This window comes from Corvus moneduloides, chromosome 7 (assembly GCF_009650955.1).
Source record: "Corvus moneduloides isolate bCorMon1 chromosome 7, bCorMon1.pri, whole genome shotgun sequence".
Classification (NCBI taxonomy): Eukaryota; Metazoa; Chordata; class Aves; order Passeriformes; family Corvidae; genus Corvus; species Corvus moneduloides.
The window spans coordinates 32,142,228-32,264,123 of NC_045482.1; the positions used below are offsets into that span (position 1 = coordinate 32,142,228).

A 121,896-nucleotide genomic window follows, 5' to 3' on the forward strand; every position below is an offset into this window, starting at 1 on the left:
TGTTCGTAGCTAATTGGGCCAAAACTCAGGGAGCTCCCTGGGATGGGGGAATATGGCTGTACTGAGGGGAAAACAGGTGCACCCACATTGCAGAGACATCAGTTTGCTGTGATTTCCCTTTGGATGCAATGATCAGACCCATACTTTGATGTGTTTGGGCAGGCAGTTCCACTTCAGAGTTTTTTTAAGTTTGGTGTGGTTTTTTTTTAATCCAGTTCAGTTCCCATGAAAATCTGATTTCCATTTGGGATGAAAATTCACATTTCCCATCAGCTCTGCTGAACTGAACTTAGAGTTTCTCCTTTATTTTATTTTTCAGTGTGGCCAGAGCTTGCCTCTCCAAATACTGTGTGCTTTGTCCTGTCTAGCTTCTATTTATTTTTCTACCTTTGTGCATGCTGTTCACCTCCCACATTTTGGAAATTGCTTTAGATGCAAATATATCAATTTGTGACTTCACACTCAAGATTTTAGAATTTACTAGAAAATTCGAAGTAACATACAACAGATCTGAGCCTTCGCTGCTGATTCCCATAGTTGGTTTTAGGGATTTTGGTTTTCTCATTTTCTTCTTTTATTAACAGATGTTCTCTTCCATTTTAAAGGGCTTCAAAATGTTAATTGTTTAAAGTACCAAGTCTGATCATTCTTTATCCTCTCTATGTTTTTCAGCTTTTTCTTTCTGCAGTATCACCAAGCAGTACTCAGCACATTTAATTCACTCTGCAGACCTCAGTTACAGATTACTAAACTCATTCCCTTCACACAGCATGCTGGGGTTTAGAGAAACAGAAGTAAGCAGAAAACAATGGGCTTTAAATAGGGGCTCAGACACAGAAACAAGTTACCTGGCTTGGAAAGTTTAAAAGGAGCAGCTGGGCTGCAGGAACTGGCTATGTCCATGCATTTAGCAGGACTCAAACAGGATGATATTGATTTTGTTTTGTCTGGAACATGGAAGGATGAGCAAAGTCCGCCTATTTGGTATTTCCAGTGGTTCAGACCACGCACACAAAGAGGCACAGCTCAGCTTGGCCATGGCAAATTTCTTCATTTGTGGTCCCATTTTGCTGCCCTTGAGCCCCACATTGTCACTGACTCAGAATATTTTGGATGAGCTGTAGGGCACATCGAGTTGTGTTTCATCATTAAATATGCATTTGTGCTTGAGCTTCCTGTAGATTTCTAGGCAGGTGGGCGCTTCCAAGCTGAAATGAAATGAGGCACTCTGAGTAACCACCTGGAGGGTCCTGGCTCCAAAACCACAACCACAAAACCCAACGTCCCAGGGCACTTTTCCTAACTTGGAGTGATGGGCAGGTACCTGCTGTTGAAAAGGGAAAACATCTTCCCCTTCTCTCCTCAGCTACCCTTCCCAGATCCATTCACAAGGGCCAGAGCACAGCAAAGGAGAGGCCCCAGGGTAGCAGCTACAAAGATATCAGCTTCTTCTCTAAATAGTCAGAAATCAGACAAAGAAGTGCTTTTGGCCATCAAAAACTGCTGAATGTGGCCCAGTGATCAGGCAGCAGCAATGATGCTTTATCCTTGTTTTCCCCTGCTGCATTCTCTGCTCCTTGGACACGTCTGTCACACGCTGTTGGAAATTGAAGGGGCTTTCTTACCCCTGTGGGCCTGTTTTTGAGTCTCAGATAAAGGTTTTACAAGACTTTCATGGAAAGCCCTAGAGAAATTCAACATCCTGTCAGAGCTGGGACACAGGCTGACTGAGGAGATGATGCACAGCCCCAGGGCTGCCTCAGGGAAGGGTTTCTTGTGCCCTCATTCCCTTTTCTATCTGTCTTGCAGCTCCAGCAAAGAGCTCTGGATAAACACAACTTGGGCCTTTAATAATGTACAGCTTACAGTGAGCAAGACAGCAGCCTTGTGTGTCTTCTCCTTTTCAAAGGTTGCTTCTCCTCTGTTTCCTCCATCAAGGCGAGGGCCAGAGGCAAGTTTAATGCTTCCCTGGCTGATAGCAGGAGGGCTCAGTGATGGAGATGGGAGCACAAAGATTCTGGGGACAGCCAGCGGGATGTCAGAGAGGGAGAGTCCTGAGGAGATGGCACAGAGAGGCTTGAACCTGCCCCCTTCTGTTCTGTCAGTAATTCACCACTGCTGTTTCAGTGCAAACAGATTCACCATGTGATGCACGGACAACTCATCATCTTAGGAGGCTACTCCTCCCAGCAAGGATGCCAAGGGCTCCCTCCAGTTGCCAGAAGGACTACTGCTACCTGAGGGGTGATTTAAGGACATCTGAGACCTCCTTGAGGCAGATGTGAAGCATAGCAAGGTGCCCCATGGGGATCTCAAATGGCACCAGATCCCCGTGTTAAAGCAGCTGCCTTGCAGGCGTCTGCCCCACTGGACTGCAACACGGGAACACAGCTGCCAAAAATGCACATTTTGTACCTTAACATCATTCCAAAGTCATGTTGGGTTACAAATTACAGATCCAAGTGCTGACTTTGCCTGTCACAATTCCCAGCAAGATGTTTCAGCTGAGCCAATTAAGACTCAGTCTGGTAACTTTCTGTAAGTTATTTCTTTTAGGATTTCAGCAATAGGCCTGGCTGCAATGTGACATTTCTGAGCACTTTGTTCTAAGCTGAGGCAGTCTCTGTTGATGTAAGCCACCCTGTGAAGACATGAGCAGTAATCCCTTCAAAGACACAGCCCTCCTTTTCCTGTGAAATGCTGTTGGCAGTTTGTTCCTTTCTGAAGGAAAACAGCAATGCTACAGCATGATACATAGTTTATTGTTATTAATTTTTGGATATGTTATTCCTGAGCATATTCTATCTCTTGAAGTTTTTTGTTAACTGGAATCATTTTCACTATTTAAGGGAATCTGCCTATTGAAATGTGGACTTTCTCTACGTATTTAAACTCCAAATGAGTCTAAATAAGGCAGATAATAAAGAGAAGGAAACTTAACCAAGACACACGGTCCCAGTTCAGATCTTCCTTGAGCAAAGATTTCTCTTCATGCATAGTTTTCCATATCACCTCTTCAAATAATTGGGAAAGACCAATGAAACTGCTCAGAGGAAAGCCCTGGGGGCAAACCAGGAATTATTAAAATGCCATACCCTGCCCATAGCTTGTACCTGCACCTACATCAGCCCAAGCCACAGGCACTGGAATCAAATGCTACAGTCCCTGCTAGGGATTTTCTGGATGGTATTTCCTGTGTCTGTAGAGAAGAGAATTTAGAGACATTTCCAAATTCTAGAGGTGATCATCTGTGAAGTTTAAATCTGTTTCATAGTTGGGATAGGGCGTAATAATGTACTGCCTTACAGATAATTCTGCATAACACAGTTTTTCTATCTCATTCTGTCAGCTGCAGCATCTCTCTCCATTCTTACTGCAGCCCAAGAAACTCTCACATTAAATCTTCCCCCACCAGTCTTGTCTGTCACGTTTACACCAGCCTACATGTTATTGTCTCTTTAATTTTGCTAGGCAGGATTTCATTGTGCCTTACACCATCCTACACATGGTTCTCATGCTATCCTCTAACTTTTTTTGCATCCTTTATTTTGTAGTTCTAGGCAGTTACCATTTCTCTTAGTCCTGTTGTTTTACATTATTCTCCTGACCTGGCTATATGACTATCCTATTTTTCATATGATCACATTTCACCTTCTGCTTTCCCCAGTTCTGGTGGGTTCTCATTTGTTTTGCTGGCAAGGTTTTGGTGTCAATTCACCAATTAATTCTTTTTGTCACCACCTGCTACTAACACAGATTAGGTGACTATGGACTTTTGAGAGCTTGAGCCCTAATTTCCAGCAGTTTTAAGGGGAGACAAGCAACTCACAGCTGACCTGCCAGTTTGGGAGCCCAGATGTCTTCAAAGGATGCCTGTACTGGACCAGACAGTAGAAATCTGCAGTAACTGACATGAGGAAAAGACCAAAAAGAGGAAACTTCTCGTGTTTATTACAGCAGTGATGATTTCACAGTGGGAGTGTGTTGCCTTATTCCAGATTTATAGCTGGGATCTGTGAATGTCCCAGGGTTCAGCATGCAATCCCAAAGACACTCTATTTGCATGTACTCCACATTCAATAAATAAAAAATGGAAGTGTCAGAGAAGCATTTTAAAACACTCTGTTATTAAGCAGTTTCCAGCAGATCTTGTGCTTTTTGGTCATTACTCTCCCACGAGCTCTCCCTGTATGTTGTGACGAGCTGGAGATATTCGAGCTTTACTGCCAGACTGAGAACCAAAGCAAAGGGGGGGAAAAAAAGGAGGAAAACTCATCTTTAAATCTGTGTGCCTTAAGATAAAATCCTGCCTGCAGACAGCCCCAGCCTGGCAGAAGGAATGATGACTAAGCCCCATTTCCTTCTGTGAGCAACCACTTCACTGACAACCTCAGACATGCAGCCCTACACACCAAGGGACACTGATGGGCCATGAAATTTGAGTCTGTATCAATGATACGTTTAACTTCCCATCCTTCACTCCAGTTCCAGATAGATATAATTCATAAAGGACAGGCTTTGCAGTTAGCAAACAGAAACAAAGCCAGTGTTAACGCAAATGTCAGTTTTTTACCAATCCACCCCTTTTCTGCAGATTCAGGATCTGAAAGGTGATTAAAGCAACACAAGATTATTACTTGAAATGAAAGCATGAGGATATATTTTTCCTCTGAGGTGCAAAGCATGTAGAGGGAAGAGTGAGACCTGCAAGATCTCTGAGCAGGGCCTTCTTTCACACCTCTACCTCCTTTTCAAGCTGTCTGTACCCTCCCCAGCCCACTTAACTCACACTTCTAGCAAGGGAGACACAGGATTTTCATTCCTGCAGCACATCCCTTCTTCCCCAGAACTCCATGTGAGTGGGCAGACCACCAGATCTCACTCTTGCATGACCCCAGCAAAGCTGAAGCATAACTTTGATCTGAGCTGCCAGCTTGGAAGAAAAACAGGTGGTCCTGAGAGAGGTCCCTGCATCCTCACCGATGTCCTCCCCATGGTTACCTGTCCCCTTAAGCTGCCCACTCCCAGGACCTGTCCTCTATGTTGCTGTCCCTTTTTCTGCTCATTTCTCCCTTACCAGAACCTTCTTATTTCAATTCTGGGAATCACACACTTTCATGTCAGCTATATAACCCAGGGATGTATGATGTATTTAACCACTACAGTCAGCTCCCTTACTTTTTACCCTCCAGAACATAATCTTTTCTTTCCAGTGGAGGGCAATGTATTGCCATGCAATGACCTCTTAAAGATGAGTAAATTTATAGCTCTTCCACCCCTGCGAAGACAAATGAAAAAATTTAATTTGATTTCCTAAAGCAGGACTTTTCCTACTCCCTTATGTTGGCACTTACCCAGTGCCAGGGCCTTACACACTTCATGAAGTGACAGGAAATAAAGTAATTTGTGCAGTAAGGCACCTCAGCCATTAGGTAATTAATCCGAGATATTTTTGTGTTTGGCTGGAATGGAAGGATGAGTTCCACCTCAGTGAGAGCTGAATGTTTCTGTGCCCCAGACTTTTTGTTCATGCCTGCAGATATTTCCCCACTAAGTGCCACACCTGACACCTACAGAGGTGAAAATGAACACAAGCTCATATCTCTCACTTCTCCCACCAGCTCTGCCAGGTTTGGTGACTTGGTTGAGATTTTGCTCTTTACCCAGCACCTTAAAGTCACAGCCCCCAAAGTGAAGGTTCCTGGTGGATCCTACCACATGTGAAATTACCTGTGCTCCCATGATCATTTTCCTCAGTTCCTGTTGGGTCATCCCAGAAGAAGCAGCATCACAGATGAAGCAGAAAGTTTGAAATTCGCTGCCTTGGACTTTTTGATTATTATTCTGCTTCCTCTGTGAGAGATGAACTGCACTTCCAGCCTCGTGTTCTTTATTTGCAGGTGATTTTGGTTTAACTGCACTATTGATCCCAAGATGGATAGGAAGTCCAGCAGCTTAAGCTCTGTCCCTGAAGGTGTGAAAGCTTCATTAGATTTATGAAATTGTCCAGGATAGACTGGGGCTCTGCAGTCTATCTAGCAAAAAAGCTTTACATTTTACTCACATTCACATGATTTGTATTCCTTGTTGAATTATTATTTTTATTATTATTATTTAGACTCAATGTTTCTCCTCTAGCTCAGCTGCACAAGAAATGCAGTCAATTAGTAGGCAGGGAGATGGGCAGTCCATCCCCCATGAGTCTCACATATCCCATCTCTCAGCCTCATCCTAACACCATCATCTCCCTTTCACATCCTTTCTTTCGGGTAGGACAGATTTGGCATTTTCTCTGGGGGAGTTAATGAGGCTTCATGATTTCCTGGTGTTTTCACCTGGTATAAACAAAAGCATCTTTAGAAGGGGTCAGATAAAAGCAAGGAACAATGGCCTTAAAGGTGTGTCCCAGTTTTATCTGGGATAGAGTCAATTTTTTTCACAGTAAGGGTTGTGTTTTGTATTTTTTATGGAACCAGTGCTGATAACTCTGGGATGGTTTCCTTATCCCTGGACGGTGCATACACAGGGCCAAGGTCTTTTCTGCTCCACCAGTGAGGAGGCTGAGGGTACACAAGGAGTTGGGAGGGGACACAGCTGGGACAGTTGAGCCCAGCTGAGCCAAGGGATATCCCAGACCACAGGGCATCATGCTCAGCACACAGAGCTGGGGGAAAGATGAGCAAGGGGAGGACATTTGAAGCAATACTTTGTCTCCTCAAGTCACCTCTGCGTGTGATGAAGCCCGGCTTTCCTGGAGATAGCTGAACATCCTCCTGCCCATGGGAAGGGGGGGATGAATCCCTCAGTTTGATTTTCTTGAGAGAACAACTTTTGTTCTACATTTTGAGCTGTCTTTACCTCAGCCCAAGACTTTTCTCACTTCCACTCTTCCGATTCCCTCCCTCGTCCCATCATGCAGGAGCCAGCGAGCAGCTGAGAGGGGCCGAGTTGTCACCTGGGGTTAAACTATAACAAGATGCAAATAAAACCTGGCATCACCTTCTGACTAAGCAGGAACATCACCCAGCTGTGGGGACAGAGCCCCAGGCAGCACACTGCACACCAGCTCCATGGCTAGTGGCACTGGGGCACCAAGGGGACCACTTAGGACCAGCAGTTTTTAATAACTTCCCTCACAGCGTGTCTTGGGGAGTTACTGGCAGATCCCTGACTAATTCAGAGGCTGAGAAGTCCAGAGAGGATAATGAAGTTAGACAGGTATTAGCTAAATGAGACAAGAAACAGGCCACCTTGAATATACAATCCAAAATGTGGAATTTTTATTCAGAAAGGAAAGCAAGCTTTGAAAGCTCAAGAACAAGAAGTAGCCCAAGAACAGACAATAAATAAGGTGAGTGTAAGATAAGCAGAAACTGGTAAATGTCATCAAAATGTGACCATGGCTCTGGGCTGTTCTCTGGAATAGCCACAGGCTCTGCTGCTCCAAAGGGAATAAAGGCAGGGAGTACCAGCACTGGATGGATACACTGGTAGGATCGGTGAGGAGGATGGCAAGGAGTCTTGAAGATCAGGAAGAAGGAGACATGACAGCCACACACTTGGGGATTTTGCAAAATGGGAACATCCAAAGAAATGCAAGCAGGTTTCAATATAGCTGTGTGTGGAGGGAATGTAAATCAGCCTGCTGGAAGAGCAGCAAAACCTCCCTGACATCCATATCAAAGTCTGTGAAGTCACACAGCTTCCAAGAGGTAGGATGGGAGCATCCTGCACCCAGTCTGGATCAGCATGAGACAACTTCCCCTGGACACTGGTAAGCAGGCATGGCCACAGCCCTGGCCCAGCCACCCCCTCTGGGCTCCCATGCCATCAAGGCAATACTGCTCTGACAGTTTCCCACTTAAGATAGAGGAGAAACATTCCTGCTTGCACTTTTCTGTGGTTTTGGTGAAGCTTCAGCATGAAAAACCCTTACAGAAATGGCATCTTTTTAGGCATTTCTAATTTTTGTGCATAGCAAGAAAACACGCTTTTCTTCCCATGAAACAGTGACTGCTCTCACCATTAAATGGCTGTTTGGATTTTCATTACATTTTCTACTTCCAGAAACCCTTTGGACATTGGCATTATTTTAAACTAGCTCTAGCAGTGATACTTGCAGTCAGAACAAAAATGGAGCTTTAAAAGGTCCTTTACAGCTCTGATTTTCCTCGCTTCTGCCCATAGAGCATCAAGATTTTTGCTTGCATGTTCAAGGATTATTGAGGATGTAATATACTTGTGGTATATTTTTAACACATTTCACAAGCAACATCCCCAGATTACAAGCAGTATATCCCTTTTCTACAGGTATATTTTTGGCTGTACCTAGTGGTACCCTGGAGCAGCCTGGAACCACAGGGATCACTGCCTGGCCAGAGCAGTTGGATGTGACATGCAGAACTCTTGTGCCATCACCAGCCCTCATGAACCAAATCCTTTTCTCTCCCTTAAAGTCTCTTTGCTAAATGGTGGGAATGCACCAATCTGGAGCAGGCAGACAGCAGGTTTGGTTTGTTTTGTTTTGTAGGGTGGGGAGTTCCTCCACTTCCTCTGACAGAAGAACCATGGGATGCACAAAGTGTTACTGTAATTAAAACCCCTCTGCTGAAAAACAATTTCACAAAACAGGCAGCCCCGTGCTAAACAAGTGCTTTGAGCTCCCAGGCTGGCTCACAGTCCTGGCTGACCTTTAAAGAGCGTTTCTGCTGTGGCATTAATTTTCACAGGTCCCTTAGGTGGGCACTTCACAGAGTCTTCCCCTCACTTTGCATGCTGCAATTCCAGGCTTATGGCATTTTCAGACACGCCAGCCAAAGACCTGTGCAGGCTTATTTTATTTAATGGGTACTTATATATCTTTTTAATCAAATATTTGGCTGCTGCAATCATCTTGACTAATGAATGTGAGCAAGACCCCTCTGTGTTCAATGCCTGGGTCCTTCTCTTCATTTCACACCCACATCACACCATTCCTCCCCTAATATAGGGACACAGGTACAGGGAATCTTGTCAGAATCTAATTGATTATTTCTAAGCATTACTGGAATCTATTTCTTCCTCTTGAACTAGAATCTGAAATAGTGAATTATTGTCCTATAAGGTAGACCGCCTAAATAATTAAACCTTTGACCATGTTGCTACTTTAAATACAGTATTTTTAAAAGCTATTGAAAAAGGCCCACTTCCCAAAATCATTTTTCAAATCTTACTTTGTTTTAAAGCACAGCCCTCATAAAAAAACACCTCTGAAGGCAAGCACTAAACATATTTCTAAGCTGTCCTAGAGTTACTTGGGCTGATTTACCAATGTCTGTGCACTACAGATAATGAAGGCAAACACTGCAGTGACAAAGGGAGGCCAGACAGTGTAAGGTCCTGCTTTGGAAAATCACATCCCAAGTAGCAGCCGCTGCCCCAGAAGAGCTCCCAGTAATTACAGCCCCACAAGGAGCATAATGGGATGTAATACAGAGCAGTTTGTGAAGTTCAAAGTACACCTGTGGTGCATCCCAATTCTACAAACAACTATGGCAAACATTATATAGCTTTCCTTTGGGGACTAGTGAAAATTATACACACAGCAACTAGAAATCTATTAAGCCATTCAGCAGGTAATAATTCCTGCCAAATCAGGCAGTAATGTTAGCTGCTTGTTAGCTGTATTAGATACCCGCAGACAGAAGGCATCCTGCACCGTTCTGTGCCACAGCATTAGCCCTTGATTTGTTTCAGGCCACTGGTATTTGTCACCCACCCCCTCAGGAAGCCAAAGCCACCACCTGGCATCAGTTAGCTGGAGGCTTCCCTCTGTAAATTGATCTTTGTGAATCAAGGCAGCAGAAGCTGTGGGCTGAATTACACCCAGCTGTGTGCGGGGCTGTCTTAAGAGGAGATTGTATTTTTAACTCAGGTGAGCCCAGAAAGGGATGAGCAAGTTTTGCTGCTGCAGTAAATCATACTCCAAAGGCTTAGTGATCTCCTCCAAAACACAGCTGCATGCAGACCAAGAGCTCTACCAGCAGTATTAGCACTTGTATCCAACATCAGACTTAACAATAAAATGATCAATGCTCCTGCAAGAAAAGAGGTGAGAGAAAATGCATCAACAGATATTTTATAGGCATAAAGTGTAAGAATTAGATTTCAGTAAGTTATGTGACTCCTTGACCAATTATTGGGTAGTAATCTTGGAGAGCAATCTAATTTAAATTTCTATTTGCTGTTATTATATTACAGCCACTAAGAACAGGAGCCTGTCGGTCCTTCCCCTCCTTTTTCCCTGATTGCCTTCACCCTTTTACCGTGGAGCTGCTTATCCAAAACTCCATCTGGAGCATGCAGGCAGTAACCCCCCGGGCAAAGGGCCCCTTACTGCAGGGGTACCATCCCCACTCATGTATAAAGAGCTCAGGCACCTCAGTGCCATAAGTGATACACTCCTCCGTTGTGTAATTTATTTAAATTCACATCAGATTTTAATTATCACATTATTTCCATGTAATACCTAAAAATCATGGCAGAGGGGCACTATAGAAAAAATGTTATGCAGCAAGTCTCTCAAGATGTAAAGACCTGGGTGTTAAATGATCTTTCCCATCACATCTTAATTTTTTTTTTTTAAATGAAAAGGGCAGATTTGGAGTTATCTGAGCCACTTCTACCTAAAACCTAATATACATGACAGCTTCACAGTGTGTGGTCCAGCTGTGAATGAGTGAAATGCCTTTTCAATACCACCTGTGCACATCAATATAAAGACAATATTGAAAAGTCTCTTGTGTTTACCAAGTTAATGTGCACCTTTTACGTGCTCACTTAAGCCAGTGTGCTGGGTCAGTGGCAAGCCAAAGCTGTTAAAGTAAATACAAATAGTATAAAAACTGAATTAAGTTTTTCTGTATCTTTGCAGTTGCCTCTCATTTTATATTCTTTGCCTCCTTTTTTACGCCCTGTGTGAATTTGAGCACCATCCCCCGGCTGAAAGGCTGACACTTCCAGTTATAACTTCACTGCAGTGAGAAAGCCCCAGGAAGATAACTCTGGATGCTGCTGCCAAAGCCTGGGTGAGGGGTGCAAGGTGATGGAAGTCACCAGGCTGGGCTGGTGGTGCCACAGTGCTGTCCAAAAGTTCCAGGCATGTGGTTTGAAGCAAGGAGACTCCCAGCCCTGCAGTTCCTTCCTTCTGCTTTCTCAGCAGGTATTGATTGTTTATAATGTATTGGAAAAGTGCCTTTCCTGATCTACCACCCCAGAGGAGCCCCTGTACCTTCATTACCTTCCTCTTTAGGTCTGGACATTTGTCCTGCCTCAGGGAATTCCCAGTCCCCCTCCCTTCTCCTCTGCTGCTCAAACACACCAGAAACAACACATGTGAAGTTATCCCTATGCTGAACAATGGAAAAAAAATCCCCAAATGGTATTTAATGTGAATCAGGGCTTAAAGTCAGAGAGGCAAGATAAATCCTGCATTGTCATTAATACTCATGAAGAGGGAAATATTTTTTCCTTTGGGAAAGACAGCAAACAAAACAACAGAGTGATTTTCATCACTTTCTGGCTTTGGCCACAGCAGCAGGTGAGCAGGGGCCACACATCTGAGGAGACTTAGGGGACTCACTGCAGCCCTACATCACACGGTCCTGCAGCAGCAGCATCTCCTCCCCCAGGATCAGGGCTGAGGCAGCTGCCAGCACTGCCCACCAGAGAGAGAAAAACCCTGCAGATAGGACCAGGCAGGTGCAAATGTTTTCTGCCAACAAAATTTCACATTTTTAGTATGTTTTGAATGAAACCTTTAACAGCAATTTTTTTATGCCAGTGAATTTCTCCTCAGATTTTTTGTTTAAGCTACTCCAGCTTGCTTGAGTTTCTGAAGAGCAAGAACTCTATGAAAATTAATAAATTGCTACCCAGCTGTGTATTTAACAAAAATTCTGTTTCTAAGGACCAACAGCCTGTGTACCCAGCAGAAGGCATGTATGTGGTCACAAAAGCTGTCAGGGGAGATGCTTGGGTGGGCTAAGGAGCAGGCAAGGAAAGCTGCCCCTTCTTCCCAGTCCAGCTCTGGATGCTCACCTGCAGTGACCCTCAGGATTCAGCCCTGGGCAGTCCCTCTGTCCGACTTCTTGGCCTTGCTCTGACTGCTGGAGCCAAACAGAGCTCTCATTTAAAGGATAATTAACCTTCCAAGTGAAAGTCAGGGTTCCAGGCTGCACAGAGGTGCTGCAAAAAGGAAACCATGGAGACCCCAGCTGCAGGTCTGTCAGTTCAAATCCCACCCCACTGCATACCAAGCCCTCTGTCTACACAAGCTCCAGGTATATTTTATCTGTCCCTCTAACACACCCATTTATAACATGTTTAAACTGTTACAGTGCTGGAAAATAGTCTGCCATTTGGTTTCCCTGTCTTCTGGAGACTGGAAAAGCAGCTGCTGCAATTCTCATTAGGGTTGGAGTGGGTCGCAGCACCTGGGCTCAGGCAGCCATTGCCTGGAGAAAGCATTTAACTACTGCTATCCTGTAGGTTCTTCAGCTGGGAGAGGAGGTGGGAGCAGGCATGAAGGGGAAGGCTGCATTCAGGCAGCACAGCTGAACCATGACTGTGGTCTGGACACCACCACAAATGGTACAGAGTCCCCTAGTCCCCATGCCATCTGGTTTCTCAGCCTGGTGCTCAGCTCTGGTGCCATTACCACAGCAAACACACTCCATTCATTAGGGAAATGATGGACACACTGGAATTAAAAAAAAACAAACAAACAAACCATGCAGAGGAGGGCAGTTGCAGAGTGCTACAAAATGATACATTGATCCCACATAGGTCATAGAGCATTGTTTCTGTCATCCCTTTGATCATTAGTTTTGATCTATTCAGCTCTGTAGGGCACAGACAATAAATGAGAAACCCTTTTCCTGAGTACAACAGGAGGAGGAGGGGGAGCAAGGGACAGTAGGTATTTGGTGGGCAGTATTTGTGCCATCAAAAAGCTGCCATCACATCACCAGTTTCCCAGACCAGAGACTCAGAGGCTTTTGCCTCCGTGCAGTGAGGAGCTGAAGGATCAAGTGACCGAGTCCACCACCAGAACAACGCCAGGAGCCCCAGCATCACCTGGGCAAACACACGGGCTGTGCTGTGGGATGCACCTCCCGTTCACCCGCTCCACATTCTGTGCTCAGCCCCTCTGGCTCAGCTCCTGATGTGTCGACACTCTCTCACCTTTACCTTGCAGATGGGCCCGTGCTCATCTGGCTTGGACAGATTTTAGCAGCTGCCAGGGTGCTGCAGGGCACGCAGGGATACAAGAGTGAAAGGACCACGAGTTAGATGAGATTGCACAAACATTACAAAATCATCCTCCCTCTCAAGGTGTTTCACAGCTGAGGAAAGATGTATCTGCCCTTTTGGACCTTGCTGTCAGCTTCCACATTTGGCAAATAAACCACATTAGACTTTTTGTAGGTCAGATGGGTTAATGGAGGTGAGAGAGGAACAGAAGGTTGCCAGGTCACAACTTCAATGAGATCAAAGTGCATTAGCAATAATCAGGGGAGTTTTTCTATAAATACTCAGGGGTCTGTAAATACAAGAGGCACACACAGCTGCTGCCCAGTCCCAGCCCAGGACAACTTCCAGGGTGTCTGCTGAGGCTGAACACTGTGATTAGACCAGAGCAGCCTGGTTACGGCTCAGCTCCCCAAAACAATGCAAAAATACTCCTCTTCCCCAAAACAACCCTCAGGCAACAGCACATTTTGCTCAGAAATGCCTGGCAAGCCATACTGAGAGCCGTGCTGAGACACCCGTGCAGTATCATTGTAGCAGGGTAGGATTATCATTCCCTACACTTTGTGGGGGACAAGCAGAACCTTGCTACAACCAATCTCTCTCAGGACCATGATAAGCAAAGCTCTCCCTGGCTTTATCTCTGCTTGTGTGATGGGTGCATGCCTGTGCCATCTCTTGTGCGCTCCCTACAACCAGCTGCAAGGAAAGGTTGAGGTAATTCAGAACTGAAGTGCAGTGAGAGTACAAAAACCTGCTCGCAGTTATCCCCTGAAGTGGTGTCACATATTGCATGTGACATCTTCCCACTCACTGATTCCCTTTCAGTGCACCTCTGGTATTCCCTGTGCTGAGAAATTCAGTCCTGCTCAGCATCCGTAGGACATCTCCCACCACTTCTGGCGGGAGCATCTGCAGGGAGACACTGATTGCTTGGCTCCACATAGAAAGCCGAGGCTCTAATCTTCCTCAGCCTGACGTGACTACAAGGCACCAGCCTTTCCAGGAAGGTTTGCCATCAGATGCTTTCAGTGAGCTGCTTTTTTCCAGGCAGGTTGCGCTAAAGGGTTTTCCAGGCTGCAGCCATGCAGGATTTCTTGTGGGAAAGTGCCATCCTGTGGCGAAGTGTGAAAGAAACCCTGGCTGCATTCCTGCCAGGCACAGCCTCAGACAACTGAAACGTGGAACGTGCTGCAGTAAGGCCACTTGCCCCCTCCCACCCCCACGGTGCTTCAGCTGCAAATCTGCATTACAACAGATCCGTGCATGTTCCTGATTTTCTGGCTTCTTTGGGAAGTTGCTTCATATTTGCTATTTATTATTGTTTGAGGCACAACTTTTGGTATTTTTCACCACTAACATGGTCTGGCTAAAACAGAGTTCAGAAGTTGGAGAAAATAAAACCAACCCACAACTAAACAGCACCTTGCCAAATGGAGGCTTTGGGGGTTTCATCTCAGAGCAGTCACTGCAGACAGACCCTTGCCATGCTTTTGGCATCAGGCCCAGCCTTGGGCTCTGCAACAAGGGAGGGATAGGGAGACCCAAGCAGGACCAGGAAGAAAATTTTCCATACAGCTGAGTAGCCAGGGCATGTAGCTGGGAAGGAGAGATGTATTTAAACCCCTTCTCCAGCTAATGTGCATTTATAAAAAAAAAAAAATTGGAACTACTCTAAGATGCTAAAAGAGATTTGTCCTGGGTGCTCATAGAGCAGTTCAGCTTCTGGGCTTCTATGAAGCAGAAATAGTTTCTTCTGTGCTGGTCTGTCTTTCAAACAAAACATCTTTCTTGACCTTTTAATTCATGAGAATAAGAAAAGAACCCAAGCACTTTTCTCAGCTGTAGCAGTGTTACAATCAAGCACTACACCTCCAGCTCCTATAAACTAAAATTGCTGCTGTACTCTCTGGGCCTCCCTCCAGCAGTAAGTGCATTTACACTAAAAACAACTTTGGGGGGAGAAAAAAACTACAGCCACTCTGTATGCTACAGCCCAAACACTTGGGGGGCATCACTTCTCATGGAGGTGAGGGACACCTGCAGCCAACACAGGTCAGGCTGGGCCTTCGCTTTGGCAACCCAGATTTTGATAAAATTGTTGAAATAGACATCTGCAGCATCCATATGGGAGCTGGGATCTCTGTGCCATTTAAAATAGGAAACTAAAAGGCTTGTATCAGAACAGGGGCCTGGCACTTGGAGCTGGTTATTCCACCACTTTGCTCCTGTGGGGGAAATAAAAAAATAAACAAAACAACAAGCCTGCAACTAAGTGATGCTAACAACGTATTTCTCCTAACTTTACTGCCACAGGGGTTTTTGTCCTACACAGGAACACCAGAGTTACCAGGCAGGGAGGTTGCACAGCACTACCCCACAGCTGGCAGTAGCAGCCCAGCCCAGCAGTCGCCTCCAGGCAGCTTTTCAAGTAGTAACTCATTCATCCCAACAATATCTAGCCTTTGGTACAAACATTTGCACAAAATGAAGAGATGAGCCTAAACTGACTTGGCAGAGACCTTTGATTTATTCCAAGTTCAGCTGCATGAAAATATCAGCTTTTAAGCCAATTAAACCTGGAGTCCTACCTCATCTACTGAAATAAAACCAAACTCCTGGAGAAGAGGAAAGTGACCCAAGTTCAGGCAGACTGGAACTATTTAGGGCTCTTTGCAATTTTCTGTGCAAAACCAGCAGTGCTCCAGCTCATCCTGCAGGCAGCAGGACAGTAGAAGTGTAAGTCTCCTTTATAGAATCCTAAAATCAGTAAGTTGGAAAAGGCTGCCTCATCTTTCAGCAGATGGGGAGAGCTGCTCCCGTGTCTTTGAGATTTCATTCTTGAAGAATGCCCAGCCTTCCTGGACTCCTCTGCCCTTCAGCATTGCCCTGCTAAGGGATTCTGTCAGCCAGTCACAGGACAGACACAAAGCTACTCCTAGATATCAGTCCCATTAAATCCTCCTACATAGGTGTAAAATTGCTTTTTTCCTGTAACCTCCCCAGTAACAAGCCTTTGGAGAAGAAAAATATAATCTCCTTATATGTGTTGTTTTTTTTTTTTAAACACTTGCCTCTGCAATTAACCTTTTGGATGCTTTAAGCCCAACCCAACACAGAACAAGGGGAGATCCAAGGGTCAAGATTGCAGAGGGATTTTCTGGAAATGCCTCTGTTTCACATTGTGTAGAGCACACATTGCACAATCTCTGGGATGACCTACCCAGAGGCTGCTCAGCCCCTCCACCACTCACCAGCAGCAGATCAGATTTGGATCTGGTGTTACAGGTGTAGAACACTGATGTGAGCCATTTCCAGCCAGTCATTCCCACTGTACAAGGCTGATTTTAGTATTATATCTGGTGCGTTTAAATATTGATGACTCTCCATGCACTCCAAGTCATTAATAGGAGCTATTCATACTTTTTTTTAGCTCTTTTAACATACCCCAAATCAGCTGTGGCTGTGTAACTTCTCTAAAATTACATCTAGAGTATTAAAAAAAAAAAAAAAAAAGAAAAGAAAACATACTACAAAAAACTCCCACTTACTTCATTAGATCACAGCTACAAAAAAAAAAAACAAACAAACAAACAAACAAACACCAATGGTTGTGTAAGGTTGCTATCCCTCCCCTTCTACACAAATGACAAATAGAAGCTTAAAGCAGCTTCCCTGGAGCCTCAGGAAGATGAACACAGAATTTGCGCAACACTTGAGATCTCCCCACAGCTGTGTGTGACAGGAAGAGGAATTCACTCCTTTTCTTTGCACTTGCTCACTGTTAGTTATCTATGTGTCAGAAATTTGAGTTTTTCAAGTGAATTTTAAAGACTCTTCTTTTCTAGAGAGGAAAAAAACTCTTGCCTTAGCTTCAGGCCATTGCAGTGTTTTAAAAAATCCTGTCACTAGAGTATGATACTGTTGCAGAACCAGGACTGCTGGAAAAGCACAATTCAAATTAACTTTTTTTATTTAATGTGTATTTGCCTATTGGTCTTACCACAGGAATCAGTGTACAGTTATGACTCAAACAGTGATTTACAAAAAAACTACAAAACTGTATCAGTGATAGGGAAGATGTTACTAATAGAGTTTTGTAATGAAATTGTTCAACAATTTCCTGTTTGCACCATTTTCTGTTTGATTCCAGCATGTAAACGTTTTACAATGCTTGCTTTAAAAACACTTTCCCACATTTATCCTTGTTTTGGAGTTACATTTACCAAGTTTTGAAGCTCTGGCAATTGATAAGCTTCTCTGATAAAAATCTGAGGCATCTTTGCAACTCAGAAGAAACCAGATCTCCCTCTTGTGGTCTTCTGTGCAAACAGCCTCAACTCCACCACGGGCTCAGAAGCACCTAAGGAAGAGTTTTCTCCCATCAACTATCAACAGAAATTGTAAGCAATTCCAATCACTACATAAAGTGCTCTTCCTAGAAAGAATGAGAAAGAGATTGTTTTCACTTTATTTTTATCTATATGGTATTTTCTTGCAGAAAAACCACAGAGATTGAAAATGCAGTGCTGACTCCTGAATAGCACCACCTGCAAGAAAGTGGGGGGAAAGAAGTTACAGAACAAAGTAGATGAACAAACCCAACAGTGGAGAAGCTGTCAGGCTTCTCTAGGTAAGTGCTATCTAGCTGAACACACAAACTGCACCTCTAAAATGCTCACACTTGAGTTACACAAAGCAAATTACATCTCTACCTCACAGACCAACCTCACTCCTCAAAAGCCACAGCAGATATGTAGGGACCCATGCTCAAAACTTCCCATGTCATGAGATTAACAAGTCTGACACCAACATAAAAAGAAATTTTGTGCCTTTATTGGAATGGTGTTAGGCTTTAAATACACCAAATTTTAATAACCTGATTATTTGGTTTAATTAGAAATGACACTACAGAACTGCAATACTGGTCCAACAGTCTTGTCTTTACTTTTTTTTTTTTTTAAAGCAAGAGATAGTATGAAAATGCACCAAGTAATCAGAAAGCACTAGCAGGCATTGGTTAATCCAAGATAGTAGCTTCTTAGTTCCAAAAGCACTCGCATTGTATGGAACCCAGGATTTAGACTGGTCATGATTTGCAAGAGCTAGTTGCATGACTCATGACTTTTTTTTCTTTTAATTTACTTTCAAGTTGGTCACTGGTAAATTTTTTTCCTCAAATATTACAGTTTCTTTTATTCATATTTTTCCTCAAAGTATAAAAAAGTATGAAATATAAACAAGCTCCTGTATTGCACCCATGAAGGGGTACAATGGAAGCATTAGAGAGCTGACTATCTACACACCATCAAATCCCATCAAATCTTGGATAATTCATTAATATACAAAATATCAGGGCACAGAAAGAACTAAAATCCACTTTTTTGTTTTGTTACGCACAGGTTCAAATAATCAATCTAAAGAAAAAATGTGATCATTTTGGCTTTCCACTACATCCGTATGTTGAGACACTTATTAAAATGATCCTGCTTAATTGTGTTTGGTCTTTTCCTTATTGTCAAGTCATGTTTGTTATCTTAATACCAGCCATCAGACAAACAAGTAATCAGAAAGACTCTTCCTCCTCCCCACTTCCCCATCCCCGACCCCTGCAGGGTCAGCTTTAAGACATGACTCCAAACACAGGGTTGTGACGACAGATGCTAGGGCCAATCTCTTCATAATCTTTTTTGGTATGGCATACTTGGTAGAATTCAGGCTGTAAAGGGAAGGAAAAGAACATTAGTGTATGGTATAGACACCTTATTTTAACAATAGCAACTTTTATGTAGCCAGTGGGAAAAAACAAAGATAGCACAGAAATCCTAAAATTAACTTACATCACACATGGCTAAACACCAATGCAAAGAATATATTCTGCCACAAAACTAAAATGCACTATTTAACAACTCACACAAAGCTTTAATTCAGCTTTCATTTGCTCTTCCAAGTCTTCACAGTCTAATGCAAAAAACTTCAGGGCAGGCAGGAAGGGTCTATTTACTACCTGAGGTCTATCAGAAATTCCCCAACCACATTCAATATACAACGAAGGGGTGATGAGAGCTCCAAAAGCACAGTCAGAATGGCTCAAACATGCTCAGCTTTACAGCTAAACTTACTGTGGAAGCCAGCATTGATCCTCCAAACCAGACTGCATATCTCTGCATATGGTGTGTAATGACTTGGACATCAATGGGCTTCGGCTGCAGAAAGGAGGAGAGAAAAGGAACACATTAAAAGTGACTTCTGCTGGTAAAAACTAGATCTAGTTTTAAAGGAGTGTATATACCAAGCTTACTTTTCATAAATTAGTATTTTCTTAGATGCTGTGTATGTAAATTTACAATTACAGCATCAGACTTTCCCTTGTACAGTGAAGAGTAAGAAACGGCTCCTGCTTATAGAGCAACAGTTACCTGCTTTATCAGGCATAAAGAGGTACTTGCATTCACACCCATTTTTTTCACACTATGTTCTGATTAATTTATTGATGGACTATTTATTTATGCAGTTATAAGCATTGATCCATACTACCCAGACCTTTCAGAAAAAACACACTTTAGGAGGTTAATTTTTAAGTTTCACATAATTGCTCTAAAAAAGCATCAGTTGCAGATTAAAAGTTTATCCAGGATCAATAGAGTCAGTCATGCTTTTCTAAACTACAGCACTCATTCCAGTCAGCCACAACCTTCATTCCTTGTGTTAATCAAAACTAGCAGTGTATGTAACAGTTTCAGAATTTAATTTGTTTCAGCCCAACTCGCTGAAATTTGAAACAGCATCTAAAAATGTTCTGTAACACATTTGCAAAATTCCAGCCAGTGATTCTTTACCATGCCCAGCACTTTGAAGAAAAGAAGAATCACATCCAATTTCCTTACTCAGACTCTGCTTCCTTGCTAAGTGGTAAAAGTCTACTAAAGAAAACAGAGACTAAATGATGTTTCTTGAGCCAGAGAACTGTGTATGACTGAAATTTCAGAGTTGCCTACCATGGCATATTATAAAGCACTGCTGGGGCTTTAAAGGATTGTTTGAGCTCACCTAGCTAGATTGCTACTAAAAAATAAATGAGGAAAATCACTTCAATTTTGCTTTAAAAGGAAAAAAACACTTTATTTTTCCTCTGCTGCTCTTTTATTTATGTAGAGACAACAGAAGAATGCAACAGTTAGGTCAGAAGTCTGAAGTGGAAAAAACACAAATTAAGGATCATGCAGTTTAGTAAAAAAACAAAGTCCCTTGTAGGATAAGATAATATGATATAAGATAATTGAGGAGGGAAGGGACCACATCACGTCTCTGGTTTGGCCTCCTGCTCACAGCAGGGTCAGCTATGAAGTCAGAGGAAGGTATTCAGGGTTTTATCCAGCTGAACCTTAAAATCAATAATCTCCCCACATATGTAATGAGGTGCTATCAGGAGTCCCAAAGCCTTCCCTTCTCTTATCAAGGCTCACTCATTCCTCACAGGACACATGCTCCTGACCCTCCTGGTGGCTCAACAATGAGCTTGATTCATCTCTTATCTTTAAGCTCAAAAGACCAAGCACAATGAATTGTAACCAATCAATAAACACCAAGCACAAAGACAGCTGGAGTGGCCAACTGCTGGTATGTGATCAGTGTAAAGGATGAATCTCTGAAAAGCCTCTATAGGAACTTCAAATAAGATAAAGACATTTCAACAAAGACCACGATCATTGCAAGATGTTATTTGTACATTTTCCAGGTAACAGAGGCTTGTTAACTGCATGAGCTGCACAAACCAACCTTCAGTCTGCCACCACTAAGTTCTTCACTAAGTTTCAGTCTGGCATCAACAGTCCTTTTCAAGTCTCGCTGTAAACGGCGACCGAAGTCCCTGAACATGGTTGAGCCTCCAGAGAGGACAATATTCTGTTTTGAACAACAAAATTGGTCAACCACATCTGAAAATGAAGGTCTCCAGTTTTCTGCAGTTCCTAAATTTTAAATATCTAAACACAGTTTTTAAAGCTGCAGTTAGCAGGTATGCTTTTACTGTAAGATTTAAAATATCTAACACAAATATGACACAACATGAATTCACAAAGAGTTTGTCATTAAAATTGGCTGTGCTTTAAAATCTATTTATGTCTTATTACATCTCACCACTTTCACTCAGTTTTTCATTTCCCTAATGAAAAAACACATTCTGAAAACATCTATGTGAACAACAAAGCCTTCTGCATATTGGATTCATTTCTAGAAAAATGGTTAATTTTGCTCATTTGGTTTTGGTTTTTAAGAGTTTCAAATATGTAATTTGATAAAAATCACAATTCTTCTAAAACCAGTATATATAAAAAAGACATTCTAGCTACTGACCTTATATAGAGGACGTCTAACATCAATGGGACAATTCTGAATAACTTCATCTACTACTTCTGAGATTGGTTGTGTAAAGTCAGGATTAGCAAACTGCAATCAAGGATAAAATCAAGACAAGTCAATGTGGAGGACCATGTATTGCAAAGGAAAAGAGATAAAGAGGAAACAAGGTAAGAACCATTCTATAATTCTAGAGATGGCATGAAAACTAACAATGCAAACAGCTGGCAAATATTTTTGCTGCCATTTATAAGTACTTTATGTATCAACCAGAATTTTTATAAAAATTAGTAGCAATCAAGAATCAAATCATGCTGGCTTGCAACAATAGCTGGTATCTATTTATAAATAAGGAGAAATGTAAGTCAGGATAACCACTTCCTTACAATTTTGCAAATAGGATTTCTCTGCTATCATCTAAAATGCATCTAAAACAGGAAGTACAGACAATTCAAATCAACTTACCTCAGGATGGAAGAAAATCTCTGGCCCCAGGAATCTCTCATAACCAACATCAATGGTAAATTCTTTCTTTGAGATAGCATTAATTCCAGTATATTGTTTAATCCACTTTGTACCATCTGTGTCATACTTGTTAAATTCTTTTACTAAGTCAGGGCAAACATAACTAAAGCGCTCCTGAAAATTGAATGGATACAGTTAGAACCATCCAAAGTATAGAAATTTCAAAAAGTGTAGTAATTTAAACTTTTAAGAGTAAGTATTAAACTGGCAGATAAAGAATAGGCCTCAAAACAGCTGAACTGACATTTACTGTACACAGGTAGATAATGGCTCTGCTACTACAGATCATTTCTGTGCAGCACTGAAAGCTCTTGCTGAGCTAAATTACTTTTCTTCTGCTTTTCCTCTAAACTTTGATGATTGTGAGAAATTAATTCTGAAGTACATTGAAGAACTGCCAGAGAAACAAAATTTAAGTGTACTTTAGACTGAATGTCTTTCAGAATAGCTTTGTTCTCTAATGTGTACTACAAAAAAGAACACATTAATATTCAGAAAGAATATAGAGCAATTACAGCTCTTTATATGACACATTCAACCAATAGTTCTTCCTACAGAACATTACAATAATAACAGGACAATAACAACAACAATAATGATAATGGAGGGGAAGAGAAAGGGGAGACAACAGGTGAAGAGTGAAGTTCCAGGCCAGACTGAGTATAACCCAACTGTAAACCTTGGGTTTAAGCTACTTCATATTATTATATTATTTAGACATTTTTATATTACTTAGAGCACCATTAGTCAGAGTACAATTATTTTCAGATATTGTTGCACTTTAAAACCATATATCAAGTTGTGATACAAAATCTTCACATCTGCAACATTCACATTACCTTCACTGCTTTAGCTGTTTCCAAGGATTGTTCAGGAGGAATTCCTACTTCTCTCTCCCTCAGCAACTGCTGAATGAAGTACGTGATATCTCTCCCAGCAATTGGAATGTGTTTGATACAGCTGCCAATCACATATCCTTCAGCCTGTAAACAAAATTAATGGGCACAAAGATACTGATAAGAACCACGTTCAACAAAGCTCAGGGGGGAGAGAGAAAGACATGGAGTCTAAACTCCTATCCACTACCTCTGATTCTGAGGCTGAAGCCCTTTAAGACTGGCTCATTTAATTACCACAAATCCAATTCTTCACAGTATAGCCTTACTTTACTTTGCATTGGTTCATAATTCTTACAAGGTTAGAAGGAACAGAAAGGTCACTAGTACATAAGGCAGACAAATCACTATACTCACTATTCCTTGGCCTTTATTTTCTCTTCAAAATGAGGTTACTCTTACCAAAAAGGTCAAGGAACCTTGTTTCATGAAATATTATTTTAGAATAACTGATGTGGCCCTGCAGTCACAGCCACTGACGTAAGACGTTACAATTCCACATGAACCAAAATTAATTTTCTGAAAGCAGGGAGAAAATGCATCATTTCAGCACATGAATTGAGACTGCTTAGAACATCAGACTTGCCCATCCTCACCCATCAACCTACCCTTGCAAGTCACACTCATCCTGGGGACCAGTATCAATGCATTAAAAATATCTGGTCTAAACAAAGAAACCAAGTGTGCAAGGTTGGCCTTCCACCCTACCAGACCTGCTAAATCCAAACAGAATCCAGATATCACACTCATAAAATGCTTAAATTTTCCTATATTCACACATCTTACATTCATACAAAAATGTCTTACTAACATGAAAATAATGTCATAAAAAAAATCTACCGCTATTGTTAACTTCACTACTGAAATAAGCATTTGTTAATTCCTTTTTATCTGTTCTATTATAGAAGTGGTGGAACATTGTTGACAATTTGTTCAACATGTTTAAAAATTTCAGAAATCAAATAAATGGCATTCTGCAAAGGAGGTGAATGCGTCAAATGATATAGAATACCTACTCTTATTTCAATTTAAAAAAAACCAAACCCACAAATCAGGAAAAGTTCCACTTTTTTAAACAGCAATTTGCACTACTAAGTACAATTTAAAAGTTTACCTATAGAAGGTCTGAGGTGTCAGTTGCTCCCTAAGTCTTATTAAAAGTATGTTATCTCAGATGAACAGTCTGAACAAAGATTTAGCCACTATATTCCACCAAAATTAGTAAGAAATTGCTACATGGCAGTGTACATTTGACCACCACCAATGTTACTGTTTTTAAAAAAATGTTACTGTGGCATGATAAAGCTTTGTATAGATTTTTGTCTTAAAAACTGTAATCTAACTTCATTTTGAAAATACAAATGTATCTGGTACACAGACATGAATTTAACTCCCCCAGGAAATATAGGCAGAGAAAACTGTTCTCAGCCACTTGAAATGAAGAACACTATTAAATATTCCAATTACAAAATTTTGAATATGTAGCTTTCTGAAAGGAAATCCATACCTGCAGTAAAACCAATAATTTGACATTAAAGAAACTGCAGCCCTAAGTGCTCATTATTTAATAAAACATCACACAATCATCCAAGTTTTTGCTTTAGCAACCTGATGTATTGGAACAGATATTCAACACTAACCAACCTCGGGGCTGTTTTTTTCCAGTCAAGCAGTTTGGGGTTTTTTTCTGCTATATAAACCTCCCTGCTTGTATGGCTGAAGCACTACTAAACACTGGGAACAGATGGAGAAAAACTCAAAAACACTACATCTGCTCTCAAATACTTCGTATTATTTCTACTTTTTATATAAATGGACTGAGCTAAATGAAAATGAAAAGTCGAACTTTTTCTACTGACTACTGTAAAGAGCCTATTCACTCTTACCAACAAACCAAATTGGAAATGTGCTAAAGGAATTTTGCCCATCACTTAGCATGGCCTTGGCAACTCACCTTTTAAGGTAACTGACTAAAAGACAATTAGCCCTGCAAAGCTCAGGGTTACAGAAGTTCTTCAAGACTTCTGCACTACAAAATGAACCAAACTCACACCCACAGCCCCGGGAATTATCTGAAGTTTTTGAAAACTCCTATCTCTGCTTCAGTCTGTGTAGGTGTACACTTCAGAGAACTCAGAGGACAAATTGTTCTCCACTGAAGGTGTTTGTGCAGCTTTGAGGCACACTTACCACAGGAATAACGTGAGTGACACCATCTCCACTGTCTATAACTGTACCAGTCAGCGTTCGCTCTCCTACTTGTCTCGACGTCCAAGATGCAGCTAAGGCAAGGACAGCCTTGGGAAAAGTCACACACCAAAATCAAATACTAGTAAAACAGCTGCATTGCAGACCCCACTTTCCACCAGCCCTCCCAAGGACACTCAGACTGACACCCCCATAGTAATTTACAGCATGGAAACTGATTTAATACTATTACATATGTCTACACAACAGCTTAAAAAAAAGAGGCTGCACAAATGTAACTTTTGACTCTTGCCTGACATTTTTTTCAGCCACGCTCAAACATCATTTTTTGTTACTTCATACTGAAAGGGATGCAGTTCTTGGATTAATACAATTACTATGATGTGGTGTGGTTTTTTTATTTACTTCTGATGCAACAGATATTATACTTTACTGCTCAGAAGCCTTCTATGGAGGTAACAGAGGAACAGTATCCAGTGACTACCCACTGAAACAGGCGGTGCTGGAACTGCCAACCAGAAGGACCTAAAATATTCCAAACATCACTTACACAACTTTTCACAGTGAAACTAGTTTTAGCCCAAGGAGAAATACTGCAGCTGTGACTTTCAACAGCTGTGCCCTTACCTGAACAGCAATATATAGCCCTGGAACGTTGAAAGACTCAAACATGATTTCAGCAGTATATTCTCTATTTTCTGGAGTATTTAATGGAGGCTCAGTCTGTGAGACAAAAAAAACCAAATCCCATGAGTTTTACTTACATTGAAACTGAACATTTGACTTTAAAAAAAAAGAATGAACAACTACCAAATCCTAAGTTTTGGAAGATGAGTCATTCAACAACAATAGCATGTAAAAATAGTAATGTACAAAGGGTGCTTTTAAGAATTTATGCAAATTGCATTAAAAGAAAAAAACAGAAGTGCAATAAAAACTACAGTAGTTACTGCTTAAGCATTTACACGGAAGGCCCCCTTTGTGGGTTGGTTAGCTCATTACAACTTTTGATTTCACTTGAAAGAATCAAGGACTATCAAAATATGTCAAAGGATGCAGTTTAGCACATTTAAAGAATGACATTTTTCAGATTTCTCAGTGAAAAGAGCCGCTTTCCTTCAGAAGGCAGCCACTCTAACACAAGATATGCTCAGCTGTAGGAATGTACTCAAGTGAGAGAAGCTGAACAACATAAAACATACCATAATAGTGTGCTATAGCTTTCATTGAACAATCAAACATACTCAAGGCTCTACTCTGAAGGAGCATTTTGGATAGTACTACAGAATATCTGAGAGGAAAAAAAATATCACTTTTCCATTGCAGCAACTGGGTAACAGGAGGGGATAAAGAGGAGGGAGTCAGACTCTTCACAAAGGTGTTGGAACAAGGGGCCATGGACACAAACTGCAATGTGGGAAATCCTAAGCAGGTATTAGGGGGGGGAAAAGGTAACGTAAAGGGGGTCAAATATTGGAAAATGGGACCAGGGTTGTTATGGCATCTTGATCCTTGGAGATATTCACAGATTGTATGGACACAGCCTTGAGCAACTGGACCTAATTACTGCTTCAAAGATGAAGGCATTTGAACAGGTATGGCCAACACCTCTCATTCCAAACTTGGATCTATAAATATCACACTAAACCAAATTGCCTATTTCAATGGCCTTAAATAAAATACTGAGGAATAGCAAATGCTTCAGAATAACATTGAGCTTAATTTAGATCTAATCAGCCCAAGTATGACAATCAACCCTTCCAGTTTCACAGAAAATAAAAGACAGACATTTACTCTCTAGATACTTCATCCAGATGGCAGTACTGTAAAAACAAAATAATTGCAATTATGTAAAGTCAAAACACAAGTATTTTTTTTGTCTTAAACATATAAACTTGAGATTATTGAATTCAGTGGAGAAGTAAAAGAAAAAGGTCATGAATCAGACAATTTGAAGGGAAATGAGAAGAGAACAGAAAAATGTTTGCTGTTCAGACACAATAACAGTTTTAGAAAATTAAAGAACCTGGATGGCTTAAGGCAAGTCAAGAAAGCTGCAGGCAATTTATTTACTTTAGTTTTCAAAAGATGCATATTTATATTTAAGAATTTACATAAATCAGCACATTGTTATTCATCATACAGAATTTCTTAAGCAGGGCATAAATTTACCTACCAAAAGAAAATAATGGTCCTCAGGTTCTGCCCTTAGATACTTAAAGATTACTTGCTCCATAAATCTCTCCATCAAGTCCCAGTCTTCAACTATACCATGGCGGATAGGCCACTGTTGGAGAAAAACATCAAATTATAGTTGGAAAGGAAAAAAAAAGAAACAAAAAACCCCAAAACCAAACAAAAAATCTGCTTTCAGCTGCAGTAAAAGTTTATGATCTACACAGGCAAGAAACCCTGCTTTAAGCCTCCCCTATTCCCATGTGACACCTATTCAAAATTCTGATTCCAACCATGAGTAGCAGAGACAACACATTGCATTTTTCTCAGTACAGCAGATTGGTGGCACTGGGATAAACCAGAAGTTCCCCCAGCCCAGTGCCCCACTCTGATGCTGCTGACAGAAGTTGCCAAGGAACAAGAGAATGTGGCATTTCTGCTTCACACCCTCCCAGCCTCACTTATGAGGAAATATATATTCACAGTGCTTTGCAAATTCCCACAGGCTCCCCAAGGTCAACAAAACTAATACCAAAGCTCATTTTAGAATGAATAAATAAGACTTAAGTTACCCAAAAAGCATTCTTAATATTATATTTACTGTACACGTGATGCTTGCTAAACAGTACTGAACAATTATTTTTTAAATTTCTCTTAATACCTTGGTTGCATAAGTTGGTTTTTCTATTGCTTCGTCCCCAATAAAGAAGTCTAAATCATCCACACCTTTCAAAACCCTCCTTTGTGCTTGATCGACCACTTTTGCTGACTCTTTGATAGCAATACCTTCAACAGAGAACACAAACATTATTGTAGGTCACATATCCTGCAATGAAAAAAGCAAACCTACACTGATAAAAGATAATACTGTAATCACAGTCATCCTTTGTTTCAAGCATAACTCAGAAAAGCTACACAGAACAACAGATAATTTGACTTCCAGTCACGGGTAAGCATGGTAAGCACTTAAAAAGTTAACACAGTAACAGGCTTAAATACAAATTTAGTTGTTAGACACTCAACATGCAATCAGGAAAATAAAATATAAAAAGAATCACTAAAATAAGATATCCCTACAGAGCTCAGATTTTATTCAACAAATGAGCTAATTTTCCATACACTCCAATAGTAACAATAACAATTTTTATTATTAGTGCTCTTCTTTTAAAAAGAATCACTCCCCAGGTACCAGCACTACAGCACCAGCAATATCTGCTGTATTTTTTCAAATCTTAAACACAATCCTTCACCCAGATGAGGAAATTCATATATACAAGCAGCATTAATATCAGCCTCGACTGTTCTAAGGTTGTCCTCCAAAAGCTTTTTCAATGGCAGAAATATTTTTACAGTTCTCACCTTCAGCAAGAAGTTATGTTTGCTCACAACTAAGATTAAAAAAAACTTAAGAAAACAGCTGCAGTCTCAAGCCCAGCAGCCAGGGCAGCACAGCTACAGGACCTGGAAATCAGCAGCTTGCTAATGGGTAAAGCACCCCGAGCTCATTGATCCTCCCCATCCTCCTCCCTCCCCTTCCCACACAGAGCAACACAAGCAGAGCCAGAGAAACCAAGAAGTTGAATATTGTGAAAGACTGAACAGGATGAAACAGAAGTCATTATTCTGAGCTCTTCAGGAAGAAAACTGAATCATACTGCAACTTCTGTAGCTGCTTACAGGAGAGCAGAGAGGAAGCAGAAGGCCGGAGGAAGCCAAATAGGGAGTAGATGGGAAGCAGAAGCTAAAATCACAGGGAAGGAAATGTCGCAAGGCAGGTGCTTGCTGCAAGTCAAGAGAAGAGTCTTGACAAATATTTTCAGGTCATTGTTACAGAGCTTCCACACCTGGGGAAATTTTTTGTGTGTTCTCTTCAAGAACTTTCAGGTAAAATCCATCACTTGCCTCAGGATCACATCAACTTTCAAGCCCAACTAGTTTCACCCTGTTACGAGCCTAAAACAAGATGAGAGCTCTCAAATATTTTTCTGCCCTCGAGGCCAGCTTGTTCAGCCCTGCGTTTGAAAGGCAGAAATTAGGAGCAGACAACCTGAATCAAGAATCATATCCTGAAAATACAAACAAGAAAATAAATCTTGCTGAAACCTCAGCTGCAGTGCCTGAGGATGGGCAGCACTCCAGCAGTACCCAGAGCAGTTGCCTTTGGTTTGCTTGGCACAAGAATTAAGAGCTTTTAGGGGAAGGAAAAAAAAAAAAAAAAAGAAGAACATCCTTGCATTGAAGCAATTTTTGTGCTGAAACACTATTCAAGCCAGTTTTTTCTTTTAGAAGTAAAGCAAAGGCCAACAGCTATCACAGATTAACTGAAATAATGAAAAATCAAGGGAACTACTGGGTAATGGAAAGAAGGTGACTCCCATTTTAACATACAGCAGGAAAAACCTGATTAAGTGAATAAAAATCAAGCAAAATTAATGATCTAAAATCTAAAAGGCAGCCAGGGAAGAAAGCAGTGAACCCAAGCCTCATCAAAAAATTGGCCCAATATATTCTCATTTACTTCACTTTTCATGCAAGCATTTATCATCTCTACAGAAGCATATTCAGAATTAAATCAAGAACACATCATAAGGAGATAAAAATTTGTTAAGAGCAGTAGTGAATAAGATAAGCTGCAAGTGAACAAGGCACAAGGAATGCTGCTCAGACCTGTTTAACAGCAAACATTAATTTTAGAGAATCAACCTGATAAAATGCAGCTGCCACTACTGGAAGTCAAAGGAGAAACCAAACCATTTTTCCACTGGGAATAATATTAAGGAACTTATAGACACCAAAGAGCTTTTTGTAACATTTTACTTTGAAACTAGGTACTGCTGTACTCTATTTTTGTTTCTCTAATGTGGATTAACCCAGTGCTACTTTATTTCATTCGAGGCAGAGGATTAACACAAACTCAGGCAGTTACTGGAATTATCTAGCTTGGATTGCAGTACAAATGAGAAAAATGTCTTTTTTATTGAGAAAATTGCAGTCAAGGGCCATTTCAGCTGTAGGAGCATCTACACTGAGCATCCTTTTTTTCAACACCCCACACTATATCAAAAGGCTGTCAAAAAATCTCATTTCCCCTCCTTCTCTTCTACTTTAATAGCATCCCTGTTGGATAAATTTCTCTGCTTAATGATCTGACAAGTCATTCCATTCCCAGTGTTTAAAGTGTCATGATATTTCTTCTTTTTTGGAACAAGAAAGTGATCTTCAAATTAAATAAACCAAATCTAAAGATGCAGAAAAAGTATGTATGTAAAGTCTGTTTATCTGAAATTAAATAACCACTTGCCCACTTATAATTTAACAACTGCTATGAAGTTTAAATAGCAATGTAAGGGCTTTTCCAATATTTAGAAACTTTTTATATCTAATGTTAGACTAGCTTTTGTGTGAAAAGCAAAACTGTACTGTTTTACATGACACTGAAGTAAACTTAATGAAGTTAATTTGAAAAACCAAGTAATTAAGAAATATCTATCTGAAGCCAAAACAGAAGATACAGAAAGGATTCTCTTAATGCATTCCTTGTTCTCATACAAGTGACTTAGCCTCACCTTTCCACAAAAATTACTTTCTGAAGTATGTTTCTTAGAAATATTAACACTATTAACAGAGCCTGAACTACCAAGTTCTATTTTACAGTCACTGTGCTGAAGCAGTATTAGCTCCAGCTCTCTTCCTGTTGTATTTGCAAGGAAAACTGGGTGTGCTAATTATTCCTTTTCACCAGGATGTAATCCGTGATTACTTTGGCACAGATGAACAATGACGAACTGCCAAGTGGTGAACGAGGTCAAAAGGTGAAGCATTTCTAAAGGAAACTGAGTGAGTTCCACTCTCTGGATTAGGAATGTATCTCTTCAAGTGGGAGAAAGAGTTCAGAAGACAGGGAGCAAATAAATAAGCTATTCTACATGGGGGAAAAAACTGACATTTTTTCTTGTTGTATTTGCAAAGCACAGTAAGTTAACATAGCTGTAATACTGACAACTACCAGGCAAATAGAACATTTTAAACCCTAGAGATATTAAACCATACAGTTTTATTTCTCTTTTCCTATTATAGTCAACTCAGAGTTTTACCAGAAAAATCACTAAACGGCAAAGAACCTCCAAAAAAGTAAATGTAGCCATGCTACTGGATTTTTACATTATTTCAATGTCCAACAAATTAGCCTAACTATTACCGTCCTTTTGTAATGAATGTATCTTTCTAAACTGAGTATCCGTAGCAAAACAGAAAAGCCACATTATTACTGTGTCACCTCTCAGAGGTCAAGTCACTCTTTTTAATGTGTTTTTTTTTACATGCCATGTTACAGAAACTCCAAGAGTAACTTCAGCATTGATACACACTAACAAATACTTACATGAAGGGATAATGAACTGTGGTTCAGTATTACCCGCATATCCAAGTTTTGTATACCTGTTGAGGCAAAAAAAAAAAAAAAAAAAAAAAAAATCAGTTTTAATATTTAATACCACAAATAACAAAGACACCTCCCCTTTTTAATGAACAGACCACTCGTCACATATAACAAGGACACCACGCTGACTTTTCTTTAAAGATGAACAAACTAAAAAGGACTAAGGCAAACTAAGAATTGCTCTCTTTTAAAGTGTAAGACAATGCTTCCTGCCACAGATCAAGAATCACTGCTAACTTCTACTCTAACAGCATTTTACTACGGAACACGAAGTATGTCATTCAATCTATCAATATTTAGGAGTATAACTTTGTCAGAGCAGTTCTTCCCTGCTCAGCAGGTAGCATTTCTATAGAAATATTTTCATGTAATTAGTGTTAGTGGTAGAAGTGTTTTTGCAATTCCTAACTGTAAGGGGGAAAAGCTGCCCTGCCCATGGACTGCCAGCTGGGCTGGCCATCCTCATGTCACAAGCAGCTGATAATGACAAGCTGTAGCAAAAGACATCTCATTTCACAAATGGAAAACAGTGTCAAAATGTGTCTAATAAGAGTAAAGAAAACAAGAGGAAATTAACTATGTGCCTCCACTCAGACTCCAGACTGTGCTATATATATTATCTTTGTTATCATTATGCATGAAAACGGAAGAAATTAACCAAGCATTCACGAAAAGTAACTACAAAACTCAAGGTACCAAAACCAGCTGCTAGAAATGTTGTCACCAAAGCAGCACAGGAAAATTCTAAACCATGCAGACCAAAAAGCCCTGCTCTAACTCAAGAGTTAGAGCCTACCCATATGTTTTTAACAAACACAGACGTGACAAAGTTCTCATTTTCTTTGTAGAGTCAGGCAGCTGCACTAAATTATCATCAGCAAAAGCATGAATGCTGTAGTAGCACCTCTACAGCTTTCAGCACTCTTGATGTAAACCTGGAAGATCTTAGGAGGTGTAAGGCAGCAGTAACTTTACCAAACCATAAATTCACAGCAGTAACTCAGCAAGAGGCTGGGTTCCCCAGGCTGGGAGAGGAGAGCTGCTGCAGTAGGTCTGCAGGGAGCAGCTTGTGCACGTGCCCAGAAACACCTACACAGCTTCAATCACCCATCAGCGCTGGGCCAAGACACAGATCCTTGGAGGGAAGGTGGGTTTCTCTCTCAATAACAACGTGGTTGGCACAGGACCTCTTCTAGCACCAAAAATACTTTGCAAGAAATGTGTTTTCAAAGCTGTAAACTCCATCTTGTGTGTAACACGCTGTAACTGTTGTGAGTAGCCACACACAGAAACTTGACTTCATACCGATCAACAGGAATGTTTACTGGAAAAGAAAACGTCACAGCCAAAAGACGATAAATAATGAAAAAAAGAAGCTAAATATCAGAAAGAATTTCACACTTCATGAAGATATCTGCATTAGGCACTGTACATGCCTCAGCTAGGGACACACAACTTGGATTTTGCTCATTCAAGTTTGTTTTTAACTTTCTTCTTAAAGATCTACTTCCCAAAAGAAAGAGCAAGAATTCCACAAACTGGTGCTTCGGTAATCTATCACGCAGAGTAAAACTAATCACTGTATTTATAGTGTTTTAAGAGGCTTTTAGTGCCACAATTACTAAGTAAACCAGCAAATACTGACTCACTCCCTCTACCTTCCCCTGCAAACCACAACTGTGGCACGTAGATTTTAAAGCTAAATCTACACAAGAACTTTGGAGTCTGAATGCTACATAAACCTACATCTAGATTAGAAGTGTTTTTTAACAGTTAAAACTGTTTGATTATTAAACTCAGTATTTCAAAGAAAGCAAAAGCTGAACTGTTGCAGGTAACTGGCAGCTTAGTTGCTTGTGGGTGGGAGTTTGCCCAGCACACACACAGCCAGCAGACTGAAAGAAAAACAGTCTCATGAAAGATGCATTTTACATAAAAGGAGTGTATTCAGACATAAAATCAGCATATATAAAAATACTATGGCCTACTCAGCAAGAAGTGTACTGACTCAGGGAAAAAAAAAGTAATGCATTTTTAGGCTTCCAAGAAAAGAAACAGGAAAAAAAACCTGCATGACTTTTGGTCTTGGAATATTAGAGCATTGTATCAGCAAGTCTCCAGTGCAGTGTTCTACACAACACTTCACATCTCTCATGTACAAGACTTCATTGCATACCTGGAACTCCAGCATTGCTGGCACATGGGTCAGGGAGGGACCCTCTGCTCCCCTGGGAGCCTCAGGCTCACAGCACAGCCAGGGACCATGGTACAACACATTATAAACACTAAACCTGATTTTCATAGCTAAATGCATATAGAGATACTCTTTGAGTTAAAATGAAGTCTAAAAATGTGATAGGTGAGGCAAAAAGCTACGGCAAAACTGAATGAAAGTTGATAAAAATCTTCAATTCACCAAATGCACAATCTAGTAACAGTAGGATTCTTTACAAATTAACTTTTGCAGATAGGAGGCTTTATTCGGACTGATCAGATATATTCTACCACTGTCACTTGAAGTAAACATTTAAATTGCATGAAAAGAAGGATACTATAGGCAATCCAGATTCCACAAGGAGTTCATACATGGCAACGTGTCTGACTAATGAATGATTCACAGGGGAACAAGGCACACCCCATCTTCTTCAGGGCAGGAGTTATTGCTGCTACAGGAAAAGAATCCTGATAGTAGAGCTATCATAAGGCAGTACCAATACTGGATCACAGTTTTCCACAGAACACCCTTTGTCTTGCTGCACAGCACTGAAGAGTGGCAGGAGGGACTTGCATGGAGACAGGCAGGCACATGCCGTTAATGACACATGGACTCAGCTTTCCCATATGGAATTTGGGGCATTCAGCAGTAAGAGCACAAGGCACTGCACACAGGAGTGTAATGGTATAAGCTGATTTCTATTAATATCTGTAACACAAAACCGATTTACAAAATCCCAAAGGTGAAGGCCTTGATTGTTCAAGTGTTTTCCTTTATTTCTCCATGTTCAGCTTCCTGAAATGTTTCTGTAGACCTAAAAGCTCATTAAAAAAAAAAAAAAAAAAAAAAAAGGAGAAAACCCCTAAGAAACAGTCAGGCAAAAAATTTGTTGGGTAATCATGACCTTCAGCTTTATTTCAGAAAATCAGCTACAGAGTATCCAAGAGCAGCACACAAAGTCTCTACACATGTGCCTGTCTGTACATGGAGAACCACACACACACCCACCCCCTCCCACACTATCTCTCGGTATATACATATAGGTGTGTACATGCATCTATCTGATATTCCCCACTGACTTCCCTGTAACACCTTCTCCAAAAGGCAACACCACTCTCTAGTCCACACAGACATGTGACAAACAAATCACGGTATTTTTGTTATGGACATTCATAGCACAAACAGGTTTGGGAGAGCAACTAATGAAGGTTCCTTCTGAGTTAACACTACTAACCCATATCTCACCTATCAGTGGAGAAATATTTCCAGCATGTGATCATCACCCTCAAAAACTCACATCCTGAAGCTGCACAGCAGCTCTGCACTCTCTGCCTGAGAGCTCTCTGGAAGGACAGCCAAAGGGCTTCCCACAATGTTCTCAATGGCACTAATGGGATTTCTTACATGTGCTCTCTCACCTAGAATAGACGTTTCTGAGGCTCTGACACGAAAGCAATGTCACTGGAAGGTTACTTATGCATTAGTCACACAGACAATTTTAAAGCCAAAAGGAAACAGCGCTGAGGGTAAGAACTTGCAACGAGGATGTCATTACCAGAACCTCCATCTGCAAACCACAAACTCTGACCACATACCTTTGCTCCATTGTTTCCCTGCCCAGAACAAATGTCATTCTCCCAAGTTATTCAAGCACAACTGTAATTTTAACAGAAGTGAGGAACAGAGGGACAACTGCTTTGTAAGCAATGAAGTTGTCCAGCTGCTCCTGGAAGTAACACAGAGCTGGGGCGGGGTCCAACATGAGCTGTGAGTGTCATTTCTCTGACAGGTCCACACCAAGACAGGAGTTAACCAAGCACAAGCAGAAAAGAGCACTCGAGGACAAGCATCACCTGATCTCCAACTCCTAGAGCAGATCTGGGTTGCAGCTTATTCCTCAGCTACTCCTAATGACCTGGGCTAACAGAAATGTCACACATTTAAAATGCACATACAAACAGAAGTAAGATGTACCTGCAATGCTGGTCCCACTGGAAAGATGCAAAGTAACTCGGAAAACAAACAAAAGAAGAAAGAAACACCTTTCTGTGGGAAGAGTAAAGCAAGGGGGAGTAAAAAACCCACAACAGAATGCAATCAAAATGGTCTCTTTCTGGTTTACCTTCAAGGTACAGCATTAGAAAAACTAGGGCATTTTGTTCAGAGGGCTGTTTTCTCTTGCTCATGAAATTGCTCCCTTCATGATGGCTCTGAATTACTGTTCACCATCTGAGCTTGCAAATGCAATGGGCTTCCCAGGCACCACAGGCTGTACAGCATACATGTGTAAGTTCTAAAATTCTGCTTTGGTGTGCACCACAGCCTGTACATCAAGCCCAGCAAGGTTTCTCTAACTAAACACACCTCAAATCCTATGCAAAACCTGTCCAAGTGGCCATGCTGCAAACAAGTCTAGCATCCAGTGATAAGATTAGGCTTTACACAGAATTAAATGCATTTATTCTTAAATGTAAGCTGATACTGGCTTTTTGCAAGGTGTCACACTTGCTCAGGCAGCAGGAGATCCCTACTCCATATCCTCTTCCATGCAAATGGGTCCAGAGCCAATCTCCCATTTCCCGTGAGAGCCTCTTCCAATGTTGTTATGAACTCTCCTGAGGCAGAAGTGCTTTGCATTTCTCTACTAAAACCATGTGGAAAAAAGGATCCAGGAAACAAGGGCCAAAGACAGAAAGCAAGATGATTGCAACACACATCATTCAACACACATTCATTGCTGGCTAAATTACCTTAACCCAAAAAATTGTAATTAAGCAGGGTATAGAAGGCACTACAGAAAAGCTCAGAGTGTGGAGATTCTAAGGAGAACATGCATATGGCAATATATTCAAAAGAGCATGAAATAAATCATATGGCAAAAACTCCAAGTTTTTAAACAGAATGGGAAGCGATTCTGCTCTCCAATACCAGCTCCTGACATATGGTCTGTCCATCAAAGATTTTATCAAAAAGGGCTTAATAGCCTTTCCCATTTGAACTGGATAAATTCTATACAGATGGAAATTATAAGATAGATACCATGTTTTTACTGTCTGATGTCTTCTGATAACAGCTGCTTTAAAAAGAAGTGGAACATTTCTCAAACATGGATGAATTCCTAGTCTTCATACACAGAGCCTCATGTGACTGAAAAGCCTGAACAAGCCCTTATGTTTTTATTCGTTGCTTTTCTTCCATCATCCTTCTTGTACACCAGATGGGACTGAAAAGCCTAGGAAGTATTTACTTTTCAAATCCCTGTAAAGAGAAATTGATCAGAAAATTACAGTGAAAGAAGAAAGCCAACTTACTCCTTTAAAAATGTCCCAGCTCTAGCATCAGGTGCAAATTGTTTAAGCAGCAGCAGAAGTCCCTGAAGAACTGATTATATTAGGAAAATGGGACTTGTATTAATAAATTAGTTTACTATCTCTTTTCAAATGTCCTTGGTAAAACATAAGACAGCAAGATTTTGGAATTACTCATGCTTTTCATATTTAGATCTTTAGCTAATATATTTTACCTTTTACACATTACTAGTTTGCATTTTTAAATAGCAGCTGCTTCTCTCAAAATTTAAAACATTTTTGATCAACAAGTGTTTTAAGTAATCAATAATAGTAGCCAAAAAATTAGCTCTATAAATGGAAAAAACCCCACAAGATTAGAAGCACTCAGATAAAGAACCTTCTTAAACCATAGATAAGACACATGAAGGGATGGTAAAAGGGTAGCATAGTATTTCAATGAAAATGACTACCTCTAGGTAGCAGAGGTGTTAAAAATCTCAGAGTCTACAAGCTTGACCTTGGAATTAACTGTATTACTGTGTATTTGAAACTATTTTAGAGCACTTCCACCCAAAAATATCAGCCCAGTCAAGCAAGAACCTTCACCTTGACAACAAGTACTTCTGTGCCACACACTGAAACTCTCACAGTAAAACAAACCATAAGCAGATTGGTGTGCAATTTAACAAATGAGCTCAAAAGCAGCCTGAAATAGAAGTGCTTCTAGCAATCATTTATTTCCTAAATAGATAAAAACCACCTTTAAAAAAAGCTGATTTATCTTTAAAGGCATCTATATTTTTGTGTAGAAATTTATCCAGTGCTGCTTTTTATCAGCAGCTACCTCTACAACTCAGAGCACAGACACGACTGTCATACTTGCTAGTAAAATCCAGCTAAAATGGGTAGTGAAAACCACAAAGACATGGCTGCACAGAGCCAGACCAGAATGACCAAGAGGAACATAGGGACAAAAGCAGCCTATGCTACAAAGCTCTCAGAATAAATTCACACGCACTGCAATAAGAGTCTTCAGGTAACATTTTTAACATCAGTCTGGAGAAGAGGAAGCTACTGCATTGTGCTGCTTCTAACTTCACTAACATTTGGACGGAGTGGAAGGGCAACAACTTTCAATTTTGCTCTATGTTTACTACCACCAAATCTTTAAAAACCAATCAACCAAACAAAAAACAACAACTTTGATAACCTGACTCTAGAAAAGTTCTCTTCTCCTAAAAGTAAAGGGGAAGATAACATGCATTTATGTCCAAAAGACTGGCTTATGATTGAGCCACAAAAAGTGGACTTGAAACCAGACCATTCTTAAGTGCTTTCAACTAACAAAATCCAAATTCTGGTACCCTGATGATACTACCATCTAAATTTGTGGTCTTTCACAATTTTATTTGTATTTTTAAACCCATTTCTACTATCTAATGCTGGCACATATTTTAATACAAAAGTTAATACAAAGCTTTCCTTTGACTATATTTTCCTCAAAGTAAGAAGAGCAAATGGTTTTGGATATTATCTTTGTATAATGAGAGTAGAGTAGTTTGTGTTGGCAAAGGTAAAACGCTCCCCTTCTACTTACTGCTCCCTTTGAGACTTCTACACACTAATTCATTTTAGCAAGTGTCTTAACAGTGCCTCTGTGTTACACCACACCCACACAGCACTCACCTATACTGATAGGCTTTCTAATAATTTTTTTAAATTACTTTTTATTTTTCCAGGTTTTCTGAGCATTTTTCCCAGCCTGCCTACTCCATGCAGTATTTCCAAATAATGAGGGAAGAATGCCCAAAAGTTTGGAAGTCTTACATGAATAATTACTTAATAGTATAAGTTATTTAATATGAGGGGGAGATTTATTTGGCAACTTTCTACATCATTTAACCAAAATAAGCTGAACATCAGGAGTTGGATTCAATTATCCTTGTGAGTCCCTTCCAACTAAGGATATTCAATGACTGCACAGACATTTCTCAGAAGCAAAAAACCCAAGAGAATAAATTAATACACATATTTTTCAACAGATAAAGCAAGCAAGGATCAATTGAATGAATACTTAACCTGCAAGCAAACAAAATCCCACACCTGAAGAAATTAAGCAGGTAAAACCTAAGTCTTATGATGCAGAAAAAGTCTGACTTGGAAGTTTTTTCAAGCAGATGCAATACAGGGGCTAAAACTGTAAAGTTATTCCACATTAAAAAACTGGTCTTTTGTGCTTGCTATTTGCACAGATTCAGCACTCGAGAGTTCCAGCTTTGACCCAAGAGCTGCTATGCCATGGCCCCAGTCACACCAACCTGGGCAGAGGGCAGGATGAAATCAAATGGACTGGGAGAGCATGGATGGAGAGCAGGAGCACCCAGCAAGCACCATGGGATTGGCCCAGCACTTCCAATCTGCCCTGCACACCCATCACCACTTCAGCCTTTCAGTAGGTAACCAAATGTTTTCCATCAAGAGCAGGCTTGCACTAGAGCACCAGATTACACATTTATCACGTTACAGCACGCTTCTAATAAAAGACGGGTCCGATTAGAAACAGTTGGCCCATAGAAAAAAATGCCCCACTCAGCTGTGGACAAAAACATACCAGTAAATCATGTTTAATATAAAAAGCAGGTCTCATTTAACAGGATCACAGAGATTCTGGAGTCTGACTGCAAATATGCAAGGAGTCATATTGTGAAAGCTCATGAAGACAACAAACAGTGCTCTGTATGTAAGGCAAACTATCACAAAAAAATACTAATACTGAAAAGCTAGGTAAGAGATATGGTGTTAAGTAAAGTATTACAATTTGGATTCATCCACTGAGAGCATTTATTTATCAAAATAAAGTAACAACAGATAACCTCCTGTCTGCATCTTGCTCTCTACAGCCTGAGCATGCCAAAACACATCCTGTGCACAGCTGCAAGCATTTGCACTGACCACAAGAGAATAATAAAGAGAGAAAGGAAAACCCAGAAAAAATTAAAACCGTACATTTATCTAGAGTTTTTCCATCTAGTCTTAAAAATGCAAACCCCATGACCAGAACAAAAAGAAAAAAAAATTCAATCATATTATACCCTACATTAAGTCAGTGGATAAAATGATTACTTTTTCAATTTTGGATATAACTGAATAAGCAAAGCCCCAGCAATACATCACTACTAGCACTTGGAAAGGACTGATGCTTCATTTTGATGGTTAAAGTAATCCTGCTATGGGCACTAACAAGCTTTCAATCCAACTGGTATTTTTAAGCATCTACCCAAGGATGATTTCTGTTAGATTGGTACACCTAAATATATTTTAGTTCAGTGACCAAGACCAAAAATTAAAGCAACAGATTCCTTTTCTCACATAGAGCAGAAAAGAACTTTGAATTTCCTTTGAGACAAACCGAAGCATGTTTTTAGTCATTTTACCTTTGAAATTAACCTTGTCTCCCTAAAGTCTTCTAATTTTGGACAAACATTCATTTAAGTTTTTTTTTTAAAAAGTTTGTTTGAAATTGTCAAAACCTTTCAGCATGTCCCAAAGAAAGCCTGCAATGATGAAACTAAATGTTGAAACATTATGTTGAAACTTTTCAATTGCATGAACTAACAGACCAACTGTGACGTTTCTTATACGTGCCTATAAAACAATACAGAGGATGGATTACTACTCAGAACTGGTATAGTATTTCTGTACTCCTAAAAACTATTTTCAACTAATTTAGACAAGTAAATGTCCATAGGAGTCATGTAATTAACACACTTGCTGAGCAGAAAGTCCAAGCCAGGTACTAAAAACACCAAGGAACAAGAATGGAATCTGCCCTGACCCAGGCACACCTCAAACCCTGCCCTCCCTCAAACCTTGCCCCATGCAGGAGCTCTGCAGTTCATAGAAGGAGGTTCATTTATCATTAACTTTACAGATCCAGCCCAGGGATGCACGTGGGTTTGTCCTCTACTCTGAAATGCCACTGCCCCTTTCCTCTGTATCAAGCGTAAGTGAGACCTGGGAAAAGAGGAGCAGGAACAGAAGGACTGGAGGGTGCCATGCATCTTGAATGGATTCTGAAAGGCACTCAAATAAGATATAAACTGATTCCTGTGATGAAATTACAAAAAACCAAAAGCGTGTATATATATGTATATGTATGTTCTCCTAACTGAACTCCTATTATTCCCAATTATACTGCATACTCTGACCATTTAGTGCTGCAACATGGACTGTGATGTATTAAGAATCATTTAAAAGATACCACAGGTCATCATCAGCCTTCAAAGTCTCCTTGCAAATGTTCTTTAAATGTATTAAATAAATTCTTAATCTAGTACAATTCCTTTTTCCACATTAAGGATGACACATTTTCCCCTCCCTCCCTAACCACACTTCAGCCGCTGGCAAGCAAAAGATGCTCTTAAAACCCTGGAAGAGTATTTTTTCCATATGCCATTAAGGAAATATGTTGTCCATGCTTTCCATATTGAAAACTTACTTCTGGGATGACACAACACAGAAAACTTTCACGAAGACTGGAGCTCACAGAAGGTCATGACAAGATATCCAGTTGAAGTATAAAATACAAAAATATCATGGAGCTGAAGTCTTCATACTAAACATAAGTTATGCTTTGAAAAACCTTCAGAAATAACCCGTGTCTGGAACATTAGGAAAGAAAAATAATTTCGAGGTGCAGTATAAGATACTAAAAAGTCACAGAGCTCACAAAACAGACTGCTACTTCCCCCTACCTTGCTTTTATAGTACTGGATTTCCCACCTCACAGATTTTGCTGTTTATTGAAGATTACTGCTTTTTATGGATCTTGTACTCATTTACACTCTCAGGTCAAAACCCAGAAGAGAAAGAGAACAACCTAATCCTTTCATAACTTATCACATAGAAGACACTCAACCCATAAATACTTTGCTCTCCTTAAGAGCATGAATTTATAGAGGTGTTGCATGAAGATTAACTAGAGCAGTAGGGTTTGTAGAGAAGTCCCCACAGCAAACTCACTCCAGCCAGCTCCTGCTCCTCTGAGGTTCTGTGTGCCCAGATTTACTCTTCCTTCATTCACAGCACTGGTTATAGAGACTGAACAGCCAAGAAACTCTCAGATGTATGTGACTCATTCCAAAGAACAGCTTGCAACTCCACATCAAGAAACCCTGGAAATCCTGAGCAGCCTCAATCCTCCTGGCTCTCAGCTCAGCAGGAACCCGGACTGCCAGGAGGTGTCGAAGAAATCCTGAGTTCCCATCAAGACCAGGAAATCTTTCTCCAGGCAACCCCCAAACCTTTAGTTCACCCCTAGTATCCAAGAAAGAAGTTAAAAAAATACATCAATTTTTGCAACCTGTGTATGGGAAATGAAAAAGGGGCCTAGATTGGCATAGGAGAGGAGGCAGAAGAAACAAGATCCATGACAACAGGTTGGGCTTTTTTCCACACAATCACATAACCAATTTACTCAAGAAAAGGGTTACGAACACACATGACCCTCCCAACAAGACTCTAGGGTACACTACAGAAGCTGGCCACCAGTGACACTCAAGTATCAAATGGATCCACCTGGCAGCCACTGAAAAATGGCACACAAACCTACCAAAACCAAAGTTCAGGTATAGAAAACACAAATAATATTCTTTAAATCCCTTTCATTGCTATAATTAGGTTCTCATTTTGGAAGTACAGTAGTTACATAGCCACTTACTTCAGCTCAGCTAAAGAGCCATTAATTTGAACACTTGCAATTATCTGCCATCCCGAACGAGCTATTTCAGTGTTGTACAAGTTATACTGAAGGAAAGAAGTGCATTCACACATAAAGACACAGTTAAAAATCTACTTGTCAACCTAATCAGGCTAAATTCTAAAGTGGCGTAGGAAGAGCTTTTAATCATGACTTGCAGGCAGCGCTGTGCTCGCCTGTAGAAGAGGCGGCAAGAACAATTCAAATACCCAAAAGGCACAAAGCAAAAGACTGCAGCCTACTGCGATTAAAAAATGACTAAGAGCCCTTTCCTTTCTTTGGCATGCTGCTCATATACTTTAAGGGAAGAACTCCATCTTGTATTTCTATTCTGAACTTTTGTTTTAAAATGCATGTAATCCTTAGATACAGCAAAGCATGAAGTAAGTCTCATTCACAACATACCTACTGACTTCGGGAAAATCAAAAATCTGACAGTGTTTGAAGGATATAAACAGAACAGCACATAGGTGCTACTTTATAGCTCATTGCTCATGGACCTTTCTTTTGTGAAAAGAAGGGAAAGAGAGGGGCTCTCAGCTGCCAAGTGAAGTCAAATTCATTACTAACATGGACCAAGACTTCCTGACAATAAGGTCCACAGTGTTGTTCTACAGATTACCCAACAAAACTGCAATATACTTAAAACTTAAATAGACAAGGCTATCAGTTATAGAAATACATAATACTGGGTTTAACAGTTATGTTAAGCTAACTGGGCTCTTCCAATTTTTCATATCATGCCTGTAACTCAACTGTACAATTAAAAGGACAGTACTTCAGACAAGTAGCTTTTTTAAACCACAATTAAGTATTTACCTGCTCTTATGCAGGTATCAATTACCTTATTTTCTAGGTATCAAGTTTGCTTAAGCAAAGAATGCAAATTTCAAGGCAACGAATGTAACACCAGAAGCATTTTGGCTGCATCCATAATCTGACTGTCATGTCACTGATTAAAACCATTTCCCAGCTCCAGTTGGATGGCATGTACTTAGATGACCCCTAAAAAGTTTGACTGAGCTGTTAAAACCTCAAATGGCAGTGATTACATGATCTCCCCAACCTCTTCTGGGTTTTGGTCTCTTTATGCTTTGAAAGAAGTTCTTATCATTTGTATAATCTGTGCAGGCTGATGCTGAAAAGCACAACTGCTGCCTTTCTCATCCCTGTTTTAGCTGGCAAAAATGCACACACACACACACTAAAAACCTCAAAATTTAACACTCAGATAAACAAACTGACCTGTGGCTACAAGCACAAGACACATAGGAAGACACTCTTTAATACCTCTTCTACACCTGCCCTTTTGCTGATTGAGGTAAATTCTCCCGAGATTGCAAAGTAACAATCGCGATCAACCACTCCCTCTAAAAAAAGCCTACCTTTTGGAAAAGCAGTGCACATTTAAAGCCTGTTCTAAACAACACAGTTCCTTTCACCCTTCCTGCTTTGGTTGTATTTTTCAAAACCTCTTTTCCTCTTTTTTGGGGGCTATACTTAATTTCTCTGCTTTCTGTCATTTTGGCAGACAGAACACTGAGACCTTGGGTGATCTGCACTGAGCACAGGGCTGACATAATTTGTCTTCTCACACACTAAGTGAGATGGGCTGGGAGGGTTGCACCAATTAAAAAAATAAAAGCTAAAACCATGATTATGCTATCATAACCCACTGCACTATTACCCACCTGTTTCTTATTCATCTCAACTATGGTATTTTTCCTTTGTAAATCCACCACTTTATATTTTTGTCGACTGAAAATATTGAATTCAAACCACCTCAACACTCTGCAATCTTTACAGTGCTGCAAATCTTTGCCCCCACTTTCTTGAAGCAGAATTTTACAGAAGAACAACCCTGGACTAGGAAACGCACCTGAAATGAAAAGCTTGGAGAGCAAAATAGGCTGGGCCGCATGAAAAAAAAATACTGGTGCACAAGAAAACAGCATCTTAGAGCTGTAAGGAAATAAATAAATGAAACAGGAGCAACATTTGGCTAACGCCATATTCAAAAACATTACAGAGTATACCCTCTGAAGTTGATTAATGGTGTACTTGCACACACATCTTCCCCAGGAACATTTGTTTTAACACTCACGTCCCTTGGTACACCTCTCACATCAACAAGACAAAGTTGTTTCTTACACAGTTCTGTGCTTGCATGCTGCTCCTGCGGGGGCACTGTTGAAAGCTTTAAGTGAATTTCTAATCCAGTGGTCACAACCTGTACTTTGCAAACCTATAAAGACATAATTATTGCCTTTAATGGGACTACCTGTGATACACAAACATGTGGGATAGGAAAAAGCCTCTGGTGGCATGTGGCAGAGTAGTTACAGATCTTTTGCCTTGAAAAATAAACAGCACATACACACATGTTAAACTCACAAATACTTCTATACACTCAGCTACACACCCTCAATCCCACTGTGCTAATTTTCCTCCATCCCACAGAATTCAAGGTTTTAGTTCTGCTTTCACTACAGGAATGACTTCTTCATACAATTGTTAGACATTAGACACACACACACATATACCTGCTCTTCCTAAAGACCGATTTATTACTGTCCTACACCAAATTCTCTTGGGGGGATAATGAGCATGTGCTTTCAGAAACAAGTGCCTGGATTGCAGAACACACCCTTTCAAAAAAGCATGATATATATCTGCATCTACAGAGCATTCACTGAAAATTTTCTTTATTTTTAGCAAGAGGGATGAAAGGTGAAACAAAAGTTAAAAAATAGTTAAAGAAGCAGCATGCCATCGGTGGTAGCTAAAGAGCTTTGAAAATACACCCGCGCTGTCCCTTCCAATGAAAAGCTGATGCCTGATGGAGACATTTCCTCTTTGCCATCGCCCTGCAGCCGGCGGGTCACAGCGCGGTTTGCACTTCCCGAGCGCATTCCTGCGAGCGGCACCGCGCAGCCCGCCCGGCTCGGCTTCCCACGGACACCTCCGGGGCTGCTGCCCTGCCCCAACCTCGGGAGCCCCGCAAAAGGGAGCCCGGATCCCCAGGGCCTCCTGCCGCCTCGCTGCTTGTGCTATAGATCACTGCCACCGCATTCTCTCCACCGCCCGGCAGCTGCTGAACGAAAAGAAGCGTTTCCAAAGCGGATTTGGTTCAGGTTTGACACTGAAAACTGCCTTATAAGGTATAAAAGCCCGAAAGCAGGAAGAGGCTTTGACAAAACTAAGGAAGTTCCTCTGCGCCTGCTCACTGGAGGGGGAGGGGTTTTTTTCTTCCACAGACAGAAGTAACATAGAATAAATGACATTATCCTCACATTAAAAAAAAAAAATAAATACACACGATCCCCCCAGACGGCGCCGGGCAGAGCGGCGACTCCCCCGAGCCAGGGCATCCCAGGGGCTCCGGGCACCGGCGGGAGCCGCGTCCCCGCTCGCCTCCCCTGGCCCCGGCAGCCGCACAAGGTCCCGCACCCCGGCCCGGGACCGAAGGGGGCGGCCCCGGCCGGCCAGAAAGCAACGAGCTGGGCCACACCAGGACACCTCTCCCGCCGAGCGGAGAAGGGAAGGCGGCTGGATGCAGCCCCGGCCCGGCCCGGCCCGGCCCGGCCCAGCCCATCCCATCCCTCCCGGCACCGGCCCCGCGGCAGCTCGGGCGCGGCTCCCCGGCCCGGCAGCGCGACCCCCGCCGCCATCTGCAGCAGCATCGGCGGCGGAACCCGCCCGGCCCCGCCCCGGGCGGCCCCAAGCTGTCAGCGGCCGTGTCTCACCCCGTGCCGCAGTCCACCACGCAGGCCGGGAGCCGCCCTGCCATGCTGGTCGGTAGCGGCGGTGCTGGGGACGGCGGGCAGCCCTAGGCTCCGGCGGGGCTCGGCGGGCTGCGCTCGGCGGCACCGAAGGACTTCCGCAGGGCGGGCGCTGCCTCCGCCCCCGCCCGCTCGCTCGCTGCCCGGCGAGCCCAAGATGGCTGACCCGCCCCGCCCCGTGACGTGCGGTGGCGCGGCCTCGCCCCGCCGGGCGGAGCGGCGGCAGCGCCCTCAGGGCGGCGGGAGCGGCTGGGCGGCTGAATCACTGAATATCGCGGGCTGTCACAGGCTAGCACAAGCTAGCGCAGGGTCAGGCGGGCTGGGAGAGACCCCCGAGATCGCCGAGTCCGACCGGTGACCGAACAGCACCATGTCAAACAGACCATGGCACTGCGTGCCACGTCCAGGCTTTCCTCAAACACCTCCAGGGACCGTGACTCCACCACCTCCACGGACAGTCCGTTCCAATCACAGAATTGTTAGAGTTGGAAGGGACCTGTGGAGATCACCCGGTCCATCCCCCCTGCCCAGGCAGGGTCACCTGGAGCAGTGACACACGAACGCATCCGGGTGGGTTCGGAATGTCTCCAGTGCGGGAGACTCCACACCCTCCCCGGGCAGCTGTGCCAGTGCGCTGCTGCCCTCGATGGAAAGAGGTTCTTCCTCGTGTTGAGGTGAAACTTCTTGTTCTTTAGTCTATGGCCAGTGATCCTCGTCCTGTTGCTGGGCTGAAAACAGTCTGGCACCATCCTCTCGGAACCTATCTTTGAGATATTTATATGCATTCATGAGATCCCCTCTCAGTCTTCTCTTCTCCAGACTAAATAGGCCCAGCTCCCACAGTCCGTCCTTATAACAGAGATGCTCCAGACCCCTCATCATCTTTGTCCCAAAGAGGGCAAGGGACAATGTCCTACTGGGGTCTGGTTTTCAGGTGAACAAAATACAGTCTGTTCTCTTTCTCTCTCTCTCCACCTTCCAAAACTCAGGCTCTGAAGGACAGAGTGCTGTGCACACCACGTCTGGCCCAGTCCTTGCCCTGTGGTGTACTGCAGCCACACACTACTTTTTGTTTGTTTTCAAAGTATTTTAGTGTTTTAACACTTCTCATAATGGGGCTTTTAGGTATTTTCAATCCTTTGCCTGCTGCTCCTGCCTTGGCAATGAGAAGGCGTGAGCTTCATGGCATAATCAGATGTCAAACTGTGAACAAATTTGGTAGTCCATAGAAAGGAGTAATTTTCATTGTCAGAACTCAGCAGGTACTAATGGATCTTAATGGCTCTAATAAGTATCACCAGGGGCCTCCACCTCACCGTCCCTGTCCCAGAGAACTGGAGACCCACTTAATCTCAGCTCTGGCCCCTCACTCAGTTCTTGTGTGAGCTATGCTGTAGGTCTGTGCTGTCCTAGCCTCACTTGCTGGCTTGATATTAGGCTTGCCTTGCCCCTTCGGTAGCCTCCAGCACTGGTCCTAGTCCTGGTCTGACATCCTGACTTCACTTCGGAGCCATGAAGCTGCAGGTGGCCCCATGTCCCTTAGGGAACCCTCCAAGTATTCTCACAGTGGTCCTGCTTTCTTCTTCAAGCATGTTCTCTTCACCTGGTTTAACCTATCTCTAGTTAATAGACTCTTTGCCTTTTTTACTGGAGGGATAGGCTAGAGGCAGCGCCAATGCAAAGGAAGGACTAGGTACATGCCCTTCAGGATGAGATAGGAGGGAGCAAAACCATCCCTTTTTGTAGCAGCAGCCAGGCAGTTCATTTGGGAAGTTCAAGTCACCATCTGGCTTTTGTGGGCTGCCAGATCTTCCTGAGAAACATAAGCAAGGAAAGGAGATACTGAGAATATTAACATTTTTATTTTAATGTCAAAGCAAATTACGAATAGAACATTATGAGACATTTTGGAGATAATGAAAGGGATTTCTGCAGGATATTGTGTAGCTCGTGAGCTGTGCTGGGCTAGAATATTAAAGATGAATATCTCTGAAAGCTTTTAAGAGAAAGTGCAAATAGCACTTTCCTATGTATGTGCCGCTGTGTGTGTGTAGGTAAATATTTATCTAAAATAAATACAGTTAGGATATAAACTACCATGTGGACTTTTCACTCTCCTCTCAGTTTTATTACCTGGTAGTCAGGGTTATACATGCAGCAGGTTCAACTGCTGCATCTGGCAGATGGAATCATGGAATGACAGAGCAGCTTTGGGCTCCAGCTGCTAGAGTTCAAGTATCCTCCCAGAGGAGCACAAGACAAGGTCCAAAAACCTGAGGCATATGGAAAGGATGGAGCTGGCAGGTCCTGTCCTGGCCATACAGCTCACGGAGCCTGCACAGAAGGGATCAGCACCACTAATTTGCCCAGCTGCAGTCAGATTTAAACAGAGCAAGTCTTTATTAAACAGACCAGTCTTTATTACCTAATATTTCCAAATAATGCTCCTGATTAGTCTTGCTAAACCTTAATAGCAAAGTCAAAGGACAGAGAGTAGAATGGCTATAAAAGTATGCTGGAGACTTTCTGCTAGCAGAAGCATCATTTCACTGTAAAACTTTAAATCACACCCAAAAGCACTTACTCTAATGCGCTCTACAGAAAATATCCTGGAGCTGGATTTATCTTTTCCTCTCTCTGAATACAAGTGTTTTCTGGGAAATGGTGGGGCACTGAGCAGAACAAAAAAGTACTGCAGGTCATATGGAAAGTGAAACAACTCTATTAAGCAACTCCACTGCAATCTCTTGCTAACAGTGTGTGTTCTTCCTGAGTCTGCATGAAGAATGACATTGAAAAAGAGCAGTGCTAGTGCATTTTGGTTTACTGAATTACAGTGGAATTTACATTTGAGGACCAAAAACCATAGCATTTCTCTCAGTGTTGAGGTGCCAAGTCAATCACAGTTTTGCAAGGGAAGGAGTTGAAAGACTGAAATCCCTGGCCATGAGATCTCATGTTTCATTTTATTAATCCTTCCAGATGCAGTTCTTCAGGTGGCTGTGTACCCAGGCATCACTCTAATAAAGGGGCAAGATTTCTCTTCAAGCAGTATTATCCCATACTGTTGGACCATAAATACAGGTTTGATATATTAACTCATCCAAGTTCAAATAGATCAATCTAAATTTCAATACTGGTTTCTCTATAGACCTTTTGTTGTTTTATGCATTGGCATCTACATTATCTTGGTGGATATTTTTAGCAGAGAAGTCTTGTGCTTAAATTACAAAACTGAGCTTATAAAGCTGAAATTCAGCTAGATCCAGCAGGATTGCTGTGCTGATTGATTTCATGGAAAGGTTTTCCAACCTTTACTTGTTTCTTCAGTACAGGAACAGTAGAAAAAGCCTACAGTCTGTTTTCATGGTGTAATTTTCTGAATCTTTTCATCCTTATTTGGCCAGAAGTCTGTTCCTGAGTTATGAAAAGCTTTTCACTGTTTCAGGGTGTACCAAAAACCAAATTTTTAATGTGTAGAGGCAATGTCTTAATATGTTCTCAGTCTAACCAATGGAATGGGAGTGAATAAAAGCCTGAAATGCTTTTATCTGGTACCATCTCTGGAAGTATTCACAAAGCATGTGGATGTGTCACTTGGGGACATGGTTTAGCTGTGAGCATGGTGGTGCTGGGCTGGTCTTAGAGGTCTTTTCCAACCTTTATGATTCTGTGAAATCCTGTACAGCACACATAATCCAGCAACAGCATCCCTCTACAATGCACCAAGTCCAGCTTTTGTAAGCACAGTTGGATTGCAGGTGATCTTTTCCTAAATATCCATGATAACAAGAGTAATTACCATTGCAGAGCATCCTCCTCCTGTTGCCATCTGCTTCCAGGCAGTTTACAATGTAAACACAGAGCAAGGGAATGCAGGTGAATACAAATGAATAAGGAATGAGAGGATTAAAGTCAGAAGGAAAGTATTTCTATTAATCAACAGGTGAGAGATACAGTCTAACAGTTTGATTCAGATGGAGGGAATTTGCAGACAGCTTTCTGCAAGTGTTATACAAATAAGTTGTGGGGCTCCAGAGTTTTCCAAGATGTGGGTATGATTTACCAGCTCCAGCAGTGCTAAATATTAAAATTTCACACAAGTACCTCCGCCCGAAGAAGTGTGTACCTAGACAAAAGGATTACAAGTCCCTTGCTAAGCTGTATGGGAAGCTTTTCAGCATCCTGCTCATTTTGGATCATTTTCATGCAGTTAGTGGCCTGCCCTTGAACACACAGAAAGAGCAACGCTGTGAATCCACATATAGATCCAGGCCTGGGAAGCACAGTAAAGTGCAAGAGGAAAAACAAAACAAAACAAAACAAAAAAAGCCAAAAGGAAGTTCCAGGAGTGGAAGGATTCTGGAAATGCCCAGGAGGGCTGGGAATCTGATGCCTGGATCAGCATGTTGCCATTCAGACTGGCATAAACTGAATTTAAAAGGAACATTAATATCCAGTACATCACACTCAACAGCCCTTAAACCCAGCTAAACATGACAATAAAAGCTAGAGAAACAGCCAAAAAAAATCAGGTCTAGGTTATCCATTAGACAATATTCCTTTATTGTAAGTATTTATTATAAAGTACACTGCATAATCTCTTAACCATCATGTTCTGAGTACTTTGATATAAATAAGTTTTCCAGTAGTTGAGAGAATACTACAGAGAGCTAAAAAAACCCAAACCATTTTATCTACCCAGATATAAGATGTATGCAGATTTCCTTCAAGAAGGGCCACAAGCAAGATTACAGTGTAATTGGATGATTTTGGCATAGCTATAGCAACAGCCATATGGGAGGCATGTAATTTCATGGAGCTGCACATGGTGAAGTCATGGCAAATTACCAGGAACTCATTTGATGTGGCTGCTCTCCAAGAGTTCAACGTAGATCAGCTAAAACCATTAACTTTCAAAATATAATTAGTCCAACCATATTTTTTTTTCTAAATGAGGGATGGGAAAAAACCCAGCTAATAATTCTTGGCACACTGAAACAAGGTGTGTAGGGAGAGAGAGAAACTTATAAACTGGGACTTGTTTATATCCTTGGACTATTATGATGATAACACCACTATTGCCCATTTTATTTGATAGGAGTAACAGCAAATCATGTATCAAAAGATGAACCTAGAAAAAGAATTTGACTGAAAATGTGATGCCTCGAATAAGAACTTGATGTTCTGGCCTGAGGCAAAATCTGCAAAAGTCGAGGGAAACTGCATTCCTATCTACAGCTTGCTTTTCCATTCAAAATTGGTTCTCTTTGTGCTGCTATTCTGTTCATTCTCATAATGAATGCATCTTAATCCTTTATAATGCCTCTGCAAGTGAATTAGAAGAAGGATGGCAGCAGGATTGCTACAACAGCAAAGCAGAATACAAACCTCTGCCCTTGTGTTGTATCCATACTGCACAGGCTCCACACAGTCACACCTGGGACCCAAGGAATAACAGTGCATATTTTGTCCATGATCAGAAAATCTGTGCTTTGTTGTGTAATAGAAACATTATTATGTGTTCTCAGTTGCACCTATTTACTTCCTTGACTGGAACAAATGTGTATTGCTGCCTTTTTCATGTGACTTATGCACCTCAACTGAACTGAAAACCTAAATCAATCACAACTGTAGGTACCTGACCTCCATAGTGTGTCATGAACATTAATTTGAGTAAAAACCGTGGTAACTCACAAATTTATGTAAAATCACCGTTTTTAATTTAGTTGTCTTTTATTTTTTATTCAGAGATGTCATCCCTGTGCTAAATAAAACCAGTACATCACCAGTTTGCAGTTTAGTAGCTGTTTAACAGGCTTGTGAGCTTTCCAGCAGAGCACAGAAGCCCATCAGGGTAAAACCAAGCCTTAACGCAGGGTCAAGTATCAGAGCAAGAAAAGCTGGATTGGAAAAGAGGATCAAGGTGAGCCAAGTGGGTCATTTCACAAAAGAGGTAGCATGAAGAGTCAGAGAGAGTGCAATGACACCATGGTTTTTTTTGCTACCCAACCATTTGAAACTGCAAGTAATTGAATGTGTGGCAGGTAAACAAATGGGTTTCTGTTCTGAGACACTTTTCTGGCTTTCACCAGTTGCTTATCAACTTTTGAGAGGGTTTGGCTGCTAATGTTTGCCCTCTCACTCTAAATGGCTTTGCATAAGGGGATTGTTTAAAAATACTCATATTGTAGGTGTTTGGATTTCTCCTTGGTGTGTGACTTTTGATCAAAATACATTCTCTTCAGTTTACCCAAACTGTTGACTCCTCAGATTAGCTTTCAGAAGACAATAGATGTTATAAGGTTATTATATCACATCTATGGTCATTGTGCTGCGGCACAATTACTCTTTTTGTATTTAATTCAAGATAATTCAGGGAAGAGAGGAGGACTAGGAGGAGAATTTGGAACTCACATGGGCAGGTGTTCTTCTGTGGATGCAGCAGGGTGCTGCTTGGATATACAATATCAGTCAGCTGGATATTATAGCATCCACAGTTCTATTGGAGAAGCACGGATAAGCAGTCTCCAATTGTCTCTAGACAAAATGAGACATAACTAAAAATACCCCCTGTGATGGGTTAAATTATTTGGCTGCCTTCTTTCTAGCAGGATAGGGAATGTTCCCTTGCAGAATAGGGAACGTTCTCTCCACCAGAGCTGGGGGAAGGCAATGAACAGCTCATGCAGCATCTTTTTCAATTATCACAGCAATCTGCAGTCCAAGTTTCTTATTAAGACATATGATTTATTTAGAAACAATATACAATGCTAGTTAAGTTAGTCAACTGTGGAACACTTTAAAAGTACTGTGTTCTTCGATAAATGCATAACTCAATCTATTTCTAGTGACAATGCTGCTTGCATACAAAATGGAAACAATTTCAAAGCACTATTTCTGCATGCTGGGTGCATCCACACTGGGTTTATTCTATCTGTTTGGTAATATATAAAGAAACTGTTAATTCATTTCTGTAAAGTTGCAGTTTCTTGCTTGTCCTGCTCAAAGACCATAGGAAATTTTCCTGAAATAATACCTTAACAAATCACCAAAAAGTATAAAAGCTGATTTGCAGCTCTACAGTGCTGTGTCTGACACTGTTAGGATTATGTGAATGTCTTTGAAGAAGGCCACGGCCAATTTTTAATGATGTGGTCTTCACATGTCCAGTATCAAAAATATATCAAAACTAACACATTGTATCCAAGTGTTTCTCTTACTCTGCTGCTTTAAAAAACAGCACTAAAAGCAAACACTCTGGTAAATTATGCTAATGAATATGTAAATTGGGGAAAATCTTATAGACAAACAGATTACATTAATTATGTTAGTCCTTCCTGTGAGAATAGGGGCATTAAGATCTCTATTTGGAGCACTACATGCCTGTTGAATTTGGTGCGCCATCCTAACAAGCCAACGAACTTGACCTTGATGATCAATAATACACTTTGAAACATTTTGATCTAAAAATGGTGCACCAGTGAAGCCCCAGTCCAGTAGCTCTGTCTGTGCAATTCCTCACCTGATAAAATTTCATTCTTGGTGCAGTTTAAGACCATCTGCATTGAGAAGACCAGAGGCACATGTTAAAATTAGAAGGTGTGAAAAATGAAATGTTCCCCCCTGTATTTCCCTGCAGAACAGCTTCCAGTTTAATCCATTCTATAGAACCCATATATACACAGGAGGCCTCCCTTGCTAATGGGGTAAGAATCAACATGGGCCATCCATTCCTTTGCTTTAGGCCCTTCCTAGGAGAATCCCTGCCTTATCTGGAGCATTATGCATTCCCAGCAAGGGATCAGTTCACTGTTACCATATTGGGCAATGCTTCCATTCCCTTTGAATACTACCTTATGTTGCAATGTGCCTCTGTGAATCATTGTGGTTATTCACCCAGGAATGTGCAAAAGCACAAATGTAAAAATCTGTTCTGTGTTCTGAACACGGAAGGGTCAGATTATCAGCAATTCCATCTGGTTAGCCTTGTGCTGGGAGAACTGCTTGACTTGACCTTTAGAGAATTTGCTTTAATGGGGCTATTCAACATAAATAAAATTCTCTTTTGACTCTCTGTTAAGGCCTGTTTGGTGTTTTTGGAGCACATCTCCAGCAGCACAGGTATTCATGCTCACACATGCCTTTCTGCCAGCTCTGGTTGTTCAAATGGCTCTCTGGTTGTCAACATGCATGAAGGCTACATGTGCAGTCCCGTCCTGCATACGATTTCTCTCAATGTCGTGGTAATTCTGTAATTCAGAACACTTCCAAAAGGTTTACTTTCCATTTCCTTTTTGGTTTGCTTGAATAAGCTTTCAAATGGTTTTTTAAATTGTCTTTTTTAAAGCAAATTATGATCACAACTCATCTACTGAAAATAATTGAGTGATAGCAACTCAGTAATTTTCAGTCTGGGAAATCCCATTGCCAGTTAAGCTTCCTGTTTTCTTTCCTATTATAAATCAGCAGAGTAAAGAGACTGAAGCAAGGGATGACAAGTTCCCCAAACGAGTTGTTGTACTAGTCAGTAATTTTATTACTAGATAACACTTGCAAGTAGTGTTCAGTAGGAAGTAAAAAAACCTCTTGGTTCCAATTAATTTTCTCCAGCTATTAAAAGTAATGGTTGATAAAAAATTACATCACAAAAATATTTGTGTTTTTTCTTCTATTACATCCGCAGTGTAATATTTTCCCTGTAAGCACCAGTAGTTCTCATAGTGATCAGCATAGATTTTATTCAAAATAATAAATTTTTAAGCACTGAGATTTCTTAGAGCCTTGTCATCAGGTAAAACATTTCAAAAACAGCCATGTAGCAGCTCAGCATGGGTCAAAAATATGAAATGTTTGTAAATACACAAAAAAGAGACTGAAAACAGAATGGAAATTATAACTTTAGCAGTCTGACTATATTTTGTGTATTCATATGAATGTTTTCACTTCAGCCTCTCTAGAACTGGACCAGGAGGAGGGGAAGGCAGTGACTATAATTGAGCAATAGGATCACTCCCTTGATCACATGTGGCTTCTTGCAAAGCTGGACTTAGGATGTGAGAACACCTCAAGGACATTCAGGGACAAACATAAGACAGTTAAAACTCAAATAATGCAAAGAAGGTGAAGTGGAACAAGGATTACAAATTGTGTGATAAGATTATTAACCAGTGGCCTAAACCCAAGCAAAACAAACTATTTTCTGCTATGTCACAAGACTGTCTCAATAAATCCTTAACAGCTTTTTTGTTACTGAGTTCACAGAAGGGATTATCCAAATTCATAGGTCCATCAAGAGCTATTAAATGCATTGGCTGAATTACATCCTTCCAGATGAGGATGCTGTTACCCATTTATTTCTAAAAACTAGAAGGATGTGCCATGGAAACCACTCCCTGGTTTTGAACACCATTTTCCCCAGGCATCCATTATGAGTCCTGTGGAGACATGAGGATTCTGAGCTAAATGGACTTTTGATCTAACCCAACAGGACAGGGGAATACCCCGCTGTCATGTGTCCTACACCGAGTCTAGTTCTGAACACTCAGACTGAATCATTTCCCTGTGAAGAGCAGAAGATGATCAAAGCTGACTTTGTCTGTTTGAATTTCTAATACAGTTTCTTCTGCTGCTTTGCCTTGTTCATCAACATGAACATCTTGTTCGTCAAAGATCTGTTCCAAATCCTTTTGAAGGAAGCATTTCTCTAAATTAAGTGGATTCAACTCCTTTGTAGAGATTTATTATGAGACCTACAGAGTATTAAATTTCATTCTTGGGATCTGATCTATTTCTTCCAAATCAGCTTTTATGTTCTTGTAACTAGAACATACATGAGCAGAAGCTAAATTCAAATTTTCTTTGTAAGAGCAATTTATAAGGTTTCCATGACTTGTGGATGTTTTATTTTATGAATTATTATAGTGCTACTGGGAAGTAGATGTAGTTTTGCTTTGCCTACAGAAATGCTATTCATGTAACTAAAATATTCACAGCAAGATAAATAAATATGCAGTATGTGTATATTTTCAAGATACATATTGTTTTATTACATGTGTTTACTAAAATCTAATTCCTGAAAAAGGCACAGTAAAAACAAACTGGACATAATTCTCATAATAGTTTCTTTCAGAGAAGACACAAGATCATCATGTGAACTTTTACAATAGGAAGCAAATTACTTAAGAGCTAAAAATACAGAGGTCCTGTGATATTTTAAAGTGTAAGAAGTACAAACTTCTGGGCTTCTGCCAATGTTGACCTGTTTTTCTCAAAACACCCCAGGAACCACAGTGTAAGTGCCTCATCCTGTGATGAAGAAATCTTGGCACTCCACCTGAAGGACAGCAGTTCTCTCCTGTTTGCCTGCCCCAGTCAAAAGGCTGAAAATCAGAACATTAACAAGGTGGATTTAACTGTGCTGCTGTATTGACGTGCAAACTGCTGCATTGCCTCCTAAAGAAGAAAACTCATACACATGAGAAGACACATGGAGTTACACCCAGAGAGCTGGTCTTGTTTCAGGTGGGATTTCATGTGGTTTTTTCTGTCAAAGGAGACTAAAGGATAAAAAGAGAGAAAATCTGCATATCACAGATATTTTGTCACTGCTAGAACCAGCTACTGCCAATCACCATGGAAAAACATTTTCTAGGGGCAGCAAACCAACATCTCAAAGGTGAATTCCCCTTTTCCAGAGCTCTTCTATCAATGCAGGTTCAGGTAAGACAGAAGAGCCTGGGACTCTCAGCTTTCCCTGTTGCCTTATTTATTCTCCCTGTTCACATGCAGCGGGGTTTTTTTTTTTTTTTTTAATATAAAACATTCACCCAATTTTAATATAAATTATGCATAATATTTTCCAATATATTATTTAGTAAAAGCACTATTAGCTAGAGGAAAGTCTTATATGCAGTTTCTCTGTCAGAGTACTGGAGTCATAACTCTTTGGTTTTCTCTTCAGGTTTTGCTGCTGTTGAACTGAGTGACCTTGGATAAACCATGTAAGTTTACTGAGTCTCTGTATAAATACTAAATAAAGATCTGCAAGACCCAAGAAAATTAGATGCTGTGAGATACACACGTGTTTTTGCAGTTACATTTTATATAATTTTCAGCTCCTCTGAATTTCACAGAATGCACCATTTCAAGAGGACTGCTATTTTCCTGAAGCTTTGGCTAAGAAATTCATTTAATGTCAAATCTCTTTTACAAAGTTGTAAAGTCAAAATTTCATGTAAAAGCACTATATTGCACATTTTGGCAATTTTGGCTGAAAGGCCAATAGTGATGGTGAGGCCCGGAGAACAACAAATCAATACAGCATTTATAATGTGTACTCAGAGTACATCAAAAAAGGACAGTTTGAACCAAGAGCATAATTCACTGCATGTCCTTGCGCCATTTATGCTATAATGCTTCAGGGTAGGGATTGTATCTTACAGCTTCTAACAACCAGTTTTATGGGGCATCAAACTTGTTGGACATCTCTTAGTGCTGCTATATGCAAATTAAAATACAGCTGTACTAAGAAATTCAGGCTCACAAAAAAGCCCAAACCAGTTTCAGACTAAAAGTTCTTAGAATTTGGGGGTTTTTTTAAGAAGTAACTTTTGTTTATCTACAGGAAATAACTCAAGCCCAACAGCAAAACTCACCCAGATATATGATTATAAGACATCACATTTTTATGTGAGAGGGAATGGATATTTTCAATCACTAACTTGTAAGAAGGGTGAAATACAATATTTGATTTCAACAGTTTGTAAGTGTGAGTAGCATTTAAAGTAATTTCACAGCTATATCATATGTATCACCTAATAACAATTAAACATAATTTACCTTTTTACTCATGTATACATTGCTTACTCTTGTTTCCTAGCAGTTTTCGCTGTAAAATTTCCAAAATATGTAACAGTTAAATTTTGGAAAAAGCTTTATTTCTGTTAGCAGGTGAATACTGAATAATCTGCAAGATGTGACATACAACATTGGTTATCTTCAGGTTGGTATTGTGAGCTTAGTTCTTAAATATTAATCAACACTGACTACAGAGATTACTAACACAGACTGCAAAACCAAACCAAAGAAGACCAGAATCTGATTTTGCGATTTTATCTAAGCCTATAATAGTTCATTTTATTCAATATATTTGATAGACTTTGTCTAGTATTTCCTTTTGCAGCTTGTTAGTCACTAACTTATACATCTCAAAATTTTGATTTAATTTAGCTTGCATATCTACGCAATATCACTTTTTTATGGTCTTAAAAGAGTGTTGATAGCGAAGCAGACATCTATTCAAAAATTTAATTAGTTGCCATTACTTTCAGGTCCTGTGAGATTTTGTATCAGAGCGTGTAAAGATTATGGTAACTATGAAACTAAGTTTCCACCACCTCACTGCATTTTAGGACGTTTCTCAAGGGTCTTGCTCACTTTGGTTTTTCTTCTTCCTTTTTTTTTTTTTTTTTTAACAGGCTGGCTTCAAGCTCCATCCCACTTCTGTATCTCTAGTTCTTCACACCGTGCTCTCTTCCTCTGCCGTTTCTGTTCCTCCATATTTTAGTTGGTTGTGGTTTGTTTTTTTTTTTTTTTTTTTTGGGGTTGGGTTTTTTTGTTTTGGTTTGGTTTGGTTTGGGTTTTTTTGACTTGCTTGTCTTACAGTTTTGGACAAGCCCGTATAAATGCCCGTGTCTCCGGAGGAAGCCCTGCTCCATCAGAGCTGTTCTACCCATTCCCTCGTTAGGGATGGTAAATCTCCTTGGAACAGCCGGTGCTTCTCCCGCTGCCAGCTCCGCTCCCAGGAGCCGCGGCGGGATAGCCCCGAATGATCCTGGGACCTGCAGGAGCTCGGGGTTGCCAGCCCGCTCTGGCGCTTCCCCGCGGTGGCTACGGAGCGGTGACTCCGCGCCCCGTTCCGCCGGTCAGGGCGGCACCCCCGGGCAGGACCCGGGAGCGAGTCCGGCGGCAGAGCGGGGCTTCCCGGCGGGACACGGAGCGGGCACCGGCAGCGCAGCCTTTGGCTGCAGACGGGACGGGCATGGGGATGAGCACGAGGACGGGAACGGCATGGAGATGGGGGTGAGGGTGGTGATGGGAACGCTGCTAGGAATGGGGTCGGTGATGGCATTGGGGACGGGGATAGGGATGAGGATAGGGATGGTGGTGGGGACGCAGAAGGGGATGGGGACAGTGATGGGGACGGGGACGGGGATAGGGATGGGCATAGGGATGGTGATGATGACAGTGGTGGAGACAGGGATATGGATGGGGATGGAGACGGCGCTGGCGATGGTGACAGGGATGGGGACAGGGATGTGGATGGGGATGGAGACGGCGCTGGCGATGGTGACAGGGATGGGGACAGGGATGGGGACAGGGATGGGGACAGGGATGTCCCCCCGCCGCCTCTTCTGCCGCCCGGCGGGGGGCGGGTGGAAGGACAGGGGTGTGGAGCTGCTGGCCGAGCAGGTCGATGGGGCCGGCCCGCGGGCGGGGCGGGTGGGGCGGTCGCTCGCCGGCTCTGGGATGGATTGTGGGTGGCCGGCGCGGGCGGGCGGTGCCGCCGCCGGACGGAGCGCGGGGGGCGCCGGGCCCGGCGCGGTCTGAGGTACCGGGAGCGGGGCCGGGGCCGGGCGGGTCCTGCCGCCGCCGGGGGTGCCGCGGGCGAGAGGCCCCGCAGGGCTGAGCGGGGCCGGGCCTAGGAGGGAACTTTGTCCCTTCGCGCGGGCGGGGCGACCGTGCCCGCCCGGGCTGGGGGTGTGCGAGTGCCCCGTGTCCCGCCGCCCCTCGGCCCCGTCCGCCCCTGACAGCGGTGTGGGGAACGCGCTCTCCGCTCCACGCCTCGGGGGCAGTCCCCTGACCGGGCTGGGGGTGCGTGGAGGGGTTCCTCTCTCCCCAGAGCGAGCCTGTACCAGCAATAGTGCGGGCAGGCGACCAGGGAAGTGATTGTGCCCCTGTGCTCGGCGCTGGTGAGGCCACGCCTCGAGTGCCGTGTCCTGTTTTGTGCACTCACTACAGGAAAGGCACTGGGGCACTGGAGCGTGGCCGGAGAAGGGCAGCGGAGCTGCTGAACGGTGTGGGGCACGAGTCCTATAAGCAGTGTCTGAGGGAGCTGAGGGAGTTTAGCCTGAAGAAAAGGAGGCTCTGGGGGGACCTTACCGCTCTCCACAACTCCCTGACAGGAGCCAGGTGGGGGTCGAGCTCTCAGGCAGCAGTGACAGGACAAGAGGAGGCAGTGTTAGCTGCGCCAAGGGAGGTTCAGGTTGGACATTTGGAAGAATTTCTTTGCAGAAGGGATGATTAAATATTGGAATGGGTTGCCCAGGGTGGTGGTGAAGTTACCATCCCTGGCGGTGTTTAAGGAAAGCCTGTGACGTGGTCTGGTTGGCGGGGTGGTGTTTGGTCATGGGTTATGTTCGATGATCTCAGAGCTCTTTTCCCACCTAATTGATTCAGTGATTCTGACCTGGCACCACTGTCCTGCCTCGCCGGGAGTCTGGGGGAGGGTCCATGTTTCCCCTGCTTGGGCTGCAGCTCCCTTTCCTCCTGCAGTTTCCATTTTTTTAGGTGCGAGCACACTCATTTTTTACCCTCCAAGATCCCCAGGGCTTGAGCCATATATCTTTCTTCTTAGACATCCCCTTTTCCCTGAGTGCATTAAGGAGACTTACTCATTTCCTTCTCATTTCCTTTGTTCCTGCTACTTTTCCCCAAAGATATCTATCGTCAGGGAGGAGACCCCCATTCACTCTGAGTGCGGTGATTTTGCCGATTTCTACCTTGCCTGGAAGGCTCAGCTTTCAGCTGCCAGGGTGTCTCGCTGAAAGCTGCTGTGCTGGTTCTTATCAGGGATCTGTGTCTTTATATCCTGTGACAAAGCACGATATGTTTAGTCCTTGCACTAGACAAGATTAGATCTGCAGCATGTGAAATGGATGTCATTTGTAATCCTTAGCTGATGTTAAATGTGGAGCTACTGGTGGCTGACAGATTGCTCTGTACGTGGTGAAGCTTAGAGAGGCCTTGGCAGCTTGACATGGAGTTTTTTCTCCTAATGTTCCTGGACAAGAGTAACAAGGAGGTCAGCGTCTGTTCTGCTTGTCAACTTTCACTCTGCAGACCTGAAACTTGGGTGTTTCTAGCTCATCGCAGTCAGACTTCAAGTCCAGCAGGGTCACAGGCTTGGTGGGGGTGCTGTAGGAATTACTGAGAACTGTGTGCTTGCACAGGCTGGTGGCTGGTAAGGACTCTGAAGTATAAAAGAGATGAATACTCTGCGCTAGTTCTATATAGGAAAATTTGTTTGAAACGTTGCTTTATTAATTTTAAGTGCTGAATAGGAAACTTCAATTTCATTCATGAAAACATTCCAACATCCATGTTCTTTTTATTCCTTAGATACCCAGATCCAGCTGTGCCATGACAGTTTGATAGCATGACTGTTACATACCACCAGATTCCTAAAACATATCTTTATGTTAAGCTAAATTCTCCAATTTTGGTAATAAAATTAACGTGTTTTCTGAGCAAACTTTGGTCTTGTGTAACTTCTTGTTTAGATGGGAACAGTGATCTCTACTTGCAAAACTCAGTACTGGCATGGAAAATTTGGTTGCTTTTTTGGATCTTTTGCTTCACTATGTTCTACAGATCCTACAGGAGACTTTCTTTGAGTAAAAATGACAGGGCTGTGGTGAATAAAATAATCTTGTTGCATAAGGCTCACGTTTCCATCTTTCCTGACCATTCTTGGCTTTGCTCTCGTCTCGTGGTACCCTTTGGAGGTTGAGTGGAGGTCAAAATTGTGTTAATCTTGCTTTAATGTATGCTTACAGATTTTGACATATAAATAGAAATCATTTTGCTTTCAGCTTTTTTCTTCTGGTTAAAGTGAAAGCAGTGTCTCTAAAAGCTATCCAATATGAAACAAGAGTCACCTGATGACAGAACATGTTAAAAGGGGGAGGAGGTTGTATCCCAGAACTTGTATTGTTGGAGCAGCTGGTATAACTGGAAAAACTAAACCCATTTATTTTGCTTGCAAGCCTTATCTTGATATGTTGTCTTTCAAATTGCACATGAAATCGTATTGAGTAAATACAAGGAAGAATTTCCAGTTGACTTGCACCATGGTCTGTGACTGAGCTGCTGTTCTGTGTCTTCTGTCATTCTTGTTATGTACTTTTTTTCTATTCCTTGGTGGTGGAGGGGAGAGACAAGCTATGTGTTTTCCTCCTAGAACAGTCAGAACAGCAATACTTTTGTTTTGCAATGATTTGGCAATTCTTTGGCCTATAATATTCTTTTCCCTAATTGTCAGTGCAGTGAAATTTTGTGAATTTCATGTGATTTTCTCTTTTTGGGTGGAACTTTTAATGTGGAAATAATCTGCACAAAGAAACATTTGATGCTGTCCAAATAGGAATGCACATGAAGTATCAATGTTGCAGTTATATCTCCTGCCCTCAGAAGCTGCCTGTTGCATGTTAAGAACAGCAGGGTTGGACAGGCTGCTGGGCCTGTTGGCTTTAGTGCAGTCAGCTGTGTGAGCATGCACTGTAGACCACAAAGGGGGAGACCACTTCTTATATCTTTTTATCATAAATTACAGTGGTGACTCTTCTTACGTGATCTAGGGTACTGCAACATTTTAAAATCAAAGTACAGTGTCACGACAAGAAAATTTTTAATGTTTATTTTTCAGAAGATCTTCATGTAACTGGCTGGAAAATGGTTCTACAAGATGACAGCACCAACTCTAAGACTGTTGGAATGGTAAATAAATTTTAGAGACTTTAAAAGGTCTCTGTGCTATTTGCTGAAAATTATAATGATATTAAGAAATGCCTTTTAATGAATATTCCTTTAAATGTCAGATTTGAGTTGCTGTGTTTAAAGTTACACCATGTGGAAAGCATATTTCTTTCCTCATAATGGAAACAAAAGGCAAACATGCTGAAGTTTCTGCTCTCTTAATAGAGTAGAATAAGGTATTTACTTTTAAACCATCATTCCTATTTCAGCCTCTCTGTCTTCTGGTGACTTAAATTTATAATAATTTTGTGCACTTGAGAAATTAAATGTTTTGTAAGGGTCAAGCCCTACAATAATAATACCAAGGTTGTGGCTTCAATCCCTGGGCCATTCACTTAGGAGTTGGACTTTAGCATCCTTGTAGGCCCCTTCCAACTCACAATGTTCTGTGACTTACTGCCTTGGTATTCAGGGTCTACACTGAGCATTGGCTTTGTGGAGTAGAAGTTAGGTAATCACATACTTGTGTCTTAGAAAATGTGTCTTCCAGTTTGTTTGTGTGTTTGTTTTAAGCAGTTATGGCCATTTGGTAAACTGTGGAAAAGGTTTGAACTTGCTGTGTGTAAATGTTGAGTTCAGTGGGGGCTGAACTGCAGGCTTGTAGGGCCTATCCTTATGGGCTGCCTCTTAACCTCATAGGTGAAAAGCATGAATTTAGCTATTGCCCCATGTTAACAGTTTACAAACTCTCAGCCGTGCTTGGCAGGTGATTAAGAGCAAGATATTGGGTAAGTATTTAGTTCTGCCCTTGCTGCTACTTCTGTTTGGGACACTAATTTGAGACTCATTAGCATAGTGTGTGACTCCTGTTGATTCAGGATATCCCTAAAACAGAGTTTAGAAACATTTCACATGAATAATAATAATAATAATAATAAAAATTCCAGCACTTCCAGGCAATAAAACTTATGGCTCTATTTTGTATAATGTTTCTTTTCCTATATAACACTTTTAAAGTGAATTTTATTGAATGTGTCTATATGATCTGAGTTTAAAAATTTAAAAAAAAAGTTTCAGGTAAGGTGGTGTTTTGTTTTAATACAGTAATAATGCTGTATCCATTTTAGGAGTGATACTGGGCTTCCCCAAGACATAACATGGAGGTGCCTTATCTTTCTAGATTATTTTAAGACCAACAAGCCAATATGTTCTTCCATTACCTTTCTAGTTCTAATGTTTAAATACTTTGCTTAGGAATGTACACTTAATAAATAGTGCCTTTCTGTGCATAGCTTAAAAAATCAGAACTTAACATCATCAGGTTCTTGTTCCTCATGTAGATCTCTTATAGACAATTTATAAGGAAGGGATCATGTTCTTTGTAATATCAAAAGTAGTAAAGGATCATGTTTTCTTGCATTTCAGGGCTGTCTTGTTGGCATTTTTTATGCAGACTGATTCTTAAGATTCTAGATCTGTATGTCCCCAACACTTAGGACTTGAGCTGCAGAAGACACTTGTGGAACTTGAAATTTTAGACAGTATTTTGCACAGATAAATGCTTAATATACCTATGCACGTGTTTCACACTGCTTTTTTTTTGTTTGTTTTTTTTTAGGAGGCTGTCTTCACTTTGACATGAAGTGTGAAGTTTGTTAGTCACCACTTTTGTTTCTTTTTTACAGTTATTGTGGAAGGTAATATGAGAAAAGTAAATACTCTTTTGTGTTCATTTCTATAATGAACATAACAGTAGGGAATTGTATTTCATTGCAAGTTCACGAGTACTGTTAATAAGTGGGGATAATGTGTCTGTTTAAAACTTTCCAAAATAGTAGTTTCAATCTGTCTTTGCATTTTGTGTGATGTTTTACTGGGTTTTAATTCTGTCCTAAAACTTAGTATTCAGGTTTCAGTAGGCTTTTGGATTTCTGCAGAATGTTGTAGGCATTTTAGTATTGCTGCTTTGCAACTTTTTTAGTCAGCTATTAGCTTGAAGGTGATGGTGCTGCACTTTGTAGTTACCCTTTCTTGTTAAGCTTTTTGCCTTGTTAGGGAAGGATTGAGCAAAGCACTATATTAGGCACACAGAATTGTTAAACAGATACTTGGTAGTCAGATGAGAAAGTAATAGCTGCTCTTATTGTAACATATAAAAAATTTCAACTTCAAGGCATAATTATGGGCTCTTTATTTAGAATTTTAACATCTACTTATCAAAGGTACAGAAGAAATGGTGTAAAATGTACATAGACTGTGAATAACTTTATGTGTAACCTCTTATCTAAGAAGTGGTGGATAGTCTGTCATCCTTTACTTTGCTCCCATTGAGGGATTTTAAAGCAAGGGATTTGTTCAAGCCTAATACAGACAAGCTGAGTACAAGATTAAGCAGCTGCAGAAGGTGAATGTTGTCTGTGCACGATCTCTGTTCACAGAGTGTGCTTTGAAGCAGCTTGTGGTGAGAACAGCACAGCTGTAGGTGTGAGGGAGCCTCTGATGTGGAGATGTCCAGTTGATTGGGCTGCTGCCTTTCCCTCCTGTCTCCGCAGCTACCTCTCCCCTCCTGCCTGCAGCACAGAACTGGTGGAAGGCTGCAGTGCTTTCATTTCTAGGATACTTTCCCACTGTCCATGTTTTGTGCTGTAGCCTGACAGGAATGAGATTTCTTCCTTCCAGTTTGTTTGGAGCTCTTCTATGCCCAGCTTCCATGTTAGCTGCATCTTATGCAAACACAAGAGCAATTTTTAGGCTGTATATAATATAACTTCATGTAATGGTTTGTAGGCTATTAGTCATAATAAAATGAAGGCAGAGTTTGTAGAGTATAATACATAGTATCTGTTAAACCAATTAATAAAAACTGAAAAAACCTTTATAAGCTTTATGTTAATTTATTTGAGTTTAAGATAATATACTTATTTGTTCTCTCTTTGAGAACAAATGTTTTCTCCTTTATTCTGTATCAAGTAAAAACTGTAATTCCTTGCTGAGTCTTTCATAATTTTGCCCCTCCATACTTACAGATTTCTGCTTTCTTTTGTCAGTCCCACCATTTTATCAGAAAAGCAGAGTAATTATCCAGAACTGATGCCCACACATGGAATATATCAGCATAGATCTAGTGGTATAATTATACTTCAGGAACTCTGCCTGTTCATTTTTCTTTTGAAAGAAGCTCTTTAAGAAATGGAGGAAAAAGCGTCAAGATTTGAACATGGCAGAGACTGCATAGAAATATGAGTCAAAGCAGGAAACAGTGCTGTGATCTCCAAGCACTTGTGCATATCTGGGCATTTAAATCATTAATTGGAAGAACAGGCTACTCTGGGAAAAAGAAATGTACCTTCCTCACTCACTGAGAGCATTGTTGCACTGTCTCTTTCATTAATAATGAGAAGAAATGTAAATAATGAGAAGAAAGCAAGTGTTTGTATGTTCACACGTGGAAAAAACAAAGTTCAATTTAAATTTGCCAAAACATATTAGCAAATCAGATGACCTCTATTTACTGTGAAAGTCAGAAGCTGGTCTGTAAAGGTGGCTTGGATTGCAGTTCTTTGAGCAGTTCTCTCAGAGGTAGTGTTTGAGTTTATGGTATGCTATGCCATCTGTAGTTATTGAACTCTTGATAAATTGGTTCTTAAAATATAGACATAAATAAGCTAATGTCAATCATAGAAATAACACATACATGTCTTACTGACATTCATTAGAGAGTTTGTAAAGGATTCTGGTACAAGTAGAGCAGTGAATGAGTCATCAGTCTCTGTCACTTGAGTTTGAAGCTTTTTAGTAATATAATTGAAACTTTTCCTAAATTTAGGCCATCCAATGGGCAGCTGTAAAGCTGTGTCACAAATCTGAATTCCCTTGTAACATTAGTGGATTTTTGATAGATTTTCCCTAGAATTGGTTCACGCTTGTATTTCATAAATTGCCAAATAACTGTATGATTGTTTTTTAATTCAACTGCATGTGTAGTCTGCTTTTTAAAGTTTACAATTATTCTTTTTTTTTTGCTTGAATCACCTCTTGTTATAAGGGTTTGTGATTTACCCAAATGTTTTCCTATGTCTTCAGAAATGTTTGTTGAATGCCTCTAAGTTTAAACGCATTTCTGACATTTGTCACAACACATCAATCTAATTTATACTGTCAGGTATCTGAATTTACCAAAATATAGTGGTTTCAAATTTTGCAGAACTTGCAGCACAAATTCCAAAAAGGCATTGTGTTTTACCTACTTTTGCTTATTTCAGTGCTAAAGCAGTTGATAAATTGTTGCAAAGTCAAGATTTATTTTCTAATTGTCCCTAATATCTCTGAAAATTTCCTGCCAGATCTGTCAAAGATCTGCTTTTTAACAAGCAGGCCTATGTGCGTCCTTGCATATTAAGTCCTGTTTATATATATGAAACAGTTGCCCCCACTGCTTATTTTTTTGTATGTCACTGTAATCTTCTGTGTTTTATTTCTGTGTCTCTTTTGCCCAGGTTCCAAATGGTGTGGGTTTTTATCATGAACCGGATGAGCTCCCAGAGCAGTTCATCCACTCAGCGCAGGCGAATGGCTCTAGGAATTGTCATTCTCCTCCTGGTTGACGTGATCTGGGTGGCCTCTTCAGAACTCACTTCTGTAAGTGTTGTTCGACATCTTAAAGGGAAAATAAAAGAGAAGGATGCAACAGAAGCATGGTTATCAAGCACTCAGTGTTTCACCAGCCTGAATCCACGTAAAGTTACAGATAAGCTCAACTCAGTGCCTGTTTCTTTTGAGACTGAAGGTGTTACTGATGACTTTAAAGAGCATAAGCTCATAACTATGTACTGTAGTCAGGGAGTTCATTTTGTTTATTGCCATATTGATTAAAATAATGCCCTTATGGTTCCCAAAAAATAGTAAATGAGCTGTAACATGGAAGGCTGAGTGATGTGGTGCATTATAGTTCAAAACATCCTGAAGTCCAGGATGAAAGGACTTAGGTCATGGAGTTTAAGCCCTGTAATTGCATTTAGTTCATATATTCACCATATTGAAACTGTTGTGGTGTTTATTTCATACTAAGTTTTAGAACTTAAAACAGAGCTTTAGCAATGGAAATTGAATTTTTAGCAAATTCTTAAATTCAGTTTTCTGAACTGTCATTAAGGCATGTTCTATATCAGTTTTGAAACTAAGCACATACAAGTGTTTGTGCTTATCATGTGATATTAATAAAACATTTTTTGCAATAAGCTGGTGGAGTCACTTCTGAGACCTAAATGTTATTTAGCCAAAGTAATCTTCTCTAATTTATGATTAATGTTATTGCTTATAAAAGTGGTCTTTAATTTAGAATATATTTGTATGTAAATGTATTTTCATTGCTACATTACAGTAGCATATAAATATGTTGCTTGGTGAGATGCCAGTAATAAGTAGCTTTCCTCCTGTGGCATTGTATCTTGCAAAAAGGCTTCTTTTTGTTGGCACCAGAGATAGTTTGGGAGAGGGTTCCCTAGAACAGGTAGGGCCAGTTGGTTCCTTTGGTCATCCATGTCAGTACTCACAGCTCTGTTATTCTGGGAACCAGACTGGACTATATACTTAACACCTGTTCATTCATTTTGTGAATTCTTACCTATTTGGTAATTTTGGATACTGCAATTATTTTCTTTCCACAGTATGTTTTTACAAGGTACAACAAACCCTTTTTCAGTACATTTGCAAAAACATCCATGTTTGTTCTATACCTCTTGGGATTTATTGTTTGGAAACCATGGAGGCAACAGTGCACTCGTGGGTTTCGTGGAAGGCATGCAGCTTTTGTAAGTATTATAACTCTATAGATGTTGTGATATTTGTTTAAGTTTTTACAGCATAAAACCCCTTAAAACAGACCCTAGAGAAGAGCAGAGTTTATGTATTTTGAGGTATAAACTGAGTCATGGCGCAGGAAGACATAGCAGCTGTAACAGTTGTCATGTGAAAGGATGAGGCAAGAGAAAGCAGCATGAGATGTGTCAGGAGTTGTAAGAAATGCTCTGCTGGGCCAGACCATTGGCCCAAGCAGCCTGGTATTGTATCCTGGGCAGTTACAGGGGATGGTTCCTCTTAACAAGAGCTTGTGAACCCCACCACTGTTGGCTCTTGGTTCCCTTTACCTCCCCCAACATCTGTAACCAATGGAGTCAGAACTTGGACTTTGTAATTGATTTTTAGCACTGACTTTTTTAGTCTCTGGCACAACTGTTTGCTAACTGTTTTGAGGGGTTTAAAGTTACATTTAGTAAGGGTGGTAGAATTATGTTTTTGTTACTGTTAATACTGTTTTTTATAGCTTTTGTGCATGAGTGACCTTCTGATGCCCATTCCAGAGTTAGGCATAGTTTGTGCTAGAACGTAAAATTATTGTTATATGACAGAAATACTGGGTTTTTTTCCAAGAGATGCTGGGAAGAGCAGTTGTTCTGTGCCAGTGTTTCAAAATGCTGAACAGCAGCACTCAGGAAGCAGTAAGGCATTTGGCCTGATACTAATCTCACATTAAAAGAACAGAAAATGAGATCCAAGAACATGCTGTTAATCAACATGTCTTTATAGAAAACAGCTTGTGTGAAAGGACCTGATTTCAGATTTTCTGGATATGTTAGACTTCACTGATAGTGACAGTTGTAGGCATAACATATTTAAAGTGTTACATGACTTTTATACAAATTACTTTTATTAAAAAAAGACAAAACACAACAACTAAAAAAATTTCTTTCTTTTAAATTCTTGAGTTAAACACATAGAGCATTTAGAGTTAGCTGATATCTTGATATAATATTTGTTGAATGAGCTTTTAATACCAAGTGTCTGTGCCTTATATAGCACATTAGACTTGACGTTCAGAATCATCACAAGATAATTTGGCAATAAACAGAACTTAGTTTCTTTGCTGACAGTAATGAAATATGAACTGGAATGCAATGAGTAAGAATGCCCAGTCTGTCACATGTTGTATGTGGTACTCATGACACTGCTACTGGAATGCCATTATTTTTCCTTTTCAAAAGAACAGTGCAGACAGGACTGTAATGTGCAGTTAGAAGTTTCCTTCCCCTCAAGGAATGTAGTTTAATATTCAACTCTATAATTATTGCAAGCACCTTTAAAATGTCTTGTGTTTATTAATCTGGAAAACATGTCCATTTATATGGTTTTATTTTAATGATTGCTTGGATAAACACACCTTATTTTTAAGTTCTCTTCCACATTAGAGGCTTTAATAGATTTGCTACCATCATGGTAGAACAGCAAGCTGCAGCTCAGGAAATAGGGGTTTGGTAAGGTGCAGAAAGGAAGAGGGAGAGGAATTTTGCCTCAATAAAATGAAGAAAGAAGCAGCTTGTTAACAGTTGCACGATAATTTAGTGGAGAATGTGTCCCTAAGACTGAATTTTGCAGGTTTTCTGTATCTAAGAGTCTCATTCTGCATTCATACCTGGGTAGTTGAATTCAGTGGGGTTCTTCAAGAGGTACAAGAAAGTACTGAAATTATTTACTGAACTTGTAAGCCCTCTTGGTATTGGGGAGAAGGGCTGAGGGGAGAGAGGGAATTGTGACAGAATTATGGAAAAAGTAATAAAAATCTTACTCTTCAAAAATTTCAGTTATTAATAACTTTGCCTTGGTAGTTTATTACATTAAAATTTCTGTAATTAGTTTGCAGATGCTGAAGGTTATTTTGCTGCTTGTACAACAGACACCACTGTAAACAGTTCTCTGGTAAGTGCCCTAATTTATGAAGGTCAATGTTTTTGTCATTTACAATAACATGGCACAATCATCCTGACTTACTGTTTATAAAATATGGCCGTCTTAAATGTATTAGTTTTTGGCAAAGGGGATTGGTAACTTATATGCTTATATGTTACTAATAAGTACTGCACATAATAGTATTGCTAATTATAAGAAATATGGATTCTCAGCTCAATAAAGCACTTACTTGAATGTTTCTGTAGTCATTTGTCAAAGAAATACTGTCTTGCACGAAGGAAACCTTTACATATTCAACTCAACACCATCTCTAATAGAGCGGGGGAAACAACTGAGTATTGGCAAATTACTGTATGGATATTTTATACAGAATTACTTGAAGAGACTTTTTTTCAGATGCATTCTTCATTTAATTTTTAGGGGATTTTCAATTTTATCTCTCTGTGCTTAAGAATAAAATCTTGTTAGCCTGCTCAATTCATTAAGTTGATGTGACTCTAGAAACCTGGGCAATTTTGTGTTAATTTAAACGTCCACCAAAATTCTAGTCCTAAACAAGCCTAATGTAAATCCAACTACCAGATCTTTTTCATTACTTCACTCTTACAGTTAATTAATTTAATCTAAACAAGCACCTTAAAAGTTGTCTTGTTAGCAGAAGTTTTAATTGCTTGAAATACTTCTAAGTGCTTTATGTATTGTACATGTTTCCCAAAGTTTTTTGATGTTTAGACCTAGGGAAGAAAATGAGGGCTTTTAGGCTCATGGGGAGAAAATGAGTGCATTAATTTTTGTATACATGTTCTATATTTCATGTTTCTAGTTTATAATTTGGACAGAAGCTATAGTTCTATTGAAATATCTGTGATATTGATCACTTACGTTGTAATTTTAAATCACTAGGTGTGAATTTTCTGGCCATAAGTTTTGTATTCATGAGGATACATGCAAAAGAGCACAGTTCTCTTTTAGTACTGTGTTTTCCCAATATGTCTAATATGCTCTATACTTTATACATGGGTTTTGACAAGTCTATATGCAGAACCACTTTAAGTTTGATTCTCTTACTATTCACCAATCTTTATTTAGTTTTCTAATTCGCTAAATAAGTTCTACTGCTTGTAATTTAAATATCCTGCTTAACTGTATTTTTACTTATACTGATTCATTGCAGAGTGAACCTTTATATGTTCCTGTAAAGTTTCATGATTTGCCAACTGAAAAAAATGGCAGTAATAGTAGTGATGCAGAGAAAAGTGAGTAAAGACTTTCGGAATGCTGTAATGTTAGTTCTTTGGTGAAGGAGTTACTTTTCTCTTTGTTTAGTGTAACTGCTGTTATGTTGCAGGTCTTGCTTCCCCTTCCCCCCCACCCCCTTTTTTTTTTTTTTTTTTTTTTCTTTTTTCGCCTTTCTAAAAATCTCTTCTTGCATGAATTGCAGTCTCATGTATTTACTTTCAGGTAGAGAAAACATAGGCCTGTCGTTCAGTTTACCTTTCTTGGTCACTACAGATGCAGCCTATGTTTATCTCAAGGGACCAACTGGGTTCAGTACTTGTGATTCTTTCCTTCTGGGCTTGTAAGACCAGCAGCAGTGAGTCAGCCTCTGGAAAAACAAGCTATTGTCCTTTTTAGAGCAGGAGCAAAGCAGTCAAAGTAAGAATTTTAACAGTCTATGTGCGTTCTGGTTTTATTTAAGCCTCACTATCTTGTGATAGTACCTAAACAGGCCTAACTGTCCTAGACAATTGTAGAAAGGTTGGCTTCAAAACATCCAGTTAGCCAGTCCTCAGCAAAAGAGTCCCAGCTTATCAAAGGGAAAGTCTCTTAATTTCTACATGGCACACGTTAAGAACCAGTTTGGTAGACTTTGCTTCCTGTGGCAACATGCACCAATCATTTCAGAATTGTTCCAGCTGCAGCTTTCCCTTTACCTTTTTTTAGGAAATTAGGTATTGTTTCATATTGATCTAGGCTAATATTTACCTGTAGTGTGTAGTGTAATGTTTTCTTTACAGAGGGAGCTAATGATACTAAAATAACTCTAAATAAAACATGATCCTAGTTTGCAAGATTAGCTAGAGGGTGGCTTTCAAAAGGGCAAGTGACTTTATGGTCTCTGCTAAGCTTTGAGGTCTGTTGGACTTTAATCTTCTGAATAAAACATTGTCCTTGCAGTTAGGTACAGTTGTGTGCAGGTTTTGGCTGTTTGGCTGTTAGACATTTAAAGAAAATGTTTGTCAATATGGAATAATTCCTGTCTAAAAATATGTTGTTACCTTTTGTTGATATTTTTGACAGGGAGCAGGGGTGATGCTTTTCAGTGAGGTTTTTGTGGATGGATAACTTACTGATTGAAAACAGTAATTAATTGTGCTTTGTCTTATTATTGGCCTCCTGAATAGCAAAATGTTAGTTTAATAAATCATGATGGCATGTCTTCTACTTGGATAAAAACCTGTTATTTGTGCGGTATTGTAATTAATGGTGTGTTGCAACGTCATAGTTTTATTTGCATATTGTGTTGGCTCAAAAAGTTTAATGATAATACGAATCTTTTTTGTTTTTTTCTTTTTTTTTTCTTCTTTTCCTCCTTTCAAGCACCCAAAAAGCCTCGTGTGAGGTTCAGTAACATCATGGAGATCAGGCAGCTCCCATCAAGCCACGCTTTGGAAGCAAAGCTGTCCCGCATGTCGTATCCAACAGTGAAGGAGCAGGAATCAATCTTAAAAACTGTAGGAAAACTCACTGCAAGCCAAGTAGCAAAAATCAGCTTTTTCTTTTGCTTTGTGGTATGTGCTCCATTCTTTCAGAAAACTTCAGTTTAGATGCATTTAAAACTTGTATAATAATAATGAAAAAGTATTGAGATGACTTGTATTCTTTGATTCTTATTTTATAAATGTACTATAAGAAGTAAAACTTTCCTTGTGCTGGACATGCATGTGCAAGATTTAATTACGAATCCATTGGTAGATGCTGTTGCTGCATCATGCCTCAGTTGTGAGGGGAGAGAGAAAGATAACAGTGGCAGGATTTTTGAGACAGAAAAATATAGAGGGCATATCAGTGATACCTTTTCCAGAGGCAGCTTCACTAGTACTGCCAAATGTGTTCTCTGTAATGTGGCTCACCACAGCTTTTCCTCAGGAAGTAGAGCACTTTAAACATTATTGTTATTGTTGTTATTATTATCATCAATAATAATAATAATACCACTGATGCATGTGCCAGAAAATAGTGGTGTAATTTTTCCTAGGGTAGTGTCCTCATGTCCAAAACAAATCCTGTTTATTCTGTTCAAGGACACTACTGGCATGTACATGTATTATTTCTTGGACTTTAGTCTTATGTGGAAATATTCATAGAGAGTGGTTACTTCCCTTAGAATATATCTGAGATCTTATTAATGAGATCTCAATCAAGAAGTGAGAAAATGTTTGCCATTTTATTCCTTTATGGAGGAATTAGGAAATATTTTTTAGGCATTGAATGTAAGAGATGCTTGTTTTGAACAGTGGAGATGAATGCTGATTTTAAGTACTCTAAAAGACCTCATTAGGCTGACTATGTCACATGCATTACTGAAATTTCTTTGCAGCCCTTGTGCAGTTATCATCTTGAAGCACTCCAAAACAAGTTAAAAGTACCTTTAGTTACTACAGACTAGCTATTATAATGTCATTTTAATTCTTTTTAAGTTCTGAAGTATGTTATTTCGTTATTAAAGATGTATGTGGTTGGTTTGAGCCAGTTCTAAGTCTGCTGCTTTCTTTTAATGTTCCTGCCACTTTAATAGAAGTCTCTTTAAGCTAAAAATCTAGTTCTGATTTTATTATTTTGGTTAAATAATTTTTTCACTTATTCTCAAAGTAGGATTTTATTGCACTGAGAAACTTAAGCTCTGTTGGTGGTACCCAAATATTAACAAAGATATTTTTCTTTTTCCCCAGTGGTTCTTGGCAAATTTCTCGTACCAGGAAGCTCTGTCAGATACCCAAGTTGCCATCGTTAATATCTTGTCATCAACCTCTGGTAAGTTTTATTTACACCACCAGGTGTGCATTATAAGGCTGTTTATAACATAAAAATCTCTTGTTACAATGGATTTGTGTAACATTTTTACCTGGGGATTTGACCTAAAAGCATTGAATATGTGTGTTTAGAAAATTCATTTTGTATTTGCAGTGGTTTTTTAGGGTACCTTCACTGCTTTTTGTGTGTGTACTTCTGCAGTTACATCTGTATATTAAAGAAATATATTTGGAGCGTAATAGCTTTGAAGCTGTGTAATTTTCTGGGCAAACTACTGGCAAAACTTGATTGTATAAACTCTTCTGAATTTCTTTTGCAGGGCTTTTTACATTGATCTTAGCTGCAGTCTTTCCCAGTAACAGTGGAGATCGGTTTACCCTGTCCAAATTATTAGCTGTTATTTTAAGGTAAGATAATAGGAGGGAACATTTGGTCAAAAACTCCCTGGTACAGTGAGGGAACAACTGTACCTACTATACCTGTGGTATCAGGTATAAAAGGTGTCACCCTTTTAAAAATCCTTGTTTCACAGATGAATTGAGCAAGTGAATTAAGTTAAATGCTTTGTATCATGAACCATTGCCAAATATCATTCTCTTGCAGGAAATTAGAGTGATTTTGGTTGGAAATAGATGAACTTATTTTATTGTTGTTTAGTTGTGGTTTGTTTATTTTTGTGTAAATGGTGAAAAAAGAAGAGGTTTGATGTTGAGTGTTTTCAGCCTCTTTCATTAAATGCCTGGTGCATTGTTCTGGGAAGTTACAAGTGGGATTGGTTGTTTCTGAGTTGGGATCATGCCTTAGCAGTTGAGAACTCCTTTTGACTTTCCAGAAGTGGGTTTTGATTAACTAAAAATGCCAAAAGATAGAACTGTATATTTGTTTTTCTCTTTCTTATATCTGTTTTTGGTAAAGAAATTCCTGAGTTCGAGTAACATTTTGCATTTCTTCTTTTTTTGCTAGCATTGGTGGTGTGGTACTTGTTAACCTTTCTGGATCTGAAAAATCTGCTGGAAAAGATACAATAGGTATTTGCTTATGGGCTTTAATCCTGAAATATGCAGTGATGAGTACCATCTTCTGACAGTACTAAGTAGTCATATAGCAAGCTCTATATCTCTTGCTCACGTAACATTTCACAATCTGGCTTTTTAGTTTCAACTTCTAAAACTTGCCATTTATGATAATTTTCCACCCTGTGCATATGTTGGGAAAGTATTTACGTTGTAGAGCTTTCTCCATTTTTCCATGTTTTTCATTTAGTAATGGATTCTGTAATCAACAGAGATTTAGGAGAGTTGATCCTTCTGTGCGTAACATGCTTGGCATATCTCAAGGGATTATTTTTTCCATTTTTCCAGGTTCCATTTGGTCACTTGTAGGAGCAATGCTGTATGCTGTCTACATAGTCATGATAAAAAGGAAAGTAGATAGAGAAGATAAACTTGACATACCAATGTTCTTTGGTAAGACCAAAAGTAACTCCTTTGAAAGTTTTAATTCAATGTGTGATTAAGTGATCAGGCACTGAACTGTGTCTGAGTGGTAAAGGGGCTTAGAAAAGCCAAGGAAGTAGAGAAAGCCTCTTACTCCCATGGTTACGAGTCCTTCAGAGCCTGGTTTAGTGAATTATTTCTTGTTTAGTGCCTTAACAATGAGAGGTAACTTCCTGTGGGAAAGCAGACAGCCCCACTGACTTAGTGAGATTTCTGATTTTTATTTTCTTTTCAGTTTCAAACCTGTAAATATCTGATGCAAATTTAGTTTGTGAATTTCAGGTTAAATTTCTTACATTTGTTTCCTTTCAAAGATTTAAAATACTGCTTCATGGCTGCTTTGCTATATGCATATTGTCAAAATAGCAGATTTTAGCTGAGATTTTGGTTATGTTGAAGAATATTTATTGTGATTTACTTAATACTGCTTTTATATTCAGGGTTTGTAGGACTGTTTAATCTGTTGCTGCTTTGGCCGGGGTTCTTCCTGCTTCACTATACTGGATTTGAAGCATTTGAGTTTCCCAATAAACTGATATGGATGTGCATTGTCATAAATGGCCTTATTGGAACAGTTTTGTCAGAGTTCCTCTGGCTGTGGTATGTACACCATACATTGAATATGTTTCACATGAATTATCTTACCTGTATTCTCAGATCTTGAGATGTAAAATTGTCTATGTTAGGGTTCTTGCCCTTTTCTTTTTCTTTTTTTTTTTTTTCTGTCCACATGTGCAGTTTTAGCATCGTGTCGTAATGTCCTGTTAAGACAACAGCTGACTTTAAAAAGTAGCTGATGTGATCTTGTAGTAATTAAAATACTGTGTGCTGGGCTTATTCCAGAATTAACATTTGGGACAAGAAGACTTTGTGCTACAGAGTTGCAGTAGCAAAAGGAGAGCATGAATTTTGTTGTAACAGTTCTGTGACAGTACTGCAATGAAAGATCAAGGTGGAGTAGATGGATTTCCACAAAAACCTCTTGGTTTTGTTTGGTGCTGTGGATTTTGGTTGTTTTTTCAAGTTGAAAGTTATGTATGAAATTTAATAATGAGATTTTTTGTTTATTGTCAAACTTTTACACCAATCCTGGGTATACATGCATTGCGGCATATGTTGCTTTGCAATTGAACTTTTTTGTTGATAGAATATTTTTGTGATGTTAATGCCATCCTGTATCAGTATCAGTGTCAGGTTAAGTGTAATTTTAACATAGGCAAAATAACAAACAAACCAACCCCCCAAACCTCAAACATTGTCTGTTGTCCCAAAATCAAGTACTAGCGTAGGGTTAAGTACATGGATGTGCAGAGACTTTTTTACAGGATATTTGTTTAATTAACTCAGAATGATATTCCAGTCAATTTAAGAGCTAGTTTTACTTCCAGTTCCTTTTCTATAGTTTTGCACTGGGACTAATTCAGAGTTTGTGCTGATACCATCCAGTGTGCCACTAGTGTAGTCTTCTTTACTTTTTTTGGTAGTAAATAATGTCATTTAACCTACTTGTTTACTCCACCCAACCACATATTACTGACTAAATAATGGATGGATAGACGTGACTCTTCATTTTTTTTTAACATGCTGATAAATTTTTATTGGATTCTGTACCATTTGTTCATTTGCAGTTCTCTGTGGACAGGTTGGTTGTAATTCAGAAGCACTCTCTTATGCTATAGAGAATCATGGTACGGAAGCAAAATGCAGGTTTTTCTAGATGAAGTTACTACATGTGAAATAGGGAAATTTCCATCATCTCAAAAGATTGGGATGGGAATTAAGCCTCAGCCCAGAAGACATCAGTTGCCTAGTTAAGAATTTTATGCACTTTTGTAGATTTATAATGGAGTGTGATGGTTTGAGTTAGTTTTTGGTTATTTAACAGTAGCTAACAGTTCATCAAATGTCTTCCTCATTTGATGTATTACTTAGGTTGTCTTTTAACTTCTAAATAAAACCTCATTATTATAATTATTATTTATTGTCATTAAATCGTATAACTGTTATTATTTTATTGTCTTTTAGGGGCTGCTTTCTTACCTCATCACTGATAGGCACACTTGCCCTAAGCCTTACAATACCTCTGTCCATAATAGCTGACATGTGCATGCAGAAGGTAAGGTACTACTAAATTTTGATCATTGTTTACAGAATTTCTTCTAATTAAATTCTTTTAGGCTTGTACTTGTTTATTTGGTGCAAGAAATCAGTCAAGTCTTGCGCTTGGAATGTTTCCAGACAAAAAGAAGCTTTGCTGTTCAATGTTTTCACAAGCAAAGTGTAAATTGTGATGAGTACCTTTAGACTTCTGAAATTTTGTGCATGTAAAAATGGGGTAAAAAAACCCCAAACACAACTTGTATTTTGCTTTTACTTCATGTCAGTGTGGATTTTGGAAAATAAGTCAGAAAAATAAAAGGATAAAGAAAAGCAAAGTCAAAAAGAGTCAGACCCTGAATAAATACTTTCGTAATGAACATGTGATATACAGTATGTTTTGTGTTAGTACTACCTGCATATTACAGCAGGGAAACAGAACAAATACTGCAGTGATTCCAACAATAGTAAAACATTTATTGGTAAGATAATTGTGTGGCTCTTAAAGCATCTGCAATGCACACTTGAGAGATAAATTGTAATGGGGTGGTAAATAACCCATGATAGCTATAAAGGATTCAAGGAATAAAATATCTGTAGACTCCTCCCCCAAAATTCACTTTCATGAGCTCGAATAGATTTATGAGTGAGTTAATGCTGGTAGAAAAAATAAGAATTTCGTATGTAGGTTTGTGTGTTAGTACTCATTTTAGATATACACAGGTGTGGGTGCATGTGCAAATACATTGGTAGAGATGTGTATATACATATAGTTACATATATCAATATATGAAAATTTTAGGTTGTCTTCTGAAGTGATTCATCTAAACTTTCTTCTGGGATACATTGGAAAATGGAGTATGTTTTTCTAATTCCCAGTAAACAGCTTAATCTTTAGGCTGTTTATTCTGAATAAACAGAGTCCAGATCTTGTAGAATTAATTTTTATTCATGTACTAATGCAATATGGAGGCATTTCAAATAGCAGAAACATCTCCAAAGCTCTCTTGGATGACTTTCAGCTGCTGTTGGTAACAAAAGGGCAAATTACCTTTCTAACTCCTGGTGTTGGAAGTAAATCCTTTCTGTCTTTTATTTTGGAAAATAAATTACTAGTATTAGAAAAACAAGTGAGGGACCCTGATTAAAGGCAAACTGCTGTAGACTTTGAGGGTTTTTGCACAAGTGTGTTTGTACAAGTCTGTCTCTGCCATACAGACATCAGAATATCCTAAGCCAAGCCCTGTGCTCACGGAAGTCTCAGGTGTCCACATCTCACATGACCTGATAGAAATTTAAGCTTCCAGCTTCAGGCTGCTCTGTTAATGCCTCTGGCCAGCCTTGTTTTTAGTTAAACCTGCACAAGAGTTCCACTGGCATGGCTAATAATCATGGAATCATAGAGCTTGAAGGGACCCATCAGGATCACCCAGTCCATCTCCTGGTCCTGCATAGGACACCCCAAGGATCACACCATGTAATGTAAAGATTAAAATATCAATACGTGCAGCCTTCATATGACTGTTAAATGGCATGGTAGTTATACAGTATTCATTATCACTAGCTTTCTGAGTATTTACTTTCCTGTAATTTTCTAACATAAATCTGAATCTTAGGAGATTACAACCAGGTTTCTAACAACTAATTAAATATTCCTTTTGGCAACTTACATGTTCTGAATTTAATTTGAAAATAGGCTTAAATAGGCTCACAGGGTTTAACAATTGCAGTTTATGAGATCTTTGAGGAGGGTCATCAGTGCCAGGTACCAAAGCTGAATCTGTTTTCTCCAAAATCTTCAGTTTTGGATCTTTTCTCCATTCAGGGGGCCATGCCCATAGCTCATAGCTCTGTTGTCCTGAAAGGCAGGTCCCAGGCTCTTCCTGTCCTTGTGCCCTTGGTTTGGAGTTACAGAACCATGGAATGGTTTGGGTTGTAAGGGACTTTAAAGATCATGTCTTTCCAACCCGTGGAATGTGTAGGAGGCTTTCTCCTTGGCACCAGAGACAGAGCTAAAAACCTAAAACTGAGACTGTTTGGAAATGGCAGTCTTATTCAGCTCCCAGTGCAAACAGAATGTTCCATTGTAAAGAATGGATCAGTGGGAACAGGTTATGCAGTTCTTCAAAGAAGTAATAGCAATAGAATTGGTACCAAATAACTCACACTGTTTAAAATAACTCAAACTGCATCTCAAACTTACAATAATAATCATTCCAAATATACAGCATGTCAATTCTTTTTTAAGCTATTGAGTGAATGATGTTTGTGTTTCAATTCCAGGTGCAGTTTTCCTGGTTATTTTTTGCAGGAGCAGTACCTGTATTTTTTTCATTTTTCATTGCAACTCTCTTGTGTCACTATAACAACTGGGATCCAGTGATGGTGGGAATCAGAAGAATTTTTGCCTTTATTTGTAGAAAACATCGAATTCAGAGGTAGGACAATGACAAACTATAATCCTGTCTCTTCTTTATCTTTTCCACAATATTCATACACTGTTTATTTTCACCTGATTTTATATTCAGGTGTATTAATTTCTTAATAGTTGTAGTTGCCAATCCGTTTATTAACCTATGTAATGCTCAGAAAATGGAAAGATGTGAAGTCTGTTTACCTTTTAAAAGAAGTTTCCTAGTGGTTGTCACAGCTTTTTCCCTTAATGCATCTGTGATAATTTCTGTACCCAGCACATGCAGTGAGAATTGTGCAAACTTGAGTACACTTAATAGACTTAAGGAGTCTTTGCATGTTTTTGATGGCTAAAGTTCAAACAGCTGCATACTTGGTACTTCTGTTGGATTCATAACAACCAATTTAATATTACTGTATGACTTAAATAACTGTGTTTCTTTCAAGAATGCCAGAAGAAAGCGAGCAGTGTGAAAGCCTCATCCCTATGCACAGTGTTTCACAGGATGGAGACAGCTGCTGTTCATAGACAAAAGGTAAACCTTTAATAAACCTCAAACAATGCACAGAAAGGTGAGGATTGGTTTTCATGGTGGCATTCGTGTTATGCAAGGACAAGTTTTTCAAGAGCATGCCGTCGGTCTTGTTCTGTATCTATGGACAGAGTTTTAAAGTGTGTCTTCAAAGTTATTGCTACTACTTGTTGCCAAGCATTATTCTCACAGTTCTTGGTCAATGGTTTTGAAATGGAGTTTTTTACTAAAGAGTATTACAAAGTTCATCCAAAACTGGATGTGAGTCAATAAGCCAGAAGAGGTATTCAGCTTCTTGGCATGGATGATGTGCTTGGAAAACATCTGAGGTAATTACTTCAGTCTTTAATGCTGTTGGGGTCTCAGTCTGGGCTACTGCAGCTCATGAAAAACACCAACCATTTAAGGACATTTAGAGAACATCACCAGACTTTATCATTACGGGTCCCAAAAGTGGAAAGGAGCCCTTGTGTTTGTGCTTGACAAGAATTAGGTTGTTAAATTCTATTAAATATTAGGCTAAATATTTCTCATGATAAGCATAGGGAAAGTAGACTAGAATACCTAAAGAGTTTGCAAAATATCCCTCCTTAAGAGGAGGTTAAACAAATCTCTAAAAGGAACATTACATGGTTTGTCAGTACTGGCTTGGAGCATTAAAACAAACAAAGTTTAGGACTCTCTTAGCCCTGTGCTTCAGAGCTTTGGTTTTCAATAATGTATGCAGAATTACTTGAAAGGCATGTTTTTATTTTCCAATGTTGCTTAAATCTAATAATGAAATTAAAAATATTCTAACCAGAGCAGTAATTGTGATGTCTTAAGACATGGAGTTATTTCCTTTGTTAGTAAGATGGAAACAAATACTTACGGTAATTCCTCTTTTGTAATCCTGAATTTTGTACCCCTGATAATTTTTTTTTTCTTCTTCTTAGTTTAAAAATGGAATGATGCCCAGCGAAGAGACAATCTTCAGGAAAAGTCCCTAAGGAATCATGTTTCAGTGCCTATTCTGAATTTGTAGTAAAAATAAGACGTTTCAGTTCTTTTGAAACTCTAAACTTTTTCTTGCTTTCATCTGATTTTATAAATGAACAGATTTACTACATGCCTGTCACCATAGGGAGTCTTAGTCCATCTGAGCAACCAACCTGCCTTATAACACTTGAGCTGGTGACATTACTTACGAAAATCAAGAAAGCAAATGCTGTTAAGTGATTTCTTTCTTTTTTTAAGTCACAATTTTGTTAAATGCTGGACAATATTATTTTTAAAAGATACTTTTAAGTGAGTTATGTAAATAAGTTTGCAGGTCATCGAGTCTTACAGGCTTTCAGATGAAAAGCTAAATAGATATGTTACCTGTAGTAGGTACAAATTAAATTTTTTATGTTGTATAAATGATTTGCATATTAATAGATGAAAATAGAAAGATAATTTATTAAGTGCATTCTTATATTTACTGAGGAAGGATCTTTGTATGGTCCTGGAACACTACATATATAATGTCTTAGGCCATTTTGAGTAGCCTTGTAATGGCAATGGGTGCTGATGTTTAAAAATCAAAAAAATTTCCCAACAATCAGGAATCCTTAACATTTCAGTGAATGATAAAATATTTCTAATTACAATACATTTGGGTATACATTCTTACACATGTTTTAAAACAGATTGGTTCTTTAACCCATTTTCAATCCCAGTTATCTTTCAGACATGAACATTTTCAGGTGTAGCTGCCACATTGTGAAGGAGATAAATTGGTTATGAAAGTTTTCAGTCAATGGGTTGGCACTACAATAATCTGCTAAGCAATCTGAAAAGGAAAGGTGTTTGCATTGATTTTTCTTTCCCCCCAGCTGTATTAATAAATTTGTTCTAAAACTGGTAATTATCTTCCTTCCACTGCAGTGTTTCTATCCTTTTGAATCTGGAGAAGCTATTATAATTACATTCAGGAATATTTGAAATTAGTCAATGCCATTTTTCAGCTCCTGGCCTATAAGACACTTAGATCAAAGTTAATTTTGGCTTTTGATGGATTTTATTTTTTTGTAATGAATGTAAGGTGGATTTTTAGCCAGGAGTATTTTCTTCCACATAACAAGGTTATTAATAATGTAGGGTATTTCTACTGTCCCTCCACACAAATACAGAAGGATGACATAGCAGAAATGCCTGTTCATATTTTGGCACTCCATAATGATCCTTCCGTAAGAAATTTTGGTCTTTTGGTGATAAAACCATTATTTAAAGGGAATGCAGGAAAGCAACATGCTTAACTCTACATTTATAGAAGAATTCGAGCCAGCAGCTGGAATTTAATATAAGAACTGTGTGTAGAGAAGGAAGACAAAATGAACCTGGGGCTATTCTGTTCAAATATTTATCAAACCTTTCCTTCCTGTTTTTAATACTGGATTGCACTAGAAACTTTGGTGATCTGAGGCATCTCTTCAAGATGAGATAGTAAATTCTTCTTGGACACTAAAATAGGAATTAAAAAAAAACCCCAAACCAACCACAACGAAATCACAAACCCAAAAGAGACAAGAAAGTCGATTAAATTTCACAGTTAAATTTTCAAACCCCACAAGTCAAGGGGTTGAAAATGCAGTATGTTGAACTAAATTTTACTTTAGTAGAATTTTCAGGCATTTTTTGATCAGTGGAGTTTCCTTAGCTTTTGGATTTGTCCTTCAAAATGATGACAAATTTAGGGGATGTTTGCATCAACTTTTTTTCGAGAAGTATTGTACTGCCTACTCAAAATAAAAAGATAATGTCTCTCTTCAGTTAATGAAAAGTTTCAGCGATCCTGCTGAATATTTCATACCAGGCATTAACTCCAAATTTGAATCAGCTGGGACTTGTGGCATCAGTGAATTAAGCCTGGGAAGACTGAGTCTGCTTTCAGATGGGCAGTGACTGTATTTGTAGCAAAATTTTCTATTACTGTTATTTGAAATTGGTCGTGCAAATATGATTGGATCTGTGATGTCAAACAGGCAGTTGCCATTTATATTTGCCCTTGTGTTCGTGGGTTAAAATCAAAGATCATCATAGCCTCCCATGTATATGACTGTTAATTTGCACTACTCATTAGTTTGAGAGGTTAATAAGAGAATATTCTTCTGCCTCTGACCCCAGGAATGTTGAAGAACGTTCAGTAAACTCAAAGTCATGCCTTTCCAAATGTTTTTGTTTTTAACAAAATGTATTAATTTTTTTGAAAATAAGATACGAAATATTTTTATCTCGTGGCACTAGGTAGCTTAAGCTGTGTTTTTGCATTAAATTACAGTTCTTTGTATAGTAAGAACAAAACAAACTCTCCTTCCTGAAAGGATTTTTAAACAGTGGTGCCCCTGTAGTTACAAGAAACATGTTACACTTTTAATTACAGAAGCTATGACATATGACATTGTTCCTGCATTTAATAGAATGTGATGGAGTTTTTTCTACAAAACCTTGTGATTTTTAGTACAATGATATTTTATAAATATAATGTCTGATTTGAAATGTAAATTGCATAGCTCTCTAATGGGTGCTTGGTAAATGCACAAGAGATTTAGCTTTGATTCTCAGGTACCTCTGATGCAATGGAGACGTGCTGGGTTTTTCTTCCCCCGTGACACAACTGGAATGTGAAGGAGCTCTCTCTCATGAATGCTTTACCTCTGTGTGGTAGTGTAAATTGTCATTGCTCTTACTGTTTTGATTTGGGAATGTCTTTATTCTGACTTACTTCTTGTAGGAACCACATATGCTTTAGAAAAATAATGTCGAGCATTTCTTTGATTGTCATTAGATGGTTAAGGAACAGTGATTTCCCAGGCCTACAAGGTGGGAAATGAATACTATGTGTTGCTCTGTCAAACAGTTGAACTAATTCCTGTAATCCTTTGAGACAACCATCAATTTCTTCTGTGTGTGCAATTGAGGTTTTGGGGCTGTTTGGTTTTTGTATATGAAGGAAATTATGATAATTTGCCAAAAGCTACAGAGCATGCCTTTGCTTTTAGGGTTTTTGGTGAGTCTCCTGTAGTTTGATAAGCAGTGTGCTGCACTTCAGAACAAAGGCAGAAAAGGATTTCAGTTTTTCTGGCCACTTTGTGTTGGGTTTCAGTCATGCTGAAAATGTGTTCGCTACAAGGGACTGCTGCGGATGTAATGCTGCTTCAGCAAGGGATGGAAATATCACATCTGTAACAGAGTCTGGGGCACATGAGTGCTCCTGAAGGCGCTGAGGGCCTGCTGTTTGGCTTTCCCAGTGTCCACTGCATCCTGCTCCTTGGCTTCTGGCCTGTGGGAATCCCTGTGAGGGGGTAGGGGCTGTAGGACAGGACTGGTCTGGCTGGCCATGGAGTTGGGCTCCAGGGATTGCACACCAACTCAGAAGCTGGAGGCTGAGGCACTGCCCGGGTGTCCCCGTGGAATGGCAGATGCTGAGGTATTTTGTGGAAGTGGGGTGTTAAGCAGGGTGGTTGTTCAAGCTGGGGAGCTGCAGGTGATACTTGGTCTATTCGTGGCAGACCTCCTTGGAATGTACTAATGAAAATAGGAGAGCCTGCAAATTGCTTTTCTTGGTGTGTGCTGCTGTCATTGTCATTCCTGTCACAATACTCGTGCCTAGGTACTTCTATTCACAGCTGTGATGGCTTTAAATAAGGTGGCAAAATGATTTCTTTGTAATTCTTGGTTCCATTTCTCTTAGTGTTGAATGTTGTCATTCCTATTCCCTACTAAAAGATCCTCCTGTCTTCGGGAAATGATGTTACTGAGCTGAATGAAGCTATCAGAGGACAGGGAAAACCAGTTAAATTTTGGAGATAGGCTGAGTTTATGGACACACTTTAGATTTCATATGGAAATAGGCCTTGGAAAGGCAGAGTGTAAATGAAGTGAAGAACTGGCATGCTCAAAAATCAAGAAACAAACTGATGTTAATATCACAATGGTGAGTTATATGGCTAACTGTAGGATGGTCCTTTGAATCAGTTTTCTTTATTTGGGGTAAGTTTTGAGTTAGTTACCATTTCCGTTATGGCTGTCACATGTAGTGCCTGCAATTTAACAGTTATAACTCCAGTAGCATTTAGGTGTTCATTCATAAACTGTTAGGCCTTTTTTTTCCCCTATCTAATCCATGATTTCATTAATGTTGTATTTTGTGTTACATGATCATTGCAGGGCATGATTTCTCAGGGAAATATGGATGATACCATATGTTGTGAGAGATGATAACTAATTCCTGCTTTTAAAATCCCTACAAACATTTCCAGGTTTCACTCAAACATTTCACATCATGTAACTTCCATGTTGAATTTCCTTAGGCTTATCAGGTAAATCATGATGAGAATGTTAAGAGCATTTAAAGATGTCAATAAAATATACTCTGCCCAACACTTTGTTACTTTCTGGGGAAGTATCCATTCTAAGCTGTTGCTGAAATGTGTGTGATTTTCTACTTTATTATCCTCTGCGCCATAGAAATGAATAGTTACTCTGCTGATTTTGAAGCTGCACTTCTGGCATGACAGTGACATTAACTTTCAGGGTTGGGCAGTGCTGTAATAATACATAATCTAATTCTGGGGTATATCAGGATAAATCTCTAACATAAATATATTCATTTGTATCATTAAATTTTTACAAAGTCTGTTCACTTTGGGGATTTTTTGTTTGTTTTTCCTGTAAAGTTACTTTGGCTAGACTGGGATTTGATCCAAAGCCCATGAAAGTCATAGACAGCATTAATAAAGTAAAATTTTATTGAAAGGAACTCTGAAGTCAGGTTGACCTTTATGCCTTTGCAGTATTTCTGTCTGCAGCATGTATCTGGAGTGGTTTGCTTTAAGACCTCAGTAATATAAATGGAGGGATTTTAGTGCTGGTAAAAATGGTAAACACTGCTGTTACTGGTCACAAAAGATATTTCCACATATCCAGTATGCAGCTTAATTATTTAGAAGGTGAATTTGTCTTGCTACATGACTTTGTTTAAAATCAGCAGCATGAGAAATATTAACCCCTGCACTTTGCTGTGTACTTTTTTGTCTGTAGTGAGAATATGTGATCATAGTCATCAGCCTTGAGCATCAGCTTCCTCTTGGTGATTTCTGCTTTGACATTTCCATTTCCATGCCCTGTTGCATTCATTGCAAAGTGAATTTCCTCTCTAGGTAAAGCCAGTGTAATTGTATTTTGACTGCCCTAGTCCTCTGTGGTGTTAGAAATCTGACATAAGACATAAATCTGACATGTAATGTGACTACTTAGAGATCTGTGTTCTTACTCTTGTCATTAGTATTAGTAGGTAACCAAACCTTTTCTGGACATGCCTATCATGATGTGGAATGCATCCAGAATTCCATCTGGCTTTCACTTCCTACTTTTAAAAAGCATTAAGAGCTTTTCTCTGAGGATTTTTGTAGAAAGCAGCTGTTCAGTTCTACAAGTTCAGAGTCCTTTAACTGCATCTCAGTTTATGAAGTTGCATCCAATGTTCCCTTTCTTTTATTAATGAACTTCTGAAGGTTTTTTTCAGGGAAGGCGCACAAATTTTCTTTATGTTTCACAGGAGAAATATGACAGGATACTGAAATGGCCTCAAATAATAATTCAGGGCCATTTCTATAGTTCTTCAGATATGTTCCTGATTTTTTTCCCACTTTTTTTTTTTAAGAAACCCAACCAAATAAAACCAATCAAACTCCACACTTATCAAGCTGAGGGGGATTAGCCATTTAGCACAGAACTAATTTTATAATATGCAAATGACTGTATTTTATCAATGATATCAGTCAATATATTACTGATGTTGCCAGTCCACAAGTCTTCCTTGTCTGTGTTACATGTGGTATTTCTACCTAAATCTGACCACTTGCATGCCAATTAAGGTAGTTCCACTGCCAGAATGACTAATTTCTAAAATATTTTAGGATCTACTTTTTCCTCTATGTAGGGTAAAAGCAGGGCTTTCCAACCAACCAGTGTCACTTTCCTATTGGAGAAGAAAAAAAAATGTAAAAAACTTTAAAACAGAAATCCTAATTGAAAATCAAGACTATTAGTAGGAAGGTAGGAAGCATATGCTGTAAAATCATTGGGGTAATTTCTTGCGTAGCCCAATTCCACATAGGAAGTGCTTGGGCAGTAGTTTATTGGATTGATCTCTGGTTGATCTTGATGTAATATAGAAAGTAGGTATTTTAAATAATCATTTCATATTGAAGCTGAAGGCTTAAATTAAGCCCTGTGATTGTTAAAAAAAAAAAATAGTGGAAAAAAATTATATTTGGAGACTTAGGAAGGTTTTTTTTTTTTGTTTGAAGTTTGGGTTTTTTAAAACAAAAGTCCACCCAATGCAGTTACAAAGGAATGCTCTGTTAGTTGGCATTCATGAGAGGCTATTTACACAAGGCTGCATGGAGAGCACAGCCAGGTGTTGGAGCTGACATTACCTGAATGGAATTAGAGAAATGTACTAGGTATGAGCTACAGCTTCAGCATTGTAGAGCTGAAGGGGTGTTTGTAATGATTTAAAATCTGTGTGAGATCTCTTTGGAATAGATATTAGTGAAACAAAATTGTTTATGAAACCTTGATTGATGAAAGTCCTGAAACTTGACTGTGTTAAAAGATGCACAAAACCAGTCATAGTTTTGATGGTTGTTTTGGCACTGCATTTTATACCAACTTTCAGGGAATTCTCAGTTACACTTTTAAAGTGGAAGCTGCTTTAACTGAAGAGCTTTCACCTGAAGAAAACTTGGTTTCCCCTGAAGTCTGTACACTTTGCTGATAATTCAGATGTTCTGGGAGCATAGCAAGTTCCAGATATGTATCCTCTATGAAACATCTTTATGAATCATCTTTTAACCATTTTCTTTAGTGAAAGCAAAACGTGAATTGCTGATTTGTATTGCGTTTGCAGTTGAAAGCCTGATTCCAGAGTGTGTTAAACCTTGATCTATTTTTGATAAAAAAGAAATGTAGCATTTAAATCTGATTTCCATTTAATGGCAAGGATATTCATGCAGAGAAAAACATATATCAGGGTTTGATGCAGTGATTTTTAAGCCAAGAAAACAGCAGGATGGCAGTGGTAAATCTGGAAAGAAGATGCGTATCTCTTCAGAAACTCTGGTTTCCTCCTGCCCTCTTTATACCAAATTGTGTCTCCATTATTCCAGGATAATACAGGTGAAGCAAGGACCAGAACTTCTACCCTTTGTTCTTTAAAAGTGAACACTGGCTTTTGTCTGGGGTGTCTTTGTCCTGTCACTTCATTTTCTGATGTGAGGTCAGTTAAATAAAAAATATAGAATAAGTATTTTTAATTAAAATCAGATTTAAGCTATTAATTATTTTGAAAATCTCTATATTAATAGAGATCTAATGAATGGAAATTGAAGTCCTATATTGCAAATACTGAACAGTGCTTATATATTTTTAACAAAACCAGTATATATATGAAGATTTGAAATATGCATGAAGGTGAAAATTGGAAGATTGTTTTTATGTTAAAAGGTTTATAAATTGAAATTCTTAATATCCAGTACCAAAACCCTATAAAAGGGCTAATGAAAAGAAAATGTAATGTATTCTGATTAACAGCCTGTGTAATACAATCAATGGGTGTGATGTTTTTGTTCTGTATTATATTTATTATATGTAAGTAAACAATAAAGATTATAAATCTTATTTTCTTAACAGGAATTGGTATTTGGTTGGGGTTACTGCCCAAGGTGTTTTATATCATCAGTTAAGAAAAAATGGTGACTAGGGGTGGGCTTGAAGTGAGTTTTGGGGTCTCATTTTGTCTCATTTTGCCTAAGCCAGAATGTGGAAGGTAATAATTTGGTGTCAGCTTGGTCTGTGTGCCGGTTTTGGCTGGGGCAGGGCTAATTTTCTTCCCCGTGTCTGGTAGGGGGCTGTGGTTTGGGTCTGTGCTGAGCACGGATGGTAATACAGAGATGTTTCTGCTACTGCTGAGCGGGGCTTGCACACAGCCAAGGCCTTTCTGCTTTTCCTCGCCCCTCTGGGGAGGCTACACGGGAGGGTGGGAGGAGACCCCGCCGGGATGGGTGACCCGGGCTGAGCACGGGGTTATTCCAGACCGCAGGACATCGTGCTCGCTACTTAAAGTGGGAGCAAGAAGGAGGAAGAGGGGGACATTTGGAGTGATGGTGTTTGTCCTGCCAAGTCACCACTACCTGTGATGGGGTCCTGCTCTCCTGGGGATGGCTGAACACCTGCCCAGCCGTGGGAAGCAGGGAGATCATTCCTTGGTTTGCTTTGCTTGCGTGCACCCTTTGAACTGTTGAACTGCCTTTATCTCAGCCCATGAGGCTTCCTGCTTTTACCCTTTCCACTCCGTCCCCGATCCCACTGCTGGGGCAGGAACAAGCGGCTGTGTGGGGCTGGATGCTGGCTGGGGTCAAACCATCACAGTCGGGTCATTTAAGCAGTCAAGCACCGATTTTTGATCTCTTTTTGCGAGCGCCTGAATGGCAGAGTGTGCACAGGTCTGTGAGCAGCAGGGGGAGCTCCGGCCGTGCCCATCCCGCGGCTCCGGCTGAGCAATTAATGTATAAACAGTGAAAAGACAATTAATTTACCTGTTTATCGTCCCTGATTCCTGCAGTTAACCAGGGTTAGACATTGACCTTTCTTCTTGCAGCTGAACTTTCAGCGTCTTTAATAATTAAAACCTCGGGGATGATAGGCATTTACCTAAATACGTAGTAAGAAAAAAGAGGAAAAAAATTTTCCACCTTAGGCTTTTCTGAGTTTGCTGGATGAACTACAGCTGAATATTTTTTACCAAATTCATAAATAGTACTGCTATAGGAAGAAGCAGCTTTTTACACTAAAACAAGGGGATACTTGCTTTGGCACTAACTAATTAAAAAGAAGTTCATCTCATATTCCCTGACAAGCAACAGGAATTCTGGAGCTCAAATTAAGAATTTGAAGCAACTTGGCTTGAAAAGTTTCTGTATACTTTCAAAGGCCAGTTGGCAACAAGAATCCTGTTCCTCTTTCTAGTGTCCTAACTGATGGCTAGAATCCCAGTCATTGTGTGATTTCTCCCTTTTAAGTCAGAGAGAGAAAGTAAAATGTGGAATAATTTTTGGCAGGTTCTGCCATTAAAACATAAAATCGCTTTCTTAGGCTCTGTCAGCACCTGATGAGTTGTGCTGAGAGGACAGCTGGCTGCATAAATGGCTGGGGCAGGTGGTGACAGAACCACAGGAAGCAGATTTTGCAGTGGAGGCTTTGATAGAGGTGTGTGGAGGCCCAGAATGAGCTACTGGAGAAACAACTGAGGTAAGAACTTATTTTGTGGTTTGTTTTTTTGTTGTTGTTGTTGTTTTGTGGGTATTTGTTAGTTTGTTTTTCCTTATCCACACTGTGAATCGATGTATTGTTATTCTGTTAGGCTATTAAGATCTAAACTCTCCTCTGTGATATCCTGACACCTGGTACTTTTCTGTATACAAAGGGATCAGTCAGTGCAGGCTCTCTAGATTGCTTTCAGTCTTTCGGATGTAATTTGTTGACACATTATCTTGTTCTACTCTGTATGCTCTTCAGTTTTAGGAGACGCATTTCGTACATGAAACTGCCACTTGCCAGAAGCTCAGTGTGACTTGCTGCAAGGTGAGGTTTAAAGCTTCTGAGAAGGATGATTTAAACCCCATTTTCAAACTTCTTTTCCTATCAACACTATGTATGTGGGAGACATTCTTGGATTTTATTTATGTCTGCAACCCAAGAATATTCCATTTATATTGATTTTAAAAAACTTGCACAAAATTTAAGATTTCCGAAGAAACAATAGTTTACTGCCTCAATGTGAACTCTTCTTCCTCTTTTCCCCTCACTTCCCCCTCATCTTGCCCCCAGCCACTATTTCAAGATCGTGAAACAAAAGCCAGTTCTAGTTTGTGGCTTTGCAAGCTTTCAGGACTTTTTTTTTGGTAGTGTTACCTAATGTGTTATAATTTGCTGTGAGATGAGAATCTTCATATCATAAAGATTCCTTTAATTATCTAAATAGGCTTTTCTTTGTGGGAATCTTCCAGTGTTGGGGCATTTACTAGGCTTCTTTGATTTAACTACTGGGATCCTGCTGCTAATGATGATAGAAAACTCATGATTACACTGCGAGTGTGCATTTACACAATGCAAGAGAAGCTCCATAAACATAAAGGAACATTCTGTCTATCTGTAATAGTGTTCCCATTAAGAGAGAAGCTCATCTGCCAGTATGATTTTCTTTTTATCCCTTTGGAAGAAAAAAAAAAAAAATTGAAAAGTTAAGTTTTAAGCAGATGGCTTTTGTGGCTGTGGTGTTGCAGGAAAACAAGAAGTGATGCCCTATGAGAGGTTTCTGGCCATGGACATGTGGTGATCTCAGACCAAAGGGAGATAAAGAGGAAATCCCATGCAAGGGCCGTGATGAATGGAGCTGGGTCTCATGCACACCTCTCCCCAAGTCCTCCTTGCCTTTTTATGTGTTTCCTTCCTCACAAAGGAATGTACAGAAGACACTTTTCACTAATTGAGAGGATGTCATTAGTTCATAGTGTAAATATTTAAAAATATTATGGATATGTGTTAGTAATTTAACACATGTCTTTTGTGAAAAACACATTTTGGCAAAAGTGCTGCAACTGACTTCTACCTCCCCTTTCACTGTTAGGTAAAAGCTGATACAGCTCCATCTGTCACTCTTTTGCATGTGATGTTTTTCCCAGTGCTTAAAAATGGAGTTGGATTCATTACTCTTCCTACAGGAATGTGTTGGCCATAGTGAGCTTGAAGTGTAGGAAGAGAAGCTCCTGGAAAATGTGTTCCTAGGGTAAAACAGAATTGCAGTGAAATATTTTTCTCAAGGAAATGGTTATGGACTAAGCCAGTGTCCTCTCTGAGATGCAAAGGGGCAATCAAGACCAGCCTAACCTAGAGAAGAAAAGAACAAAGTGATGATCTGATCAGGAGCTGATGGAGAGCCTTGGTAAGGGAATGAGCAGCCCCTTGGAATTAGATGCATAATGGATTTCCACTAAATGAGGTATACCTGAGCTCTTGCAAAAGGAGTCAGCCTGAGCTGAAATTATTCCTGTCCTTGTCTGCTCCTTTTGTACTCGAGGGTAGGGTAAGAGGTTGAGCTCTTGATAAAGCTTCAAGACAGAACAATTTTGTGAGAGTCTCAACTGTTCTGTGAATAGTGAATGAATCAGCTTCAGATTGTCATGGATTAAAAGTTTCAAAACACCCAAAAATTGAAATGGTAGAAGTGTTTCATTATTTTAAAAAACACTAATTTGCTTTTAGGGGTCTCAATGGTATAAAGGTTTGGTGACACATTGAGTCTGTCATGAAATAATAGTAATGTCATGTTGGCATCCTGCCAAAGTAATTCCTCAAAACACCTAGTTAATGCTTTTAATGATGTATTTCTGCTTTCTGGCTCTGGTCTGCCATTATACCTGCCAGCCTACCTCCTCCTTTTGCAGCTGATTTCTAAAACTGACACGTTTATGTCTCCCTTTATAAGTTCTTCATTTTTCCCTTTTTTTTCCCCCATCTCCTCTCACAGGTTTAAAAAAAGACAGTTCAACTCTAAATCGTTCGAAAAATTGGCAGCAGAGTCACCCTAGCAGTATAGCAAAGAGGCACAAGTACAGAGGAGTTGAGAATCCTGGCTTTGTGAATTTCTCGTCACATACCAGACTATTTAAATCTGAAGTGTATGTTGGCCTTGAAGTGGATCTTCAAGAGAACTCCTGAACAAAGCTGCTTGTTCCACACAACAATATTGTGTCATTTGTTTAGAAAACACTGCTTCTTGCTTGGTTTGGTTTTTCCGGAGAGGATAACAGTTTCAAGGTAAAGGCTGCTGGGTGTCAACTCAAAACAGAATGGACTCTTAGAGAAGCTCTAGAGTACTACAGTCAATTCCATTGTGTCCTTCTGAACATGACCTGTTCCAAGGACCCAGCCTTTTATGTGCTGCTTTGAGAGTTGTGAGTAGACACAATACCTCTTCCCTTCCTTATCCTTACTGATTATACTTGAGAAAGTTCCTTCACCTTCCAATGGTTTGGGTTTTCCCCTTCCTGAAATCATGATAATCCTTACAATTCCTTTTTCAGGAGGCGAAAACAAGATAAATTGTTAGCACAGTTGCTTCAGGGCCTGGGCACAAAAATATTGTTCCCATGTCCTTAAGAATGCCTCAGTTCTTAAGGAAGCTACAGCTTTCAGCCCAGGCCCTGCAGCAATATTGCCATCTTGTCTCTCATATTCCCTAAATCTCCCTAATTCCTCCTGCCCTGCCTGACCTGTGCTACTTGAGCAGTCAGTTCACTTCCCAAAGTCCTTAATCAGTGCTAGAGGTGCCAGCACTGAGAGATCAGGACCTTTAGTACAGATGCCACCCGAGGCACACCAATGAAGATTAACTACTATTTCTTACATTATTAAAGGAAGTCTTCTAGCTGCTTGAAAAGAGAGTGGGGATTGCTCCAAATACCTAAAAGTCTTTTTTCTTCAATGTAACAAATGTTGGTTTACCTCAATGGCTGTGCTACAGAAGCTATTCCAGTACCAAAGGGTGCAGAGCCACCATAATGGAGATATAGGAACATTAGAAACTGTGGCTGGGATTCAGTTTTTGAGGAACTGGCCTAGGCTCCCCAAAATTCACATCTGTAGGAGACCAGGGAAAGGAATAAACCAAGAAGGGGAGGGGGGTAGGAAGAGAGGTAAATAGGGTGGCACACACGGAGGGTGAAGGCAAGTCCTCTCCTTCCATCTCTAATTCTGCCCCTTAAGGTAGTTATCAGTAATTCCCAACGCTGGAAGATCAAACCTTTTCCATGTTTACTGTTCTCTAAGCTATTCCTTCTTACAGCAGTGAAATAATTTTTATGTTCTGTCCCCTTAGACCAGACCTACCTTGCAGCATTGAAACACCTCAGAGATGTTTGTATATTTATTTTTCTGTCTTAGAAAAACCTGCACATAGTGAAAAACATTTTGAAAACATTCTGCTAGCAATAATTTCATCACTCTCCACCCACAATCTATTGAGTCTGAACATTTGCTTCCTCTGAGCCGCCTTGTTGCCTCTAAACCTGTTCACAGACCTCTGAAAATGCTTTTCCTGCATTCTGCAAATCACCAAACTCAGGTAGGAGAAATTCTTCCACTGGTAAATGGACTCTGCGGGTTAGTGGTACCCTGGTGTGCTTTTTGTTTGGTTTTTAATCACATGTTACTCCTACAAACCTACTGTGTTTTTCTTTTTCCCGTCTTTATATGCACCAAGTTACTCCTTGGAGATAGTCAGGCTTCCAAAAGTTGGGAGCCTGAAATGTGTGTCTTTTACAGAAAGTATAAGCACTTATATGTAAATTGTAACTCTCTGAAGAAACACCTAAAAAATTACCCCTCGCCCACACACTCACTGTCCCACTGAGCTGAGATTTCTCTGTGCTTTATGGGCTTTAAATATAGGGTGTCCCTTTCCCCCTTCTTAATTTGCTGCTGTATTGGGAGGGTTTTTTCCCTTCCTTTAGAGACAAAGCAGCCTTTTGGAGAATTCAGGATAGCTGAAACATCTCAGCAGGTGTGGTGTGAAACTGGGCTTGCTGTGAACACTGACTTACAACTTTTTGCTCAGAGGCATCCCACTGAGTCTCTGTTCAGGTGAACAAAATCCCACTTCTGAGAGCGTTACAGGCTGGATCATCAACTGGGAGTCAAAGGCATGGCCCCATTTATTTGAACAGAGCTGTGCTAATTCACATCAATGAAAAAATCTGATCTTAATGGATAATCTGCAGTTAATCCCTACAATGGGTAAATAACTGTCTCTAAATGCTGTCCTTAGGGTGCTTTTTTGCTGTTAATTTGATTTTGTAACTTTTCTGTAGATTTTTTGGTAGCAAATGAAAATTTATGTGACTAGAAGAAAGAGATATACCTGAGGCTCGTTACAGTACAAGTGAGAGTAGGAGCAACAGAGATGTATCTTGCTCCTTGCTGATTGCATGAGCATGTGGATCACATGAATGAATTCTTTATATTAAATGTGACTTCTTTGTTGTCCATCACCCTAAAGGAAACTCAGAGTTTTAAATTTCATCTTTCCATTTCTCTCCTAGTTACTGCTTCAGTTCTTCTCTGCACTGTTCTTGGAATGGAGTTTTTTAATATTATTTCCCCAAATAGTTTGGTTTTAGAATGATATTAACATTATTGCTAATAGTAACTAAAGTGCAGAGCTTCTTGGAGTCAGCGATTTCATGGCTATGTGCTGCTTATAAATTTCTGGATGGGGTTTAACAAATCATGCCAAGAAAACAGAAGGGCATACTGTCCTTGACCCTTAATAATGTTGATTTTCCTGAAAAGAGTTCTTGTGTCACCAGTCTTGATCCTTTTGCAAAGTAAGTACCTGCTTGCTGCTGTTTTCTGTCTGCAGAACATCCTTCTCAGAATCAGTTAGGTACACTGCAATAATTATTTACTCTTAATTAATGTGGTAGTTTTATTCATGGCTTCCTTTACTGGTCATCTGTTCTATTATTTCAAATCCAGGTCTGGCAAAATTTCTTTGCCTGCAATTGCTTGAGAGGAAGATTGTACAACTAATTGAGCTGCCTGGCTCTGGTCCATGGCCTGTAAATGTCCATCTTGTTCACACAGCTGTATAGAATTTTCCAGACTAGCAGGCTGGTCTGGCATGCAGAGTCAAGCTTTATTCACCCAGAACAATCATCACTTATCCCAAGAGAAAGAAAGGTGAAGACACCTTCTAGTGAAGGATGCTTCAAGAATTGGGAAACTGATTCACTCTTCAGGGGTTTAGTTATCAAACAGAGATCAAATATACACTCCATGAGTTGACTCATCTAAATAGTAAAATGGACAATTACTAAAATATCCAAATTACTAAAGTATCCAGGCAATTACAAAATTAAGCTGAGCCTGATAGCTGACACAATACCTGGTGCTCAGCTCAGTATTGCTCCTCAGTCTTACAGACATGGCCAGGGGGAAAGGGAGGGGATGCACATGTCGCAGTAATGCATCATCACACTGAAGTGTGTCATTCAAACTCACTTTAGGAAGCAGGTCCAGGTCTGTAAGGTGCAATAACAAAATAATCACATGTACTGTTTACTGATGTTGAAAGACCTAAATGCACAGAATTTGCAATTCTGCATGGCATAATAGAAACTAAGCAAAAATGTTATGGCAAAGACAGACTCCAGTGGGTGTATTTGTAAAGTTATCCCATACAGTCCTTAGCTGTTAAAACCTGCCATCCTTTCTAATCTCCTCAGACACTTAGTTCAGAGCAGTTCTTGCTAAATTCACACAGTTTTAGTCCTGTGTTTATCTCCTGACTAATTTTGTATTATGTCCTCCTCTGTGAGCACCTCCTCCCTCTGCTGCCCACTCTGGGCACTCTCCAGGCTGCCCCTCAGCCCCTGGTGCCCTTGGCCCTTTCTGAAGTGCCATGGGTGTCACTGCTGGGCCGAGCTGTGCTCTGTGCAGGGTCTGTGGCACAGCTGGTGGGAGCTGTCCATGTCTGGCACAGAGGGAACTCCACAGCCAGCGCCCAGACACGAACACCAGGCAGCAGGAGCTCTGGGCTGTGCGCTAGAGGCTGTCTCTGGAGGATTTTGGATTCACCAGCTGTGGAGAGAGAGCCCTGGCAAGCATGCTTCATTTCCTGATGCCAGCAGGGCCGGGTGAGCACCAGGAGCTCCTGTCAGGGGCCCTCAGGTGTGGGTGAGTGTGGGTTCACAGCACAGCGTGGAGTGATGAGGCTGGGAAAGCCATCGGATGAGCTGTTACTTTTATTTTTTCTCCACAAAGGAATGTCTTACCCTGTGTCTTTCCATAACCTTGTCCTCCAGTTGCCACTTCCCACGGGTTCTCACGGACACAGTGCTTTGCTGTTGCCCAAGGGACATGAAGTGGCTCTCAGGGAGCTGCCAAAATAATGGCCTTGAAATCATAATCTTACTAACATAAGCTCACATTGGTGCTCTTTCATGTTTATCTACTTACGTGGTCTCCAGAGATGGCTTTAACATTGACTTTGGTTCATCTGGACATTACAGTGTGCCCTCCAAAGATGCCTGCTAAATTTATCTTACCCCTGGCTTTAGCAGGGATGCCATCCCACAGAGCTCATACCCTGTGCTCCAAAATGTGATCATGTAGACAAGGCCAGAAAAATACCACAGAGGTTTCTAGTTTGGGTGCTTGTGCCACGTGTGCTTTGGCAGGCCAGGAGCTCTCTGCTCCCACACATCATGCAGTGCCTGGGGTGTGGAGCAGCTTCATTGGAAACACCTCCTGGTGCCTGGAGTTGGCAGGTTCTTTGGGAAACCTGAGAATTCACCCCCAGCACCTCTTGCTGTGCTGCTGATGGCAGCGTGTCTTTGCTTGGCTTGGGCAGGTGTTGGGTTGGGCTTGTCCCTGTGCTGGGAAGATTTTAAGGCTCAGGATGAAAGTTGCAGGTTAAGAGGTTGGCTCTGTCCTTAAACCACCAGTCTGAGCCTGAGTTTGGTCAATTACACCTCAGTGGGTTAAGCTGCTCGCAGGGATGTAGGAGGAAAGGTGTTGCCTCCACTGCCTCACCAGCAATCTGTCCTGAGCTTCCAAGAGCAGAGGCAAAAGGGTGACGGATTTCTGTCTGTCCTCTGCAGCTGCTCCTGCTGTCTGACTGTCTGGGCAGAGCTCTGTGCCTAAAATCCTGCCTTTCTGGAACAGCAGACAAGGTCTTTTTGTCTGCTGTGTCCTCTGATTTGAAATTGTGTGCACTGAATTTTAAAATTCAAAACCTTTCTCGTCCTTTCTTGCAGGACATGGTGTTGTCTTGCAAACCAGGCCTGAGGTGACTGAATGTGATAGCATTTTGTAATTTTTGATGGAATAGGTATACTCTGAAAGTAAAACAAACCTAATGGCTCCATGTTCCCTGGGTCATGATTTTCCAAGGAAGAGACCTTGACTTCTTTGTGCAAACACAGCAACCTCTTACTTCACCAAAAAAATTTTAAGATATAAAATGGGGAGCTAAATAACCTGAAATATAAAGTATTAAATACAAAATAATTTAGCAAAAATATATGTTGTCTTTTTTTACCAAGGAAGAATGCATCCATCACATATGATAGTCTTTCAGCAGTAGTAGAAACTGCTATTCTGCATAATAAAGCAAGTGGAAAACAGCAAATAAAATGGCCAAAGTTGCTGTTTCTCCAAAAATTATCTTCTTTGAAATCTAAATAAAACAAACATATAGAAGATAACAGGGAAAAAAAAACCACCTTGTCTAGAGGTAATTCTTGCTTGCAGCCTGAAAGCTGAAGAATTTCAGTGACAGAAGATACCCTGAGCCACTCTGAGGCTGCAGATTTGCATGAGAGCCAGGCTGCTTTAAACTGCTGCTTTTGGAGCTTCTCTGCTGGCCCTCAGCTCCCAAAGCCACTGCCTTAGCAGCCTAAGCCAGGTTTTCTTTGAAGAAAAGGGATAACAGTAAGAAGAGCAGTTTACAGAAGAAAAAGGATACCTGTCAGGGAGAGGACACTATTAGGAATTAAAAATCTTGCCTGGTGGTATGTAGGTTGCTCAGGCTGATGGAGGTTATTAGATTATTTTATCTTTGCTTCTGTGGCTGGTCAGGATTTCTTCAAATGTGAGGTTGATGAGATCTGGGTGGTGCCCCACTATCTCGGGAGCCCTTGAGGAAGGCAAGCCAGGAGAAGCAGCAAATTGTTTTGAGTTCTTCTTTATATGGGTGCCTAACAAAAATTGAACATAGCTACCCCAAAGGGATTGGTAAATAACTAACTACCACATCTAAATATTTTTTAAGGGTGTGTTTTTAATCTTGGCATATTGTCTTTGTTTCACTGATTTTCTAGTTTATTCTCCTTCTGTTTTTTACTCATGATCAGCACATTCTTCTTGGTAATATTTATTTATTTGCATAAATTTAGACCAAATAATATTTTTCTAGTAAAAATTTGACATTTTTATCATCACTGGTAGCTGACCCTTTGTGAGTTTTTTTTCTGTGCAAGAGTGGTGTTGTTCAAGATCTCTTGAGCCCCAGCTCCAAAACTTTCCAAAGAGTGAAATTATGACCTCACTGAAACCAGTGGGAAAACACCTTCTTTGGTGATGGAGATAAAAGAACACTTTGGGGGGAAATGCTGGACATCCACAAATATAAGTGCATATATTATGTCTCTTTTTATACATCACTTTTAGATCTAAGATGTTCTCCACTAAAAGAGGTTAAAATGCCTGTTATATTCTCCTGGGGTTTCTCCCTTTCCAGCTTTTTTTCTTACCTTTTAGTAAGTTTCAGAGTCTGTGGAAATTTCTGACTCCTGGAAGTGCTCTTACATTTAATTTAAGACTTCCAAGTCTAAAACTTCTTACTCTTTGTAATGTATTCTGCAGAGGGACCATATGAATTTTCAGGCATGCAATAATGATCACAAACCTGTGCTTACACACTGTGGATTTCATACAAATAAATGAGCATGCACTATTCATTTTCCTACAGTGGGAATACAGCTTTCCTATATTTCTAAGATTTCTGGCAAAATTTCATGATGGTCTTAGTTACTCAGTACCTATTATGAGCCTCCAAGATGGGAATGTGTTTCCAAGAAATGAAACATGGAAGTGTTCTCCGAGCTATTTTAATGCTAATTCTTGTTCACTTTTTCAGAGCCTGAGTTTTAAACACCACCACTGTGAAAAGATCAGACTGAACTGGGAAATGCATTTTGGCCATAGAGATGAAATTGTGAATGGGCATTTAATTGTGGGAAGCGATTCTGTAGTAGGTCGTTTTAGATCTTTCAATTGGTGTGAGTCAGTGAGCTTTTATGGCAACAAAATTGCACAGTAGGCTTTAATTGTGCATAATTATTGCACTGCATGGTGCAGAGTACTATACTGTAGGCATTCAGCTGCATTCTGTTAAATGTTTTTTTTTGAACTCTCTGAAGAAGTGCACCTGATGCTATTTGATATATGTTTGCTTCATGTGCTCGTGCTTTTTTTTTTTTTTTTTTGTCTTAGGAAGGTGAAAATAATAATAATAGAATAGTTTTCATCCCTCCCCTCCATTTTCCAGATGACTAATTATACTGTATGGGATACCTGTGGGCATCTGCTAAAATTAACTGGAGTCCTATTTCTGATTTCAGCTGCAAGAATTTTACAAAAGTTCTTTGGGTTTATGAGGATAACTTTAAATAATACAGAATAAGACAGGGTTCAGGTTTTTTACATCCATCTGTACATTCTGAAGGCTGAATGATACTTGGCTGAGTTTCATCTTGTTACTTCTGTAATCTGCAGCTCTTTCCAATTTGATTATTTTTCTTTCTTGAGTGTTTTATGTCTGCTGGATCTGACAAGTGCGCCTACCTACAACACAGCCTGTGATTCAGGATTAGGAAAACTTTATTTCCTACTCTATAAGTAAGTAAAACATTTTTATCACTATGGACCTAGTGATTTGTGAAATCCTATTGTACTTTCTTATTTCTCCTGCTAAGCTTTTAAGTTGTCAGCAGTGATCTGATTGTTTCCCATCATTTCACCAACAATGGAGCCCAGGCCAACACTCTTGTTGCTCTCATGAATTCAGTATCACAGCTCTCAGTCATCAAAAGGGCTTTATGATGTTTCTGGGATGTGACATTTCTGTGGAAAAACAGCTTTGGGTTCAGGGCTTGGGTTTTTTGGGGGATGAAAAACTAGAGCCTGATATTACTGTCATTATTCTACCACAAGATTCTGTAGTTCCCTTGCCTTTCCAGGGATGAAAGTACTATGTAACAAACAGTAACTCTGGCAGATCTTTTTCCTGTCTGTGTTGATGAACTTGCCGTTGCTGTAATGTAGATAACAAACCTCACAATAACCCTTTTGCTTGTTAGCATCTTCCAGCACAGCAACTTCTGTAGCTGGCCTCAAAGAATGAATTTTGATTGCCCCACTGCAAAAGCTTTTATTGTTCTTGTTTGTATAGTAAAAGTGAAGTAGAAGGAAGAACAGGTGAAAATTTCTCTAACAGTTTTACAGCTCTTTTCAGACGAGTGTGCATTCGGGAACAATGCAGGATCGTTGGCATCCCACTTACTCTGGATTTTACCAGGGAAGTGTACCTTTATCATTTCTGCTTCACTACTTCTATCTGTGGGAAATAACTGTACAAGCACCACGTCCTGTCTGACATCTGCCTTCCTATGGTGCTCTCAGCCCAGAGGGCAGAGAACAGACGCCTCTGCAGGAGGTGAGGGGTCACTGTTGATAGGAACTGTGAAAAGAAACATTTATACACATTTTAAGACCTTTCTCTTCTTTTAGCTGCTACCTGTTAAGTGGGGTCTGACCCTCAGTTAAATAAGGTAATTTTACAACATGGCAGGTTTAAATATTTGTTTACTTCAAAAGCCATTGCACTTCCAGAGATAATCAAGTCTTTGATAATGTGCCATAGAACTACATCAATTGTGATGCTTCAGTCTGTTTTTCAGTTTAGTTTTGTTCTGTTTTGTTGGTTTGGGGTCTTTTTGTTTTTGTTTGTTTGTTTTTGTTTAAAGGTTGTTATTTTAAATTTTCTTTGTTTTCCTTGCTTTGGTTTTTAAGGAGCAGGAGGAAGAATGAGCAACAGTAGAAGGGAAGAAATTCTTACTGATTATATTACTGCGTTAAATGACAATTTGGATGTAGTCCCAGATTATACATCTGCCCCTTGAATGTACATCTGAAATGATGTTAATACCAAACCAGACATCTGTGTGCTAGATGTGTTCAGCTGCTTGGGAGTGTGGTGCTGCTGCTGCTGCATCTGCAGGGAACAGCCTGAATTTCCTCCTGTGCTCAGCAAGGAGTGGCAAGAGGGAAGAGCAGCCCTCGTGCCCGGGCTCTTCATCCAGCTCACAAAGCTCTGTAATCGGCATTTCACCCTTCAGTGTCCATCCTGCTTTCTCTGTAATGCTCTCTAGCTCACATCTAGAGTCAGGTTATGCTTCAGATTTACAAAGGCAATGGAAGAGAAAAGCTTTTCTCAATGCATTGTTAACTGGACAGATGCCAGCACCAAGGTCCTGATGGGATGGGATGGGTCAGGGCAGTCTTTCCATGCAGGGTTGAAGCGTGAAATGGAGAAAACTGCAATGCTCTGGCTGTACCAGTTACTCAGGCATACTCCTCTCATCGTTCTTATGGTTTAATTAATTAATTAATTAAACACTTGCAGCCTTTCAAAGAGAACTGAAGCTTTTTTGCAGCTCAGGTGAAGTTTAATTAATTGATTAATTAAACACTTGCAGCCTTTCAAAGAGAACTGAAGCTTTTTTTGCAGCTCAGGTGAAGTTACAGGCCAGGGCAGGATAGTGAAAAGGTCAGGGAAAAGGTTTTACCATCTTTTTTTATTCATATAAACATATTTATATTTTTTTGTATTTTGCTAATACTTCTAAGTTTAAACTAGTCCCAGAGTGGAAAGAGCCATTTACACTTGAAATCTTTTGTGAGAGAGGTTCATGTACAATGTAGAAAGAAGCCTGATATTCAACAGGTCCCTTCTTCCAGGTTTCTTTTCCAAAGACTTCATTTATAGGTTGCCAGGTAACCATAACTCTTTGACTTTTAAATAATACTTCATAAAGATACAAAAAGCAAGATTTTTTTCCAGAGCTGAAATGGCAAGAGCTATCTGAAATGAACAGTAGCCTTAGCAAATGTGTACAGAGCTGACCACTGATACACACACACAAAAACATGGAAAAAGCCATTTGCCAAACTCCTCTGTGGCTCTGTGGATCCAATCCCAAGCACAGACAGTGTGTATTTTCCTAGCTGGTTATTAAATTGAATCTGCATATTCTTACTTAAGGCCATATTGCTGTTCAATAGGTAAATAATATTCTTCATCTCCTCCAGGAAAAGCAGGTGTCTGCTGCTCCCAGTCTGCTTCTGCTTCTCCTCTGAGCTGGCTACAGTTTCTGCAATGTGGGAGAGAGGGATTAAAAAAGATAAGGGTAATTTAAATTGTCAGCATTAACATAAGAAGCCAAATGTCTCTAGAGGACAGTGCCAGCTCTTCCTTCCTCCTTCTACTTTAATCTGAGAAGAAGCTGAGTGCTGTGGAATACCCAGAATCACTCATGGAGCTGGAATAAAGAGCTTAGTGGTGGGTCTGTTGGTTTTTCAGCCCAGGACAAGGCCATGGCTCAGTCACCACTTAGGTAAGGTACCTTGTTCTGAGGATCTAACATGGTATAAACCAGAGTTAAACCTATGCTCATTACTGCCCTGTGCTAACCAGCACCAGTGAGAGGATGCAGTGATTTTGGTTTAACCCTATGTAACTAAAGCACCCCAGTCCTGACTGTGGGGCAGGAGAGCCCAAACTGGGACTGGAGCCTGGGGAACAGGGTGGATCTCAAAAGTTGTTGGTGCTTCCAAAGGTGGAATCGACTTTCACAGCAGTTAAAGGAAGCTGTGGCTTTAGAGCAAGAAGGTCATTGCTCCAACACTCCTCCTGCCCTGCTTGGCTTCGTGGTGACTCTTGCACAAGAGGAGTTTTGGTCTGTGTCTTGCTGTGGCGAGTCTAAGGGGCAGGTGATTGCCTCAGGTGATTGCCTCTGGTTGTTGCCTCTCTGATGTGTAGCGACAGGGCAGGAGTTCCAGCACAGCCCTGCTGGCAGGGAGCTGCCTGAGGCCAGGAGCTTGTGTCACACAGTTTGCTGTTTGTCCCAGTGTGGCAGGGAATTTCAGTTCTTACATGCTGAGATTTGAGACTAAAATCTCCACACAACAACAACAACTTTCATTTACCCTTAAAGGCTGGCTTTTGAAAATTTTCTTTTTCACAGTATTTTTACCTCTGAGGTCATTGTGGAATATCTTACAACAACATTCAAGCCAAATCAATCTATTTCCAGACCTTCATCACGGCAGCAATGCATTAGAACAACTTAATAAAATGTTTATATCAATGTCTGAAGTTCACAGCAATCTGAGAGTGTGCAATGACACCTGTAGGATAAATCGTACAGCTCAGCACTGAAACATGACCGTAGTACAAAGTATATTGTTTGGAAATCTACTGCCAGACAAGAAATCCAGCTTTGCAACTTTTGCTTCAGAGTTTATACTGACACTTCTTTATCATAAATGAGATGCTTACATGCCATCCTTTTGGGCATTACAGAATACTTCAGGATCAGAACTGGTGCTGAAAACCCAGCCTGTGTACCACTAAAACCAGACAGATTTTTCCTAGCAGTGTGCTCATGTTAACTTTTCTGATAAGGTAAAACTGATAACACATTTATTGTGTGACTTGCTAAGTCTGCTTCTGATTAAGTGCTCTGGAATTGCAGCATAAAGACTGCAGGCTTATTGCAGCAGAACATGAAAGTCTTAATCCTTTATTGCTGCAAAAGCAAACAACTGTCCCAATGAGCAGCCTAAGCCAGAGCAACAGAGCTCGGAGAAGAGTCCTTCCACTCAGAGTTACTGCAGTGCTTGGGTAGCAGGTTACCCACTTGTACCTCAGTACATATTTATTGATACATATGTTACTAAGCTAGGAGGACTTTAGTAACACAAAGTAGAAATCTGGCATCTGCAGCCTGCATGTCTCTCTTTGCATTCCCACCAAAACCCAGTAAAACAGATTCACACCTGCCCAAGTACCAAAAAGCCTTCAGCACAGCTTATACACCAGTTTGCTCAAAATGGAAATGGAAGTGATTCATCTTTTCCACACACTAGCTCCCTACTGTTAGGTCAGGAATAGTAAGGAGATGTCAGGGAGCTGGAAAGTCACTTCAGCAGTTTTTTTCATTCATAATTCAGTTGGGGTTGGACTGAAACCTGTTGAAGAGCTATTGCAGTTGATTGCAGTAGGATTGTAGTATCCAGCTATTTACTATGCAGACAGAGAAAAACAGAACTTAGAAATGAAATACAGCCACATGATGCAATGGAATATTGCAGTCAAATCACACCCTAATCCTTCAGACCACACTCAAGTGTTAGGCTGTTTCCAGGTGAAGACAGCAAAATTGTCTGTAGTGATTCAGAAATGTTCAGTGAAGTTTCTTGGTTGATATCACAGCAGGAAGACTTAAGTTTAAAGCAGCAGACTTGGATGTCTTGCACTCTACAAAACTGACGAGGATTTTTAAAACAGCATCTCTGGCCTTGTGATGCTCTTTTAAAATCATGAAATGTGGGTTAAATAATTAAAGTAATAGCATTTTCCAAAGATTTAAAAAACTTGACATGGGTGAGAAACTATACTCTTATCCTTAACGTTGGCAAAATAATGGAAAAGTTAATAAGGGGTTTAAATGATAGAGATTCAAAGGACAGAAATATAATAAAAAACAGCACAGCTTCTCTGAAAAATATAGCTTATGCAGGAAACCTGATTTTGAATGAGATTATAAATGTGTTGATAATGGCTGTTGCATAGATATTGATAATATTTTTCTTATATTCTGATGAAAAATTTTGCATTCTGCAGCTTCAGTGAAGCATGCATTAAAAATGAGCTAGCAGATCTCAAAAGTGAGGTGTCATTGGCAATTATTACAGAACTCGTGGAGTGCTCCAGGGAGGTTGGTTGGGGGAACATTAAAGAAAATGTAGCAGATCGACTGATCAGCTCAGGCTAATCGTGGGCTGGAACTGGGTATCCCCTCTGGGAATCAGAAAAACTTGGATGTATTTCAAACAGTTCACACACCATCTGAAACTACGGAACATTTTTATCAATGATCCAGCTGCAAGTACATGGATTAAAGCCTGGAGCAGTGGTCAGCATGAGGGCAGGGTATCCCAGCTTGATTCGTAGTTTATTCGATAAATCTGAGCCCGTGCACAAAATGCAACCAACAGACAACCTGTAAGGGATGCTTCTGCAGAAGGGAGAATTCCCTGGAAAACAGCAGCTTGGAAGATGTTTTAGGAGATTAATTGAAATTCAATGCAATTTGCCAAGGTGATACTGTGGCAGAGAGGAGGAGGAGGAGGAAGAATGAAGTGTTAGCTGAGAAACAGCTGATAGGGCTGGGAAGGTATGTCCCAGGTGTACCACCCTGCTGAGGCTGAAGACAGTAATGCTTTTCATGGGAAACCCTGACCTGAGGGGTGTAAAAAGCTGGATTCCAGGTAGAAAACAAACATGACCAGGGCCAGATATCTTGGTATAAGGAAGAAATAATCAGGAAGACCACACACAGGTGACAATATATGGGTGACTGGAAGAGTCTCTAAGTCCTTTCTCAAGGGCCATTTGAACTAAAATTAGAGTCCCAGAAAGAACTAGAGTCTGGAGGCAGAAATCAAACCAGTGCAAATAAGAACCTGTACTCATACTTTAAGGAACTACAAAAAGAAATAACGATGCCTCCATATCTTGAGGTCTCTGAGTGAAGGAGGGTGCAGGTATCTCAGCCAAACAGAATCTAATGTGCTCACTGTGAGGGGCTGGGTGATCGTCATGGGATCCAATCAGCCTGCTCCCTTCTGGTCTTCAATGAATGAACCTATGAGTGAAAAAGCACAGCTTTTATTGAAGGCAGTTAAGTTTTACCTAGAGAAGTTCTGCAGCATAATTCCAGGTTTTCGAAAATTGAACAAAGTTCTTGGTTCTGAATACGAATCTTGCCTTACAGTGTTGCTGCTTGCACACATCACAGAGTTCTTGAGCTATTTAATCCTCATTAGTGAAACATTATTAATCCACAACACTGAAAGACAGGAGGTATAATTTAGAGAAATCCTTATGGGAAGGATCTCATAGGAGATAAAAGGGATTAAAGTGTTTCCATGGACTAGTAACACAAATCATGGAATTCTAATGCAGTTATTTATTCTATTAATGTTGTAAATTTAAATTCTGCAGAAGAGTTTTTGGTTCCTATGGGTGCTATAAGGTTAGGGAATTATGTTCATTTTTAATCTGTTTTATATCTAACCCTGGTCTGTGGGATTCCCATCTTGTTTGCTCCTTAAGGCTTTTCAGTAGTGTAATGTGTTAGAGAACCACTGAACTGTTCAGCTCACTATCTTGGGATTATTTTGTTTTATACTCACTACCAGTTTAACCTGTCAAAAACAATTATTAAGCAATATGTAACAGAGATGTAAATGGTCTCAAAAAGTGTATGACTGAAAAAAAGAGCAACGATTGCTGGAGCTTGCATACTTGTAGAAATCCATATTAACTTGTTTCCCAAGGGTTAGACTACTTGAAAATATTTTGGAAGGTTAGAATAGTCAGGAATTATCAGTCTGGATAAAAGGGGGAAGGGCTTTACAGCCACCTGTTCAGGGAGAGAGGGAAATCTCCCTGCTCATGGGAGGTGCTTCCTGTGTTTCCCACACTGTGCAGAAGAGCAGTTCTCAGGGACACATCCCAAGTTCCCTGGGAAGGATGTGATGCTCCTCGGTTTGAGAAGCCGGATCTGTCATTTCTCACAGCTTCCATGTGAGAGGTGCAATGCCTTGGAAACAGCAGTCTCCATGAGCCATGCTGCAATCAAAGTGGGAATGAAACAATGATTAAATAGCAGTACAGACACTGAAAGGGTATGGGAGTGATGCTCTCTTCCAAAATGTTTCAGTGTGGGAGGCAAATTATCTCTGCCAGTAACAAAGGGAGCAATGAAAGAGCTTGTATTTTCACTTAACAAAGCAAAATGGCTGTTTTGACCACATTCAGTGGTTCCTCAGCTCCTTCTCACTGAATTAATCACATTGTGGAGTTAAAGGCATCAAGTACTTAGATTTAAGACTGACATTTATTTTTACAGCAGCACTGCATAACTTCCAGATCAGCAGTCCCCAGTCTGGGGCTTCCTACAACCCATGCAGTCAGGCTTGACCTCAGTGTTGGTAATAGGAGACTTTGCCAATTCAGGGCCAAAAGAGGAGAGGGAAACCTCAGCAGGCAGGAGTCTCTCACTGCAAGGCCTCTTAAACTTAGCTCACATGTAGAAAAAAACCCAAGACCAACTCTAAATCTTGCAAACACACACAAAACATTTTCTAGGAGACCTTCCTGACTTATCATCCCTTTAGGCTGATGTTTGACAGTTCCAGGTTTCTTTTTGTACCCTAGAGAGCCTTTTCTTTCTGTAGATAGTGCATGAGTCTGAGTTAAAACTTTGTATTTTTACAAATTCCGGTTTGTTCTTTCTGGGTAGCATCTGGAGAGACTATCTTTCTAGGATAGTGTCTCCAGATAATCTCTATTCCTTATCAAATGTTTATTTAGGAGCAAACCAGGCAAGTCCATTCTGGACCATTCTGGTCCATTGACCTAGACCCGAGTTCTTTATTCATCAGAATGGATGTCCTGTAACACTAATGGCTCTTGAGCAGTCTGTATTGCTAGCTGGTTTCTGCATGCAGTGATTCTTCCTGATGGCTCTTAAGTGAAAGAAAAGTTAAGACTGCGAGCTACAATAACAAAGAAAAGTCACCCAACAGTTGGGTAATCAAAGTAACATTCACAAAATGAGTGGGATATGTCAGCTGATGCACACACAAAGATTTTTACATGCTGTCTCCACTCTGTGTTTGTGCTGGGAGCTCTTTTTGTCAACAGAGAAAAGAGGGACTCCTGGGGTAGCAAGAATATTTTACACATCTTCTTTAGGATGGCACCAATCAAATCTTGGTTCCAGCGAGGAAGATCTTCACTGCCAGCGGGCAATCCTGGGGTGACAGTGTCAGATGTCAAAACAGGCCTTGTGGCAGCAGGCTGGCATTTCCAGCTGTTCGAAGCATATGTTTTCTTAGTAGGAAGAGTATGCCAAGGAACGAAGATAGAAACTATTGTCAAGAAGGGTGGGGATGAGGGGGAGAGAATTAGAGATTCAGAGAGTGAAGAGAAAAAAAGGCATAAATAAAATATTATCACATTAACTTGATATAATTCATGCTTCAAAATTTATATAAAAGCACTTGGTTTGCTACAGACAAAGGAGTTTTTGTATTTTTCTAAAACAGAAGAGCTCTACTTACCTACTATGTGAAGTCATAACAATTTATTGATCACAAGTATGTTCTGATAGGTGGTCCTGTTGTGCTCAAACAACCACTTGCACAGAATGCAGTACCACATAAACACAGGTAAAATAAACAGTTTGGGATCCCATTTCCTATTTATTTCCCTGTTCAGTTTCAGGATTTAGCTCACAGTGACCAGCCACTTCCCATGTCATTGTTTAATAGAAGCATTTCAGAAATAAAAGAAGGTACACAGATAAAGTGAGCATAAATGCATCCCCAAAGCAAATGAGGAACCACACACACACCATGCAGGGCCATCAGAAATAAGCACTGCAAACAATACAAACCCTAACTCAGAAGTAAAGTGTGTCCTCTAAATTTAGATCAGCTCACTTGCAGGTTTGTTTGTTTTATATTTTCCTTGCTTGACTTGCATTTGTCAATACAGTGCTAAATTGCCAAACAGTCCCATTACACTGTTAATATTTGCCTCTGCATTTCAATGACAGCTAAAATGCAGTGAAGGAAAAATGCAAACCTCCACAAGTCAGCAGTGAGCTGGTGGTGTCCTGGAGCCAGATTCACCTAGTGTTTCTGCTGAGAAGAAGAGCTGAAGCCCTGCATTCTGGCCAGATTTCAGCTCTGGCAGTATTTACATCTTTTACTTAGAAACTGAGATGTGGCATCTTCTATATGCATAAATTACTGTATAATATTAATTTTCTTGCTGTATCCAGAGGTGATTGTTGCTACCTGCTGTAGCCCAGATCACAGCAACAGGTGAAACACTCTGCCTTTTTCCTTACAAGCTATTTGAAATTGAATTTGTTGACGTTTCTGCAAGGGAATGAACTACATAATGGTAAAATACAAGATCCTTAAAATGAGAAGGGTATTTTGAATTTTGGCATCATATATGTATTGCAAATGAGAAAGAGCAGGGTGACAGAAGTGCCCTTGCTGTGGTGATGTGCTGCTAGGGCTCCTTAGAATTGGGTCAAAAAGCTGTCATTAGTTTGCTTCAGGCTAAACCCCATCAGCTGAGTTCTGAAAAGAGGCAAAATGATTCTGTAATAGCTCAGCTGGGCAAGTCCTGATGGTGATAAAATGGCGAGTGCAAGAAGCAAGGAGATAATTTTTGCTTTTCCTTCCAATTGTAAGGTTTAACATTTCTATTAAGAGATTTTTCAGGAGACCAGGATTAAACCATCAACACCTTTTACGAAGATTCCCTGTTGGTTTGTTAGGAAAAAAAAAAAAAAGCATGAGCTCTGAATTGCAGTGCTTTGGTACCAGCATGTGACAATCATTTCCATAGATTATCGACCTTGCAGATTTTTAACAAAAATTATGGAGAATTCAGGATGTGAGATGCATTTTTACAGAAGTTCTCTCTGTCTTGTCACTTTCAGCAATTAACTACATTCAGAGAAAGAAATCTCAGGTTTTTATTCTAGGGCAGTAGCACAGCAGCATCCAAAAGTGTGAACCTCTGTTAAAAGATGAGCTGGAAAAGTACACTGCACAGAAGAATTTCACTTAAAATATGGCATAAGGAACTCAGTATGCTCTCAAATAGGAGCTTTGAATTGTATTTTGCAGCCATTAATGTCTATTTGGACAAGGTGGCCATTTAGAAGTCACACAGAGAAAAATGGGATTTGATTCAGTGTGCTGGGGATTGTGCCCCAAGGCCCACAGTGGTGATTTGTTGAACCAAATGTTGTGCCTTGATGCCACTGTGCTTCAGACAGAGGGGAGGCTGACAGATATTTTAGGATATGAGTTCAATACAGTCGATTTGTGTTTATTGGGATCCAGGCTTAGTGTATATGTTCATTTTGGTTTTAAGTTACAGCTCCTTTATCAGGCCCGGGATATAAATAAACTCATTTCCTTTGGTGCCTCATTCCCAAAGGATGCAAAAAGGACCATCTCATTTCAGGAGATTTGCTTTACCTGCATTTTCCAGCCTGTCTTATCAGCTGCTCTCAGTTTGAGGCCATGACTGGTGGCCTCTTCTTGGCCTGTTAACACCTCCTGCAGTGTCAAGGGACAGAGAAGTGCATCTCTTCCCTTACTCCAGGAGTGGAACAATAACCCTTCCACTTCCTTGCCAGGCAAAGTGCTCTCCCACCTAATCACAGCAAACCACAAACCTCCTGCTGCATTTGGTTTACTTCAGACACCATTGCAGTTGAGTGAAGGCTTTGAACAGCTTTAACGTCTTTCATTTACTGGGGAGATCAGACAGCAGGTGGTGTATTGTTCAACAATTCCAGATATGGCTGCATACAATAATTATGTGTTTTGGTGCTGTACTTGTGTTTTAAATTATCATTAATTAGCATCAGTTACAAACACCAGAGCAGCCAGTGAAGACCTGTGTAAGTGCATTTCTTGCTCAGCAGTCTGGGTGCTGCAGGTCGTGTGAGGAAGTTAGCAGGAATCCAGCGTATTGGTGAGGAGGCTCAGGTGTTGCACAGATTTTCTGTATCTTAGATAAACCATTTAGTCTCACTGTCACCAGTTTCTCCTCATGTTGCTTGCCAATTTGTAAAATACACTGCAAGCAGAGAAGCGCTTTCATCTATTTATTTAGACGGAATGATTTGGAGCAGAGATCTTTTTCACTGTGTATCCTGGAAGCACTTTTGAAATCCTATTTCCAAATCCAAATTTCTCTATCCTCCAAATAAGCATACACAATACAATGCTCTGAGAGGATGGCATTACAGCAGGTAACACTGCACATTGCTGAATAAAAGATGGCAGCTTTCCGTATGCCATCCTTGTAGAGGTAATCTAACCCAATAGAATTCATTATGGATATTCAGGTTACACGGCAGATCCACTCTCCAGCTTGCATAACCCAGTCTCTCATCCTACCAAAAGAAAAGGAGCCAAGCAGTTAGCAGCACAATGGTTGTTAAACTGTTTCACCCAAACCCAAACTCTTAAGGAAATGAATAAGACATAAATTTCACAAATGACTTGTATTTATTTATAATATTAACTGTGGGGTATGCCTGGGCATACCCCACAATTAACTATCAAAATAATCTTCCAAAGAAGAAAATTATAATTCAAGAATAACTCACCAAAAGAATACAAAGAGATCTTAAGGGTAAGGAGGCTTGTTAGATGCTAGAAAACTGAAAGAAGCCTCAAGTTATCTCAGAGCAGTCTTCAATTATTTAAATTTCTAATGAAAAATAATTTTAAAAGCCAACATGAGCTATCTTACACAAATTGATGTCTTAAAACATTTAAAATCACTTGGACATTTCACTTTTGTCTTTGTTGCTTCTTCCTTTCATTCCCACAGCACTTTCCCCTCTGCCTGTGCAGATCAGAGTAGCTGCCTCTGCAGAGCAGAAATCTCATTTTGTTTACTTTGTGTTTCAAAGAGAATTGAACAAGCCCAGGATTCACTTTCTCTAAACAAATACTGGCAAGACAAAGGTATCACAGATATTCTGGGGACGAGAGGTTTGTTGAGATGGGGAATGGTAAAGACTGGCAAGAAAAAAACAGTCAGTGTGTTTTTATCTGAAAAAATTTTAATCCTTTTCACAGCCTCATTTTCTTTGCTTTTGAGATAGCTCTCCTTTTTCATTTAGGTTTTAGAGTTTTTAAGCTAAGGGAAGCAAGAAACCGAGATATTTTCTTTGTTCCTGTCAAGTAGCTTGAACAGTTTGAGAACAGAAACCAGTCGGAGCAGTGTGATTAGCGTAGCCAATTAAGGTGGATTTGCATATTCACAACACAGATATCGAGAAATAATTCTGCAGAGGTAACGCGAGTGTGGCAGTGCCTATGTGCCAGTCAGAGCAGCTTGGCACTGTGCTGCATGGTAATTGAGCAAGAGCCACGGGTGATCCTGCACCCTGAGGCAGCAGGGGAGGGAAGGGCGCTGGGGAAGGTGGGAGCAGCGATGGCCCCGCACGCTGGAAAAGGTTAATCTGCAACCCACTCACCCAAATGCAACAGCATCTGTCCATTGGGTTTGTTTTTCCAACATTTATTCCAGCTACAGTTTGTGCTACCTGCTGGTTTTGGGGGCCCAGCCTCATCAGGAGTTTGGGAGACCTGGCTTTTAATGAGCAGCTGGCCAAGGACTGAGTGCCTTGCAGCTCCTCCTGCCTCCTGCTCAGCCTGGTCCACGGGCACGGCGGGATGAAAGGTGGTGGGTGAGCTGTACAGGGTGCACAAGGGGAGCTTCATGCAGTGGATGTGTTCATGCAGTGGATGGTAAAGCTCTGCTTTCTTCTGCCCCAAAAAGCTTTTCACCAGGATGTTATCCAAGGACCAGGCAAGAAAGCAAAGAGCCCTCCAGGAAACCTTGTACACTCTGTTGGGTAACAAACTGGGGCAGGTGAGCACAGCAGCTTTATTATCTCTGAAGGTGAAAAATCACCTTATGCTCTACATAAACAACAATCTGTGCTCCATCTCCGTGATTCTCTATCTCCCACCTCTTGTTGTCTCTTACCAACAACTGCATCACTACAAACATTTGGGTGAGCATGGACAGGCCAAGCGAGTGGCACACATAGCCAGCTGCACCCTGTGCCCATGGCATCTGCACCCCCAGGAGGCTCAGCTTTCTTACCAAGGGGCTGACAAGTGATTGGCAGGGTGCAGCATCCATGTGTGCTGATTTTAGAAAGAAATACAGCCATTTCTATCCTTCATGGTCTTGCCTCCTCCTCGGTGCTGGCAGCCGAAGTCACGATGTGCAATGCAACAGATTGGGTCAGGAGAGACTCCCTGGAGTGCTCTCCCAGGTGCAACTGCACAGGCCACATTCACTTTCAGAACTGCTATGGGAAAGGCAACAACACAGAGATAACTCATGGTATTCACTGCTACAAGATACGAAGGAAAACTTAATGAAATCCCTGAGGTGGGACCATTACAGAAACCCTAAGTTTATAAACTGGTATCACATCCACTGGGGTAAAGACTATGACCTCTCAACCTCCATGCCACAAAGAGGCATTAAGCACATTTAGTTCTGGAGAAACGTCTCTCTGCAGGAAGATATATTTTCTATAATCACCTGTGATAGGCATTTTACTCTGGAATAGTCACTCCTGGCTTATCTAATCCAGTAACCTATGTAAGATTTTTTTATTTTTAATGGTCTCCATCTATGATCATCCACAATTGTCTCTTTCCTTCCTATCCCCTTTGTGGCACCAGCTCTTTATTAGAAACTTAATAAACTTTGTGTAGGTTCTAAAGATAATATTGAAAATGTAAAATTGTGTTCTGCATTTTATAATTGGTGTGGGAAAAAAGGGGGAGATCTAATCCTATTGGGCCTTCTCTTTTGCTCTCTCTCTCTCTCCCTTTTCCCTTTTGATGGTAAGCAGCAAATTTTAATTAGCTTCATTTCCACAATTCAGTCATGCATATGTAATCTTTGTTCACACTTTTATAAAGTAAAATTAAGTGAAAGAAATGGGGTAATAATAGAAAGCTTGTCTGAGCAGAACAAATGTGAATTATCAAACGTAAGGAAAGATGACTGGGACTACACAGCTTGAAGTTCTGCAAGGTTTGAGGTGATTTTTCTGAAACAGAAGTGGATAAGTAATGCACAGAAACAGGTGCTGATTATCCTGTTTTGGGCATCTTTTGTTCATTATGTACTTGGGCTGCTGAGGTACAGTGATAACCACTGAATGTGAGGAGACTGCTTAATAACTTCCTAATGTTTCTCTTTTATCATGAGCTGCAAGTGTCACATGAGCTTGTCTAGATAATAAAAATCGCTTTGTGAACCCACTGTTCTTAGATTTGGTATTGGAGCAGATCACTGTGCTGGGCCTCTCTCTGTTACAGCTGCAAAAGCTGTACTGCTGTTTTGCACTGTAATTTAAAGGTCTCCTAATCCATATACTCACCCTCTAATTAAATGTTTCCAGGGGTTACCTTGGGACCCTTCACTGCTATGGTTTGTAACTAAAACTAAACACCACATTAAATTCTTTCCCCCCGGGGTGAGATGCAGGAGGGGGAAGAACATTTGCATCCCTGCTAGTCCAGATTATTTGAAAGCATGGTCATGACTGGGATTACTGACTGTGTTATTCTGTTATCTAAGAAGATGGAATTTTGAAGGGAAACAATCCACATGTCTAAATTCAGAGCTCATCTTATTTTATAACTTCCAAGAAGCCTCTTTAGACTCTAATCAGTTATTTAAGGAGCTGCCAGTTTAGCAGCAGCAGCTGAAAACCAGAACCTCCTGTTGATGTAAATCAGTCTGTGGCTGCACAAGCTCCATAACCTGCACTGCAGATGCTGAGGTCTTCATTAGAGGAAATGTGAAGTAGTGAAGCATGTGGGCAGTAGCACATACAGTAGTGGAGTCTGAAGCCCAGTGAATGTTAAACTCATGAGGACATACTTTCTCTTCAGCACTGTTCATACATTCAGCCTGATAACCAAACCACAGCTTTAGGAGAAACACCTCGTCCTGTGAGTGGAAGTGAATTTCAGATATGAGGGGCTTGCTTTTATTTTTTTTCCCCTTCTCCTGAAACCTGCTGTGCTGACAGTGACTAAGGATAGCCAAGATTTTGGTTAATGGTTAACAGAATAGTATAACCACACAGACTGACTTCCTTCTGCTGGGGCCAGGACCAAAAGCTGCTTTGCTTGCAGGGGAAGAGGCAAGCGTGGAAAGCAGAGCAGTTCACATTGTGAAGGGCTGGAGAACAGAGGCTTCACCCTGTGGAGAAAGGAGGAGGAAAATCCAAAAAGAGCAAGAGGTGTTTGCCATAAAGAAAGGTAAGAACTGAAACACTTTCCTGTTTGACTGACTCAGAGGCTGTTGCTCACAAACCAACAAACCCTGCAGGTGTGGCTGGTTGAGACACACGTTATACCTGACTGCTCGGACATGTGCGGCTCGGGGAGAGGGGCAGAGTGAGGAAGGACCTGTTTGCTGTGAACTTGAAAGTTGGAGAGGGCAGGAGAGCACCTCCTCCACCCTGGGACTGCTCATGGCAGGAGGAGACACCCTCTTCAGACTGTTCTCATCTCATCGACCACAAGCCACGTCCCAGAGTTTGAGGTGGCTCTGGGGATCAAGATCACCTTGGCTTTTATCTATGTCTGTATCTTGTTGCGGGCCTCCTGGGCAACAGCATCACCAATCAAGGCCACCAGGATCCTGCAGAGGAAAGGCTACCTGCAGAAAGGAGGTCACTGACCACATGGTCAGCCTGGCCTGCTCCGACCTGCTGTCATCCTGCTGGGCATGCCCATGGAATTCTACAGTGCCATCTGGAGCCCCTTTTCTGCCCCCAATGGCAACATTGCCTGCAAGCTCTACTACTTCCTCTTCGAAGCCTGCAGCTATGCCACTGTGCTGCATGTGGCCACGCTCAGCTTTGAGAGGTATGTGGCCATCTGCCACCCCTTCAAGTTCAAGGCTGTGTCTGGACCCCGCACGGTGAAGCTGCTCATCGCCTTTGTCTGGGGCACATCTGTCATAGTGGCTCTGCCCCTGCTCTTTGCCATGGGCACAGAATATCCCCTGGAGATCATCGAGGGCTACCAGAGAGTGAGTTCCTGTGTCAGACCTACTCCCAGGCACTACATTCCTGAGCTGAAGCACAACATGACCATCTGCACCAACCTCTCCTCCAAGTGGTCTCTGTTTCAAGCCAGCATCTTCAGCGCCTTTGCTGTGTACATCATCGTGCTGGGATCTGTCACCTTCATGTGCCACAGCATGATGAAAACCCTGATGATCCACAAGGAAGGGACTGTGGCAGTGAAGGGTGGACTAAGACACCAGGAGAAGTACCTAAGGAAAAGTGAAAGTTCAGAGGGCAAGAGCTCCAGGAGACAGATCACTTTATTCCTGGGTAAGAGCCACATCCTAGTCTGCCTCCCCTACCCCCTTTCCACATGGCAAGAAAGCCCAGAAACCTCCGTTTTTATCTCACCAAGCTCTCCCAAAGGGGAAACATGATTTGAAAGTGGTACAAAATGAGGGATAACACTTTTTGGTTGTGATGATGCATTTAAGAAGCCTGATCTTTCTGTATATTTTTGGTTCTTTTTGTCATTAGAACAGGGTGGGAGGGAAAGAAGGAAAAATCCATTTACTGTCTGCTATTTCTCTTTGATTTTATTACATGCCTACGTGCAGCAATATGGGTGACAGGCTGTTGCAGCTTGACCTTTGGGGTAGCAATAGGCAACAGTTGCCTGGATATAAAGTAGCTCTACTTGGATGTTTTGCCACTAAATGACAAATATGGGTGTTTTTAGTAAGGCTGCTGATGGGAGGGAAGACTGTCTTGCAAGATCTCAAGCTTGTGTCTCTCTGAAGGCATTTCCCTGTTAATTCAGAATGCTCCTTGGAGAGTTCTTGCTTAGCCTCAGCAGTGGTGGCTGTGTTGCATCTGAGCATTAAGGAAGCTGGACTGGAGAGTCGATTTGGTTTCACAAATTGCGGTTGCCCTCTTTGATTTTTTTTTTTTTTCCTCTGGTTTTATTTGAAGGCTTGTAACCCTGAAATTATGTTTGATTCTGATCTCTCTCACCACATTTGTCAGACAAAAAATTAATCAGGCTGTCATCTCACCAACTTGGAATCTTTCTGGGCAGTGATCCATGTAGTCTCCATGTTTGTTGATAGTTTTATAGGCACCCTTAATCATGCCCTGGCTGCATTACTGTTGGTTCCTGTTTTGTTGGGTTGCTTATTATGATGCTGGATGTAGTAAATTAACTATCTAGAGTAAGAATGCACTGTAGACCCAGTATTTCTGTGTTGCTTTTTGGTGCTCTGACTGATACGGCAGAGAGGGACTTGAAATTCATGGGTCTCTCCACTTCTACAAATTTAAGTAGATTAGATTTTGTATCACTTTTTTCCTCCTTTTATTTTTTTTTTCCCTGAGGATTCTCTGCTTCTTCACCTAGTCCTGCTTTTGCCATGGTCTGTGGCACGCCACGAAGCTGCCATGAAATGAAGAAATCATCTCCTCTCACAAGGTGTTGAGAGGCCCCATATGTGGTTTATTGAAAGGGCTCTCTGTCCCTCACTCCAGTGACAGTACAGATTTCTGGGGTAGAGGCACAGCAGGGTAGCTAAATACACCTGTTGCACAAAGCAGAAAGAGATACCTGCTCTTGAAGTGCTGCTTGGGGGATCCTTAGGTGTCTGTGGGTCTCCCTCCCCTTGTACATTACCACAGCTGCATTAAAGCCCAGTCTAAGATACAAATCCTGGCTAGGTTGAGAGGGGAAGGTAAATTGCCCTGACTTTTCTTCCCCTTCTTGGTTATTCTTCGTGGTGCTCTAGCATGGAATAGGCAGATGCAGTGCTGCTTGCAAAAGTGCTGAATAAATGAAAGCAACTGGTTTGCCCTTTATGATAAGGGAATTTGCCACCCAGTGTATCTGACACTTCCTCTGTACTCTCAGTTTCTGGAGGCAGGAGATACTTGTGTGAATTCCCCAAAATTATTTCAGTGGCAAGACTCTTAATACAAGTCTTGCTAATTTACTTGGCTTGGGGAATAAATTAATAAACTGAGGAGGAAGAAACTCCAGCTTGCATTTCTGAGAACAATGCAAAGCAATTTAATTTGGAGATTTCATAAGAGTGATGCTTTAGGGCAGTTTTAACCCAGAAGAAATGAACATATAAACTGTTTACAAATCGCTGAATTTAAATGTTGTGATTTAGAAGTCCTCTTTGTTTTTCATTTAACAGATGGGTCAAATTAAAACCAATACTTGCGCATTCGCAGCATATTTCACTTTTAATGTGAAATGTAAATGATGGTATACAGCATCATGTCTTTGTATGTCGAACAGCAATAAAAACAATTTAGCATTTTCTTCTGGTTGTTGAAAGTGATAAGTTCTATAAAATGGAGATTAAAATCATAAATCTCCTGACGATGAGAAAAAGCTAAGTAGAGGATGACACGGGGAGGAACTAATGCTTTTTTAGTGTCATGTTATTGTGTGGCACTCGAGACCAGTCATGGAAATTTATTGTAAATGTTGAAAGTGAAAGATTACTGGCCATAGGTGGTATTGATGCTTGCAGGATAGGCTCTGGATGGGGTCACACCACTGCAGAAACTGAGTAGCTGCCATACTAATGAAAACACTTTGCTGATGGCTCCTAAATGAAATCCAAGCTTTTAACAGTATTTAAAACATCTTAATATGCTTGGCACACCCTGACAGGGATCAATTTAGTCCTTGTGGCTACTTGATCTTATCTTTCTCCGATGGCCATGAAGGCAGTGACCACCTAAATGGTCACAAGGTGCCACTGGGGACATCTTGCTGCTCCAACACTTGAGCTGAGGCCCCTGCACTCTAGCAGAGAGCTCTCAAGAAAGGGTGAGTTTGGAGAATTATATGTCTTATTATTATTATAAATATTATAAGTGGGTTGTAGCAAACACAGAGAATGTAAAGGTAGGATTCTGTAAAAGAGAGCCCCAACAAGTGCAGTAACTATAAATTATAAATATTACCAAAAAAATGCACTTCCATAGCTGAAAATAAGTTAAAAATTTTTCTGAAGTGCCAGCATTGGGAAAGGGGAGCAGTATGGGACAAGCCCCCACACAAGCTGCTGGAGGGAAAGCACCACCAGCAGTGCTCGATCACTTTGTGAGCATGGCTGCACCCTTCTTATCTTGGTCATTGTACAGAACCACATTTGTACAAAACCAACTGTGTAGTTTGTCAGCACACTGGATCTGACTCACCTGAAT

At 40.4% G+C, this 121,896-nt stretch overlaps 2 protein-coding genes and 2 long non-coding RNA genes across 5 annotated transcripts; 3 read left to right on the top strand and 1 right to left on the bottom strand.

The window, feature by feature from the left end:
- Positions 1-18,104: 18,104 nt before the first annotated feature.
- ACTR3 (actin related protein 3) lies at positions 18,105-47,080 on the bottom strand. The gene is made up of 12 exons (XM_032114664.1): positions 46,900-47,080; positions 31,834-31,889; positions 28,114-28,238; positions 27,454-27,564; positions 25,905-26,000; positions 25,260-25,367; positions 23,013-23,156; positions 22,114-22,287; positions 21,646-21,738; positions 21,070-21,195; positions 19,413-19,496; positions 18,105-19,009 (listed from the first exon to the last, which is right to left on the bottom strand). The coding sequence occupies exons 1-12, from the start codon at positions 46,941-46,943 to the stop codon at positions 18,914-18,916; spliced, it is 1,257 nt and encodes a 418-aa protein (XP_031970555.1). The 5' UTR covers positions 46,944-47,080; the 3' UTR covers positions 18,105-18,913.
- Positions 47,081-60,486: 13,406 nt separating this feature from the next.
- Positions 60,487-90,715, top strand: SLC35F5 (solute carrier family 35 member F5). 2 transcript variants are annotated; one of them, XM_032114204.1, is made up of 17 exons: positions 60,487-60,547; positions 63,644-63,714; positions 65,312-65,390; positions 68,190-68,331; positions 69,360-69,503; positions 71,383-71,445; positions 72,611-72,692; positions 74,038-74,228; positions 75,390-75,471; positions 75,791-75,878; positions 76,435-76,499; positions 76,833-76,937; positions 77,408-77,567; positions 78,993-79,083; positions 81,348-81,502; positions 81,924-82,012; positions 82,945-90,715. In XM_032114204.1, exons 4-16 carry the CDS (start codon positions 68,197-68,199, stop codon positions 82,003-82,005), a joined length of 1,443 nt encoding a protein of 480 aa, XP_031970095.1. In that variant the 5' UTR covers positions 60,487-60,547; positions 63,644-63,714; positions 65,312-65,390; positions 68,190-68,196; the 3' UTR covers positions 82,006-82,012; positions 82,945-90,715. The 2 variants fall into 2 exon arrangements, with proteins under 2 accessions (XP_031970095.1, XP_031970096.1); XM_032114205.1 differs by lacking the exon at positions 60,487-60,547 and adding an exon at positions 61,115-62,020.
- Positions 90,716-92,192: 1,477 nt separating this feature from the next.
- On the top strand, positions 92,193-102,156 carry LOC116446864. Its single transcript, XR_004241411.1, has 2 exons — positions 92,193-92,344; positions 92,612-102,156. It is a non-coding gene; the product is annotated as an uncharacterized LOC116446864 (long non-coding RNA).
- Positions 102,157-103,726: 1,570 nt separating this feature from the next.
- On the top strand, positions 103,727-120,999 carry LOC116446624. Its single transcript, XR_004241292.1, has 2 exons — positions 103,727-117,925; positions 117,996-120,999. It is a non-coding gene; the product is annotated as an uncharacterized LOC116446624 (long non-coding RNA).
- The last annotated feature ends 897 nt before the right edge of the window (positions 121,000-121,896 follow it).

Excerpts from the sequence above, each read along its gene's own strand:
- ACTR3 (XM_032114664.1), bottom strand. The coding sequence starts at position 46,943 with ATGGCAGGGCGGCTCCCGGCCTGCGTGGTGGACTGCGGCACGGG. Across the intron at positions 27,565-28,113 it reads AACCAACTTATGCAACCAAG|TGGCCTATCCGCCATGGTAT; the intron begins GTATTAAGAGAA and ends TTTCTCCAACAG. Across the intron at positions 19,010-19,412 it reads GATCAATGCTGGCTTCCACA|CCTGAATTCTACCAAGTATG; the intron begins GTAAGTTTAGCT and ends TTCCCTTTACAG.
- SLC35F5 (XM_032114204.1), top strand. The coding sequence starts at position 68,197 with ATGGTGTGGGTTTTTATCATGAACCGGATGAGCTCCCAGAGCAGTTCA. Across the intron at positions 71,446-72,610 it reads CCACTGTAAACAGTTCTCTG|AGTGAACCTTTATATGTTCC; the intron begins GTAAGTGCCCTA and ends GATTCATTGCAG. Across the intron at positions 76,938-77,407 it reads TGACATACCAATGTTCTTTG|GGTTTGTAGGACTGTTTAAT; the intron begins GTAAGACCAAAA and ends TTTTATATTCAG.